Consider the following 144,179-nt stretch of genomic DNA (forward strand, 5'->3'; position numbering starts at 1 on the left):
CATGTCACCTAGTCAAAGTCACATGACCATATGGCAGACCAGAGGAATACCCATATCAGATGATCATTTCATGCAATACATTTACTTTGTTTTGGTAAATTTGCCATGATCTGGCCTTAGGGATACATTGCTACCGAGGGCAGATCTCAAAATGTGAAGTTAATGTTCTTTACTAGTCTTGCGACTTAACACCTAACAAAGTTGTCATTTAGCAGTGGTGGATTATTTGGCCATCAAGGGAAATAAGTGCACTAATCTGGTTCAAAAGCAAATCCCCCACGTTATGAATCATACAACTAGCACATGATTTGACATTAGGTTCCCATGGACTGGATTCCTTTTGTGAAAAAGCACCATCTTCCACACAAGCCGAGTATATCACACTTCACTTGTCAAATTTCCTAATAAAAATCATTTGAGACCTTGCATTTCAGTCATTCGTGTCAAGAATCAGTGAATTGAAGAGCAGATAATCAATCACTAGTTTACACCAAGATTAGGCAAAAGGAACTTTATTATTACATGTAAAAAATTATAATAATTCTGGTAGCTGTAGTGGAACTCTTTTGAACTACTCATCAACAGACAAGAGAAGAGCCAGCAAAAAGGTGACAAAACATAAGGACAGACGATGGAAACACACAGCTTGGTAGAGGCACCATTACACCCAATTTAAGCTTCCTCCTCCTCTCCCTCCTCGAACTCTCCCTCCTCCTCGGCGGTGGCGTCCTGGTACTGCTGGTACTCCGACACCAGGTCGTTCATGTTGCTCTCCGCCTCAGTGAACTCCATCTCATCCATGCCCTCTCCGGTGTACCAATGGAGGAAGGCCTTGCACCGGAACATGGCAGTGAACTGCTCAGAGATGCGCTTGAACAGCTCCTGGATGGCCGTGCTGTTGCCGATGAAGGTGGCCGCCATCTTGAGGCCGCGGGGAGGGATGTCGCAGACGGCGGTCTTCACGTTGTTGGGGATCCACTCAACGAAGTAGCTGCTGTTCTTATTCTGTACATTCAGCATCTGCTCGTCGACCTCCTTCATGGACATGCGGCCGCGGAAAATGGCCGCCACGGTGAGGTAGCGTCCGTGACGGGGGTCGCAGGCGGTCATCATGTTCTTGGCGTCGAACATCTGCTGGGTGAGCTCTGGGACAGTCAGGGATCTGTACTGCTGGCTGCCCCTGGCGGTGAGCGGTGCGAACCCGGGCATGAAGAAGTGGAGGCGGGGGAACGGGACCATGTTGACGGCCAGCTTGCGCAGGTCGGCGTTGAGCTGTCCGGGGAACCTGAGGCAGGTGGTGACGCCGCTCATGGTGGCCGACACCAGGTGGTTGAGGTCACCGTATGAGGGGGTTGTAAGTTTGAGGGTGCGGAAGCAAATGTCGTACAAGGCCTCGTTGTCAATGCAGAAGGTTTCGTCTGTGTTTTCTACGAGCTGGTGGACCGACAGCGTAGCATTGTAAGGCTCGACGACTGTGTCCGACACTTGGGCGACAGCACCACGCTGAACGTGTTCATGATGCGGTCTGGATATTCTTCACGGATCTTGCTGATGAGCAGGGTGCCCATGCCGGAGCCTGTGCCGCCGCCCAGGGAGTGCGTGAGCTGGAAGCCCTGCAGGCAGTCGCAGCCCTCCGCCTCCTTCCTCACCACGTCCATCACAGAGTCCACCAGCTCCGCTCCTTCCGTGTAGTGGCCCTTCGCCCAGTTGTTACCGGCACCGCTCTGACCTGCAAACAACACCAACACATCAGCACTAATCTCACAGGACCAGTGGTGGAACATAGTTTATTTGCATTTACCAAGTAAAAAAAAAGTAGAAATACCCAGATGAAAACCTCAGGTCTTAAAATTCACAATTCTACCTTGGTAAGAGAAAGAAAGTGATATTGAATAATCTTCGTTTTACGTCCATATTTTCCCACTACAGTGAAGTTGGACCGACAATGAATCCACGCCACTGGAGTCATTATTTTGGTTTGTAGCTAGTTTTATACCTCGGATGCCCTTCCTTAAAGGGAACCCCATTGTCGGTGAGGACCTAGCCATTGCGTATTCCTACACCCAAGGCAGTGCGGTTTTCTTTCAGGGTTCTCCCCTTAGCCTTTGCGTATCCCTATGCACACACACACAAGGCAGTGCGGCCCCTGTATCCCTAGGTAGGGAGGCTAGAGAGGGTACCAACACTTGCCCAAGGTGGACTAGTGGAGGGAAGGAGTTGTCTTAATTCTCCATTCTAGTTCGGCTTCAGCTAGAACTAGCCACTGAATATAAAGTATTTCTTTATTAAGTATAAAAATGTAATGTGTATATATTCTACTTTTTATGTGTGGTCCAGTTATGGTTGCTCCCATCAATGTCCTCCTGAAGTTTGACAAGACTTAAAATGTGAATCAGCTTAATCTACCCATGACACGTCTCGCATGAACAATTATATTTCTTCAAAGTAACTGATAAATATTTCCATTAAAATGTACAGTAGAAGTACAAAGTTCCCTAAAATTTACCTTGGTACAGTGCTTTTGAGTAAACACACTTTACACCGTTGCACAGGACATGTGGCAACATTAAATGTAACATGTCTGGCTGTGTGACGTCAACTTGTCAGCATGAACAGTACCAGGATAGCTTAGCACAATAGCTTAGAGTGACATTGCTTTTGGGATTTGGCACAAACTCATTTATTATTTACAAATTATACAATAAGGACTATGGCCATACAGCATTATTAAATATACACAACTATATTAAAACGACTAGCCACATAGTTACTAGGGAAACTACTATAACAAGTTGACCCTTGATGCCATAGATATCTATATGTTCTATTATGTTCTTGATGCTGCAGTCAGTTGGAACAGGAAGTGAAGAAGTCACTGACTGGTTAAATCAAATTAAACCTGTAGCTACATCAGGCACAAACAATAGAGCGCCACTTAGTGGCCAAACATGGCACTGCAACTAAATAACACAAATACAATCACATTGTGCCTGTCACACAATCTATGACAATTTCATTACCTACCGAACACAAAGTTGTCTGGTCTGAAGATCTGGCCGAAGGGTCCGGATCTCACTGAGTCCGTAGTCCCTGGCTCTAGGTCGACAAGCACAGCACGGGGCACGTATTTACCACCTAGGGGAAAGAGAGGGGAGAGCAAGTCAGAAAAACACAACAGCAATTGAACTCGGCTAAATGGAATGTCATAATCATCCAATTAGGAATTCCCAAAATGAAAAGTTACCCGATGCTTCATTGTAGTAGACATTGATCCTCTCCAACTGCAGGTGACTGTCTCCGCAGTATGTGCCCGTTGGGTCAATGCCGTGTTCATCACTAATAACCTCCCAGAACTGAAAGAGATAAGTCATTGAATTAGGTAAGCATTAACCCTTTCACTGCCGCACTACCAAACGGTTAACCCTTTCACTGCGACAATTCACAGAAGGTTAAGCAATAATATAGGAGCAATAACAAAACGTATTATTCTTCCAAGCCCAATTGATTGAAAATTGTATTAACAGATTTCAGAATGTACACAGCACAATACAGTTATTAAGGGGATGCAGACCAGAGAAAGACTTTTAAACACAGAATATTTACTAACCTTGGCTCCAATCTGGTTTCCACACTGACCGGCTTGGAGATGGACAATTTCCCTCATTTTGTCTGGAGGTAGAAGAACAAGTCTTATTATATCACAACAAGGAAGGGAAGACGAGTTGAGAATGCGCGAAACAGAGGAACTCCCCGTTTATATGTGACAACTGAACCCGCCCTCTGAAGGCCGGGCCACACGATACCGCATGGCCATTGGCTAATGGTCACGAAACTCGTTGATGGACACAATTTAGAGAATATCTAGACAGCGCCTCTATAACAGACGGTCCTGCACAGTAGCGCAGCGACCGGAACAGGAAGTTGAGACGCTACTTGTAAATACACCTGCAGTCGTCCGAGACTTATTTGTATATTGTTTTCTTCTTTATTAAACTGGATGGAACAAATGGAATATCGTTCTTATTTATATACAAATATCTGGATGTAGTCCAACGGATATGATCAGTGGACTGTGGATCAGAGGAGGACGACAAGGTGCGCAAACAGACCGGAGAAAGTCGGATAGTCGACGGAGCCGTCGGCAAACAACACAGCACCTTGTCGACTTAAAGGACCAGGACAATTGGTCGACAAACGTCGACAATTGGTATGGATTTTTTTTTTGCTTTCATTGGATTATAGTGGACTTTTATTATTAGTTCCAACGGAAGATGCCAAAAGGGATTATTTTTTTGGAGCTACAGCTGTAGTCTGAAGTAATTTTTATACATTGGAAGCAAGCTATTAATTATTCATCCAAATAACTGACAATGGTGCTTATAAATGCAGAGTGCCCTATTGAGGATTGTGACTATGTAGCTGAGCATGTAGCGGCGGCCGTGGTGGCGGCCATGTTAAGTGTACACGCCACTATACATGTCGCAGGCGCAGCCCCCTGGGCGCCAGGCGCAAATGCTAAAATGGAGAAGCTAAAGCGTCCCTCCATAGCACTGGCCGGAACGGGCGAGGCCTGGTCATACTTCGTAACCCGCTGGGGTGAGTATAAAACAGGCACCAAGCTGGTCGGGCCCGACATAGTTTCACAGCTACTGGAGTGCTGCGAGGAGGATCTGAGGAAGGACCTCACACGCGCGGCAGGCAGGAGCCTAGCGGGCAACGACGAGGAGGACGTCCTCGCTGCCATGAAGGCACTCGCCGTTCGCGCAGAGAACACCATGGTAGCTCGGGCAGCCCTGTCTAACATGCGGCAGGGTTATGAAGAGCCCATCCGGTCGTTCCACGCCCGCATCAAGGGGCAGGCGGACACGTGCAAGTACCAGATGAAATGCACTAGGACAGGGTGCGACCAAGTCAACGACTTCACGGAAGAGATCCTACATGACGTGATTGCCCGTGGCATTGCAGATTCGGAAATACAGCTCGACCTGCTCGGTGAGAAGAACCAGAACATGCCACTAAAGGACATGATCGAGTATATCGAGGCTAAGGAGTCTGGAAAGCGCTCTGCATCGCGCCTGCTTGACCCTCAGAGCGCGGACACGGTCAGCAGTTTGTACAGGCGGGTGAGACAACAGGACACCCGCGCCAGAGGAGGAGCCAGGCTAGAGAAACCAAAGGCCAAGCCCGAAGGGGTATGCATCCACTGCGGCGAGGTGGGCCACGGCAAAACACCCCAGTGGCAAGCCAGACGTGCCGAGTGCCCAGCATACGGTAAAAAGTGTCGGAAGTGTGGCCGCCAGAATCACCTCGAGAGGGCCTGGACGTGTGACGAGCAGACAGCAGCATTCGTTGAGCTATGCACAATCAGCACAGATGGCGAGTTACGCACGCTTCCCCTCGCTCACCACCTGTACGATGATATGTGCGACAAGTGGATGAAGCATGCGTCCAGCCCGCAGCCATACGTCAACCTCACTCTCACCACCGAGCACGAGGATTACAAGGCTCTGGGTTTTGACCTCCTAAAACGCACCCGTGCAGTATCCCTGCCTGCTATGGCCGATACGGGATGCCAAAGCTGCCTGATCGGCATTAAAGTCGCTCAACAAATGGGCCTAAGCACAGAGGACCTCATCCCCGTATCCATGACCATGAAAGCTGCGAACAATAAGGGAATTCGGATCCTCGGAGCTGCGGTAGTCAGATTCGCCGGCAACAGTGGTGACGCTCGAAGGTTGGAGACACGCCAAATCGCGTATGTGACGGACACCTCAGACCGCATATTTCTCTCCCGCGCAGCCTGCGTGGACCTGGGAATGATCTCCGCCCAGTTCCCAACACTCGGGGAGGTGAATCTGGCGACATCAGAAGTATGTGACTGCCCGCGGCGTGCGGAACCGCCGACCAGGCCAACCACACTCCCCATGTTGGCGATTGAGGCTAACAGGAAGGCGTTACGGAGACACTTGTTAGAACTGTACGCTCAGAGCACATTTAACACATGCCCCCACCAGACATTACCGAAAATGACCGGCCCACCACTCCGCCTCATGCTTAATGAGGATGCGACACCGGTTGCCTGTCACACCCCCATCCCCGTGGCCCTACACTGGCAAGAGGAGGTAAAGGCAGGCCTCGACCAGGACGTCCGCCTCGGCGTGTTGGAGGAAGTACCAATCGGTACACCGGTGACGTGGTGTCATCGCATGGTGATCTGCGTGAAGAAGACAGGCAAACCGCGACGCACTGTCGACTTCCAGGCCCTGAACAAGTATGCACTCCGCGAGACCCACCACACCCAATCTCCATTCCACCAAGCGAGATGTGTGCCTAACGGGAAACTCAAGACTGTGTTCGATGCCTGGAATGGTTACCACAGCGTCCCATTACACAAGGACGATCGCCACAAGACGACGTTCATAACCCCATGGGGCCGCTACCGGTACCTGTCGGCCCCGCAGGGGTACATGGCATCGGGGGACGGTTACTTGCGACGGTATGACGAGGTTGTCGCGGACATAGGCAACAAAACTAAGTGCATAGACGACACGCTACTATGGTCAGATACGATTGAGGAGAGCTACTTCCAGGCGATCCAGTGGCTGGACATATGCGGCCGGAATGGAATAGTCCTCAACCCGGAGAAGTTCATTTTTAGCGCACCCACGGTGGACTTCGCTGGCTTTACAATCACCATGACTGATGTGCGACCGTGCAGTCGCTACCTGGAGGCGATACACGACTTCCCACAACCACGTAATGTCACAGACATCAGGTCGTGGTTCGGGCTGGTCAACCAGGTGGCCTACGCCTTCAGTATGGCCAAGCGTATGCAGCCATTCCGGAAGCTCCTGAAGAGTGGTCCGCGGAGTTGGAAGACATATTCCGTGAGTCAAAGGATGTGATCATCGAAGAAATTGAGCGTGGTGTCCGCATTTTTGACAAAACCAGGCCAACATGTATCGCCACGGACTGGTCAAAGGAGGGCATTGGATTCTGGTTATTCCAGAAACATTGCCGATGTATGCCAGTCAGACCCTTCTGCTGCACTGATGGGTGGAAGATAACCCTGGTTGGCAGCAGATTCACGCATGCGGCGGAGTCCAGGTACGCGCCCATAGAGGGCGAGGCTCTTGCGGTCGCGGACGCATTGGACAAGGCACGCTACTTTGTGTTGGGATGCGAGGACTTGATTGTAGCTGTAGACCATAAGCCGCTGCTGAGACTCCTTGCAGACAGGGCGCTCGATGACATACCAAACCCACGCCTACGGAACCTCAAGGAGAAGACCTTGCGTTATCGTTTCCGCATCGTGCATGTCCCGGGCATGAGGAACAAGGCGGCGGACGCCATGTCACGTAGGCCGGTTGGCACCACACGGCCATCACTTATGGACCTTCCAGATGACAACGCCCACCTCCCACCCAGTACGCACACTGATGTACTGTCCTTCCTACGCCAGACCGAGCCAGGGAATGACGACGACACTGAGGAGGATGACCTGGCATGGTGTGCTGCGGGCCTTGAATCATTGCGGTCAGTGACATGGGATCGTGTCAGGGAGGCCACCAGCAGCGATGGTGAGATGCGCACCCTGGAGGAAATGCGATGGACGGCATCCCCGACTCAAAATTCGAGATGCCGACGACGATCCGTGACTTCCACCAGTACCGTGAGAACATCACATCAACTGATGGGGTGGTCTTATACAAGGACAGGGTGATTATACCACTCTCTCTCCGCAGAGAAGTGCTGAGCGCCCTACACGCTGCCCACCAGGGCGTATCGATGATGACCGCCCGCGCAGAATCCTCTGTGTTCTGGCCAGGCATGTCGGCTGACATCAGCGCCACTCGGAGGAACTGCGAGCACTGCCACCGGATGGCACCTTCACAGCCTGGAGCGCCACCAACCCCGCCGATCCCAGTTGTTTACCCTTTTCAGGCGGTGTGTTCGGACTTCTTCATGCACAGGGGCGTGCACTACCTCGTGACGGTGGACCGGTACTCAAACTGGCCGATCATCTCGAAGGCGACGGGGGGCGCCGCCGGCCTCATAAATCACCTACGTCGGGCCTTCGTGACGTACGGGACGCCAGAAGAGCTCACATCAGACGGGGGCCCAGAGTTCACCTCCACCGAGACCAGGTCATTTCTATACAGATGGGGCGTACACCACCGCCTCTCATCTGTGGCCTTCCCCCACGGCAACTGCCGCGCTGAGATTGGGGTAAAAACATCGTGCAGACAATGACTTGCAGTCAAGCCTTATCACTGACAACACCGGCCCAAAGGGGGAGCTTGACACGGATGCTGTGCAGAGAGCGATCCTGCAATATCGTAACACACCTGACCCTGACACGAAAATATCTCCGGCAATGTGTGTCTTCGGCCGCCCGATACGTGACTTCATCCCGGTTGTACCTGGGAAGTACAGACCACACGAGACCTGGCGTGAGACACTGACGGCAAGGGAGGAGGCTCTCCGCAAACGCCACATCCGCACAGCGGATGCCTGGGCAGGGCACACAAAACGCCTCCCGCCACTCATGGTAGGGGACATGGTCCGTGTACAGAACCAGACGGGGCCCTACCCCAACAAATGGGACAGGACTGGCAGTGTTGTGGAGGTACGCCAGCATGACCAATACATGGTCAAGGTCGACGGCTCGGGCAGAGTCACACTTCGGAACAGGAGGTTCCTGCGCAGGTTCAGCCCTGTTCGCAACAACCTTCCACCTCCTCGATCAATTTACGACGACCTGGCGACCCGTGTCACCGTACCATCAGCACTCGTTGTCACACCACGTCTGCCTGACCCCAACTGCGACCTTGTGTCCCCCACATCGCCACCGGTACTCACGTTGGCGAGCCAACCCCGGCGAGGGACGCCGCCTGCTTCGCACACGGTCCTTCAGGCGTCACCACCGGCCCCTTTGGACCCGGGAGCCGATCCCCCACCGGGGCCCACTGTGTCGTCCCCTGCACCTAGGGCGGACTTACGCCGATCCACCAGGGCGACCAGAGTGCCTGCCTGGCACAGGGACTATTCCATGGGCTAGTCACATAATGGACACATGATTTATAGTCACATAGCCTGGGTGTGGGTTATACAGGTATTTGTCCACGTTTGTGTGTTTGTTTATTATTATTTCTCAGCCTTTACACAGTATGTTAAAGACTCTGGGGGAGATAGAGAATATCTAGACAGCGCCTCTATAACAGACGGTCCTGCACAGTAGCGCAGCGACCGGAACAGGAAGTTGAGACGCTACTTGTAAATACACCTGCAGTCGTCCGAGACTTATTTGTATATTGTTTTCTTCTTTATTAAACTGGATGGAACAAATGGAATATCGTTCTTATTTACAATTGTAGACCAATATATTCTTCTAATGGATAATTACCATTGGCTTTCTTGTACTGTCAATCAGATTGATATCTAACACGTGTGATCCTCCCCACCCACCCGACATCATCATGTCCTACTTCCCCAAAGATTAGATATTATATACATACTTTAGATTATAAAACAATGGAACTTTTTAGCATAATACAAGAATATGATTGACAAAGAAATCCCTAGCCCTTGATATATATATTTTTTTTAATTGTATATATTTAATTGTATTATTGTTTCTCTGTTATTATGTATTTTTCTATATTTTGTATATGCACCTAATCCATGGAGATATTGTGCCATGTTGTCAAAAAAGGTTCCTTTTTTATTTTTAGAGAGAACGAGGGGAGTAAAGAGAGAGAGGGGGGGAAGAGGGAGTGGGAGAGAGAGAGAGAGAGAGGGGGGAGTAGAGAGGGGAGAGAGAGAGGGAGTGGGAGAGAGAGAGAAAGAGAGAGAGGGGGAGATAGAGACAGAGAGGGGGGAGAGAGAGAAGAGAATGGAGAGAGGGAGAGAGATAGAGGGAGGGAAAGAGAGAGAAGAGAAGGGAGAGCCCTTGAACTGGAGAGCCTGGACTGGTCAGAAGAGCTCAGTGGTACACTGGTTGAAGAAACATGGCTTGGTTTCAAAACCAAATTTTCAACAATACTAAACGACATGGCCCCCCTAAGAACCACCAGGGTAAAAAATCACGCTGAGCCGTGGATGCACTCCGAAATATTGGCCGCTATGAAAAACAGAGACAAAAAATGCTCTGAGTTTCGTAAAAGTCAGTCAAAGCTTACCAAAAGCACGAGCAGTGAACTCCAAGCCCACGTGACTGAACTCAAACTGGAAAAAAACAAACTAAGAAATGACGTAAACTCCATGGTCAAAACTGCAAAAAAGAATTTCATCAATGACAAAACTGAGGAAAACAAAAACAAACCATGTGAACTTTGGAAATTACTCAATATGCTGCAGTAAAAAAACTTAAAACCAGATTTTCAAACATAAACATAAAGACGGACAACACGCTCATCACAGACAAGCTGGATGTAGCCAATTACTTAAACATTTTCTTCACAAACATAGCCACAACACTGGTAAACAAACTACCCTCCCACTTAGGGCATTTTGGGGTAGAACACATCATAGCCTCTATAATAATCTAGGGGTCCGCAAAGACGATTTCAAACTAGAAATGGTAACAACAGCTGAGGTACTCAAAAAACTGAGCGCCCTCCAACCTAACAAGGCCACTGGCCATGACAATATCCCCTCCAAATTCCTCAGAGACTCAGCAGCCGCCATCACCCCAGTCATCACACACATAATAAACCTCTCCATAAAACAGGGACACATACCCAAAGACTTCAAAATTGCGAGAATAACACCCCTGCACAAAAAGGGCAGCAAATTAGACCCAAGCAACTACCGCCCTGTTTCTATCCTTACCTCCATCTCGAAAGTCATGGAAAAAATAGAATACGAACAGGTCGAAAAGTACCTTGCAGGAAAAAATCTAATCTACGAATTCCAATCTGGCTTCAGAACATCCCACTCCACTGACACATGCCTTCTCTATTTGAACAGCTACATCAAACAAGAGGTGGACGCAGGCAAATACTGTGGCATGGTCATGCTCAGGCACGTGCACACATAGAGCCCAAGGGGTGCTTGAGCACCTGCCTTTTTGAGCCTCATAAAAAAAAGTGCCCTTAAAAAAAGAAAAATCGTTACGCATATAGACTGCCCTTCCAACTGAAAAATGTCAGGATAGAGAGAGAGATGCCCCATATTCCATTGCAGTTTGCACGGCCTCCTCAGCGTGCCTCTCCGCGGAAGTATATATTTTATGCATAGCGTGGGTGGTGATGATGATGATAGAAACCGCTGTGGCCCATACAGTTGAATGCTGGTATTACACTCACTGAGGGAAACGAAGAAGTCAAGTCCGATGGGATTTGGGAATCTCAAATACAAATCGGGATTGGAATAAAAAATGCATTTATATTAAACAATACAGAATATACAGCACTTCTTGGGGTCTGTAGGGTAAGCACTTATTCCCTCCCCCCTGAACATTTATGGAGATGTATGGGCCTTTTAAGTCAGTGATAAAAGTGTCTTTCAAGGATAAGTGAGCGCCTGCACTCCTGCGAAGAATATACGTAAAGTCAGTCAAGAGCATGAGTCACTAAGAATAGCAGGAATCCTACGATGGGTCTAAGTTGACACCACCTGTCGTATAGTAGCAACTATATAGGGCAACACTGGTACCGACTGGAGACAATGGGTTCCCTCCGGGGGTGTAAGGCCTGGAGGGTAGAGGAATGTTCGAATACTCAGTCTGATTCAATGAGGAATAAAGAGACTCCAGGTACAGGAGTCGGTCCTTGTAAATCCCTCGATCAGCAGCAAAGCAATAATTGTAATCCAGATGCTCGACAGCATTGATGACAGCTAGCCAGCCCCGTCCACGAGGCCGGCCCGAGTTGTAATCCTCACGAGGTTGAATCCCAAACGATAGTGGAAATCAACTATGCTCTTCTCCGGGTACCACGTTCCAAATCAATATAATCCAACCAGTAATGGTTCTGCAATCGCCGACGCCGGTTCTCCTGTGCACATGTCCAATGCTACACATGAACGAACTGTGGTTGCACGATATACAATAAATGAACGACTATTTACTTCACATTAGATTAAGTTGAACTCAACGTTAATTCATTAAACTCTGACACTTTTACCATTCTATTCGCACGCGGTTCTCAATGCTCTGTTAGACGCAAGGTTGCTCACTTCACTGTTACCGAACTTGTCACACTGCTTGCTTAGACGAACTTGATGAACTACTGCTGGGCGCACCTGCGCCAGCATATATACTTAAGTGATTATCTAGTTCCAAACCTAACCACTTTGGTCTGAATCAATCCACTGCCTCCGGGCATGTTCTGACATGCCCCAAACTCGCCCATTGCACCTGTCTGGGTGCGAGACTGCCTGGAGCCTAGGGCGCTATCCAATAAGGAGAGCGAATATTACTCTGGTTTGAACGTAGGTAAAGGGATATTCCGTATATATATATAAATAATATACAAAGTATATCAAACAATAAAGGTAGATTCTCAGTTTAATCTGGCCCTTCACAACAGCCGCCTCCTAATTAGTCCGCACCTAATTAGTTAAAGGAGACAGATTAATAGTCCAGTCAACTGCTCAATGTCTGTTGTGAGGAGTAGGGCAATCTACAAAGTCAGTGGGTCATGATCGTCATCAGGGGAGTCAGGGAGCCTCGGCAACTCTATCAGCCTTGCCACGGGTCGGGTGTAGGTCCGCCCCTGGACAATAACTTCTGCCGCTCTGACCTTTCCGTCGGCACCAGTGATCACTTTGCTTACGCGGCCGGCCGGCCACATAGCTCGGGGTAGTGACTGGTCTATGATCATAACGACTGTGTCCACTTTTAAGTTGTCCCTGTCCTTGACCCGCTTCTGACGGGCTGGAAGGGATGGTAGGGAGCTTAGGAGGAAGCGGGCCTGAGACTGGTTGATCTGTGCTTGGCTGTGTCTCCACATCCTCCGTCTGTTCCTCTTGTTCGGTCTGTACCCCGTCTGAGGAGGGGCCGGTTCCGGCCGCCCCATCAAGAAGTCGTTTGGGGTGCTGGGTTCGAGGTCAGCTACGTCGCTTGGAGCGCAGCTGAGGGGGGTGGAGTTCGGAACTCTCTCTTCTTGAGCCCACGGTTCTCTCACAGGCTTCTCGTCTAATGTCAATAGCCTCTCAACGGGCTGTACGAGAGAGTGGCCTGTGTCGCTCACCTTTGCGTACAGGCAGCGTGTAGATGTGGGTTGGCTGGAAGGTCCGTAGAGGGGGCCCTGGAGCGTCCACCCCAGTCGGGTCTGAACCGCGACTGGGCATCCTTTAGGTCCGATGTGGGCCGCCTCGATTGGGACAAGGAGGTCCGCGTGGTCGGAGCCTATGAGCAGGGTCGGTGTGGCGCCGTCGATGAGCGGTATAGGTAGTCTGCGTAGGTGCGCGTACTTCGCCATCAGCTGTGGGATGGGGTAGTTGTAGCTTGACAGACCTATGTCATGGCCTGTAAATGCTTTAGTGATGCTGTACCGCTTCTCGGGCTGCCCGACCGCTGCTATTTTGAATGAGACGTTCTTGCCCTTTATGGTTTTCAGGTCTCGCTGAATAGTACGGATTGTCATTGTTTCTTTGTTACCCCGCAGGCCCAACTGGGCTGCGGCGGAAGCGAGGAGGAGAGTCTTTTCAGACCCATCATCTAGGACGGCGTAAGTGTCCATGACCTTGTCCTCGTAGCTTAAGATCACTCGGACCACCTTCAAGAGCACTCGGGAGCTCCCGCTCTTCGCAGGGTCTATGTACATGACGTTCACTCTCGAGCTGCTTGGGGGTACGGGTTTCTTCTTGTTGCTGTCGTGTAGGACCTCCAAGTGGGCGCCGTCGCACTTGCTGCATCTTTTCTTTAAGCGGCACTCAGCTGCCATATGGCTGCGCGCGCAGCGGAAGCAGCGGCGGTTGGCTTTGATCCACTGACTCACCTCGTCAGCGGTCAGCTTCTTGAAGGTGTCACATTGAGACAGCCAATGTTCCTTTTCACAGTACTGGCATACAATCTTCCACTTCCCCTTGGTCTGGGGGGTGCTGTGGTTCTTGTGCTGCGGCACTGACTCGGCCTGGTGCATAACGGTCACTGACCGGTGGTTATCGTTGGACCTCCGAGGTCCATCTCTTGGGCTAGATCCACTCCACACGAATGTGTCCAGTCGTAGGCTGCTAACTTCCCTTGCGAGGAAAGCGGCCAGGTCTAGGAGGGATGGCTCTGGGCCGTTGGGATCACGGTGGTCTCTCTGCCGCCGAAAACGCTCTTGGCGGGCTGGAGGGAGCTTCTCCAGTATTCGCTCCACATTAGAATTTGCATACAGTTCATATCTCCCCTTCTCCTTTTGGGACCCCAGCATCCCTACTAGGGATTGTACCTTGATAGAGAGGTCATCCAGTGCTCTATTGTCTTTGGCTGGGGGGAGGCGGTCGATATCCCGTATTTCTTGGATCACGTAATCCCATATGCGTCCATAACGCTGGTCGAGGGCCACCAGAGCCGCGGCGTATGGGGTGCTTGAGTTGGAATATGCCAGCGCTATGTTATGCGCTCTGGGCACCTTGAGATGCTTGAGGAGGATGGCATATTTGTACGACTCGTCGGGGACATCGGACATCATAGTCTCCAAACACATGCGTAATTCCGTGTACTGTGCTCTGTCCTCGCGCGTAAAGTCTGGGAACGTCGGTGTGCCAAGGTACGATGCCATGGATGGCTGGTACATTGGTGAGCGTAGGGGAAGAGGCCTCCTGGGCGAGTCTCCCCGTACGTGTGGTCGTGGGTTAGTACTTGGTGGGTACCAGAGGCCGGGTCCCCAGGTGCTGTTCCTCGGTGCTGACTGTACGTCAAACTCACCCGTGAGTTGGGTCGGGGGTTTGTAGTGCAGTGACTCGGGGCTGAAGTCGGGGCTGTACTGGGCCTCCTGGTCCAAAGTACGTTCTTGCTGGTGGGCTTGATATTCCTCCTCTTCCTCTTCCTCTTCTAGGTCCTGGAGTCTTCTAGTCAGTCTCTCGGCGACGTAGGCCGGTTCTTCCCGTTGGCTGGGTCTCGTATGGACCGGTCGGGGAGGGGGCTCGGAGACGTAGACAGGTTCCTCCTGTTGGCCAGGTCCCGGGTCGCTTTGTCGGGTAGGGGAAGGTGCCCTAGACCCTTGTCGTGATGATCTCTCTTCACAACTTCATACTGTAAGAAATTACTGTGATATTACAATAAATTACTGGCAATATTTTGCATGACTTTTACAGTATACTGTAAAAGTCATGCAAAATATTGCCAGTAATTTATTGTAATATCACAGTAATTTCTTACAGTATGAAGTTATGAAATTACAACAATGTATTGTACTACCATTACTGTGAAATTACAACACATTGCTGTGAAGCCATTCACAGTAAATTATTGTGAATCTTACTGTAAAAGTCATGCAAAATATTGCCAGTAATTTATTGTAACTTTAGGGTGAACATTTTTACAGTGTAGTAATTATAATATCTACATACATGGCATTTGATTGGAGGCTAGTCTCACTTTGTCCCACAGCAACATTAAAATAGTTTAGATTTGTGTATGTTGTTTATTTAACAAATTTACTTGAAAGTAACGCAATAGTTACTTTCTGAAGTAACTAGTTACTTTTATAATTTGTAACTGCGTACGTAATTTAGTTACTTTTTGGAAGAAGTAACTAGTAACTGTAACTAGTTACTTTTTAAAAGTAACTTGCCCAACACTGGTGACATCACAACGGAACATGTTTGAGTGTCATTTGAATAATTTAAATAATATGTTGACATTAAAAAAAGAACAAATAAAATGGAAAAAGAAACTACATAAAACAATGATACAAATTATAATAAAATATTTAAGTAAAATGTATAGAAATTAGAAACAAAGAAAAATAAGACAATGAAATAAAGATAATTCATTTAAAAGCTATTGTAAAAAGGTAAGTTTTGAGCAGTGCCAACCGAGTCTGCTGTCCTAACAGACTTGGGGTCTGTAGGGTAAGCACTTATTCCCTCCGCCATGAACATTTATGGAGATGTATGGGCCTTTTAAGTCAGTGATAAAAGTGTCTTTCAAGGATAAGTGAGCTCCTGCACTGATTATTATAGTTCAATATTCAATATTTGATCACCAAAACGCCCCCAAAAGCATAAAAAGGCCCATCCCCGCCCAAAAAGGGCCCCCAAAAATAGCACAGGCCCAGTGCCCTTTTCAGCCTTTGAGCACCTGCCCCTCTAAAGTCCTGTGCACGTCCCTGGTCATGCTGGACCTACAAAAGGCCTTCAACACTGTCAATCACTCCATTCTGATTGACAAGCTAAAAGCAATTGGTTTTGATCAGTGAGCTGGATGCAATCCTACCTGGAGGGGAGAGAACAGATGGTGGAGGTAAACGGTATTATCCCCCCCTCCTCCCAGTGAGCTGTGATGTTCCACAAGGAAGCATACTAGGACCGCTACTGTTCCTAATTTATGCAAATGACATGTCGTCAGCTTGTGACTGCAACTTGTTCCTGTTCGCGGACGACTCATCCCTGCTGGTTTCTGACAAGAACAAGTTACAGGTTGAAAAAACCCTCAGCTCGGAACTAGGCAAAATCTGCATCTGGCTTGCTGATAACAAACTATCATTACACCTGGGTAAAACAGAGTCCATTCTCTTCGGTTCAAATAACAAACTCAGCAAGACCGACGGCTTCTCAGTTACAGTGGGTGACAATATTGTCACAAGGAAAGATGAAATTACATACCTAGCTTCCATCCTAGAGGCAAATCTTTCCTGTGACAAAATGGCATCCAATGTAATAAAAAAAAAGTCAACCAACGAACTCGATTCTTGTACCGGATCTCCTCTCTGGTAAACAAGAATACCCTGAAGACTCTGGCAGGAGCACTCATTCAAGGGTACTATGACTATGCTTGCACCTCATGGTACCAAAGCACCTCAAAGGCGCTAAAAACTAAATTACAAACATCTCAAAACTAACTGGTCAGACTACTGCTTGACCTTACTTCTAGAACCCACCTCACCCCTGCCCACTTTGAAACCTAGTATGGCTTAGAGTAGACGAAAACAGAGTACAGCTACTTGCAATGGGCCTGGTCTACAAGATACACTACAGCAGGGGTTCTCAAACTTTCAGCTGCCAAGGCACCCCTGTGTTCAATAAAATATTCCAGGGCACCCCTACATACGATAAAGACTTTTCCGGTCCTGTCTTTTTTGCTACAATGATGACAAAAGTGCTTGCTTTCAAAATAATGTTTATTTAAGAAACCGGGAAACACATTTGTGTGTATATGCAGGCTATATACGGCATTATTAACAGGTGTTTCAGGTCTAAATGGTGTAGTACTGTTGACATTACACTGCTTGTAGTAGTAAATCAAATATCATATTTATTTAAATAAAATTACAGAAAATTATCACTAAAGTGCTATCTGTTGCAGCTGCACCCTTTTCCATAAAAATAGCATATTTGGATAAGTGTGACCATTTCTCAAAAACTGAAAATCATGTATTTTTTTTTAAATACAGAAAAGGATCACTAAAGTGCTATCTGTTGCAGCTGCACTGTTCTCCATAAAAATAGCATATTTGGATAAGTGTGACCATTTCACAGAAAAGGATCACCAACCATTTCTCAAAAAATATAAATAAATACAGAAAATAAGCACTCGTTCACTCAGTGGACATTTCTAGCTCAATGCGAGGTCTGCTGCTGCTGGCTAATAATACGGTCAATACGTGGGGAGATCTTTGACAAGGCAACACGGATGTCATCCTCAAGGCTCAACTTGGCCCTATATTTAGTTTTCAGAGCTGTCATGGATGAAAAGCCAGCTTCACAGAGATATGTGGTGCTGAATGGTATCAACACCTTAACTGCTGCATCATGAGCTATTTAGTACTCAGCACCACACTCTGAAACGAGCTCTCCAGGTGGTATCAGATGAGATTTCAAGTTCTTCCAAGAGTTTGGATGGAGATGTGTCAGGAAGCTTTGTCTCAATGTTGTCTGCAAAGTATTTTTTTTATCCAGAGTAACTTGGTGATCCTTTTCTGTGTTTTATTAAATAATGATTTTCAGATTTTGAGAAATGGTCAAACTTATCCAAATATGGTATTTTCATGGAAAACAGTGCAGCTGCAACAGATAGCACTTTAGTGATAATTTTCTGATAATTTTCTGTAATAAAAAAAAAAATACTTTTTTTTCTTTTCTTTTTTTTAAGGCACCCCTGGCAGCTCTCTGAGGCACCCCTGTTGAGAACCGCTGCACTACAGGACTAAGGTACCCATGTAATCTGCTGAGCGTGTCTCCTGTGTATTGTTGTAATGACCAACAGGGACCGATAGGGAGCGCAGTGATCGCTGGACGCACCAGCCATTTTGCCAAGGTTCGCTCCGTGAGTACACTCGTTTTATGAAAATGATTTCAAATGTTTATTAGCAACTCCGAGCTTCCAGACCCCATCGTGAAGCTGTGTTAGACCCATATTGTACGCTGGGTATCTTTGAAATTCAGATCTGATGTATTTTTGACACACCCCGAGCCCCGCGATCACGCTTGGTTGTTTCTTTACTGGGTAATCGCGCCGTAAATATAAGTGACTGCGGTCACAAAAGCCCCAGGCTTGCAAACCGAAAGTCACGAAAGGGGCTAGCATTCACACCTGAATTGCATTGCTGCTCATTACCCCCTGCAGCAATCAACTCCCATCACAGCAGCTCAGGGTTGGCGGCCATCTTGTCATAAATCATACCCCTTAGAATGTATTAGGAAAAATTAACCCTTCCCACATTGTATATATAAATAATATATGCAATATAAAACAAACATAAATGTAGACATTGTCTTAACACTGCATATGTTGGAGGCACAAGGCCAAAGCAAAGGCAACCTGATGGAGCCAAATACCTCCAGAAGCCCTCAGCACTCGCACGGCCCCAGACTATGATCTCAAATGCTACAGAGTACCCAGCGCTCACACAGAGACAGAGCACGGTCCCAAAGGCTACAGGGCCTCCATTGTCTTTGTATAGAGACATACAATATGTTTCCAGGAACAACAGCAGTGAACAGAACAACATGATGTCTATTATGCAAAAACAAAACGACATCACTTCCATGTTGGTGCATCAGCAATGCATTGCTTCACTGCCTAAAAGAGACATCCAACCATTTGAAGGTGACCCTCTGCAGTACCATGGCTTTATGCAGTCCTTTGAACAGACCATAGAAAGGAGGACTGACAATGTTGTTGATTGCCTGCACTATTTGGAGCAATATACCAGGGGGCAGCCTAAACAACTAGTCAGAAGTTGTCAACACATGACTGATGGCACTGGATATGCTACGGCGAAGGCTTTACTCCAGGAACACTTTGGAAATGAGCACGTCATAGCATCCGCTTACATGGACAAAATCTTTGCATGGCCAGCTATTAAGTCAGAGGATGGGAAAGCCTTACAAGCATACAGCCTATTTTTACGCGGATGCTGCAATGCCATGAAAAACGTGTATAACCTATGTGACTTGAACACATCTGCAAACATGCTTGCAGTTGCTGTCATCAAGAAGTTGCCCTACAAGCTGAGGGACAAGTGGCGAACAGAAGCATGTAACATCCAGGAAAGACATCGCAAACGTGTTATGTTTACTGATATTGTGACTTTTGTTGAGCGTGAAGTGAAAATCGCTACAGACCCTGTATTCGGAGACATACAAGATGCTCCAATGATGGGGGATTTCAGGGAAAGTGGCAAAGCTAGACCTGTGCCTCGACTTCAGGCTAGAGGGAGTAGTTTTGCCACAACGTTCCCCACAATTGAAAGAGATGCTCATTGGGAAAACAGAATTAAGGAAGGATATGAGGAGGCTTGCCTTTTCTGAAAAAAGGGTGGACACACACTGTAGTCGTGTACTCTATTGGAGAGGAGAGCTCACAGCGAGAAGATGGAGTTCCTGAAGGAGAATGGAGTTTGCTTTGGATGCTTGTGCACTGGGCACATCAGCAGAGAGTGCAGGGAACGTCTGTCTTGCAGGACATGTGGCTCACGACACCCCAGTGTAACGGGGAAGTCCGTGGGGTCCACAGTCACTGAAACAGGTGTGTTGACGGGTGACTGTGGCAGTGCGGGCTGGTAAATTAAACTCACTTCCCCATAACAGGGTTAATAGACGCATAGGTACGGTAGTTAGGAGTGAATTCACTTCTTAGTGCAGCGGCCTGTGTCGTCGCCCGCGGACGCGGGAGCCCCCTGTTCGACTCCCCCTCGGGACATTCTCATTTAACATCAATCACAACGCAGTACAGTATGATCCGTCACAGTGGTGCCCAGTGACCTGGATGTCCTGAGGGGCGTGAGTTTAGGGAGGTGAGTGTAGCGGGGAAGTCCGTGGGTATGTCCACAGTCACTGAAACAGGTGTGTTGACGGGTGACTGTGGCAGTGCGGGCTGGTAAATTAAACTCACTTCCCCATAACAGGGTTAATAGATGCATAAACAAAAAACTAAATTACAAACATCACAAAACAAACTGGTCAGACTACTACTTGACCTGAACCCCAGAACCCACCTCACCCCTGCCCACTTTGACAACCTAGGATGGCTTAGAGTAGACGACAGAGTACAGCAACTTGCAATGGGCCTGGTCTACAATATACACTATACGACCGGGGTGCCCATGTACATGTCAAAATACTTCTCAAAGGTCAGTGAATACCACAACCACTACACCAGAGGAAGCTCAACAAATCATGTTAAACCCAGATTCGGCTCAAACAAGGGACTAAACACGTTTCGCAATTATGCCACATCAATGTGGAACACCCTACCCAAAGCTGTAAAGGAATGTGAATCACTACCCACTTTCAAAAACACTCTCAAAGAACACCTACGGGAGACTGCAATTCGAAACTGGCCCCTGTAAATGTCCTAACACAACCCCCTCCAATGTACAGTAAATGACCAAGTATGGTTTTGTCAATATTCCAATGTACAGTTTTGCTTGTACAGTTGTACAGTGTCCACCCGCCCACCCACCCCTACTACCCCCCCCCCCCCCCCCACCCAACCACCTCCAATGTACAGTCCCCCCCACCCCACCTACCCAACCTCCTCCAATGTACAGTTTCTACGTCAAATGTAAATACTCTCTTTTCTGGACTCTTTTCGTATCACAAACAGTACTGTATTTGCAAATCTGGTATGTCATAAATGTATAGATGTAGCAGTACTGTCTATCTGTATGTCATGTATGTCATATATGTTATGATGAATTGAAAATGAGGGACCCTGATGTAAACAAGATGAAAGTCTTTCTCTGGTCTGCATCCCCTTAACAATTGTATGTTTTGAGCTGTACTGTACTGTACTGTACCCATTCTGCAATCTGTTAATAAAGTTTTCAATCAATCAATCAATCAATCAATCAATCAATCAATCAATCAGATGAGAGTGCTGTGGGAAATGTCTGCAGAGGGATGTGGATTCTGCACCCAGAACGGAGGAGTCATAGCGTCATTCTACAAGGGTGGAAATGTGGCATGCAAGGTTGTTCGCCATGACTGTAATTCCCTTATGATTGGGATGAAGTCGATCGTATTATAACTTTGTCTCAGTCCAGAAGGAATCAAAGTGGCTGATGTAGCCATATCCACAAGCTGAGCAAACATTTTGCAGCCATCTATCAGCACTGTAGATACGGTTAAAAGACTCAGAGGGGTGGGAATTAGACCAGAAAGAATGCAAACCTTGCCAAGATTTACAATTGTTGCTACTCGGTGTAAGTGCCTCTGTGTTCCAGTTTTTGGTATCTACCTAACCTCGTTCCCAGCTTTATCTCGAGAGTATCTACCTAAATGCTGCTAGTTTAATGGCGGAACTAATGGTTTAAGCCCACAGTGTCCGGGGACGTTTTATGCCGACGCACGCGCGTCAAAATCTCCGTGGATTTAAGACATCGTTTCACTTCTTCTTGTAAAGAGATAGTTTCAGTCACAGTCTTCTTGTAAAGAGATAGCTTCAGTCACAGTCTTCTTGTAAAGAGTTCATAACGTCAAGAAGACGATCCAGTCTCCATAATTTCCTCTCTTATTGCATGCAGCAGCAGTAAGGTAGGTGTTGGTGTTGTGGTTGTTAGCTATGTGTAGGCCCAAGCCATGTAGCTAAAGTGCTAACTAAGATAAGATAAGATAAGATAAGATATTCCTTTATTGATCCCCTTGGGGAAATTCAGGCATCATAGCAGCATGGGGGGGGGGGGGGTACAGGTAGTAAAACAACACAGTATACAGGTAGTAAAAAACAACACAGGCAGTGTAAACAATTTGATCAATATGGTCAATATAATTTACTATCTGTCTAGCTGAGGAATATTCACATTATTCACAGTAGTGAACTAGTGATGGCGAGATGAAGCTTCATGAAGCATTGAGGCTTTCCATCCAATAGTACCACACATGTGTTGAAGCTTGATTTATTGATTGATTGAAAAGTTTATTAACAGATTGCAGAATGGGTACAGTACAGCTCAATACATACAATTGTTAAGAGGATGCAGACCTGAGAAAGACTTTCGTCTTGTTTCCATCAGGGTCCTCCATTTTCAATTCATCATATGACACACACGACATACAGATAGACAGTACTGCTACATCTATACATTTATGACATACCAGATTTTCAAATACAGTACTGTTTGATGTACTTCATGGTGTATTTGCTCTACTGTGCCATCAAGTGGACAATACATGTAGAACAGGCAGATTGATGATGATGCCAATAAACAAATAATAATGTGTCTGTTTTTCTAACAGAATGATGGCAGGGACAGAGGAGAAAGTGCTTGTGTTACTACAACATTCTATAATTTAATATAGTGTGTTTTTCTAACAGAATGATGGCAGGGACAAGTGCTTGCTTCATTCATTTTTATTCAGAAAAAGCAACTCAAAATCGACATGCCATCCTGCATTTGGATCATACAGATGTGATCAGATTAGGCACAGCAAGTTAGACATTACAGCAAGTTTATATGTAACAGAGATGATATGGTCACCTTTTTTGCATTGTGTTTAACTTTCTTCGATGCCCCGAGGGAGTTTAGAACCCAGGTCTGCCGTGACACGGGCGACAGGTGACAGCACAGACCGCTACACCAAGGTGAATTCACTCTTCATGACGTGTAAAGTGTGTCTTTTTAAGTGGAGTTTAACTCGCAGTACCGCTACTCACCAGTCACTTCACAACGCTTGAAGTCCATCGTGACTGACAGTGCCTCGAGCTACCATCTGTTATATATATGTTGGGATTATTAGGATACACATTTATTTGTCTTTCCCAGTACTCCACGGGATTCTCCAACGCAAAGAAACTCGTAATGAATTTCTATGTCGACACTTGTGTTTCGCACCAACCCCGAAGCCATTTCCTGAATCAGTGACTCGGAACGAGGCTTCGGACGTCATCAGTACGTCACCTGATACGCGCCTCGATACAGGCTCCACATAAAAAAAACTGAATGACCCGACACAAGCTCCGAAGCCTCGCTTCAAACGTCACATCACTAGTGCTAACTAAATGTTTGCTAAGTGAGTTATTATTGCAGAAGGACTTACTGTGTTTTGTAGGTTAAGTTAATTTGTTTAACAATATTGCAAAAGACATGTATAGTGGCCGACTGTCATTCCTCTGTGTGCTGATAGTCGTCCACGATGCACCCGCTTTTGCCTTTTTTACACTGTACCAAAGTTGTTGATGTTAAATGAGTTGAATGTCCACAGTTGCTTCTCTTACGGTGTACAGGGTTTATTGTTGTCCAAATGAAAGTGATAATGAATTAAAGGTTTGACAGAACAGTTGTCAGTTGCTCCGTGCTCGTTCCAACAGTATAACAGTGTTTGAAAGTAAGTCCTCAGCAGGTGCATGAGATTACGTTGATCACCTTGGCCATTTATAGTTATTGGGCTGCAATGGGTGGTGAGCCCTCTAGTGGCCAAACAGTCTAAAGGTTCTAATGTATACATATAATACAATATATGGTTCAGTGCATGGTTCTAATATATATATAATGTAATATATATACACAATAATAATATATTATATATATAATAATAATAACAATATATAAATCCACCAAGTCGGTTTCTGCCTCTACACACCGGCCCCTTAATTGTGTACTAAAACACAATTATAAAACTATATATGCATCAAAGAGGCAAAGAAGCAGACATAACCTACAGTCAATGCTAATGTCCTCCATAATAATAAACAATATGAAATCACAATTCTACACAAAGAAACTTGACTGGGGCTGTGGTTTCCGCTTGTTGTCCCTGAGCATGGGAAGAACAAATTAATTAGTAATTCAAATAACAGTCAAGGAAACTCAATGATAATATTCAAAGTGTTTTTTGTTTTTGTTTTAACAAACAGAGCCATATAGCTCTGATAGGCTTATAGCCAATGTATATTCAAAGTTCAACAGAGCCCTATGGCTCTGATAGGCATACAGCCAATGTCCACTGGTTGTGAGACTCCATCGGGGTCGTCAGGACTTTCTGCGGTAAGTCGGTCGGTAGGTTTCAGCCATTCTTCCCTGCAGGTTTCCCTTACGCCGTCGTCTCTTGTAGTTTCTCCTTTTGGAAACTGGCATATACAAAAGTGTTTGGTCATCACCGGCCCCGGTAACACCATGGGCTTCCATGGGCTTCACTTGATAAGCTTGTGTCTTCACAGCGTTGAACAGCTGCACCACCCCCCTGGTAGCAATGCTCTGTAGATTTCGTTCCACCTCTCTGTCTTTGACCAGGTCAGGTTTGTCCCTACACATCATCTCCCAGGTCCGCTTCTTGTCAACCTGTTTCTTTCTCTCCAGCTGCTCCGGTTTCTCCTTCCCCTTCAGCTTGTCCAGCTGTTTGTTCTTCAGAAGCATGGAGGGTGTACTCTCTGGGGTCTTCTTTTCCAGGATCTTAACCATGGCTTCCGCCCATCCAGCATTTTGGTTCCCCTCCTCTCCTTCCTCTCCTCCGTCTTCATCCTCTGCCTTTGCCCCATCATCATCAGCTTCCTTGTCTTCTCCATCATCTGATGCTAGGTTGCTGCTTCCGCTTGTTGGGTGTAGAGTAGATCAGTGTGAGACTGAGGGGCTTGGGTATGAGAGGTTGTTGGCATTACATGCCGGCTTTGACCAGCGGGGGCAGCACATCCTGTCTTATGGCTTGTAGCAGTATGGCTTGGCCACTGGTCCACCTCTTCTTCCTCTTCTTTATCACTGTCCTCCTCCTCGTCTTCATCACCGTTCTCCTCTCCTTCATCACTCTTGTCCTCCTCTCCTCCATCATCATCATCGACGTCATCAACGCCGGTTCCATCACCACTATCATCATCGACGTCGTCGACATCATCAACGCCGTCAACATCGACGTCGTCGTCCTCCTCACCACCATCATCATCGACGTCATCAACGCCGGTTCCAACGCCACTATCATCATCGACGTCGTCGACATCATCAACGCCGTCAACATCGTCGTCGTCGTCCTCCTCACCACCATCATCATCGACGTCATCAACGCCGGTTCCAACGCCACTATCATCATCGACGTCATCGACATCATCAACGCCGTCAACATCGACGTCCTCCTCATCACCATCATCATCGACGCCGTCAACATCGACGCCGTCAACATCGACGCCGTCAACTGGTTCATTCTGATGAAGTGTCTGAGGAACAATCCACTCCTTGGAGGGAATATGAGGCGCGATCGAATAGTCACCCTCATCTTCATCCTCGCTGCCCTCTTCTTCATCGCTGACCTCATCTCCTTCATCACTGTCCTCTTCTTCACTGCTGTCCTCTCCTCTGGACTCTGGACTCTGTATTTTGTGCTCGCACTCCTTGGAGCTGAAATCAAGACAGTGATTAGTAAAAACATTATCATTGGCCGGTACAATGTTGCGCCTCTCAGCCAAGACTCCCATCGATGATGCCCGCCTGGCCGCTTGCTTGGCTGCTCGCTCAGCTGCGCGCCGGGCTGCGTGTTCGGCTGAGAGCTTTTCTTCTTCCATTTTCCTATCACTTTGTTGTTTCTTTATCCTGATTTCCAACTCGTGTCTCAAGTGTTTAAGGTTTACATTGGCGGGCGGCTAGGTGGTGTAGTGGTCTAAGGCACTCGCCACCAGTGTGGAGACGCTAGGATTCGCGTGTTCGAATCCAGCTCTCCACATTGTTTTTCAGTTTGGCTGGTCGTCCGCAGTAATACACATTGGCCGTATTACGGGGAGGGAAAAACTGAAGGGTGGGGATCGAACGTTGTGAACAAGCGACTCCTACAAGTCGGTTGGTGCGCCTGCGCAGTAGAATCAGGAAGTGTCGGGGGCAGCGTGAGCCTCCCACGCGTTACTCCTCGACACTAAGAGATCGAGCTGCGCAGGTGAAAAGATGCGACTGCTGTTACCTCAAGTACCGGAGGGGACTTGTGCTATGTATGACTTAGTCCTCACTGCAGCCGGCTTGTGGGAGGCAAGAAACAGCGTTCGTGACAGGGGAGGGTTGAATTGGATGATACGAAATTGGGATGGGAGAAAATATAGAAAATGGGAGAAAAAGTGGATCAAAAAAAAAAAAAAAAAGGTTTACATTGGCAAGGACAGTTTCATATTTCCAATTATTTTGTTGTTTCTGAAGCAAGTTTACAGTGGAAATGCGTATAAACAAGCATTCATTTTCGTCTTCAGCCTGTCTTAGCCTAGAGCGTATCCATAAGATTTCCTTTTCATCTTCAGCCTCGCTGCCCTCTTCTTCCTCACCACTTGATAGTGCCTTTAATGTAGCATCTGCAGCGTCAATGACAGTTTTCATCTCATGCTCCTCTTGCAAGATATTTAATGCTGCTTGCCTGTTTTCAAATTCATGATTTATTGATGCTTGGTCATGCTTCAAATCCCTTTGTTGTTTTTCAAGGTCATTTATTTTCTTTAAATGGGCAAGACGTGCCATCATGGCAGCTTTTTCAGCTTGAGTCCTTTTAAGCATAAATGAGGCTGTTGAGCTCACACTACTTCTATGACTGCTTGGCTGGCGAGGCACATACTTTCCCATCTTGGCTTCAGACATTGTTACTGTATTTTTTTTTACAAATATCGTTTGTAGTTTTAAACGTTACAATCACATGGCGACGTGGTGTGACGTCAGAGCCTTCAAAGTGGGTTTATGTGCCAACGTTATCCCGTTTCCACACGTCCAGAGTAACATTAATTGCAATGGTTCCACTTATTCTCTGTTGCATATTCCACTGCTGTATCAGAATTAAATCAGTCCATTGCACCATTTAGTTTCCACACGTCCAGACTTTATTAATTGCGATGGTTCTACTTAATTCTAATACGGCACATAGTCCGTTCTAATCCATTCCACAGTATCGCAATTCAATTAGTCTGACGCCGTCTAGTTTTTCCACACGTCGAGTGCGCGACTGACAACATTAATTGCAATGGTTCCAAATATTACGACGTCCAATACGTTTTATAATCCACAGCATCACAATTAATCAATTTGTCAGTCTGACGTTATTATACTCAACAGCGTTCGCACGGAAGCGCAACAATGTAGCAAAGTCCAGAGTCACGTTTCATTCATAAATACAGCAGCGTCCAAACAATTCCACTTCACGGCAGGCCATTACAGCTCTTCACAGTCTTTCAAATCCTTTATCCAGGTCTTCATCAACAGAGGTGTATTTCATAAATCTTCTTACCTCTGGTTTCCTTTTGTGAGGGAGCTCGTCCAACTTTATACTCACATAGCACGTCCTTCTTTCACAAGGATATTTTTCCTCTTTTTAACTCTCGTCCTTCTGTCGTGAGGGTATTTTCAAACTTTGTACTCCCACGTCCTTCTTTCAGGAGGAGACTTTCAAACTTTATAGTGGCCGACTGTCATTCCTCTGTGTGCTGATAGTCGTCCACGATGCACCCGCTTTTGCCTTTTTTACACTGTACCAAAGTTGTTGATGTTAAATGAGTTGAATGTCAACAGTTGCTTCTCTTACGGTGTACAGGGTTTATTGTTGTCCAAATGAAAGTGATAATGAATTAAAGGTTTGACAGAACAGTTGTCAGTTGCTCCGTGCTCGTTCCAACAGATTGATTGATTGATTGAAAAGTTTATTAACAGATTGCAGAATGGGTACAGTACAGTACATCTCAATACATACAATTGTTAAGGGGATGCAGACCAGAGAAAGACTTTCGTCTTGTTTCCACCAGGGTCCCCCATTTTCAATTCATCATAACATATATGACATACATGACATACAGATAGACAGTACTGCTACATCTATACATTTATGACATATCAGATTTGCAAATACAGTACTGTTTGTGATACAAAAGTGTCCAGAAAAGGAGTGTATATACATTTGGCGTAGAAACTGTACATTGGAGGAGGTTGGTGGGGTGGGGTTGGGTGGGTTGGGTGAGGGCTGTACATTGGAGGTGGGGGGGGGGGGGGGGGGGTTGGGTAGGGGACACATACACATTTTACACTGTACATTGGAATGTTGACAAAGCCTTACTTGGTCATTTACTGTACAACTAGGTTAGGACATTTGTAGGGGCCAGTTTCGAATTGCAGTCTCACGTAGGTGTTTTTTGAGAGTGTTTTTGAAGGTGGGTAGTGATTCACATTCCTTTACAGCTTTAGGCAGGGCGTTCCACATTGATGTGGCATAATTGCGAAACGTGTTTAGTCCCTTGTTTGAGCCGAATCTGGGTTTTACATGATTTGTGGAGCTCCCTCTGGTGTTGTGATCGTGGTATTCACTGACCTTTGGGAAGTATTTTGACATGTACATGGGTACCTTGGTCGCGTAGTGTATCTTGTAGACCAGGCCCATTGCAAGTTGCTGTACAGTATAACAGTGTTTGAAAGTAAGTCCTCAGCAGGTGCATGAGATTACGTTGATCACCTTGGCCATTTATAGTTATTGGGCTGCAATGGGTGGTGAGCCCTCTAGTGGCCAAACAGTCTAAAGGTTCTAATGTATACATATAATACAATATATGGTTCAGTGCATGGTTCTAATATATATATAATGTAATATATATACACAATAATAATATATTATATATATAATAATAATAACAATATATAAATCCACCAAGTCGGTTTCTGCCTCTACAAAGACACAAGTAGAAATAAGATGGATCTATGTTGTTATTGTTTGATCTGTGATTTATTGTATTTCAATGTATGTGTTTCACAGTTCTCACCGTCCGGATTTGAAAGAAATCCCACCAGTACTATAAAGAACGTGTTGCTGTCATCAGTGCATAAGAGGGAATTACACTAGGACTGCATAGTCTTCGGTGAGTTTGATGTACCCATATGTCTCGCGATGGTCTGTTGATTGTCTGCATCTGACGTCATTTACTCCCACATGCACAATGACTGCATGTGCAGACGGATAGCGCTCCACAATAGTTGGAATATGTTTAATTATATCAAGGACCTGGTAAAACTATTATTAGCATGCCTTGATGATGTTAAGGCATGGCTGGCATCAAATAGTCTATGTCTCAATGACAGTAAAACAGAGGTCATGGTGTTTGGTCCCAGCAATGGGCATGTGTCTCCTCCCGATGACTTGGGCCCCCTTGGGCTTTTTGTGAAGCCAACTGTCACCAACCTAGGGGTGAAGTTTGATTGTGACCTAAAATTGGACAAGCAGATCAACGCTGTGGTCGGAAAGAGTTTTTTTCCAACTCAGGAGGCTGTCCAAGGACCGGTCAAACCTTTTTTATCCTGTTCTGTTTTTGAGACTGATGTAAACTAAACAAACGTCTTTCTCTGGTCTGCATCCCCTTAACAATTGTGTGTATTGAGCCATACTGTATTGTACCCATTCTGCAATCTGTTAAATAAAGTTTTCATTCATTCATTCATCCATGCTTTTATGACCTCTCGCCTTGATTACTGCAATGAATCAAACAGTAATCAGCTCAAACAGTGAACTCAAAGCCCACGTGGTTGAACTAAGAATTCAAAGAAACAGACTAAGAAATGACGTAAACACCATGATCAAAACCGCAAAAAGAGATTTCATCAATGACAAAACTGAGGAAAACAAAAACAAACCATGTGAACTTTGGAAATGACTCAATAATCAACTAGGCTGCAGTAAAAAACTTAAAACCAGATTCTCAAACAAACATAAAGACGGACAACACGCTCATCACAGACAAGCTGGATGTAGCCAATTACTTAAACATCTTCTTCACAAACATAGCCACAACACTGGTAAACAAACTACCCTCCCACTCAGGGCATTATGGGGTAGAACACATAGTAGCATACTACAAAAACCTAGGGGTCCACAAAGACGACTTCAAACTTGAAATGGTAACAACCGATGAGGTACTCAAAAAATGTTGCGCCCTCCAACCTAACAAGGCCACTGGCCATGACAACATCCCCTCCAAATTCCTCAGAGACTCAGCAGCCGCCATCACCCCAGTCATCACACGCATAATAAACCTCTCTATAAAACAGGGACACGTCCCCAAGGACTTCAAAATTGCGAGAGTGACCCCTCTGCACAAAAAGGGCAGCAAATTAGACCCAGGCAACTACCGCCCTGTTTCTATTCTTACCTCCATCTCGAAAGTCATGGAGAAAATAGTCTACGAACAGGTCGAAAAGTACCTGGCGGGAAAAAATCGAATCTACGAATTCCAATCTGGCTTCATAACGTCCCACTCCACTGACACATGCCTCCTATTTGAACGACCACATCAAACGGTACTCTATCCCCCCCCTCACAGTGAGCTGTGGTGTTCCACAAGGAATCATACTAGGGCCGCTACTGTTCCTAATTTATGCAAATTACATGTCGTCAGCCTGTGACTGCAACTTGTTCCTGTTTGCGGACGACTCAGCCCTGCTGGTCTCTGACAAGAACAAGTTGCAGGTTGAAAAAACCCTCAGCTCGGAACTAGGCAAAATCTGCATATGGCTCGCTGATAACAAACTATCATTACACATGGGCAAAGCGGAGTCCATTCTCTTCGGTTCAAATAACAAACTCAGCAAGACCGACGGCTTCTCAGTTACAGTGGGTGACAATATTGTCACAAGGAAAGAAGAAATCACCTACCTGGGTTCCATCCTAGAGGCAAATCTTTCCTGTGACAAAATGGCATCCAATGTAATAAAAAAAGTCAACCAACGAACTAGATTCTTGTACCGGATCTTCTCTCTGGTAAACAAGAATACCCTGAAGACTCTGGCAGGAGCACTCATTCAAGGGTACTACGACTATGCGTGCACCTCATGGTACCAAAGCACCTCAAAGGCGCTAAAAACAAGATTACAAACATCACAAAACAAACTGGTCAGACTACTACTTGACCTTACCCCCAGAACCCACCTCACCCCTGCCCACTTTGACAACCTAGGATGGCTTAGAGTAGACGACAGAGTACAGAAACTTGCAATGGGCCTGGTCTACAAGATACACTATACGACTAAGGTACCCATGTACATGTCAAAATACTTCCCAAAGGTCAGTGAATACCACAACCACTACACCAGAGGAAGCTCAACAAATCATGTTAAACCCAGATTCGGCTCAAACAAGGGACTAAACACGTTTCGCAATTATGCCACATCAATGTGGAACGCCCTACCCAAAGCTGTAAAGGAATGTGAATCCCTACCCACATTCAAAACCACTCTTAAAGAGCACCTACGGGAGGCTGCAATTCGAAACTGGCCACCGTAAATGCCCAAACCCCCCACCACCTCCTAATAGACAAGTCTCCTCCCCACCACATGTATATATTCCCTCCCCGCCGTATGTATATTCCTCCCCCACCCACCCACCCTTTCCAAATGTACAGTCTCCACCCCACCGTATCTATTTTCCCCTGTGCTGGCTGCCCTCCACTGGCTTCCTGTGTGTTTTAGAATCGATTTTAATGTTTTACTGTTTGCTTTTAAATGTTTGAACGGCTTGGCACCAGGGTACCTCAGGTCCTCTGACCAGCTCCTCTTGGCCGTTCCAAACTCCAGGCTGAAGCTTAGGGGGGGACCGTGCTTTTGCTGTGGCAGCCCCAAAGCTCTGGAATGAGCTGCCACTGCATGTTAGGCAGGCCCCCACTCTGCAGGTGTTCAAATCACGCCTCAAGACACACCTATTTGCTCTGGCTTTCGGTTTTAAACAGTTTTGAGAGACCTGCCTTTTTATGTGACACATTGTACTGTTTTATTGTGTTTAAATGTGCTTTATAAATAAAGTGGATTGGATTGGATTACATTACAGTGAAATGCTTGGTTCTTTCACTGCCCAGCCCAGTCCAGCCCAACCCAGTCCAACTTATACCAGCCCAACTTTCCCTGCCCAACCCACTCCAACCCAGCATATTTCACTGCCCAGTTCAGCCCAACCCAGTCCAGAATAGTTCCCTCTTTCATGTTAATATGTGATATCCTAATATTTTGAAGAGTAGAGACGGTGTGATTAATATATGTTTTATGCTGCTAATATTGTGAAGAGTAGACACTTATAATGTTTTATGGTAATAAATATTTTAAAGAGTAGAGACACGTGTGATTATTACTATGATTGAAAATCAATTTAGACGAAGACATACAAAGTAATTATCACAAAAAAATCATATACTTGCCAGTTGGCTGGTAAGCCAAAAAGTTAGTTTCCTCTCCTGATTGTACCCATTCCGCAATCTGTTAATACAGTTTTCAATCAATCAATCAATTGGTATCCTGACAGTCTTCACTCTTGTCTGACACCCACTCTTAATCTGCACGTTACTTTACACTTTATATATATATATATTTATTCAAATTATTAATCCTTCACTGCACTGTCTTTGTCCTGTGTCTGTTGTTATGTGAAAAAAAGATTTTTGGAAAAATGCATATACTGTAATTGCTGTAACAATTACCAATGTTTGTAATCTAGGTGTCATTAATAATAATGGCTTATTAAAGGAATCTGAATCAATCAATCAGTAACGTCCAAAGCAAATTCCTTGTATGTGAAAAGTATACGACAGAGAGAGTGCGCGAGAGAGCCCCCCCCCCCTCATCTGCATGCACAGTAGTGTCCCCCCCCCCCTCATCCGCATGCGCAGTAGTGTCCCCCCCCCGCATCTATGCTTTAGGCAAGTGGCTTGTCCTTCCGCGTTGCTCTGATTGGCCACTGATCTACGCTAGTTTCGCCCCCACGCTAGTTTTGCCCCCATGCCCGGTATGAGCGCGCGCATGAGCCATATGCCACGCCGGTAGATAATAGGCGTGTTCGAGATTGGCTAGGCGGACGCGGATCTGCGCAGGTTTTACTACGGCCTCGCCAAGCGCGTTGCATGCCGGTTAGAATGTTGTCCGACTTGCTCTGGATTTTTTTTTTGATTATTAAAAAAAAAAAAAAATTATATATATTTTTGCAAAATCAACTCTGCCTCTCTTTGTTAACTACAACAAGCAATTCAAGTCAAGAGTTTTATTTGTCACGGCATACAAGTATACAATGAAATGCGGGTGGTCTTGCCCGCAACGATGTGCAATTCAGTAGTACAACATATAATAGAATCCAATAACAACATGTGCAATAAACAGGTAACATAGTGGGACATCACAGTATTTGTACATAGTTATTTACAGAGCATGAAGGACATGCTAGGTCCTTTGGTAGTGCAATACACTGTTACTATACTATCTTTAAAGTGACCTTTCCTTTGTGGCCATAAGTGTGGGCGTGTGCAGCATGAGTGAGTGCTTTCTCATGTTAAAGTGGCTGCTAGTGTGCGAGCGTGCACAGCGTGCGTGTCGTGTGTGTGCTAATGTATGCTTGTGTGTGGAGAGAGTTCAGTGTTCTGTGACACTCTGTGTTCATTGTTCAAGGCTCTGATGGCCTGGGGGAAGAAGCTGAGCCGAAGCCTCTCTGTCCTAGTAGCTGGTGTTCGCAGGCGTCTGCCTGACCTCAGCAGCTGGAACAGGCTGTTATTGGGGTGGTGAGGGTCTTTCATTATTCTGCAGGCTCTGGATTTGCACCTCTTGTTGTATAGAACCTGCAGGGGAGGTAGTGCAATACCCGTGGTACGCTCGGCAGAGCGCACCACTCTCTGTAGGGCCTTCTTGTCCTGTGCCGTGCTGTTTCCATACCAGGCAGTGATGTTTCCAGTCAAGATGCTCTCTACAGCTCCGGAGTAGAAGGACTGGAGTATCTTCCCCGATACTCTGAACTTCCTTAACTGTCTCAGGTGGTAGAGGCGCTGCTTTGCCTTTTTTACGACTGTGTATGTGTGTTGACCATGTCAGATCCTCTGAGATGTGGACCCCCAGGTACTTAAAGCTGCTCACCCTGTCCACGGTGGCCCCGTTTATCCTCAGTGGTGTGTGTCTCTCCTGCTGTTTGTTATTTAAGATGAGGTCGGAATCGGCACTGACAGATTTGTGTTCATTGTGCTGCTTTTATAAAGCCTCAAATGACGGCTTACAATATTTCATGAAAGCAAAGTGTTTAGTTTGTCTAAGATTTAAAAAGGTTTAAACTTTACAGCACTGACAAAGTTGAACAAAGTGCTGTACAAGTCCCACAACAAAAAAAAAAATATTTAAATTTTTAAATTTAAATTTTTTATATAGTTGATTCCATTTTTATTGCTCAATTCCGCGATTCCGTCCGCGATTCCGTGATCGCGGATTCCATATGGCTCTACAAATAGTTTGCGATTGCTTCTTCAAGTCGATTCCACAGACGGACTGTTTCTATCATCGGAATTAAATAATTATAATGATAATAAATACGACAATTACGTTTTGCATTTATAGTCATGACTCAATGAGAAATCTGAGCATTACCGCTCGTATGTATTGTACAGTACTTCACTAAGCCGATTGGCTCACAGTTAACCCAATCGGGGATATAGTGAAATAGATAGAATAGATTAACGAACTCCATATAAATCTACAGTTCATTAACGATGCAGCAGCTGATACTGTATACACACACTGCTGAATAATTCTGTTTTGCCTCAATACAGTATATATATATAATATATTGATGCAAAACAGAATTATTCAGCAGTGTGTTGTGTGTGCGTGCACTGCGGTTGGCAGGAGCGCGCAACAAGATGGTATATAAATATGGTATATTAATACAGTATAGTGTGCTGTGTGATGACAATTAACATTTGAATCTAATCTAATTATGCACACGGCCCTCATTATAATGAGCTGGACAGGTGTGTATGTGTGTGTGTGGTAACGCGTATCTGCCGTGTGAGGGGCTCATCAAATCTGAAGTGTCCGACGTTCTGACTCCTCCCCCGGCTGCTCTCGGCTACTTTCGAGGCGAGCCGAAATCAATCTCGAACACGCCTAATAATAATAATGCAAGAGCCCTCGCACACACACAGGTTTTGCCCCACGCCGGTAGATAATAATAACAGACAATTCCGCGCGGGGGAAATTGTGAGAAGTGTGGGTGATGCCTGTGCACCGCGGGCCAACGGGAGAGGGTCTCTCGCGAGTCTCTATGACAAACTGTTCAAAAGATACAAAAAGGGGGCGCGGCCTAAGGATTGGGGGAGTGGTCAACATAGACCAATTAAAGAGGACATCCCTACTGAGTACAATGGCACAACCCGCAAGTCTCTACGACAAACGGTTCAAAAGATACACAAAGGGGGAGGAGCCAAACTATGGGCATGGTCAACATAGACCGATGAAAAAGGACATCCCTACTGAGTACAATGGCACAACCCGCAAGTCTCTATGACAAACGGTTCAAAAGATACACAAAGGGGGAGGAGCCAAACTATGGGCGTGGTCAACATAGACCGATGAAAGAGGATATCCCTACTGAGTACAATGGCACAACCCGCAAGTCTCTACGACAAACGGTTCAAAAGATACACAAAGGGGGAGGAGCCAAACTAGGCGTGGTCAACATAGACCGATGAAAGAGGACATCCCTACTGAGTACAATGGCACACCCCGTAAGTCTCTACGACAAACGGTTCAAAAGATACACAAAGGGGGAGGATCCAAACTATGGGCGTGGTCAACATAGACCGATGAAAGAGGATATCCCTACTGAGTACAATGGCACAACCCGCAAGTCTCTACGACAAACGGTTCAAAAGATACACAAAGGGGGAGGAGCCAAACTATAGGCGTGGTCAACATAGACAGATGAAAGAGGACATCCCTACTGAGTACAATGGCACAACCCGTAAGTCTCTACGACAAACGGTTCAAAAGATACACAAAGGGGGAGGATCCAAACTATGGGCGTGGTCAACATAGACTGATGAAAGAGGATATCCCTACGGAGTACAATGGCGCAACCCGCAAGTCTCTACGACAAACGGTTCAAAAGATACATAAAGGGGGAGGAGCCAAAATATGGGCGTGGTCAACATAGACCGATGAAAGAGGACATCCCTACTGAGTACAATGGCACAACCCGCAAGTCTCTATGACAAACGGTTCAAAAGATACACAAAGGGGGAGGAGCCAAACAATGGGCGTGGTCAACATAGACCGATGAAAGAGGATATCCCTACTGAGTACAATGGCACAACCCGCAAGTCTACGACAAACGGTTCAAAAGATACACAAAGGGGGAGGAGCCAAACTAGGCGTGGTCAACATAGACCGATGAAAGAGGACATCCCTACTGAGTACAATGGCACACCCCGTAAGTCTCTACGACAAACGGTTCAAAAGATACACAAAGGGGGAGGATCCAAACTATGGGCGTGGTCAACATAGACCGATGAAAGAGGATATCCCTACTGAGTACAATGGCACAACCCGTAAGTCTCTACGACAAACGGTTCAAAAAGGAGCCAAACTATAGGCGTGGTCAACATAGACAGATGAAAGAGGACATCCCTACTGAGTACAATGGCACAACCCGTAAGTCTCTACGACAAACGGTTCAAAAGATACACAAAGGGGGAGGATCCAAACTATGGGCGTGGTCAACATAGACTGATGAAAGAGGATATCCCTACTGAGTACAATGGCGCAACCCGCAAGTCTCTACGACAAACGGTTCAAAAGATACATAAAGGGGGAGGAGCCAAAATATGGGCGTGGTCAACATAGACCGATGAAAGAGGACATCCCTACTGAGTACAATGGCACAACCCGCAAGTCTCTACGACAAACGGTTCAAAAGATACATAAATGGGGAGGAGCCAAAATATGGGCGTGGTCAACATAGACCGATGAAAGAGGATATCCCTACTGAGTACAATGGCACAACCCGCAAGTCGCTACGACAAACGGTTCAAGAGATACACTAAGGGGGTGTGGCCTAAGGGGGTGTCGTCTAAGGATCGGGGGAGTGGTCAACATCGACCAATGAAAGAGGATATCCCTGAGTACAATGGGTCAACATAGACCAATGAAAGAGGACATCCCTACTGAGTACAATGACACAACCCGCAAGACAGAGGGCGCTGTCAATCAATTCAGTACTGCTACACAGAGGGGCGATGAAGGGTTAACTCCATGAGAGGTCATTGCCAGGTCAGCTGTACTGAGTTGATTGACAGCTTCCTTTGAGCCATGAGCCACACACACCTGCTGACCACTGATTAGGGTGATGCAATCACCAATGACTCTGCACTTTCACTTTCAATGTATTTCAATGAGGGCAGATGCATGACTTCATTCTCACGATGATTAAAAGAAAACGATAAGCGATGAAGCGTTGTCACTTTCATATGAGCACTTGAAGGGTTATGTGAAGGGTTGTGTGCGATATTGTGTCATTCCGTCGACAATTGTGGCCCCGGTGGCGATCGGAACACAAGGGGGGGAAAGCTATATAATCTGCTTTTTCTTAGAGTGGAAAGCCATTCGTTTGTATGTAGAGGATAACTTTCAAACAAATGGTCATCAGTTGAGATGGAAATGTTTAATTCCATTTATTTTTCTTTTGTGAGCGAGGGGACGGCCGTGTCATCGTTTTGATGTGTTGTTTTTATATCTACGTCCAAAATTGTGATCACTGTCACAATTTACCCAAGGTGGTGGTAAAAAAAAATTTTCACCTCCTCCACTCTAACTTGCCATTCATTCCCAATGGGACCGAAATGTTCCTGTTTAGTCGATTTGTAGCCAAACGGTGCGGTGAAACTTTCCGAAAAGTAATAGACACTCGAGTTGGAGCAAGCCGGTCGTTTTGATACCTTTCACGTGTATGGGGCGCGAACGCTCTGGGTGGAGTAGTGTTGGCAAAATCGGCGGAATAAAGAATAAATAAATAAATAAAAATAGTATAGATTACTATAGTGTGGCAAGTCTAAAGCCAGGTCACCCACACTAATAATACTTAGACAAACGCACGCAATTGGCACAAGTGTAAATTATGCATTCGTCACTCAGTTTTAACATCGACGCACTCAACTCGTTCGTCAGCTGGCTCTGGAGCCTATGGTCACAAGTTCAAATCACTCTTAGTTCAATTATTATTATTTCTTTTACGTTTAATTAATTTATCATCTCTATATTAACGTACTAGCTATTCATATCAATCGAAATAACGTTCTTCTCTATATTAACGTAACTAGCTATTCATATTAGGGATGCCCTGATCACGTTTTTTGCCACCAATACCGACACCGATCGTCGTGAGCCATATCGGCCGATACAGATCCGATACCGATCGTTTTTGATTAAAAATAAAATAAAAATTATTTTATATAATTTCTTTTTTAATAAAATATATATATTATATAATTAGACTTGTACTTGTATTATCTGAGAGACATCGCCACCACGCAACAAGTCAAAATGCTCGCTATCTGCAAACAGCTCCACTGTCTGTGTGTACTCTAGTAGCCTCCAGCTCCAAAAAGGATTCTCCTGTGCTGCAGTGGGACCCTATTGGTAACGTTACTGTGCTTTGGTCATATCACATTCAGCAAGCCCTCAGCTCGAATACGCATTGAATCAATGTTATAAGACATTGATATCAAGAGCTATCTGTAGCTACTGCTAGCCGGCTAGATGACGTTAAGACAGAACTTTTTAGTTCAATGGGACATTTCGTTTTGAACAGTGAACTAACATCAGCTAACGCAAGCTAACGGAGGTATCAACATGGACTACTAGACTTGCTGGATCATTTGTTGATATCAGTAGCTAGCCGGCTAAATACCGTTAGACAATGCCTACTAAAAGTGAATAGTTGACTGGGTAATTTTGTTTAAACAGTAACGATAGCTAGGTAGCTAACGTTAGCTCAGGTCGAATGCACTATAGACTCGAGCAGAGGAGCCGCCTCTCAGTCCTCTGTGTTTACAAACTGTACACGGGTGCGGGCGGGGCAAGGGAGCAGCGGCAGTTTGCAGGTCGTGTGTGTCTGAGACAGACAGCGAGTGAGATCTCCGCTTGATCGGTTTCCGCGATCGGCGAATATGACTCATTATCGGAATTCACAGATTGCATATTTATACTGATTATCGGCCGATAACGATCGATCGGGGCATCCCTAATTCATATCAATTGAAATAACGTATTGTATTGTTTTCATCTCTCTATATTAACGTGATTCCATCAACACATAGGTAGAGCCATATGAAATCCGTTTTATTATTTTCCAAATTCAATTTTATTTTTTCCCAATTTATTTTCGTTTTAATATTTCAGAATTCTGTATTTTGCTTTTTATGCTCATTTTACCATCAGAAATAGTGTTTAATAAGTGGGAATGAATAAATGTCCACAATTGAATAAGATATAACAGTCCATTTAATGTTTAAGTGCTGTAACTCAGAAATACAGTTCAATTTTACACAATATTTTTCAAATGATATTGTGACAAAATAAAAATACACATTTCAAGTGTAAACAATAGATACAGCTAGCTACTACTGACATTATCACAATGACAATGTCAGTAGCCTAGCTATATCTATTATATTGTGATGCAATTGTAATGCATAATTTAGGCACATTTTAGTTTAGTTTATTTCGTTTATAAAGGACAGTGTATAATGACAATCGTTTGCATTAAACAAATGGATGGCTGCACTAGATTTAGCTAGAAGCTATCATTTCCATCTATAGTCCTATGTACTGTAACGTTGCATAACTATTTAAGTTTATTTAGTTTATAAAGGACAGTGTGTAATGACAATCGTTTGCATTAAACAAATGGATGGGTGCACCAGATTTAGCAAGAAGCTATCATTTCCATCTATAGTCCTATGTACTGTAACGTTAGCTATTTAATCACAATAGTGTCGCACGTGTTTTTGGGGGTCCAGTCCACGGAACGTTGACAGAATTAGCTAAACACCTTATCGCCGGAGGAATAAAAGTCATTAGGATACTGTTCTGCTCTGAACTGAGGGCTTATTTAGGAATTTCTTAGCTTCTTGACTATGTTAACATCAAAGCAGCCAGACGCTTGAGCACTGTTGTGTGTAACCCGCTGTAGTGTCCCCGCCTCCCCGATCATGTTTGCTTTGCACCAAACGTTCCACCCAAAAACTGAATTTCAGTCAAGATTAGGCCAAATTCTGCAATATTCCACGTTTTACAGTTGATTCAATTTTTATTGGTCAATTCCGCGATTCCGTCCGCGATTCCGTGAACGCGGATTTCATATGGCTCTACACATAGGTAATATGCTCTTGCGCGTTACGCGACTTACTTTGGGCTTCATTATTCAGCCACAGGCAGGAGTTTTTAGATCACAGGCTGGTCATGCATAATCTCGCCCACCAGACTCTTCTACCGAATTGACTAGATTACACTTTCTGTAGGCCTAACACTCACCTACTCATTCTGTTGTGACACAACATGACATGTTAGGGTTGTCACCTTCCGTGATCATGTTTGAACCAATGTGTAAAAAATCTGTTTTTAGATTAGGCTGTAAAAATCTGTTCTATAGGCTATATTTAGTCTAGTTTATTAGACAAAGCATTTAAAAATACTTTGATGAGTCTACATCAGGGGTCAGCAACCTTTTTGACATAGAGTGCCTGTTTGAAATATAGTAACTAGTGTGTCTCAACAATATTCCATGCATCGTAATATTTTCTTCTCATAATCAGGTCTTTTTAATGATAATTTACATTATTACATCATTATTGTTATTGTTATTATTAACAATATTATTATGATGGTTGTATCAACCCTAAATCTGAGTGGGGGGGGGGGAATGCAATGCAGACAAACAGCTGCATACAGTGCGACCATTTCACTCACATTTGCCCATTCATTTTTGGACACATCACACACCATCGGTGTGTGTACTGTACGTGTGCTGTCATAGCTCCACCTACAGGCCTAATGGAGAACACCAGGATGTCATGCCCTAATCACTTACATTTTATATGAACTTGTGTAATTTATAGTAACCCATGAATAATATGGAGGTATTGAACTGAAGAGAGAGCCTCAATAAATCAGAGAAAACGGATGAAAAAAACAAGTAAAAGGAAGAGAACATTAACTTAGATCTTAAAAGAGCTTTGCTATGCTTAAACATCTAAAGTATAAATTGGAGAAGTAATGGAAATATTTCCAATTAATAAAAAGCAGTTTTTAAATACGTATATGCAGCATTTCCCCTGACCGGGGTGGGCGATGATCCGTTGTGTAGAATGATATTTCAGCCGGCCGCTGCTATGATGGTTCTGTGGTTCTGCATCTAGATGCTGTTGATTATTCCCCCGAGGGGCTTCTGGTAGAATGACTGACCACGTATTGCTGTTATTCCAGAATGTTCCCTATATCAAAGAATGCTTTAGATGTTCTAGATTATTCCAATATGTCGTTTTTACATTGTTCGAATGTTCCAGTATGTTCTGGAGTGTTCCAATTTTGAATCCAATATGTCCGCAATAATAGAATCCCGACGGGGAAACCATTCAATAACTCTGAGCACGTAGGTCTCTCTGTCCCAAATCCTCGGTTCATTAAAGATTATACTATATGGTGACCTTGCATAACAGAGATTAAAAGGCCATTTATACACTATCCTGCGTGTTGTGCAGACAAGTATTTGGCTGCATCTTCAGGCGAGTTGAGGAAAACCCTTGCTCCTTTTTTATCGACAATGCGAAGTATTGCAGGGTATGTTAATAGGGGTCTGTATTTCTCCAGATAGAGTTGAGACATCACCGTCTTGAACTTGGCACGCAGGTCCACTACATCACGACAATAATCTTCAAAGCAGTGTATTGGTACATCCATGTATTTCAGATTGCCTTTCATCCTGCGAGTTTCACGAATAATCATTTCTTTTATTCTGACTTGGCGCAGGATAACCAATATCACTCTGGGCTTAGCGTTATTGTCACTGGATCGGGTCCCCAATCTGTACCACTGTTCCACCTCTGGTACTTTAGGAAGGATCTCTGTTCCCAAGATTTTCTGTAATTCTGTGGCAAACTCTTCAGGGTGAGCACATCTCACTGACTCGTCCAGACCGACTATACGAATATTCAGCTTGCGTTTTTGATATTCCATCTCGAATATTTTGGCTTTCTGTTCTTCATTGATTCGCTTAAGCTCCATCGTTATATCGCTGAGCTCCGTATTGATTTCTTTGTAGTTTCCCTTCATCTCAGCAGTTAGGTTAACGTTGATATCCTCTACTTCTTTGTAGATTCGAACGAATTTCTTTTGGTGGGCTTCCATACCTGTTTACAGAGCCTCGGTGCGTTTAATATGTGCGTCGGCATCCGCTCTCAGCGCTTCTATTTTGCCTTCAATAGATTCTTTAATAGCATCTACTTTTTGGGTTATTGTCTTCTCCATTTCCTCCATTCTCCGGATGATATATTCGGTGTCTGCGGAGGTATTTGAAGGGGTTGAACTTGAAGCGGCCACTGTCAAGTCTATATTTTCTGCTGTTTGCCGCACGAATCCTGCTTCCTGCGGCGGGACCTCTGCGACTGTTTTTGGTCTCGCTGTGTCTTTCCTTGTGTTTGGCATCTCGATTCTTTTGGTCAATATAGTTAGTTAATAATCTCAGTAGATATATACGTCAAGTTTTAGACGCATTAATGGTTTATAAATATGTTTTTAAAATGAAAAAAAAAAATAACGGGTGAGCAGCTGTGTCACATGCGACTTACTCCATTCTAACTCTAAACCGGAAGCCTCTGAGGGCCTTCTGAAGCTTATTTTTGGTCTTTATTTTTAGTTTTATCTTATTTAAATTTTTTATTTTACGGGAAAGTGGCCAAGCCACAGTCGACATTCTACTTATGGTAGAATTTAGAGTGTTAGATCCTATGGTATACATAGGAATGTTAAGGATAATTGGATCATTCTGGGATATCCGGTGGTGCAAGGGAGGGAGTCATACGCAAAGGTTGTGTTCATGGAACACAATCCTGTACGACTCTCGGTGGGAGGGAAGGGTAGGGGATTTTTATTTGTATATATGTATGTTTTTAAGCTCGGCTCTCAACGGGACCTCACTAGTGGGATGTATATCTATTATTGCCTCGCACTCTAGAAGCATTACCAAAAATTACACTACAACATGTATAGATTATGGCTAGTTTGAATATAATGATATGGAACACCGGGGGAATAAATAACCAACTCAAACGCAAAAGCGTGCTCACACTGATGAAAAAAGAACATGTGGACATTGCTCTGCTAAGCGAAACGCACATTCTAGAGAAAGACATAGATAAATTAGCGGACAACACATACCATAATATTAGTCACTCTTCTATTGGTACGAGAACTCGGGGTGTAGCCATAGTCGTTAAACGTAAGTTGAATATTGTACTAAAGGGAGTATGGTCTGATGTAGAAGGTCGGATAACTATAGCTAAGATTGAACATAAGAACAGGAAAATAGCGTTGGTAGCGGTATACGCCCCAAATTTGTACGAAGAAGATTTCTTCACTACACTAACCAATGCAATGTTAGACATTCCCGATTACTCATTTATAATAGGTGCGGATTTTAATGCCATCTGGAACCCAAGGATGGACAAATCTTACCTCGCCTTTTCCAGCGAACAAAAGAATTCATCGAAGGCATTAAAGCCCAACCTCCAGGTTAAACCCTACTGATCAATTATGGGAAGTTTACATCATTGGTATATAATTTCATTATTTATTTTTTTCCATTTGACACCGGAAATGCCACTCTGAAAGAGTTAAAAAGGTCCACGCACGAATAACATGCACGCGCGAATCAAAAAAGCTTATCAAACGCCGACGTCACAACAGGACAACAGGTGCATATTAATGAGCCGAATCTAAAAGCTTATCAGACGCTAGCACCTAGCACGGCCGTGACGTCACTTCAGGAAACGTATGCCTTATGTCCGTCCGGGTCATAGTACTAGATCAATGGTGGCTCACTCGGTGCATCACAGTTAGCCTATATCTCCGCCGTCCCTGCTACAGTCGGGACTACTACACTCACTGACGTTAGCCTATAGCCCGCCGTCCCTGCGGGTGGTTCTCTCCTCTTTGTGTGCCCCCGTCCCCGCGGAGGAGCTTGTGGACTCGACAAGAGCGGCGGCCGCAGGGCGCCGGAGCCCGCAGCGCTAGTTAGCTCATAGCTATCGTGTAACACTAGCCTTTACGGGCTCGAGCACCCTACGGCTGCCGCCGCCGTCGCGTCCATGGGCCCCCCGGCAGGGCACCCGTGGGGACGGGGTGTACAGAGAGGAGAGAACCATTTTGGGTCGGCCGTTCATGCCGGCCAGCGAGCCGGATGTCGGGATATGTTGTTAGCACAATAGCTACCAAGCTAAGCTATGTTATCTACTAACGTTATAAACACAATATGTGTACAAGACACAATGATTTACATTATTACAAATATGGTAACGTGGTTGTGGCTTTTACAAATAGTGGTTAGCTTTAGAGATGGATGGATGGGATGGCTATAATCACGGAGCAATAGTGAGGTGAAACAGATACATTTTAATTCGGCTAGTAGTAGCAAGCATATATCTATGGTAGCAAGGCTCTCTGCCTGCCACTAGCTGTGTGACTCTCAGCGCCCCCTGGTGCCCTGCACCTGTTGTGACGATCATTTCGATTACACACGCACGTTATGAACCATTGATTAAAATATGCACGTGCGTGGTGATTGTGTTGGGCAGACAAAATGTTTGATAAAAACGCTAAAACTGGGTCAATTTCAATACTTTTTTTCCCCCTTCTTCATGAAAGCCACTGTTGGCCTAGTCCACATTGTTTATTGAACAAAAATACAACGTGGAGGTTGACCTTTAAAGGATTGGTCGAAGATTACAGGTGTAAATGACTTATGGCGGTTACTTAATCCCACGACCCGAAAGTACTCTTGTCGATCTGCGAGACATAATACATTATCCAGAATAGATTATGTCTTTGCATCACAGAGACTATTTGATAATTATGAAGTGGAAATGATACCCAACGCACTATCAGATCACTGTTATTTACTCCTTAAAGGTACATTTGGTATACTATCCTCCCGAGCCCCAAGATGGCGATTTAACTCGTTGCTGCTTAATAACAAGGAATTCATTACACAACTCAAAGAAGCTCTTATAGTATTCCAACGGGAGAATGCAAACTCGGTGCAAGACCCCAGAATATTATGGATGTTGGTAAAGGGAATGATCAAAGATTTCACGGATAGCTTTTCCTCCAAAATGCGCAAGAATCAATGCACAAAACTGGCTGAGCTGGAAACGCTTTACTCAACGTTATATAATTCTCTAAAATACAACAACTCGACTAGAGAATCAAGTTAACGTACTAAAAATAGAGATCAATGCCATATACAGACAACAATCGGAAATACAAATACGCAGCACAAGACAACTGCAGTACTCCCATGGTTCCAAACCTAGTCACCTATTAGCCATGCGATTAAGAATTAATGCAAAATTTGCAGATATAACTACCATTAGAGCACAACAAGTACTTGTAACAGATCCTGTAAAAATAAACGATACATTCAAAGAATTCTACTCCGACTTATATAAATCAGAAACGACCTTCGATCAAAACAAAATGGACACATATCTTAATCAAATTATTCTCCCTAAACTTTCAGAGGATGACGCTAAACAGTTAGAAACACCGATCACACTAGAGGAACTCAAGAAGGCCATAACCGCAATGCAAAGTGGTAAGGCTCCTGGAAGAGACGGTTTCCCATCAGAAATGTACCTTTCTTGTTGGGACATAATTGGTCCCTTATTACTAAATATGATCTTATACTCAGTCAAGGAGGGGAACTTCCATAAGAACGACAATATTGCACTCATAATAGTCCTCCTTAAAAAAGACAAAGCCCCCAACGAGTGCGGTAGTTATAGACCTTTAAGCCTCCTCGGAACCGATATCAAACTGTACTCTAAGGTATTAGCCATCAGATTACAAAAGCATATGACGTCTTTAGTTCACCTGGACCAAACTGGCTTCATAAGAGGCCGCCTGATCACTGATAACATAAGACGAATACTGCATGTACTAGATGCCGACAAGGATGACACCATACCTAAGGCGATGCTGTCCCTGGATGCTATGAAAGCCTTTGACAGGCTGGAATGGTCGTATCTATGGGCAGTATTAGAAAGGATGGGGTTAGGAAAAGGATTCATTGATATGATTAAAGTATTATACAAAGACCCATCGGCCATGATTACAACAGGCACAATCATCTCCAAAATCTTTCCGGTATCACGCTCTGCCAGACAGGGTTGTCCTCTTAGTCCCGGACTATTCAATCTATCATTAGAGCCTTTAGCACAATATATAAGACAATCCCAATCCATAGAACCAATCGTAATCAAGGGCACACAACAAAAAATGTGTTTATATGCGGACGACGTAATATTGTTCATGCAAAACCCCAACACCACATTGCCTCATCTGCTCAAGTTGATTGAGGACTTTGGTGATTTATCGGGATTTAAGATAAATTGGCCGAAGTCGGCTTTCCTTCCACTTAACACCCCTGCAAAAAAAGATATAACCCTCCCAGGAGAGATACCGATGGTAAAACATTTCAGATGCTTGGGAGTGGAAATATTCCCCACCATAAGACAAACGGTGAAGCACAATTACACAAAAATCCAAAACAAAATCAAAGACGACCTTGATAGATGGGCAAAACTTAAAAACACAGTACAAGCACGGATATCAATAGTTAAGATGGATGTACTACCTAGAATCAACTTCTTCAGTTCAATGCTACCGTTACCCCCTCCAGAGGGTTACTGGAAAAGATTACACTCCTCCACATACAAATTTATTTGGAATAACAAACCACCACGTATAAAAAGATCCACCGCACAGAGAAATAAAGCAGATGGTGGCATGGCATTTCCAGATTTTTTCCAATATTTTAAGGCGTACACATTAAGACCATTGACAACATGGTTTGACCCCCAAGCATTAGTATCCTGGAGAAAATTAGAAGAAAACATAGTAGCCCCACATAGACTGAAGGACATAGCATACACTAAACTACCAATCAAGCACTGTGAACGAAAATTTGGCCCCATAATTACTCATGTGATCCGGATATGGCGTGAATAAAAAGAAAAAATCCTAACCCACATAAATGGCACAATCATACTCCCTTATTCAATAACAATGCACTCTTAATTGAAAAACGACCTATAAGATTCCCTATATGGGAAGAGCAAGGCATACACAGTACACTCATTAGGGGATGTTTTTAACAAACAGGGTTTTTGTAGTGATAAAGAAATACGCAAAAAATTTAATCTCACCAAGTCCACATGGCTTTTTTACAAACAGTTACAGCTATGTTTGAAGTCTCACGGTGTTCCATTAGACAGACCAATTGAACACCACAGATACCACAAATTCTTCTACGAAAGAGAGACATCGAGAGGTTTTGTTTCAGAATTTTATCATCAATTACTAACGTCCTCGTATGAAACCCTCCAACTAGACTCTGTCTGGACTGGAGGAGGGATATACCAGACCTGGAAAATGACTTTGATTGGCAAGGAGCCTGGGCAAATGTCCGACTTACATCAAGGAACCCGGACCAGCAACAAATCAATCTTAACTATATTCACAGGACATACTTGACTCCTATAAGACTGTGCCGAATGGGGCTTAAACAAGACTCCAAATGCTCCCAATGTACAAATGGGGACGAAGGGACATTTATGCACATGTATTGGGACTGCCCACCAGTTAAGGCATTCTGGAAAGATGTGACCCAACAATTATCAAAACTCGTATCTTGGAATATACCTGTACACCCCTCGGTATTACTATTGAATGATGTTTTTGAGTTTGCAGTGAATCCACAGCTAAAGAGATTGGTTTTATCGGGTATCACAGTAGCTAAAAAGCTGATCGCATCACGCTGGTTTCAACCGGAAAAAATGTGCCGTAAAGTTTGGTTTCTTACATATCTCGATGTGATTTATCAAGAAATATCTACAGCAAGAATTCTGGTTCTCAATGAATCCAAAATGTCAATGTGGTTAGAAGTGGTGGAGAGAATAAAAGCTAGCTTAATGGTAGTGTCTGGTTAGGTGCGAGGGATAGTGGAGGTACTTCTCAAGGTGGGGTCCGGGAGGGGGGGGTTCGAGCTGGAGCATATGTGTGTAGGTTTTTTAGATAACAGGTATTAGGGGTATATCTTATATAAGACAATTAACTAAAATGTGATCTCATTGGATGTGCTCTGACAATTAATGCTTGTATATCTTATCGTGTGTTGTCATGTTTGTTTATGTGTTTGTTTAAAAAATAATAAAAAAATAAAATACAAAAAAACACCAGGATGTGAATGGAGGGTGAATGTGAGGTATATCGTGTAAATAAGTTTTGATTGATCGCAAGACTACACTGTAAAAAAATAAATAATAATAAGTTACCAGAACTTAAAAATATTGAGTTCAGTTACTGTGCATTAAGGTTTTCAGTTTTCAATCCATAATAAGTTAACAGAAAAATACGTACACAACCACATTATTTCAACCTAATAAAACTATGTTTATTGTCATTGTTTTAAGAACACAAGTTTACTTGGTAATACTCACATTTTGAGTAAGAAAAATGGCTTAACATGTGCAATGTTCAATGAAATAGAAAAATAAATAATAAAAATGGTTGATTAATCCCACTGGTCACAATGGTGACCGTAATAATGTTTTTACTATAAGGCTCTGCAAATGTTACTGAATGATGTAGCAATGTATTTCCAGCTAAATTGAAATAATAAACAAATAAAGGGTCTCAATTAAATATGTGGTAGTAAAAAGAACCTGTGCGAGGATTTCAACAAGATAAATGCGACAACAGTGCAAAATATTTCACTATAATATTTCAAAGCAAATTTTTATTTTAAATTTTTTTTAATGCTGCCCCGTGCCTATGAAAATGCCCCTGCGTGCCTATGCAGGCACGCGTGCCTAGGGTTGCCTACCCCTGGTCTACATCAATAGCATTAACCATACATTGTCAAGGTTGACAGAGGGCTCGCGCATTATTATTATTATTATCTAGGCTCATGCGCGCGCTCATACCGGCGTGGGGGCAAAACGAGCGTAGATCAGTGGCCAATCAGAGCAACGAGGAAGGACAAGCCACTTGCCTAAAGCATAGACTTGTTCCCCCCCCCTCATCCGCATGCACAGTAGTGCCCCCCCCCCCTCATCCGCATGCGCAGTAGTGACCCCCCCTCATCCGCATGCGCACCAGTGTCGTCGTCCCCCCCCCCTCATCCGCATGTGCAGTAGTGCCCCCCCCTCATCCGCATGTGCAGTAGTGCCCCCCCCCCCCTCATCCGCATGTGCAGTAGTGCCCCCCCTCATCCGCATGTGCAGTAGTGTCCCCCCCTCATCCGCATGTGCAGTAGTGCTTAGTGGGCCAAAAGTAACCTCGCCCTCGATCCGCTCCACAACACATCTTCCTGAATTACTGACACACGCTTTGTGTGTTTATAGTGTAAAGTGTCGGAACTCTAGTCTACTGGACCAAGGCTTTCTACTAAAATCTGGATCAAAACGTTCTTCTTGTGGAAACAGACAGCAGACTGGACACCACAACATCTGTAAGTACAAATATGTAAATATTGTTTCCCTCTTATTGCTCCCTCCTTGCAGAAGCGGCACTCGAAAGGAGCCTTGAAGTTGTACAATCCCAGTTGAATTGTAGAAAATGCCAAATGTTTTACATAAGGATAAGGTTTCAAGTTTCTTTATTAGTTGTCATACAGAAGTACAGAATACTTTTTTTTTTTTTTTTATTGATCTTTTCCCCCCTCCATTTTCCTCCGATTTTCTCCCATCCCAATGTTAGTCGTATGCCAATTCCCAGTCCCTTCCTGGTCGCTGCGCACTTACCCCCCACAGTCAGATCATCTGGGAGAGTGGAGGCTACCACGTGCTTCCTCCGACACACGTCCAGCCAATCACCGCTTCTTTTCACCTGGCAGCGCGGATTCTCATCGAGAGGGCGTAGCGTGTGGGAGGACCACACTATCCCCCTCAAGTCCTATCCGCGCTTAGCAGGCGCCCCGACCGAACTGTAGGAGTCGCTGTTTACAACGACCCGGACCCACCCCGCCAGCTTCTCCCACCCTCTAATACAGCCAATTGTATTAGTGCAGACGGCCAGCCAAGCTGGTGACAACCCCGGAGCTGTGAGCTGGATTCGAACAGGCGAATCCAGCTCACAGCTCCGGGGTTGGTGACGAACGCAATCTCCGCTCGGCCACCTAACCGCCTGTAGTACAGAATGCTTTTATACAAAATGCTTCTTTCTGTTACGCTCCAGAGACTGTGCTAGACAAAAATAGATAAAATAAGTGTAGCAAGTATAAAATGGAAGTCAAGTATGTGAACAAAAGTGTTCAGTATATACATATATACAATATACAATGCAGAGTAGAAGTAACTGAGTTACAATACAATATACTATACAGTGCAAAGCAGAAATGGGATGAGGTAGAATTTAGGTACAATTTACAGTAAGGTGTAATGAGGTATGGGTTGTAGTGCAAATTATTTACCAATAAATATAAAGTGTGTTTAGGTGTTCTAAAGTGGGTAAAGTGGGTGCTGCAGTGAGTTGTTTGTTTAAAGGGAGTGTGTGCGTGTGGATGTGTGCTGTGCTTCCATTTGATGGTTGCTACATAGTGTTATTGTCATTTAGCATTCTGATGGCCTGAGGATAGAAGCTTCTTCTGAGTCTCTCTGTGCTTGCCAAGGATAACTTGTATTGATCCCTCACAGGGAAATTCAAGTTTTTTTTTGTTTTTTTTGTGTACATGTTTGTACTTTACCGTCTCCGTGGCCAACTAACTGCGAGCATCTGCAGCGACGTGATTCTGTTCACAATGAAATGTTACATTTCTCCCGATACCGGAAGCTACCGCTGTTGGCTCTATCGTAGCTGTAGCTTCAAGTTTTGTTTTATTTGTCACATACGGTACAAGTATATTACAGTGAAATGCTTGGTTCTGTATGAGCCTCCTGAGATTGTGCTTCATACAGTAAACATGAACCAAATCAACACAATCTGGACGGAGCTCAACGAGGCGCACAGCGCGGCACCATCTTGTTGACATTCATCGTCAATGAATTGGGTCATAAAGGAGAAAAGAGCTGCAGACGTAGTACAAGTGTTTTCCTGTTGATCATTTGTTTGTAATGTGTTTTTCAGATCAACATAACATAAGCATAATATATCTAAATAACTTAGTTAGTTAACACCTTATTTCACATGTATGTGCACAGAGGTAACTACTAAGACAGACAGATATGACCAAATTGTGACGACCCTCCCCCACATTGTTTGCTTGCTCTGCTGGTTTCATTGTTTCACAGGATTGGTGGGTGGAGCTGATTGATTGATTGATTGATTGAAAAGTGTATTAACAGATTGCAGAATGGGTACAGTACAGCTCAATACATACAATTGTTAAGGGGATGCAGACCAGAGAAAGACTTTCGTCTTGTTTACATCAGGGTCCCCCATTTTCAATTCATCATAACATATATGACATGCATGACATACAGATAGACAGTACTGCTACATCTATACATTTATGACATATCAGATTTGCAAATACAGTACTGTTTGTGATACAAAAGTGTCCAGAAAAAGAGTGTATATACATTTGATGTAGAAACTGTACATTGGAGGAGGTTGGGTGGGTGGGGTTGGGTGGGTGGGTGGGGGCTGTACATTGGAGGTGGCAGAGCTGGGGAGGGTTATCAGAGTGTCCCAGGCCTTTATACATGCAGGCTTCCTTTAGTGTCCCAGGCCTTTATACATTCAGGCTTCCTTTAGGGTGCTTTCTCACTAGCCATTTTGGGTCGAATCAGCTCCGCTCCGTCCTCGGGTGCGAACTTCCCCCCTCCCTCTCCCCCCTCTAGTTTGTGTACACACTGCAGTCTTGGTGCGCTCCCGGTTTTGTTTACGGTTTGCGTTTTGAGCGTGTAAGCTTGCCGTAGGCGATGATGTCACGCTCGAACATCAACACAGGAAGAGTTTTAACACACAGTGGTGGAAACTGGATGCTGATATAAATAAACTAATAACCAATAAATATGAAGTTATATTTGAACCTCTGTTGTCAAGCCTTGTCAATATAACCCACCCCCTTTTCTCACGAATGGAACTGGAGTCCGCTTTGAGCGTTTTCCAGGGTTAACGCTTATTTATTACTAGTTAGCAGCTAACATTAGCCCATTGCTCGCATCAATTATATTGCATGTCATTGATCTACCGGTCGATCACGGCCGACTGGTTGGGCACCACTGGTCTATAGAAATAAATGCATTCGAACAAGAAACCAATGTATAGTAGACATAGCAATGGCAAAAATAGTTGCAAGGCCTAATGCGTGCCAGGGAAGTCTTTAGCCCCTTCCGTGACTGCGATGTGCAAGCCAGGGGCTTTATATCTGATATATTTCGGACCCACCCCGAGCTTTTAAGCAGTGCTTGGTGGTCCAAATTAGCCTGGCTACTAGGGCTGCACGATTTTGGGAAATAATCTAATTGCGATTATTCTGACGGATATTGCGATTGCGATTTGCGATGCGATTATAACATATTTTTTATTTTTTTTACAAGAAGAATGTTGCTGCTTTCTGTAGTCGGGTCCCAACTGCAAAATTACTGTATTACCCTGTATTATACACTTTTACTATCATGTAGACTATTCTGCTTTGTGTTTACATGTGATGTATTGTATACATGCACATTTATTATGTTCTTGTGTGATGTATCGCACATTTTATTGCTGTGTGATGTATTGCAAATGTTATTGCTGTCATCTTGGCCAGGTCGCGTGTATCGCTTCCGCAACGGAATTCGGTTTCCGGGTTCCTCTGATTGGCCGCGACCCCCACGTGACCCGCCCCCCTATCGCGCGGCAGAGCAAGCGGCCGCGGACTCGCTCGCTTCCTCAATTTATACGCATGGAAGTATTGAATGAATGAGAACTTTATTTAACAGATTGCAGAATGGGTACAATACAGTACGGCTCAATACACACAATTGTTAAGGGGATGCAGACCAGAGAAAGGCGTTTGTCTTGTTTACATCAGGGTCCCCCATTTTCAATTCATATAGAACGACTACGCCGTAACAAATCATAAAAAAAATATACCGTTAACTGGAATATGTTGTGCCTTTACACATATGTTGGATTATGTAATTGGTTTGTCATGACAAACAAATAAAAAAATCATGATTTCCCCGCTGGCTACAACAACACACAGTGACTGCATGTAGTCACTGTGTGTTGATGTTGTAGCCACCTCCTCCGCGGCAGGAATACTAAGCTCCCCCTTAAGCTCCAGGAGAGAGGGGAGAGGCTGAAAACCCGCAGTTCTTGCCCACCTGATGGGAGCCGAATCCCCGCATCCGATTTGTCTGATGAATACCCCCAACTGAGCTCTGGCTCTGACTACATGCAGTCACTGAGTGTTGTTGTAGCCAGCGGGTAAATCACGATTTTTTTTATTTGTTTGTCATGACAAACCAATTACATAATCCAACATATGTGTAAAGGCACAATATATTCCAGTTAACGGTATATATTTTTTAATGATTTGTTACGGCGTAGTCGTTCTATATGAATTGAAAATGGGGGACCCTGATGTAAACAAGACAAACGTCTTTCTCTGGTCTGCATCCCCTTAACAATTGTGTGTATTGAGCCGTACTGTATTGTACCCATTCTGCAATCTGTTAAATAAAGTTTTCATTCATTCATTCAGTCAATACTTTCATGCGTATAAATTGAGGAAGCGAGCGAGTCCGCGGCCGCTCGCTCTGCCGCGCGGTGGATAGGGGGGGGTGGGGGTCGCGGCCAATCGGAGCAACCCGGAAACCGAATTCCGTTGCGGAAGCGTTACACGCGGCCAGGTCTACCTTGCAAAGGAGATCTTGTATCTCAATGGGACTTCCTGGTTAAATAAAAAATAAATAAAAATAAAAATTGAATTGCAGGCTTGGCGATTTGATAATTGCATCATTCCAAATCGCGATTTCGATTAAAACACGATTAATCGTGCAGCCCTACTGGCTACTATGGAGCTGCGAGTGACTGCGTATTCAAAAGCCCCTGGCTTGCACATCGCAGTCACGGAAGGGGCTAGGAAGTCTTGTGCTTGTAACGTGGCTTCATGTTTTCATCCACTGAGCCGTGAGGCTCAACATGCTTGTTTGGTTGAGGTCTGAAATCGCCAAATTGCCCATAAATATAGTTTTTGTGGGTATTGTCCAGTTGTTGCTGTATGTTTTTATCTGCCCAAAATTCAAGCAAGCATGAAAGCATTACAGTAATGACGTTGTGTGTCAGCTAGTTGATACAGCAAGCCTCTTCCGTGTTTTGGTACAAGCTCGTACACCACGCCCCCGCTCCCACTGGCGCGCACCCGGAACCACCTATTTCAGCGGTCCAGGTTTGGAGCGAATCAGCGTCCCCGGGGACGGGACAGCGTTCTCAGTAGGACGGACACACCCTTTTCTGGTGTGATCGGGCTGTGATTCGACCCCGAATGGTTAGTGAGAAAGCCCCCTTAGTGTCCCAGGCCTTTATACATGCAGGCTTCCTTTAGTGTCCCAGGCCTTTATACATTCAGGCTTCATTTAGTCTGGGCTTCCTCTCTCCACCTGTTTGGTTATTTTTGTTTGCTTGGAAGCAGTGTTAATTTTGGCAGCTATTTACATTTTAGTCTTAGTCATGTGTCAAATGCTCCTTTTTTAGTTTTCATCATATTTAGTCACCTTCATTTATTTTTCGTTAGTCAGTTTTAGTCAACTACAGGTCTGAGCATTTTAGTCAGTTTTAGTCTCGAATTTGTCTTTTTTGTTTTAGTCTAGATTTAGTCGCAGAAAACGGATGACATTTTTGTCTAGTTTTCGTTAATGAAAAAAAGGCATTTTATTCTCTTGTAATGCAATTCTTTTTTTTTATCCACTTTTTCTCTCATTTTTCTATATTTTCTTCCATCCCAATTTCGTATCATCCAATTCAACCCTCCCCTGTCACGAACGCTGTTTCTTTCCTCCCACAAGCCGGCTGCAATGTGGACTAAGTCATACATAGCACAAGTCCCCTCCGGTACTTGAGGTAACAGCAGTCTCATCTTTTCACCTGCGCAGCTCGATCTCTCAGTGGCGAGGAGTAACGCGTGGGAGGCTCACGCTGCCCCCGACACTTCCTGATTCTACTGCGCAGGCGCACCAACCGACCTGTAGGAGTCGCTGTCCACAACGCCCGATCCCCACCCATCAGTTTCCCACCCCCTAATACGGCCAAACAATGTGTATTAGTATGAACGACCAGCTAAACTGAAAGCAATGTGGAGCGCTGGGCTCGAACAGGCGAGCCCAGCGTCTCCGCATTTGTGGCGAGCGCCTTGCCCACTACGCCACGTAGCCGCCCTTCTTGTAATGCAATTCTATGTACCGCTACAGTCAGTCAAATTCACATTCATTTTTTTTAGATCACGATTCTCTCTCACGATTATTTTGTCAATAAAATCATTTATTGCACTCTTTCTTAAACCGACAACATAACATATCAAAGTGCTTGACTTAAACTTAAACATACTTACTTACTTCGGCCCATCGCTCCCAATGGAGCATAGGCCATCTATGACTTTTCTCCATCCAACACGGCTTTGGGCTGTCCTTTCTGCCTCCCCCCAGGTAGTTCCTTGTCTCTTGAGCTCCGCCTCAGTGGCTCGCCTCCAGGTGTTCTTAGGCCGCCCTCTCTTCCGCTTCCCCTGGGGATTCCAAGTTAGGGCCTGCCGTGTAGTACTGGTAGCCGGTTTCCTCAAAGTGTGGCCTATCCATCCCCACTTTCGTCTCAGGATCTGCTTCTCCACAAACTTAAACATAACTTGAAAGTGCTTGACTTAAACTTAAGTCTCTTGTAACATACAGAATAACTCAAGTCAGAATCGTCATAATTTAAAAAAAGGAAAGTAAAACATTTAAAATAAAAAAAAATTAAAGAAAATTATAAAAAAGAATAGTCATAATTTAGAAATGAGATTGCATAGGTCTATGAATCGAGATTGTGTTTTTTTTTTATTAATCGCCCAGCCCTACTGTAATTGGGATCATAGATTCATGTAGACGCCCCTCTCCCCACTCCCCCCATAACGTAATGAGTTAAAGATGTAAACAGTTAAAGACCCTCACCAGTCTTAAAATAACAAACAGTAAAGTGAACCGAACGTTTCCACAGCCCATGTGAAGCAGACATGACCCCTGGTTGTACAAAAAGAATATATATATATAGAGCATAGAAGTGCTCCACATATATACACCATAAGACATAATCAAACCACTCATTTATTATATGTTCATTTGTTACGTGTTGGGTGTGTTACGCTGTCGAGACACTGCCTGGCACAAGCTATAATTGTTATCCACCCAAGGGCTGTCTACTTTAACCAACCTAAAACATGTCAGCCATTGCAGGGCTCCAGACTAACTTTTTTCACCACCGTCCCAGAACCGTCCCGAAATACAGTTTTTTTTTTTATCAAATTTTTTATTATTACTTGCATGAAACAAGACAACACATTAATCACAATCACAATACACAGAACTTCACAGGAAAATAACAAAAACAATAATAATACAGAATATAACAATTTATAAATTATAAAGACAAAAAGAAAAGAAAACAGAGTTCAACCTTTTTAAATTCAAAATTCCAGGGGTACTATCTAATAGATGACCAAATAGCGAAGAACTAGCTAAATAGCTGCCCCCCAATAAAATCCCTAGTTAAATTCAAGACAAGACAGACAAGACATTTCCTCCTCCCCCTCCCACGAGACCGCCGGACTCCCCCGAACAAGCACCCCAACCCCGCTCAGCCGCACACGGCGGTCCTAACCTTCTCAGCTGCTGCGAACCATAGGTCAATCCCAGCCTGCCCCACCCCAATCACCCGCGCCGTGGATATCTCAAGATAAATCACATTTAACAGTGTTAGGGACCAGTTAATCACTGAGCTTCTCAGGCTCCTTCCATCTCATTGCTATTAGCTTCTTCGCCGCTGTGACGCCCGCTAGGACAACCCTTTTCAGTTGTACGGAAGCGGGTAGTGTTGTTCTATCATTCAGGAGTAGCGTAACAGCTGTGAATGGGATAGTTAAGCCACACAGATCTGAAAGTTTGTCCGCTATTGACCTCCAGAAGCGGGCCACTGGTGGGCAATCCCAATACATATGCATATAAGTGCCAGTGGCCTTTTGAGAGCACAAAGTGCACCGAGAGTCGGTTATCAGTCCCATAGCAAATGGCTTCCTAGGTGTAAGATAGGTCCTATGAATATAATTAAAATGAATTTGCTGGTGATTGGGGTTGCGGGAAGACAATGCCACATTTGCCCAAACATCATCCCAGTCAAACTCGGGGTCCAACTCCGGGATATCCACACGCCAGATTGTATCCAATGATACATTTTTATACGTGGACTGAATTAAGAGCGTATAAAAGTCTGAGACAAACCCTCTGGAGGTCATCCTGTCCACTATGAGCCTGAGGAAGGGGTGTGGTTGCAAAGTTTGAGCCCACGGCATGCCATGCGCCCTCAGCGCTGACCTTAGTTGAAGGTAAAGAAAGAAGGACTCGCCGGGAAGATCATAAAATTCTCTTAAGTCCTGAAACGCACGGAGGCCGTTCTTATCATAAATATCCTCCAGAGTATGAACCCCCCTCCTTTGCCATTGAGGAATATTAACCGGCTTGTGCCCAACAAGTAATTGCTGGTTATTAAAAATTGGAGAGTCCAGGTGCCACGGGCATTTAACCCCACACGACTTCTGTACATTACGCCACGTCTGGATCACGTGAGTTATGATCGGTCCATACCTCAGTTGGCATTTCGAAATAGGGACAGTGGAGTACACCACATCCTGCAATCTTAGCGGTGAGACCGCCGCCGCTTCTAAGGAGCGCCAAGATGCAGCATCTAGGGTCTAGCCAGCACATCAGAGGTCTCAGTGAAAAGGACCAGAAATAAAGCTTAAAATCAGGGATTGCAAGGCCCCCATCTTGTTTCCTACGTTGAGTAGTAGCTCTTTTGATTCTCGGGCGTTTGTTATTCCAGATAAACTTAGATACCATCGATTGTACCTTGCGCCAGTGGTCTATTGGAGGGGGCAGGGGGAGCATTGAGCTAACAAAATGTATCCTAGGCAGGACGTTCATTTTGATTATGGAAGCTCGGGCTTGTAAGGAGTTAGGAAGGGACGACCATCTGTCTAGATCCTGGCGTATTTTATCATAAGTACCCGTGAAGTTGAACTTAGTAGTTTGACTCAGCGTGGGGAATATCTCTATGCCTAAGTATTTCAAATGTTCCACTATGGGGTAGTGTTGTCACGATATTGGAATTTCGACTTCGATACGATACCTTGAAAAGTATCGATACTTTCGATACCAATTTTTTTTTTTTTTTTATTATAATAATATATATATATATTTTTTAACATTTAGCTTTTGTTGCTGGTTGATTCTCCTCAGCTTCTCTCTGGTACTATACGAGAAGATAAATACACTTTTAAAACCCTTTGTTTATCTTTAGATCAGAGAGAGAGAGAGAGAAAGAGAGAGTGGCTGCTGGAGATTTTAGGTCTACTGAGCGCACCTTTCTAGTTATGACCCGAAAACAAGGGTACTTGAGAGAGAGAGAGGGAGATTTCTCCGGAGCTATGCTCGGAGCATTTATTAACGTTACATTTTCAACAACATTGCTGCTAATTGGACACTTCATGGAGGCGGGGTAACGTTGTGTCGAGTTCATGCGTGTACTGGTGTAGGATGGGCTCCGGCTCCGCTCGACCTAACGTTGGAAACGGGGTAGTTGTGTCGAGTTCATGCGTGTACTGGTGTAGGATGGGCTCCGGCTCCGCTCGACCTAACGTTGGAAACGGGGTAGTTGTGTCGAGTTCATGCGTGTAGTAGTGTAGGATGGGCTCCGGCTCCGCTCGGCCTAACGTTGGAAACGGGGTAGTTGTGTCGAGTTCATGCGTGTACTGGGGTAGTGGGCTCGGCTTGACGTTACTCCGTTTCCATGAAGTAATAGGTGGCCAGCTAGCTAGCATTAAGCTAACGGAGGAACGACAGCTAACGTTAGCTAATAATAGCGTTGTTTACAAACTGAAGACAGGGCTGCGCTGTGAGGGGGAGGAGGCTGCAGCAGCTTGTGTCTGTTGCTCTGAGCGAGGAGGAGGCGGAAGGGCAAGGCTCTGGCAGCGCGTCTGTCTGTCAACAACTTGCGGGAGCAAGCCAGCTGGTACCGATACTGCAGAAAGTATCGGTACTTCGGGAAATGAGTATCGAAGCCGTTTTAAATATTCAGTATCGATATGTATCGATACTTCGATATTTTTGACAACACTACTATGGGGATATCAGCTGGTAGTCGCACCGCTTTGGCCAGCTCATTGAGAGGTAGGCAGGCTGTTAATCTTAAAGCCTGACAATTTACCAAAGTCGTCGATTATTCCCAATAATTTTGTGGCCGACCGGGAAGAGTCATCCATAAAAATCAGGTCATCCGCATAGAGAGCAATTTTGTGTGGTGTATTATTGATCATTATGGGGACGATGTCCTCCGATTGCCTAATAAATTGGGCCAATGGTTCGAGGGAAAGCGCGAATAGTCCTGGGCTCAGAGGACAACCCTGTCTAGAAGATCTGGAGACTGGGAAAAGTGTGGAACAGTTTTTGCCTGTCAGTATCATTGCCGACGGCGAGGCATACAGAACTTTAATCATATGAATAAAATTCTTTCCAAGACCCATGACCTCAAGTACCTTCCACAGGTATGACCATTCTAGTCTGTCAAACGCCTTCATGGCATCCAAAGACAGAACTGTGGACGGAGCTGTATTGTCTTTACTGTTATCGACTACATGCAACAGCCTCCTAAGATTATCTGCAGCCAGGCGCCCCGGGATAAAACCAGTTTGATCGCAGTGTACCAATACCATCATAAATCTCTGCAGGCGGCGGGCCAGCACCTTGGCAAACACTTTTAAATCGGCCCTGAGAAGACTCAAGGGCCTATAGCTACCACAATCATTGGGATCTTTGTCCTTCTTGAGAAGTAAAGAAATCAACGCCATGTTGACATCTCTTGAGAACTCCCCTTGTTCGATAGCGTAATTGATCATATCGAGCATCAATGGACCCAGTTGGTCCCAGAAAGCTAAATACACCTCGGGTGGAATACCATCCCAGCCTGGTGCCTTACCCCTCTGCATTTCAGCAATCGTCTCCCTTAGTTCCATAAGAGTGATCGGTTTCCCCAGTTCCTTAGCCTTCTCCTCAGAAATGTGGGGTATCTCAAGCCCGCCAATGAACGATTCAAATTTAGAGTCGTCGAGATTAACCTCTGAGCTATATAACTGAGTAAAACTCTTTAAAAGTGTCCCCCGAAATACATTTTTTTTTAAATATATATAATCTTATCAACAGCGATTTGATCATATGGGGACATATTTTGTGCTGATAATGGCACAGAGGGTGAGACCAACTGTGTACCGTACCTTTTGATTATTGTAAGCACAAAGATAATAAGCAGCTATAACTAGAACGTGTCGATAACATACAGTTCCAATAGACTAACATTACACTTCTGTGATTTAAATGTGTCCTTACCTTAGACTCAGGGGTTGTATTGTTGGATGCAGTTCCCTGTTGGTAATTTTTTTAAATAAATATATATATTATATAATTATACTTAGTTGTAGTTGTATTATCTGCGAGACATCGCCACCATGCAACAAGTCAAAATGCTCGCTATCTGCAAACAGCTCCACTGTCTGTGTGTATACTCTGCTTTGGTCAAATCACATTCAGCATGCCATCTTTGCAGTGTTGTTCTGAAGCATGATAGCTAATTAGCCAATGTTCAGCTGCAAAAACGAATAATGTAAATTATGTTATAAGACATTGATATCAGGAGCTATCTGTAGCTACTGCTAGCCGGCTAGATGACGTTAGACAATGCATCATGTATTAAATAAAGTGAACTATTTAGTTTACTGGGTCATTTCGTTAAAACAGTGAGCTACCTAGCTAACGGAGGTATCATGCTGCCCGATCGATCGGCACGGGGCATCCCTATAATTCTTAAACTGAAATGCTCATTTGTTGATATCAGGAGCTATCAGTAGCTAGCCAGTTAGACAATGCATCATGTATTAAACTAAAGTGAATAGTTGACTGTGTAGTTTTGTTTAAACGGTAACGTAAATGAACCGTTATGAATATCTGGTTGATTTCAAATAAGTGGTTAGCTGGCAAACCAGTTATCTGTGCACACCCCCCCCCCCCTTATTACAATCCAAACAAAGTGTATACTCTTCAATAGATTGGTTGAGCATAAGTGAATATGTTATGACCTAGTGAACGATTGTCTTCCAGGGATGTATTGATACGGGTATTGGGCCATGCCAGGCTAAAACAGGGTAACAGGATTGGGGGGGATTTCCCCAATGCTAAAATCTGACACTAAGAGAGCATGTGATTTGATTAAACTCCAAGCAGCATTATACCCTGTTTGGCCCATCTTGTACCCCAGCATGTGGGGAAACTTGGCATGGCCAAACACTTGTCTGACTTGTGAGTTAAAGGGATAGTTTGGATTTTTGGACTCTTGTGGTATGAAATACTTGCTAGTAGTATAGTTGATGCGATGCCATTAGCTTAACTCATTGAGTTCTGGCCTGGTTCTGAGTGAACCGGGAAGCTTCAGACAGGCAGCAAACGAGGTCATGAGACAAAAAAGTCTTATTCCACCACACAATAACCTGCAGGCAAAAGTTGTAATCATCCACAGCAGAAAACATTTCCTATGCTTCAGAGTGACATGGTGTGTTGAACTAGTCTCAGTGTGACGTAGTCACTAAATGGTTCAGAGTGACATGATGTGTTGAACTAGTCTCAGTGTGACGTCACTAAATGCTTCAGAGTGACATGGTGTGTTGAACTAGTCTTAGTGTGAGGTAGTCACTAAATGCTGGGTCTTGAAGCATAGAAAATGAGGCACGCTGTTTTCTGCTGTGGATGATTAAAACTTCTGCCAGGTCAGAACTCCGACCACAAGACTGTGTAAACTGAGGGCACTGCATCAACTATACTACTTTAGTATTTCATACCACTTGATGTCCAAAACTCTAAACTATCCCTTTAAGGTGACACTTTCATCATCAAGTACCAGTGACAAGACATGTCTAACATACAAAAACAACACTGCCAGCCAAACTTGTCAATCTACAATTACTCTGGGGAGAGTGAACATTGTACTTTGCAAGACTCTTATTGTTACTGTTTTTTATCTGGTATTTTTAGGCAACAGCCCCACTGATATCCAGTACAGTGGAGGAGATGGCGTCTTGCAGTCACCCCTCTGTTGGGACTAAAGGAACTATCTGTCTGCTTGGTGGACTGCATTAAAACACCAGGACTTAAAGGAACTGTGAATGAAGGAGGAGGTAAGGCTCTAAAGGGTAAATCCATCTTCATGCAAAGACGAGGCGATCGTTCAAACTATATCCCCAATTGTTTTATGCATGTTTTTCCATGATTCCATTACCATCATTTTCAAGGTGACATAATACTGTGATGAATCTGAAGAAAATCTCCATATTCCAATAAATCTAACTTTATTTTAAACCTCACATGAAATGCAATTTTTTTTTATTGTATAAGATTTGCATTATATCACCAAAATAAATGGCCCATCAATCATTTCCAGCCATTTCAATTTACAGCCATTTCCAATTCCCCATTACTACTAAATGGACCCTTGTCCCATTAAAACATGAGGAAAATGGAAAATGGTCAATAACGCTGGCGCCAGAAAGTAAAGATGGAAAAACAGCGTGGCAGTCAATGAGTTTAGCATAATTTCTATTTCAATCTTTATTTAATCTCGAAAGAACATTTACAATTATGTCGAGAGGTACAATACATAATACAAAAATAATATAGAAACAGAAAAGTAAATCATTTAAACAATTTAAATTAATTAAAACAAATGGTCGGCTATTATAGATTTAAACTGACCAATGGATACTCAAATGTTCAGTTTAAAGTGCTTTGCAAAAGATGTGTCGGGGGCACAGAAGCTAAAAGCAGATTTTCCTAATTCGGTGCAAACTCTGGGGACCTTAAGTGGCTTTATAGTAGAAGCAGCAGCATGTCTATAAACTGTGTCCATAATCCAAAACAAATAGCTTCAACAACCCTCCTTCTGCTAAGCGTAGGAACATAGGATTCGTTTCTGTACAAAAAGCAGACCTTCTGTCGCAGATTACTTGCAAGGTTATCTACATGGCATTTAAATGTACATTTCTGATCAAGCCAGATGCCAAGGTATTTATATTCTTTAACTCTAAATAATAGACTCATTCACAGTAGATGCAGTATATGCAAATGTTCACAGATGTTAGATGTTAGAGAAGAGCATGAACTTTGTTTGGTTTGAGTACCAGTTTAAGATTAACAAGCGTATCCTGCAAAGTATTAAATGAGTTGTACATTTTTAATGGGTAGGAGTTGTACAGAGTCAACAACACAATAGACGATAGTGTCATCCGCGTAGAGATGATCCTGACAATATAGGAGACAATATCATTAATATAAAATAGTAGGCGTTAGGGATGCCCCGATCATGTTTTTTGCCACCAATCACTGATCGTCTATGAGCCATATTGGCCGATACACTGCCGATACCGATAGTTTTTGGTTTTGTTATAGCATCTGGCAGTATTATACTGTAGGTCTAACAGAGGCATTCTCAAAGTCCGGACTCCGGACTAAATTATCTAATCTAATCTTAGAAATTAAGTAAAGTGTACTTACTGGGTGTTAACACTTTCGCGGCCACTGGGGCCCGTCTAATATAATGGTTGAGGGCCAGCTTTTGTAAACAAACGTGTGGCTTTTTGTACAGCTAAATCTATACTTTATAGTATTGCTATCTGTCCATTCTCATTGTCAATTGAGTGCATAAACCGTCCCTTCAAAATGGCTTAAAGAAAAAAAAAATCATCAATAGGTTCTCATTTTATAGCGCCGTGAATATAAGCTTTATAGCGGATTTGGGCTAGTATATTTTCTGGAAGGCTAGTTATATAGCTAATAGCTGCTAATGTTATATCCAATGGCATTTCCGTTTTACAGATGCTACAGAAATAACTCAAACTGCATATGATCCGGACGATCCCAAAGCATGTATGCATGAAAGGGGGGGGGAGGCGGGGGACGTCGTTTATTATTATTGATTACCAATAACCGTGTTCGTCTAAGTAGCCACATACGCTGGTCGTCTGGTTGAGTATCATAGCAAGCTCTGATCGGGCTGTAATTTACGTGAAAAAGATCTTACCATGAGCCGGTGGGATCCCCCGAGCATTTCCCTGTTATCGATCGCCATCTGGTAGATCGATATGTCCATTGGCTGATGATAAATCCCCTTATTGCATGGTGAAATCTGCGATTCGAAAACGTAATCCAAGCTACAGGCTGGAGATCCAGAATCGTGCTACTCTAATCGCTGTTGAAAGAAAACAAAGAGACTGATCTGTTCGCCCACAGGGCACATTGCAGTAGCGCGATAGCGCCTCTAAGAGGATCTGGCCGGTATTGCACATTGTCGAATTCATAGAGCAGGGAAGATCTGCAGTGCCGCTCAGCGACCTTGAACAGGTTATTAAAATGGAATAAAAGCAATAACAACTTCCCACGGATATCTCCGTGATTCTGTCCACAACGCATGGATTCGAAAGCCGGATATATCCGTGGTCCGTCCCCAATGTGTTAAGCATAACAGCATCTAAGTTAATTTACTTCTGACCATTATAGTCGAAGTATTTTCCTATGAACTGAAACTCATAAGATCACATAAGGCTAGCATCATTGGCGTTCAGTTACAGCTACAGTATATTGGCCAACGTTAGCCAGCTACTGCACTACGAACTGCCAGCCAGCTAGCTGGCTACCCTTAACCCACAATACAACAGCTATCAGCCAGCTACTGCACTACTAACTTCCAGATAGCCAGCTGGCCACCCCCAATCCACAACAAAAGTCAGCCAGCCAGCCAACCGTACACAATACAGTCTAAGCCTATCGCATCGATTTGTACAGTTAGTTAGCTAGACTAAACACGTTTCGCAATTATGCCAACAATGTGGAATGCCCTACCCACAGCCATAAAATAATGTGAATCCCTACCCTCCTTCAAAACCGCTCTCAAAGAGCACCTATGGGAGGCTGTAATTCGAAACTGGCCCCGGTAAATGTCCAAACCCCCACCCACCCAATGTACAGTTTCTTCCCCCTCGAATGTATATATTTTCTTTTATGATCTCCGTCTCTTAAACAGTACTGTATATTTGTATATCTTGTATGTCATAAATGTCTGGATGTAACAGTACTGTATATCTGTATGTCGTGTATGTCATAAATGTCCTGATGAATTGAAAATGGGGGACCCTGATGTAAACAAGACGAAAGTCTTTCTCTGGTCTGCATCCCCTTAACAATTTGAGCCGTACTGTATTGTACCCATTCTGCAATCCGTTAATAACATTTTCAATCAATTAATCTTTAACACTATCTGTGCCAGCAGGGGGCGCACGATTTAGTGCTTGAATGCCCACCATCCACTTCAATGTTAGCGTTAAAAACGCCTAATCTATATTTTTAATTATGGCTATGTGACTAATCTGCCCGTCGCTTATCAATGACTCGTTTTACAGTCAACATTGTCGAAGCGGATTGTTTCTTTATCGGTTCATTCTCGTTTTATAGCATCTTGAAAAGCCCTCGTTTTCAAGGAAAAAAGATTCCATGATAAACGGAATATTCTAGAATACACAAACGTTCAAATTTTTTGACCTATTTATGAATCGTTTTCAAATAAACGCTAGATTATCGATAGTATGTGTACGTATGCACGCTATAAAGGCGATCTGATATCTGATATATTTCCTGATCGCTCGCACAGCCGCACAGCCACATCACACATAGGGGAAATGCTTATATCTCCGTGAAAACACGTCTGATTATCCTAAGACTGGTAAAATAGATTCCTTACCTGAGATCAGATGTTATCCAAAAAGATTATTCCAATTCCTGATCGCCATTCCAAATATCGATCGCTTTTATTGATCCAACGCTACATACTGTACATATGTATTCCACGCTGTTCTGAGGGTCCACAATGAATCCGATCGGCTCGGATTACATGCCCGAGAAGTAAAATGTGGATTCCGGATTTTTCTTTTCTCATCCATTTTCATTGAGTCCATTCCAAAAGGGTGCATTACCATCTGGGAGACGATAGGGGGCAGTTTTTTCACATCTGTGCTCCTACAGGGGCTGCATACCAACGGTAGACTCGGTTGATGAAATATGAATTCAGATCGCTAATAAAAAAATAAAACTCTAATAATCGTGGTGGGCATTCAGGCATTGGGCTGATAAAACGTGTTATCACGTTTTGGGCATTCAAAGTGTTAATGCAGCAGACAACAAACAAACATGTTTCAGCCCTCTGACCTTCGTCAGTGTTTACACTGGCTAGGTGGAAAATACACACATATATATGAGAGAGAGAGACAATCATAGTCTCTGTACAGCCCGATCTTCCTTTACAGGTTAAAATATGTAAATAAAGTACTTAATTGACGACAGGAAAAAGGTATATAATGTACGTTATGTCAATAAGTAATATATTTATGTATTGTATAAGTAATATTATTTACGTTTTGTATCGGCTCAAGTAAAAGGAAAAAAGCTAATTGGAAATCAAACTAACAATGCTTGGGGTGGGGGGTCGAGAGCCATTAGACCAAGCCACCCATCCTGATACAAACACAGCAATACTATGATGATGGTGTGGTTTAACGTTAACATAGAAAGTTAGCATTTTCAGCGAGATGGCATTGCTCAAGACCACGAGAAACACTTTTCTGATAGCCTCGCCCCAACCGTAACCTTAACCACACTGTTACCTTAAACTAACCCTAACATTAACCACACTATTTCCTTAAACTAACCCTAATCTTAACCACACTATTACCTTAAACTAACCCTAATCTTAACCACACTATTACCTTAAACTAACCCTAACCTTAACCACACTATTTCCTTAAACTAACCCTTACATTAACCACACTATTTCCTTAAACTAACCCTAACCTTAACCACACTATTTCCTTAAACTAACCACAACCGTAACCTTAACTTTCTATCATCATATTATTGCTGTTTGTATCAGGGTGGGTGGCTTGATCTAGTGCACTCGCCCTCCAATGACAAACATTGTCGTTATTCAATTTAAAGCACTGAAGTTCAAGACGGAACAGAACAGAACCGGCCGGCAGAAGAAAGAGAAGCCCGGTCTTTCATAATACATTGATATTTCATTTATAGACATTCAAGAACAGCTGATCACATGACAAAGATGACAAGTCTAAACAGGCGTGTCATCCCTCAAATCATACAATCTTACATCATCGGACAAAGATCATGGGCTCTTTGACGAGTCCCCCCCCCCCCCCGGTCCTGATGACCTGGCTTTAACACCAACTGTGCCAAAAACACTGTCCAGCGTTATTGGCCGCCATGCGTTGTCTGCCAAGATCGCTGTCCAGCGTTTTTGAGATCAATATTTCATTTTTTCGCCATGGCATTCATAATTCATATTTATACAACGGCATGCAAATTTCTCGATTCTGATTGGCCATTCACACGTCTTTATTGGTAACAATCCACGGTCCTGGGCTCAGGACCCGCCCACAACCAAATCACATAACCCTCCCCGGCTCACTCCGGGAGAAAACAGGATCGCGGAGATCAAATGGTTATGTTGAAAGCACCATAACGACTAAATATGAAGCGATTCTGTCAAGGGGAATGTGTTAGTATTTTAAACAATGTTGGATGATGTAATTGATGGGTCTTGGCTCAATCTAGAACAAAAGAAAAATCGTGGATTGATTGATAGATTAATTGATTGATTTAAATTTCTTCCTTCCTACTTTCTTGCAGCGTTCTCTCTCACACTGTCCGACGCTGGCGTACCCACAAACACACACACACACATACACACACACACACACACACACACACACACACACACACACACACACATACACACACGCACACACACACTGTGACACACACACACACACACACACACACGCACACACACACACACACACTCCTGTCTGCAACAGCGGGGGAGTCAGACTGAGAGAGAAGCAGCGCTGTTTTAAGTGAGCATGGTCTATTGAATTGATTGATTGGTTGATTGCTAATTTTATTACTGTACCCCTGGTTTCCAACTGGTTAAGTTTAGGCTAAAAGAAATAAATAAAAAAATAGGGCAAAGAAAACGTTTTAATAAATTTTCAATCAATCATTCCAATAATACACAGTTGGATGTGTTAGTTGGTTGGATGCACTTCAAGCTGCTTCCACATGAGGCAACTTCTCTCAATCATTCCAATAATACACAGTTGGATGTGTTAGTTTGGTTGGATGCACTTCAAGCTGCTTCCACATGGAGTTGTGGGAACTACTTTTTCTGGCGGATGGTTTTTTCAATAAATCTTCGATTAATGTGTGTTTATTGTATAGAAATAAGGTTGGATGAATCTGGCAGTTGTATAAAAGCTTTACACCACGTGCAGTCGTGATTTGTGACCAATAAACCATGCCTAGGGGGGTCTAACGACCCTCGGCTGCGCCTCGGGCCTAACAACCACCCCTAGGCATGGTTTATTGGTCACAAACCACTCCTGCGTGTGATGTAATGCTTAAATACACCCCCGACGCTGCAGCTGGACCCTATAGGTGCTCAATACCGCCGCCTGGTGGATAGTCGGGTGAGTTACACTCGCCAACAGGATGTGCCCGATGTGCATCGATGAAACTCATCCGGCAGTCACATCTCGTTGCGGGACTCCATACATAATGGATTGCTTTATAAACTTAATAATCGATATGATTTTGGCGTTTATTGCGACATACAATCCGGAAATGGACCTAGGCGATCGGCGTTGTGTACTTGGGATCTTTCACAGCCAGTCTCATTGCCCCACGGTAAGAGGAATATAACGTTATTTTCAACCCAATTGTGCGTTTCCTTGTTTGCAAACCATCTGGTCAATATATCACCTGTAATGGGAAATATTAAAGGACTAAATGATGAGCCGTTTACAAATCATTCTGAGTCATTATTAATAATAATAATAAGAGTTTATTTCACCGTGGCCACAAATGAAAGGACAGCCTACAGTCAGAGACAACATGTTAACACATTAGCGTCTGGCCATAGACTGACCCAGAACGCTGTTTCAGACATATGTTAAATACACAGTTGTCAGTCATAACATAATATCAGATATGATGATGAAGGTAAACAAAAATGGTTCTCAGTCAGTGGGAACAACAACAAAGAAGTTATGGCTGGGGGATGTCTGAGTGTTCTTAAAGAGACATACACACATTAACCAGTCAAGCTGGCCACACTGAAAGTCACGCTGTATAACATGATGTCTCAACCAGTGATGCCGGTAACGCGTTACTAAGTAACGCGTTATTGTAATCTGATTACTTTCCCCCGAAAATAGTAATCTAACGCGTTAATCTTTAAAAGCCAGTAATCTGATTGCAGTTACTTGTCCAAGTGGCTGTGCATTACTATTTCGTTACTATCTCATCATAAATTCATAATGCAGGCGGAATGCAGTATTTTATTTCGTTTTCGACAGTCAAAAATACATTTTTGAGCTGTTTTTCTTATTTGGGAGTGACGTGGTGTGGCAGTGAAAGGGTTACACAATAATGTGTCCCCGCGGCGTGACTGGACTCTCTGTCTGTGAGTGACTCTGCTTTGGCCCAATCACATTCCCCATCCACAGTCTGCGAATCAGAGGCAGAGTAGGGCGGGTCTTCACAGCACGTCATGTGACATATGCGCCAATCGTGTGACAGCAGGGCTCCGTTGCATTCGTCTGAGAATTCCACCCCAAAACGCTTGTCTAAACGAAGTGAAACCGCAAGAAGACTAGAGAGACATTTATAAAAACAATTTAATAGTTACAGTTGATATAATTGAATAGTTCAGCCTGCATTTGTTAGATGTGAATGGATACACTGGTTTTGTAAAACCACTGGCTGGCTGCTCTAATGCTCTCCCACAGTTCTACAGGTGGGAGAACACGAGTGACAGAGAGAGGGGAGAGAGACACATACACACACACACACACACACACACACACACACACACACACACACACACACACACACAAGCACACGCACACACGCGCACACACACACACACACACATACACACAGAGAGGGAGAGAAGGGATTATATTATAATAATAATAATAATAATTATTATTATTATTATTATTATTATTATTATTATTATATTAGAGATGTAGGCTGTCTGGGTGGGGTTGGAGAGAAAGAGGCATGGGGAGGGGGTGAGAGAGAGAGAGAGAGAGGGGTGAGAGAGAGAGAGAGAGAGAGAGAGAGAGAGGGGTGAGAGAGAGAGAGAGAGAGAGAGAGAAAAGCTCTTATTTGCCAGATTTACAGTTAATTTACATGTTAAAGAGAGACTGATTGTATGTTTATAGAGAGACATTTATAAAAACAATTTAATAGTTACAGTTGATATAATTGAATAGTTCAGCCTGCATTTGTTAGATGTGAATGGATACACTGGTTTTGTAAAACCACTGGCTGGCTGCTCTAATGCTGTGAGCATCATAGACTGTTGCTTTACCATACTTGATGGTACAGAAGCTGAAGCACTAGTTTAACAATTTACGTTATGTGCAGAGAAACGAGTTAAAAACAATTTATGCACTTTCAATAAAGCGTTTAAAAAAAACTGTTGGGGGAACGACGACGACTTCGTAACCTAGTTACTTTCAAAGTAACTAAGTTACTCTGATAATCAAGTAATCAGTAAAGTAACTTGGATTACTTTTTAAAGGAGTAATCAGTAATCAGTAATCGGATTACTTTTACAAGTAATCTGTGGCATCACTGGTCTCAACACAGATCTATAAGAACATGATAATATATTCCACGACACACCCAACCTACATAAAACATTTACTGATGATCGGCGAATTATAAACGACCCCCCCCCCCCCCCCAGGGCTCGAGACTAACGATGTCCCGTCGTCCCGGGGACGATCAAATATTGATTTGGGACGAACAGAAATCATTGCCGGGACACAAACGGGACGAAGAGGATTTTTTTTTTTCACATGAAATGTCAATTAGCCGACTGTCAGTGCGCGCACATATTGCTGTCAAGCGGTGCGTGTCTCGTGCCGACTTAGTTGACAGAGAGACGGCAACATTATCATGTGGGGTTCACTGAAGTCTAAACGTTGCGTGATTTGCCGAATCCAATGACTATCTCCACCTCCCAACGCAGCGATACGCTAATCCAGCATCAAGCTCCCGCCCACCATTCTGATCAGCAAACCACAGGTCGCGCTGCAGCAGCCCCAAATTTATCTCGACATCGAAAAAGAAAGAAGTAAAAAAAATGCCAGGAACTGGTGATACTTGCTGTGTGCGTGAACATAATCCCTTGGACATGAATTGACGGTACGTTTTTATTGATATATCATTGGGATCCCCCTCCGAAATTGGTCAACACGTCACCATGCATTTTGGCCGGAGCTTATTAAAAAAGCACGGTGGACACGGTGGACGCGCGGTGGACACCTTACATCTGTGTTTATAATGAATGAATGAATGGTAAAATGGATTATATTGAAACATAGTGCGAGCACTCACAACAACTATTCACACAATTTAAAACAGCCCATATTTATTATAGTTGACAGTCGCACGAGACCACTATACAAGAACCGCGAAAATATCAGAATGTTATAAAAATAAAAAAAACGCTATACTGGCATCCTCTGTGAAGAGAGCACCGCAAATATGCTGCGCTATTTGAAGAGGATAAACACAGCAGAAGAAGATGGAGAACAGACACACAATGACCAACAGGGAACTGCATCCAACAATACAACCCCTGACTCTAACGTAAGGACACATTTAAATAACAGAAGTGTAATGTTATCCACAACGCCCCAACCCTGGACACCTTCAAAACTGCTCTAAAAACACACCTCTTGACCAAGGCTTTTCCCCATCAGTTAGTTTAGATTAGATTAGGTCCATTATCCATTATCCCTAACATTCCCTCATCCCCTTTTTCCCCCCTATTTCCCTAGCCCTATTTTTTGTCCTGGTTGTGAAGCGACCTTGGGTTCTATGAAAGGCGCTATATAAATTTGATCTATTATTATTATTGGAACTGTATATAGTTATCGACACGTTCTAGTTATAGCTGCTTATTATCTTTGTGCTTACAATAATCAAAAGGTACGGTACACAGTTGGTCTCACCCTCTGTGCCATTATCAGCACAAAATATGTCCCCATATGATCAAATTGACGTTGATATATTATATATATATAAAAAAAATTGGGACGGTTTACATTCACTTTGGGACGGTTAAAACTGTATTTCGGGACGGTTCTGGGACGGTGGTGAAAAAAGTTAGTCTGGAGCCCTGCCCCCCCCCCCCCCCCCCTTTCCTCTGCGCATGATGAGGCATAATGTATACCGATCATATACATTTGAGTTTTTTGGTGTAGCGTGTATGGGGGGGAAACGGCAATCGATAATCTATATAATGCGTTTGGGCCTATAACTAGCGTTTTTGGAATTACAGCAGAAAAGATTAAAAACATACTTATATTCTAGAAGGTATTAACACAACAATGTATGAATGAAAAAGTATAACGTTCCCACATCCTGAATGATAGATAATCGATGTTGAATGGGCCATAGTAATGTCAATATAGCAATACAATTTTAAAAGTTATAGCCCTGCAAAGAAGGTAAACATCTCCATAGACTTACAGCGCTGGCAGAGAGGGTACTTTGATGGGTACAAGGGCTGGCACAGAAAGTGTTAATGTTCTGGGTTATGTTATCATGTCCTGCTTTTGTACACATTCTACCTTCAATATTGTTTGATGAAGATAAACACAAACCTTCCCACAGAGGTCTGTCAACGTTAATGTGTTACAGAGCTCGAAGGAAAGACAGTGTCCTTACACAACCTTAACACATTCCCCGCCATAGGTTATATCCATCAATATAGCCAGTCTGCCAGGCTATAACTTTTTAAATTGTATTGCTATATTGACATTACTATGGCCCATTCAACATCGATTATCTATCGTTCCGGATGTGGGAACGTTATACTTTTTTATTCATACATTGTTGTGTTAATACCTTCTAGAATATAAGTATGTTTTAAATTTTTTCTGCTGTAATTCCAAAAACGCTAGTTATAGGCCCTGACGCATATTATAGATTATCGATTGGCGTTTCTTTCCCATACACGCTATATTAAGACATTCAAATGTATATGATCGGTATACATTATGCTTCATCATGCGTGGAGGAAAGGGGGAGGGGGGGGGTCGTTTATAATTCCTTGATCGTCAGTGACGGCTTTATGTAGGTTGGGTGGATATATTGATCAGACTGATTGCAAACAAATCTGGTTAAAAATAACGTTAGTGTCCTCTTACCATGCGCCAATGATACTGGAGGAGAAAGATCCCAATTATTCGACGCCGATCGCCTATATCCATTTCCGGTTTGTATGATCGCAATAAACGCAGAAATCATATCGATTATTGCGTTATGGCAGCAATCCATATGTACTATAGTGTTTGTCAGGAGTCCCGTAGCGAGATGTGACTGCCGGAGGAATTTCCTCGACGCACCGATGACAACATCCGGTTTTGGCAAGAGTGTAACTCGCCCGACCATCCACCAGGCGGCGGTATTGAGCCGTTGCAGTTCCATTTAGGGTCCAGCTGCAGCACCAGGGGTGGGTGGATGAATTATGAATGCCATGGTGAAAAAATTTAATATTGATCTAAAAAACGCTGTACAGCGATCAACGCATGGCGGGCAATAACGCTGGAAAGCGTTTTTGGCGCCCAATGTGTTAATATCACTGATTTGTAGATCAATAGTAATTATATAATTATGATCTTATGGTATGGAAACTACATTTTCTCCTACAGGAGGAGGATGCTTTATGACAACGTGGTAATGGATCAGACCACCTGTAGTCGATACTGATCACATGTAGCTAGTATCAGCCTGATAGCGGTATTGTGTATAGGATCTGTGCATCCCTATATATTGGTTCAGCGTGTTCTTACTTTCCTCTTAAGAGTGTAGTGTGAAATATTGGCCTGAGCCTTTGTTACTTTCAAAAGCAATGGTTACAACAAATTACATTTAAATGATTGTATGCCCTTCTTTCTAGACTCCATGGCCTTACAGCTGTTTGTCTGTGAAGAGGAGGTTCCCCCTGAGCAGCAGGAGAGGAGCCCCAGTCTGGTCCAGGAGGAGCCAGAGCGCCTACAGATTAAAGAGGAACAGGAGGAACTCTGGATCAGTCAGGAGGGAGAGGAGCTTCAAGGTCTGGAGGAGGCTGATATCATCAAGTTCACTTTCAACCCTGTCCCTGTGAAGAGTGAAGATGATGAAGAGAAACCTCAGTCCTCACAGCTCAGCCAAACCCAGGACACAGAGCCCCTCCAGATTAAAGAGGAACAGGAGGAACTGTGGATCAGTCAGGAGGGAGAGGAGCTTCCCGTCTCTGTGAAGAGTGAACATAATGAAGAGAAACCTCAGTCCTCACAGCTCAGCCAAACCCAGGACACAGAGCTCCTCCAGATTAAAGAGGAACAGGAGGAACTGTGTCAAGATCTAGAGGAGGCTGATGGCTCCAAGATGACCTTACAACCTATGAAATGTGAGAATGAAGGTGAGAACACTCTGTCCTCACAACTCAGCCAAAACCGGGACCCAGAGCAGATTAAAGATGAACTAGATCAAGGGCTGGAAGAAGCTGATCTCTCCAAGATCACAGTAGACCCAGTGAAATGTGAAGATGGTCACGAGAACGCTCTGTCCTTCCAGCCTCTTCAAACCCAAAGGGAGAAAAACAGAGAAGCATACTCTTTACCCAGCACCTCAACTGAACACATGAAAACAGAACCTGAAGGAGAGGACTGTGGAGTAGCAGAACTAGCCAGTAACTTGGATCCAGCTGGTGATTTAGAACCAACTAGAGATAGCCAGCCTCTCTCTTCAGACTGTTCTGGACCTGAGACTGATGACAGTGATGATGACAGTTCTGGAGCTGAGACTGATGACGGTGATGAATGGAAGGAGAGTGGAGGTCCAGGTTTGATGGCAGTAAAACAAAAGAAGACACAGAAAATACAAACCTTGTCTAACAGGTCTGGGTTCAGCAAGAAGAGGGATCTGAATATGCAAATAGAAAATCATACCGGAGTGAAACCATTTGTTTGTTCAGTTTGTGGGAAAGGGTTCAGTCGGCAAACGCGTCTGAAGACACACATGCAAATTCATACTGGAGAGAAACCATTTGTTTGTTCAGTTTGTGGGCAAGGGTTCAGTACAAAGGGAAATCTGAAGAGACACATGATAACTCATAATACTAGAGAGAAACCATTTGTTTGTTCAGTTTGTGGGAAAGGGTTCAGTACAAAGGGAAGTCTGAAGACACACATGATGATTCATACTGGAGTGAAACCATTTAGTTGTTCAGTTTGTGGGAAAGGGTTCAGGCATAAAGAAACTATGATGATACACACAAGAGGTCATACTGGAGAGAAACCATTTAGTTGTTCAGTTTGTGGAAAAGGATTCAATAGGAATGTGTGTCTGAAGAGACACACAAGAACTCATACCGGAGAGAAACCATTTAATTGTTCCGTTTGTGGGAAAGGGTTCAGTACGACGGGAGATCTGAAGAACCACATTAGAACTCACACTGGAGAGAAACCATTTAGTTGTTCAGTTTGTGGGAAAGGGTTCAGTCGGCAAACACATCTGAAGACACACATGAGAACTCACACTGGAGAGAAACCATTTAGTTGTTCCGTTTGTGGGAAAGGGTTCAGTAGGAAGGGAGATCTGAAGTTACACATGAGAATTCATACTGGAGAGAAACAATTTAGCTGTTCAGTTTGTGGGAAAGCATTCAGGCATAAAGAAACTATGATGATACACACAAGAGGTCATACTGGAGAGAAACCATTTAGTTGTTCAGTTTGTGGAAAAGGATTCAATAGGAAGGTGTGTCTGAAGAGACACACAAGAACTCATACCGGAGAGAAACCATTTAATTGTTCCGTTTGTGGGGAAGGGTTCAGTACGACGGGAGATCTGAAGTTACACATGAGAATTCATACTGGAGAGAAACAATTTAGCTGTTCAGTTTGTGGGAAAGCGTTCAGGCATAACGGAAATATGAAGATACACACTAGAACTCATACAGGAAAGAAACCATTTAGTTCCGTTTAAGCTGAGAGTAGACTTGAAAAGAATAAAGAGAACCGGTCCCCAAACACAGTTTGCAGTATATTAAATAGAAACCCCAGGGCGGTCAGGTGGCGTAGCGGAGATTGCGTTCGTCACCAACACCGGAGACGCTGGATTCGCCTGTTCGAATCCAGCTCACAGCTCAGGCGTTGTTACCAGCTTGGCTGGCCGTTCACACTAATACAATTGGCTGTATTAGAGGGTACGAAAGCTGGCGGGGTGGGTCCGGGTCGTTGTAAACAGCGACTCCTACAGTTCGGTCGGGGCGCCTGCTCAGCGCGGATAGGATCTAAGGGGGGGTAGTGTGATCCTTCCACACGTTACACCCTCTCAGTGAGAGTCCGCGCTGCCAGGTGAAAAGAAGCGGTTGATTGGCTAGACGTGTGTCGGAGGAAGCAGGTGATAGCCTCCACTCTCCCAGACCGACTGTGGGGGGTAAGTGCGCAGCGACCAGGAAGGGGATTGGGAATTGGCATAACGACTAACATTGGGATGGGAGAAAAGCGGAGGAAAAAGGAGGGGGAAAAAGTTAAAAAAAATAAAAATAAAATAGAAACCCCATGTACCTTTTTAGAAGAAGAACATGCACACATGCGAGATGGGCGACACATAGGAACACTCACACACGCATGCACTGATGAAATGTCTCTGCACTTTTCCCATCCCGTCATCCTTCCCACCAAGGGCAGACATGGGCTGTGGCGTGGGCCGCGCCCCGGGACCAATCCAAGTGCTCCTGTCCATCTTCGTCAGGGACGCAACAGCGTTAGCGATCTGTTCTGCATGTTTTTCCTTTGGGTTTATCTTATCTAGAGGGGAAACCCTTGCGAGCACGGGGAGAACATGCAAACTCCACAGAAAGGCCCTGGAGATACCCCACCTGGTTACCTGGCAACGCGGCAACCTGGTCCCCAAGCGGGAATTGAACCCAGGACCTTCTAGCTGTGAGGCGACAGTGTTAACCCCTACATCACTGTGCCGCCCAAAAATTCTGTTTCTATACTAAGTAGTATACTCAACAGGAACCCCATGTACTTATACTAAGTAGTATACACAATAGGAACCCCATGTACTTATACTAAGTAGTATACCCAATAGGAACCCCATGTACTTGTACTAAGTAGTATACCCAATAGGAACCCCATGTACTTATACTAAGTAGTATACACAATAGGAACCCCATGTACTTATACTAAGTAGTATACCCAATAGGAACCCCATGTACTTATACTAAGCAGTATACCCAATAGGCCATGTACTTATACTAAGCAGTATACCCAATAGGAACCCCATGTACTTATACTAAGTAGTATACACAATAGGAATCCTTAGGACTTATTTTTGTTTTGTGATTGATTTCCGTTTATCTTCATTCATATCAAACACAAAGATTCTGTACCTCCTTTTTTGATTCAGTCAATAAAATATATCTCATATGCTTGTTTTGACTCATTCATTATGAGTGTTATAATTTAAAATGCTGTGTAGCCATTAGGACATGATATTTTACTTAAGTTAAAAGTGGAATACTCTACAGAAAATAGTTGCTAAATGAAATAAAAAGCTCTAGACATTAATGTTGAGTTTTTCAAATGTATTATTTTGGCACAAACCCGGTGCCATTTAGCTCCATTGTATTGGAGTGACAGCGGACATCTCTACTGCAGTTATGTCGTGTCCTAGTGGGCTTCACTCATAAGTAGTTCAAGGTATCAGTCAGAAGACTGAGGTGTGACAGCAACAGTGTATTCCTTCAATAACTGTTTGTTTTCTTATACAAACAAATTGTCAGATGCAGTCAGGTTCATTCTTATTTTACTAGGTCAGCTGATGATGGACAGATTATGTTACCACGTCCAAAATCAAATGCTTTAAAGAGGACTGTTGTTTATTGTGCCATCAATCATTGGAATAACTGCCCACTGAACATAAGTAAATTGAATAGTAAAGTGTCTTTCAAATACCACCTGAGGATGCACTACTTAAATATCTGAGCAAAATATTCTGATGTTGATAATGATGTCTACAATGTTTTACTGTTTTTAGATTATCATTGTTAATTGTGATTGTCAAATGTATCTCATGTTGTTATGTTTTGTTTTCTGTTGTCTTTCTGTGTGGACCCCAGGAAGACTAGCTCGCCACTTCGGTGACAGCTAATGGGCTGTGACATCAATGTGGAACGCCCTACCCAAAGCTGTAAAGGAATGTGGATCACTACCCACTTTCAAAACCTCTCTCAAGGGACACCTACGGGAGACTGTAATTCAACACTGGCCCCTGTAAATATCCTAACCCAACCCCCTCCAATGTACAGTCATTTACCTAGTATGGTTTTGTCAATAGTCCAATGTACAATTTTGTTTGTTTGTACAGTGTCTCCCCCCCCCCCTCAATGTACAGTTTTGCTTGTATATACAGTGTGCCCCCCCCCCCCAACCACCTCCAATGTAGATTACCCAGTATGGTTGTCAATATCCCAGTGTACCCAACCCCCCCCCCACCCAACCTCCTCCAATGTACAGTTTCTACGTCAAATGTATATACTCCCTTTTCCTGACTCCTTCTGTATCACAAACAGTACTGTATTTGCAAATCTGATATGTCATAAATGTATAGATGTAGCAGTACTGACTATCTGTATGTCATGTATGTCATATATGTCCAGATGAATTGAAAATGGGGGACCCTGATGTAAACAAGACTAAAGTCTTTCTCTGGTCTGCATCCCCTTAACAATTGTGTGTATTGAGCTGTACTGTATTGTACCCATTCTGCAATCTGTTAATAAAGTTTTCAATCAATCAATCAATCAATGGGGATCCTTTTAATAACCAACAATAAACGATAACTGGTGGCGCCAGAGAGCATCTGACAAAACCTCAGAGCCTGTTTCACCACAGAACTGGTGGGTCACGTGCTTGAAGCTCTGATCCCAGGAAGACTTCAGTGTTCAATGTTGAAAGACTGACACATCACATTGGACCTGGACTTCAATTTAAAAAAAGAAACTGACTTCCATAATGTTATTACTGTATATATTATATATTATGTTGTATGTATCAATGTTGTAGAATGTGGCTGCAATATTATCATTCATTGATAATTGTTCCACGGTAACAATTAGGGATAGGAAATGTAGAATAGTAATTTTGTGTTCATGAAGATTTTATATTCATTTATTCTCATTTACATTATTGAATTGAAATATTTACACTAATCTAATTTGATTTAATATAAAGATTTTGTTTTTGTTCATATTACCGATGGCTATATTATATATATTATGGCTATATTATTAATTTGTGAGAAATATCTTAATGTTGTGGGTTTAACCTATTAGCCCCTCTCCCCGTAATATAAGGAACGGGAAGTGATTTGTCAGTAAGAGTTTAGAGACGTAACCTAGGCAGAAAAATGGTTTAATTTAAAACAAATGTCTCATTCTCTGTTGCTACTTTACTGGTTGTTGGACTACCATTCCCCCACATAGAGATGAATGTTGGTTTAGTTCCTACACTATATATAATATAATTATTATCTCCATCAGGTCGGTTCTGTCCACCTGTCTATCTCTGTCTGTTGCTAACCTCACAATAGGGCAGTTTTGGACAAGTTTTTTAGGTTAATTCATTTCAATCATTGAAATGCATATTCAGTATGAAGTTACAGCTTTTCACCACAAGAGGGTGATATTACACAGGTTCGCTGGTAATCAGCTCTCTGGCACCTGTTAACAATATATAGACATGCCATAGTGAACCTATTGTCATTGATATACATTACAAATATTTATGAATTAATTATTGACCATTGCAATAAGCCCTGCCCCTTTCATATCTCATGAACCGTTCATTGTACACTGTGGGAGGGGTTAATGAGTGGTGGGGGCTTCCCCTGGAAGGTTGGTGGTACCGTTCAAAATGGGCGTAAAAGCTGTTCAGCTCATCCGGTAGGGAGGCAGCAATGTTAGCTGTGCTGTTGGGTTTCGTGTTAAGGTCCGATATTGTGTGTAGTCCCGGCCACACGCCACATAGCTGCTTAGCTCCTTTCCAGGTGTTGGCCGTTCCAGGGAAGCCCCAAGCAGATGGGGCTATCTTAGTGGCCCAACCACATGCGACTGTGGCACAACCCCAGACCATGGAGCACCTCCTTCCATGTCCTCTGTTAGGTGGACCCTGCACAGCAAAGGACCTAGCACTCTACAACATCAAGGGACAGCCATGTACCAAGCACTGGCTGGACGTTATATAAGCTGAATAGCTTTGTATATGGACAGGAAAAGAAGAAGAGCTCCTTTCTGGGTTTGCACTCGTCCATCATGTTCTCATGTCTCAGGCTCTGTCCTGCATGACCTCCCAGTCCGTGTTTTACTCAGGGCTGACCAGACGGCTTCATTACTTAAGGCAACCATCTTGCGCCTAGCACGCCATAAATGTCTGGATGTAGCAGTACTGTCTATATGTATGTCATGTATGTCATTATGTTATGATGAATTGAAAATGGGGGACCCTGATGTAAATGAATGAAATGAACACTACACAACAACAACCATCAAACGCACATAGCACACACATCCACACGCACACACTCACTTTAAACAAACACACTGTAGCACCCACTCCACACACTTTATAGCACACACTCACTTTAAACAAACACACTGTAGCACCCACTCCCCACACTTTATATTTATTGATAAAGGATTTGCACTACAACTCGTACACCTTACTGTAAATTGTACCTAAATTGTACCTCATCCCATTTCTGCTTTGCACTATATAGTATTGTACATTAGTACACTGCATAGTATTGTATATTATATGGTAACTCAGTTACGTCTATTCTGCATCGAACATTGTACATATGTCTATACTGAACACTGTGACCTCATTTTCTACTTCTAAATTACATGCTATACTATGTTATTTGATACTATCTTGTCTAGCACAGTCTCTGGAGCGTAACAGTAAGAAGCATTTTGTATGAAAGTATTCTGTACTTCTGTATGACAACTATTAATGAAACTTGGGGTTCCTGTTGAGTATACTACTTAGTATAAGTACATGGGTTTCCTGTTGAGTATACTACTTAGTATGGGAAAATAATTTTTGGGCAGCATGGTTAGTGGTTAACACTTGTTTGTTTGTTTGTTTGTTTGTTTATTTACACATATAAAAACAATTACATATATAATACAATATAATCCACAAGGGATGTGTAGGAGAATTGCCTAAAAACCCTCTAGGGGCTTGCATGTGGCATTCACTAGGAAGCAAAATTACATTATATCAAGATAAAATCCCCCCCCCAACAAACAAACACACACAAGCAGGTCTACATAGACACCGAAGCAGGCACCCATGCCATAAGATTTCTGGTATAGAGAAAACAACTAATGACAGGAAGAATATATAATAAAACTAAAGTACAATAACAAAATACAACAAGCCATCAGACCACAGTTTGTAAATGAAGTCCATGTGGGAAATATTGGTGCTCTAGGTCAGATGAGATTTCAGTGCTCTTTTGAATTTCAGAAAAGTAAATTCCAAAATATGTGGAGGCAAAGAGTTCCACAACTTTGACCCTCGGTAGAGCAAACAAAACTGAGATTGGGAAGTGCGGAAACGGGGTGGTCTAAGCAAACAGGAACTACGTGTGGGGTAATTATGAATTTGGTGATTGTGGGCAAACATGTCATGAAAAAACACTGTCGCCTCACAGCTAGAAGGTCCTGGGTTTAATTCCCGCTTGGTGACCAGGTTGCCAGGTACCCAGGTGGGGTATCTCCCGGGCCTTTCTATATGGAGTTTGCATGTTGTCCCCGTGCTCGCAAGGGTTTCCCCTCCAGATAAGATAAACCCAAAGGAAAAAACATGCAGAACAGATCGCTAACGCTGTCGCGTCCCTGACGAAGATGGACAGGAGCACTTGGGATTGGTCCCCGGGCGCGGCCCACGCCACAGCCCATGTCTGCTCCCGGCTGCCCTTGGGGGGAAGGACGACGGGATGGGAAAAGTGCAGAGACATTTCATCAGTGCATGTGTGTGTGAGTGTTCCTGTGTCTCGCATGTGTGTGTTCTTCTAAAAAAGTACATGGGGTTTCTATTTAATATACTGAAAACTGTGTTTGGGGACCTGTTCTCTTTATTCTTTTCAAGTGTTCCACAAGGAAGCATACTAGGACCGCTACTATTCATAATTTATGCAAATGACATGTCGTCAGCTTGTGACTGCAACTTGTTCCTGTTTGCGGACGACTCAGCCCTGCTGGTCTCTGACAAGAACAAGTTACAGGTTGAAAAAGCCCTCAGCTCAGAACTAGGCAAAATCTGCATATGGCTCACCGACAACAAACTATCATTACACATGGGCAAAACAGAGTCCATTCTCTTCGGTTCAAATAACAAACTCAGCAAGACCGACGGCTTCTCGGTTACAGTGGGTGACAATATTGTCACAAGGAAAGATGAAATTACCTACCTGGGTTCCATCCTAGAGGCTAATCTTTCCTGTGACAAAATGGCATCCAATGTAATAAAAAAAGTCAACCAACGAACTCGATTCTTGTACCGGATCTCCTCTCTGGTAAACAAGAATACCCTGAAGACTAACAGGAGCACTCATTCAAGGGTACTACGACTATGCTTCCACCTCATGGTACCAAATCACCTCAAAAGGCACTAAAAACAAGATTACAAACATCACAAAACAAACTGGTCAGACTACTGCTTAACCTGACTCCTAGAACCCACCTCACCCCTGCCCACTTTGTCGTCTACTCTAAGCCATCCTAGGTTGTCAGAGTACAGCAACTTGCAATGGGCCTGGTCTACAAGATACACTACACGACCAAGGTACCCATGTACATGTCAAAATGCACCTACCCGTCTATTAATCAGAGTTTCCAACGCCCGGCATTGTACTCTTAAACAGTACTGTATATTTGTAGATCTGGTATGTCATAAATGTCTGGATGCAACAGTACTGTCTATCTGTATGTCATAAATGTCATTATGAATTGAAAATGGGGGACCCTGATGTAAACAAGACGAAAGGCTTTCTCTGGTCTGCATCCCCTTAACAATTGTGTGTATTGAGCCGTACTGTAATTGTACCCATTCTGCAATCTGTTAATACAATTTTCAATCAATCAATGGGTGCACGAAGCTATCATTTCAATCTATAGTCCTATGTACTGTACATAGCTATTTAATCAGTGATTAGCCTCGCCCTCTAGCTGCATCTTGTGATCAGTGTGGCTGCGGATACCGCCTGCATCTCAATCCGTTGTACAGTGACAAATTCAGCTTTCCTTAGCTCCAGCTGGTTGTTGATTGCTTTCAGGGCCTTGACTCTGCCATCTAGGTCCCCCTTTTCTGTCGAGGGGATCCATCTCTCACACGTTGACATGACTCTGAGGGCCTCCCCTATCCGCTTCTCCAAGAGAGCCAGGTGCACCTCGTAGCCCTCCAGGTTGGCACTTTGAACAGGTAAGCTCTCCGCTTGCTCACATGTCTTTTCTGCTTCCAGGACTGCATCTGTGAGCTCACTTTGGCCATACCTGGCTGGACCACAGGTTATCTTGGACAATGTCTCTTATCTCTTCAAATGTAGCTTGAGTTCCTTTGGCAGCCCTCTCAATGTCGCCCTCTTGTGGCTCTGTGAGAACTGCTCCTTCCTCTTCCTTCATGTCAGCCAGCAGTCCAATTCTGTAGTCATCATTGGTTGCAAAAACCTCTCTTAAGCAGTCAGAGAGTTTGGTGAACTCCCCCTTTAACTCTGCTTCAACCATGCTGCTTGCCCCTCTGATGATGAAGTTGGCCTGTCTGGTGAAGCTGTTTCTTGCAGTGGTTCTCTCTCTTTTGAGCTGCTGAACCTTCTTCCCCAGAACCTCTTCTGCCATCTTGACCTCTGGGACATGCACAGCTTCTCCCTCTGCATCAACAACTTTTCTCTGGCCGTCTGAAGCCCTTTATCCTCAGATCCAGGCTGCTCCTCATGGTTTTCAACTGTCAAGTTATGTGGTTTTTCCCCCCTTTGGTACCAGTGCTGCCCAAACTTGAAAAACGGCTTGAAACGTCAACAGAGGACGCTGGGACAACTCGACTCCAATTTTGCAGATTTGAATGACTTCTCATGGTCCAACACATCATCATTCCAAACATGTTGTAGTCATTGAAATCATGTTGAAGGTAGCATCATTGAATGTAGCATCATCAAAAGTAGCATCATCGAGAGTAGGTTGAAAACCTTTAAAAAAAAACACAACAATTAGCCACTCCACAAATAACAAGTTCATGCCAAATAATCAAATACACTTCCTTCAATTTGTAGTATTTTCAGTATATGATTATTTTTCCTTCCAAACACATTTAATATTTTTTAGGCTATTTTACAGGCCAAATCAATTTGTTTGCATTTCAATTTAACCAAATTAATTTACCAACCTTCCAAATACATTTTACTTTAAATTTAAACAGACCAAATCAATTATGTTTGAATTTCATTTAACCAAACAATTGTTACTTGATCACAATGGACCAGATCCAACCCAAAGTACACAAAACAACTTGCCAAGTGGCATCCCCTCCTATCTAGTTACACCCAAACATTCATTAATTGGAATGATTCCCACAAAATTGCCACCAACCCAGCCCTCCACGGGTACAAATTATAGTGATTTAAATGGACAATTACACAACTACAAACATACATACCAACATACCTTCCCCTGCACAATTTTTTTTTCTCTCTGCCTCTCCACTCCAAGATGGCATTCACACCTGAATTGCATTGCTGCTCATTACCCCCTGCAGCAATCAACTCCCATCACAGCAGCTCAGGGTTGGCGGCCATCTTGTCATAAATCATACCCCTTAAAATGTATTAGGAAAAATTAACCCTTCCCACATTGTATATATAAATAATATACAATATAAAACAAACATAAATGTAGACATTGTCTTAACACTGCATATGTTGGAGGCACAAGGCCAAAGCAAAGGCAACCTGATGGAGCCAAATACCTCCAGAAGCCCTCAGCACTCGCACGGCCCCAGACTATGATCTCAAATGCTACAGAGTACCCAGCGCTCACACAGAGACAGAGCACGGTCCCAAAGGCTACAGGGCCTCCATTATCTTTGTATAGAGACATATACAATCTGTTTCCAGGAACAACAGCAGTGAACAGAACAACATGATGTCTATTATGCAAAAACAAAACGACATCACTTCCATGTTGGTGCATCAGCAATGCATTGCTTCACTGCCTAAAAGAGACATCCAACCATTTGAAGGTGACCCTCTGCAGTACCATGGCTTTATGCAGTCCTTTGAACAGACCATAGAAAGGAGGACTGACAATGTTGTTGATTGCCTGCACTATTTTGAGCAATGCACCAGGGGGCAGCCTAAACAACTAGTCAGAAGTTGTCAACACATGACTGATGGCACTGGAAATGCTACGGCGAAGGCTTTACTCCAGGAACACTTTGGAAATGAGCACGTCATAGCATCCGCTTACATGGACAAAATCTTTGCATGGCCAGCTATTAAGTCAGAGGATGGGAAAGCCTTACAAGCATACAGCCTATTTTTACGCGGATGCTGCAATGCCATGAAAAACGTGTATAACCTATGTGACCTGAACACATCTGCAAACATGCTTGCTGTCATCAAGAAGTTGCCCTACAAGCTGAGGGACAAGTGGCGAACAGAAGCATGTAACATCCAGGAAAGACATGGCAAACGTGTTATGTTTACTGATATTGTGACTTTTGTTGAGCGTGAAGTGAAAATCGCTACAGACCCTGTATTTGGAGACATACAAGATGCTCCAATGATGGGGGATTTCAGGGAAAGTGGCAAAGCTAGACCTGTGCCTCGACTTCAGGCTAGAGGGAGTAGTTTTGCCACAACGTTCCCCACAATTGAAAGAGATGCTCATTGGGAAAACAGAATTAAGGAAGGATATGAGGAGGCTTGCCTTTTCTGCAAAAAGGGTGGACACACACTGGAGTCGTGTACTCTATTGGAGAGGAGAGCTCACAGCGAGAAGATGGAGTTCCTGAAGGAGAATGGAGTTTGCTTTGGATGCTTGTGCACTGGGCACATCAGCAGAGAGTGCAGGGAACGTCTGTCTTGCAGGACATGTGGCTCACGACACCCCAGCTTGCTTCACTTCCACTCTAAGGAGAATGGAGATGCAGAGAAAGGCAGGAGCAACTCAGACAGAGCAGTGGACAGAACTCTAGTCGAAATCCATACCAGTGGCCTTACTGGGGCCGGTGATCAAGATTGCAAGCTTGCCATCGTACCAGTTAAAGTTAAATCAAGCAAAGGTCAGGTGAATGTCCAGCAGCACAACTTCAACTTTATCAACCAGGTCTGTCCTGACAGTAAAATTAATATCATTTCTCACAAAAGCACAGACCCCCCCTCCGTTACGACTGCGATCCTTTCTGACTACAGAGTAATTGGGTTTTTCCATTTCTTAATCACGGATACTGGGATCAAGCCAGGTCTCTGTAAAACAAATAACTCCCACCTTTGTTTTATAAGCCAGCAGACGAATCTCATCGATCTTTGGTGGTAAGCTCCTCACATTCAGGTGCATGAAGTGAAGTCCTTTCGGCCTGAAGACTTCTTCTTGGCTCGAGTTGCTGCTGTAGCCTGGACTAGGCCTGGTGGTGGAGCTGCTGTAGCCTGGACTAGGCCTGGTGGTGGAGCTGCTGTAGCCTGGACTAGGCCTAGTGGTGGAGCTGCTGCTGTAGCCTGGACTAGGCCTAGTGGTGGAGCTGCTGCTGTAGCCTGGACTAGGCCTGGTGGTGGAGCTGCTGCTGTAGCCTGGACTAGGCCTGGTGGTGGAGCTGCTGCTGTAGCCTGGACTAGGCCTGGTGGTGCAGCTGCTGTAGCCTGGACTAGGCCTGGTGGTGGAGCTGCTGCTGTAGCCTGGACTAGGCCTGGTGGTGGAGCTGCTGCTGTAGCCTGGACTAGGCCTGGTGGTGGAGCTGCTGCTGTAGCCTGGACTAGGCCTGGTGGTGGAGCTGCTGCTGTAGCCTGGACTAGGCCTGGTGGTGGAGCTGCTGCTGTAGCCTGGACTAGGCCTGGTGGTGGAGCTGCTGCTGTAGCCTGGACTAGGCCTGGTGGTGGAGCTGCTGCTGTAGCCTGGACTAGGCCTGGTGGTGGAGCTGTAGCCTGGACTAGGCCTGGTGGTGGAGCTGCTGCTGTAGCCTGGACTAGGCCTGGTGGTGGAGCTGTAGCCTAGACTAGGCCTGGTGGTGGAGCTGGACATGGTCAGATCATGTTAAACCCAGATTCGGCTCAAACAAGGGACTAAACACGTTTCGCAATTATGCCACATCAATGTGGAACGCCCTACCCAAAGCTGTAAAGGAATGTGAATCACTACCCACTTTCAAAAACACTCTCAAAGAACACCTACAGGAAACTGCTATTCGAAACTGGCCCCTGTAAATGTCCTAACACAACCCCCTCCAATGTACAGTAAATTACCAATGTACAGTTTTGCTTGTACAGTTGTACAGTGTTCCCCACCCACCCCTCCTACCCAACCCCCCCCCCCCCCCCCCCCCCCACCCACCCAACCACCTCCAATGTACAGTCCCCCCCCCCACCCAACCTCCTCCAATGTACAGTTTCTACGTCAAATGTATATACTCTCTTTTCTGGACTTTTTTCGTATCACAAACAGTACTGTATTTGCAAATCTGGTATGTCATAAATGTATAGATGTAGCAGTACTGTCTATCTGTATGTCATGTATGTCATATATGTTACGATTAATTGAAAATGGGGGACCCTGATGTAAACAAGACGAAAGTCTTTCTCTGGTCTGCATCCCCTTAACAATTGTATGTTTTGAGCTGTACTGTACTGTACCCATTCTGCAATCTGTTAATAAAGTTTTTTCAATCAATCAATCAATCAATCAATCAATCAATCAATCAATCAATCAATCAATCAATCAATCAATCAATCAATCAGATGAGAGTGCTGTGGGAGATGTCTGCAGAGGGATGTGGATTCTGCACCCAGAACGGAGGAGTCATAGCGTCATTCTACAAGGGTGGAAATGTGGCATGCAAGGTTGTTCGCCATGACTGTAATTCCCTTATGATTGGGATGAAGCCATCTATCAGCACTGTAGATACGGTTAAAAGACTCAGAGCTCCCTCTGAGGCTGGGAATTAGACCAGAAAGAATGCAAACCTTGCCAAGATTTACAATTGTTGCTACTCGGTGTTCAGTACAGTGTTCAGTTTAAGTTTTGGTTCCTACCAGTTTTTGGTTCCTACCTAAATGCTGCAGTTTAATGGCGGAACGAATGGTTGAAGCCCACAGTGTCCGGGGACGTTTTATGCCGACGCACACGCGTCAAAATCTCCGCGGATTTAAGACATCGTTTCACTTCTTCTTGTAAAGAGATAGTTTCAGTCACAGTCTTCTTGTAAAGAGATAGCTTCAGTCACAGTCTTCTTGTAAAGAGTTCATAACGTCAAGAAGATGATCCAGTCTCCACAATTTCCTCTCTTATTGCAGCAGCAGTAAGGTAGGTGTTGGTGTTGTGGTTGTTAGCTATGTGTAGGCCCAAGCCATGTAGCTAAAGTGCTAACTAAATGTTTGCTAAGTGAGTTATTATTACAGAAGGACTTACTGTGTTTTGTAGGTTAAGTTAATTTGTTTAACAATATTGCAAACGACATGTGACACTAAGACACAAGTAGAAATAAGATGGATGTATGTTGTTAATGTTTGATCTGTGATTTATTGTATTTCAATGTATGTGTTTCACAGTTCTCATCGTCCGGATTTGAAAGAAATCCCACCAGTACTATAAATAACGTGTTGCTGTCATCAGTGCATAAGAGGGAATTACACTAGGACTGCATAGTCTTTGGTGAGTTTGTCTCGCGATTATGGTGACCAGATCCCAATAAACCAAATGTGGGACAAAGGGTATGTTTGTGAGGGACAATGTGGGACATTGTTTACATTCACTCATACATTCTCTTTTTTTTTTAGCTACTGTCTACATTGTTTATAGTCCTGTATACTGTCCATTATGTTACTTTATGTTTATAGTGTACTATGTTACTTTATGTTTATAGTGTACTATATATGTTACTTTGTTTATATTAGATCTTGTTCTTTATATACACTGACTGTGGGAAGGAGGAAATGCAATAACATTTCTCTGTATATCTTGCACATTACGAGAGGTGACAATAAAGCTGACTTTGACTTTTGACTAACAAAAGTAACTCACCAAAACAACTCGCAAGTCCAGGGATTCACACTGGCACTGCAGTGATGAGAGCAGGAACAGTAATGGCACAATAATAAAGTACAGAATACAATTATCTTCCACCTGCACTGATTTGTGCGGGGGGTGGTTACCGGTTACGTGAACGGCTACTCGCATCTTATTTATTGTTATCATTCGTTTTCAATCTAAACCCTTTGGGATTGCGTTCCCATTTTCAAACTTGGATCAAGCGCTATTCTCTCGTGCTGAGCAGCGGAGATACTGTAACAGCAACGCGTGGAACTGATCTGATCCATAGCGCGTGTGTATCCCTTGCCTAGTTGCCTGGGTTCGTTCGCCAGGCTTGTAAAACGGATCCTCCACGCGCAACAGCATTGGGACTTGTTGTCATGTCGCCTGGATGCCCAGGATGCGGTGTCACTCGCGGTCACTCAGATACTAGTAACGTTACGCGACGCATAGAGGTTCTTCACATTGGCTGGGGGGGGGGGGTGTTAGCGCGGATGACAACCAATCATGCGGGACATGGTCTCAATCTGCATGACGCGTGAAAAGAGACAGAAATTCTGTACAATCACGCGCAATGCGTGACGTCTGGTCTGCATCTGACGTCATTTACTCCCACATGCACAATGACTGCATGTGCAGACGGATAGCGCTCCACAATAGTTGGAATATGTTTAATTATATCAAGGACCCGGTAAAAACCATTATTAGCATGCCTTGATGATGTTAAGGCATGGCTGGCATCAAATTGTCTGTCTCAATGACAGTAAAACAGAGGTCATGGTGTTTGGTCCCAGCAATGGGCATGTGTCTCCTCCCGATGACTTGGGCCCCCTTGGGCTTTTTGTGAAGCCAACTGTCACCAACCTAGGGGTGAAGTTTGATTGTGACCTAAAATTGGACAAGCAGATCAACGCTGTGGTGGGAAAGAGTTTTTTTCCAACTCGGGAGGCTGTCCAATGTCAAACCTTTTTTATCCCGTTCTGTTTTTGAGACTGATGTAAACAAGACAAACGTCTTTCTCTGGTCTGCATCCCCTTAACAATTGTGTGTATTGAGCCGTATTGTATTGTACCCATTCTGCAATCTGTTAAATAAAGTTTTCATTCATTCATTCATCCATGCTTTTATGACCTCTCGCCTTGATTACTGCAATGCCCTATACGTTGGCGTCAGTCAGGCCTCCCTCTCTCGTTTGCAGCTGGTTAAGAACGCCGCTGCCCGTCTGCTGACGGGAACACGAAAGCGGGAGCACATTTCCCCTGTGCTGGCTGCCCTCCACTGGCTTCCTGTGCGTTTTAGAATAGATTTTAAGGTTTTACTGTTTGCTTTTAAATGTTTGAACGGCTTGGCACCAGGGTACCTCTCGGACCTGCTGGAACCCTATGTTCCCCCAAGGTCCTTCAGGTCCTCTGACCAGCTCCTCTTGGCCGTTCCAAACTCCAGGCTGAAGCTTAGGGGGGACCGTGCTTTCGCTGTGGCAGCCCCAAAGCTCTGGAATGAGCTGCCACTGCATGTTAGGCAGGCCCCCACTCTGCAGGTGTTCAAATCACGCCTCAAGACACATCTATTTGCTCTGGCTTTCGGTTTTTAAACAGTTTTGAGACCTGCCTTTTTATGTGACACATTGTACTGTTTTTATTGTGTTTTTATTAAAAATGTTTATGTTGTATGTTTTATCTTATGTTGTGGACTTGTACAGCACTTTAGTCAACTTTGTTGTTTTTAAATGTGCTTTATAAATAAAGTGGATTGGATTACATTACAGTGAAATGCTTGGTTCTTTCACTGCCCAGCCCAGTCCAGCCCAACCCAGTCCAACCTAGACCAGCCCAACTTTCCCTGCCCAACCCACTCCAGCCCAGCATCTTTCACTGCCCAGTTCAGCCCAACCCAGTCCAGAATAGTTCCCTCTTTCATGTTAACCCTTTCTCTGCCACGCTTATATCCATCTTTATACCGTCCTCTGCCAGCTCTATTTGTCTAGAGATATTCCCCTTCTTTGCAGGGCTATAACTTTTTAAATTGTATTGCTAAATTGACATTACTATGGCCCATTCAACGTCAAGTATCTATCGTTTAGGATGTAGCAACGTTCTACTTTTTCATTCACGTATTCATACTAAAATACGGTCAAGTTTATAAGGTTTATAAGTCCGTGGCCGACGTTAAATCATTTATTTAGTATGGGTGATATGTTGATCAGAGCAGTGTGTATGTTTAATAATAATCAAACACGCTGAAACTCACCGCAGCTTCCTCTGACCGTTGGGTGATCAGCGTGGAGCAGAAATATCGCTATTATGGGATGTTGTTATATGCGATCCATTTCCAGGTTGTATAATGCTATATACGTCCAAATCATGTTGTTTATCGAGTTATTGGCAACGGATCGCTATCCAGTGTGTTGAGCTGGAGTCCCGCTAGCGATAGCGAGTGGCCGGACAAAATATGGGTGAGCACCACTTCCGGCGTGTCACTTCCGGTTTGGCGGTCTTGAACTGTTGGAGAGTTGAGACGAGATCAACAGCAAGTCTCAAGTCTCCGTGGGTGAAATATGATTGCCATGACAGATTTTTTAAATATTGATCTCAAAGACGCTGTAAGACGTCATTGGCAGATTACGCATGGCGGAGAATGACGTGTTAAGTCGTCCGTGGCGATTAAAGGGTTAATATGTGATATTAGAGTTGTTCCGATACCGATACCAGTATCGGAAATGCCGCCGATACTGCCTAAAATGCTGGTATCGGTATCGGCGAGTACACGTAAATTCTAGCCTCCGATCCCATGATGTAATTTATCTCCTGCCGAGTCCTGCGGAGAGTGAGGATTATAAAATGAACATGTTTTAAAGTGTGATGCTGTGTCATTTTAACAGCAGATACACTTTCCTAAATTCCATTGTCCCCGACAGTGCGGTGTGACGGGGAGCTCGGACGGGAATCGGGATGTGTTTGGCTGGTGTTATGATAGCATTAGCTGGAAAGATAGCTAGTTGGACCAACATCCGCTTTAACGTTACATCAAATCAGATGATCGCCTGTCCTTTCTCCAGGACCTAACACTGTCCGTGACCGTCTATCAACAATAATGCACCCACTGTGAATTGTATTTAAGTTAAGTAGCTACGGACTAGCGTTAGCTGACTATTACTAACGTTATCAAATGTCAATGCGGGAAGACGAGCTAGGTCAGTTAGCTTAGCTTGATAACGTTACCGTGTCTAAAGTTGGTGCTACTCATAATCCAGCAATAATGGCTGCAGACCTGCAAGCAAAGTACAGCAAGTGCCAAAGGATAAGAGTCTGAGGCGGAGTTTCAAAAGAGAATGTTGAATATTTATTTTGCATCAAAAATCACAACATGAACGTTCTATCTGCCACTAGCTTACAGACTGAATAGGGTATATCTGCAGAGCCACTGAGTAGCGAGTGCAACACCGTTTAATGTCCGTGTGGATCATTGGAGTAGGGTATATCTGCAGTGCTGCAGCCCATACTCATTGATTAATGATACTAATACAAATCTATACAATCACCTGTTGAATAAATACCATACGTTCTAGTTATTACTAAAAAAACAGTATAACAGTATCTTAAAAAAAAAGAAAAAGTATAATTTATATAATTTATTTTTATTTTTTTTATGCACTGGTATCGGATAAATATCGGTATCGGCCGATACCCAAAGCTTAGGTATCGGAATCGGATCGGAAAGGGAAAAATGGTATCGGAACATCTCTATGTGATATCCTAATATTTTGAAGAGTAGAGTAATATCGGTAGGCCGATAATATCGGACATCATTTCTATAGAAATGAAAAAAAAAAGAAAAGAGAAATTGAAAACCGATATTTTCCGATATCACATTTTAATGCCGATATCGGCCGATAATATCGGTAGGCCGATAATATCGGACATCCCTAGTCGTGACTCATATCCGCTCCGCTCCACAGCACACAGCAGTAGCGTCTCAGTAGCAGCAGTAGCGTCTGGAACACGCACATTGAAACAGAGCAAGGATAGTGTGCTTATTTCGCCACCCAAAACAAATCCCTGCTGTTTTATTCCGCAACGGGTCAAATGCATATAACATGCTTTGCAATCCTCGCCATTCCTTTATGACCACGTCGTGTTTAAGACCGGATTTAACGTTACGTTAGCATAAGCTAACAACAAGCTAAAAGCCTAAAACCCTGTTCAGAGCGATAGAGAGAGACAGCAGAGGGGACTGGAAGCGTGTATGCTTTCTACAACGCAGTTTAGTTTCCGGGTTGCTCTGATTGGCCGCTGACCCTACGCTATTACGCTGTTCTGCAAGGAAGTTACGGAGAGCTGTAGAGCGTCAGATAAGGGGGTTATCTGACGCTCTACAGCTCTCCGTAACTTCCTTGCAGAACAGCTGTTCCGTATTTATAATATTGGAAACTAGGGCTGGGTGATATGGAAAAAAATCATATTGCGATAACGATATGATAATGTTATCATATTTATCGATATCGATAATTATAATTATAATAAAGTATAATTTTTTTTTTTTTTTTTTTTTAACAACATAATTTATGTATGTTTATTTTGCAGCAATTCTATGTCATTGCCGCCATCTTTAGTGTTACATCCCCTCACACTCCAGTTCTCAGGCTGCAGCTGGTTTAAAAGCGAAAGTAAATCGGCTTCTCTGCTGGCTGTGGCTCCAGGGGAGTTGAACAGTTCTGGCTCTGCTAGTTTATTTTCGATCTTTTGGCGCTTTTTTGGTGGACAAACCACCGCACATGTGCACCGTGACTCGTGACTGGAGTCTAGTTCTGCTAGCACACATAGCCTACTGTGTACAGACGGTTTCAAACTGTATTTTAAATTAGAAAGCAAACAAAATAAATGGACAAGAGAAAAATAAATCTCAATTTGGTCAGTATTGTCATTTGGACAAGCAAAGCCATTACTTTAAGTTGCAGGCAAGAAAGACAAGTCTGTCCACTGTCTCTGGTTTTAAAACTGCCCTGTTGCAGGTCAGAAAACGATTTTTCGATTTTTTTTTTATTTCGATATTCGATATCGATTATTAAAATATATCGCGATATTTATCGTTATCGTTATATCGCCCAGCCCTATTGGAAACGCCGCGCTGTGATAACAACATTAACGAGCACTGTGATAACAACATTAACGAGACTCTCGTTGTGTCTATTCTGCTAACGTTAATGCTAACGTTACCTCTGTGTCTATTCTACAACTACAAGCTTTAACGTTACCTAGGCTCTCGTGTCTATCTGCTAACGTTCTCGCATCTATCTGCTAACGTTAGCATTAGGTAATAACCAACAATCAAACCAAAACATTGACATCTAACTTATCTCTAGATATTTACTCAACCTCTAATGTCTAACTATGAACAAACACAACACTCTAACTTACCATCTTTAGATAATAAAGTACTCAACCTCTACTGTCTTTAACTATGAATGAACACAACACACTAACTCATCATCTTTATATAATAAAGTACTCAATCTCTACTGTCTTTAACTATGAACAATAAAGGAATATCTTATCTTATCTTTCACTACCACACTACAGAAGGTTAACCTTTCACTACCACACTACAGACTGTTTAGTGAAAGGGTTAACCGTCTAGTGGTTATGAAAGGGTTAACACCTTTGTTGTGTGGCAGTGAAAGGGTTAACCTGGATTGTCACAGTGAAAGGGTTAACCACTTGGTAGTGAAAGGGTTAACCTGTATTGTCGCAGTGAAAGGGTTAAAGGAATGTTCTGCCAGCAGGAGCTGCAGCCTCAGTAAGAGACACAGGGACTGTTCTGCAGAGCTGAGTGATGTTTATGGTGGACATTTAGAATATCATATTCTTTCCTTCAGAAATGGCTGTACAAGTAGAGGTTGAGTACTTTATTATCTAAAGATGGTAAGTTAGAGTGTTGTGTTTGTTCATAGTTAAAGACGGTAGAGGTTGAGTACTTTATTATTATCTAAAGATGGTGAGTTAGAGTGTTGTGTTCATTTATAGTTAGACATTAGAGGTTGAGTAAATATCTAAAGATAAGTTGGATGTCAATGTTTTGGTTTGATTGTTTGTCGGTTATTACCTAACGCTAACGTTAGCAGATAGACGCGAGAACGTTAGCAGATAGACACGAGAGCCTAGGTAACGTTAAAGCTTGTAGTTGTAGAATAGACCCAATGAGAGGTAAAGTTAGCATTAACGTTAGCGTTAGCAGAATAGACACAACGAGAGTCTCGTTAATGTTGTTATCACGGCGCTCGTTAATGTTGTTATCACAGCGCGGTGTTTCCAATATTATAAATACGGAAACAGCTGTTCTGCGAGGAAGTTACGGAGAGCTGTAGAGCGTCAGAAAAGGGGCGTAATAGCGTAGGGTCACGTGGGGTCAGCGGCCAATCAGAGCAACCCGGAAACTAAACTGCGTTGTAGAAAGCATACACGCGGACTGCGTAGGGGGGGGGGGGCATTCTCCCTTGATTGATTGATTTATTGATAACTTTATTAACAGATTGCAGAATGGGTACAGTACAGCTCAAAACATACAATTGTTAAGGGAATGCAGACCAGAGAAAGACTTTCGTATTGTTTACATCAGGGTCCCCCATTGAAGTCATCATTCAATTCACCTTCTGTGTGTGTGCGCGCGTTTGAAAAGATCGGATGAAGTCAGACGAGTATATTTTATTGATACTAAATGTACTGAGGGTGGACGGATAATGTTGATATTTAAACATAAAAAATACAATACATAATAAATGTATTCATGATCATCATGCAACATAAAACAATTGCAGGAACGGTTTGGGGAGAGGAGTTTTAGGTTGCGTGTTCCAAAAAAAATTACTTAAAGTTTAAAGCTCAATATATCAAAACGTGGCACTTTATAGTGAACAGGAGGTCTATTTGTATTAAAAACAATATATGTTTTCATTTAAATGTCTGCAAGAACTCAAATCTTTTTTTTCAAATTATATTTTTGTTACCTTTTTTGAGTTGATCTTTGTTACTGATTGTGTTAAATGGGCTTATGATATCATCTCATATCGATTGCAGGCACCTGCATTGTATCGTATCGTGGCAGATATCGGCAAATATCGTATCGTTGTCCAAAGAATCGGTATCGTATCGTGATGAAACTGGTGATTCCCACCCCTAGTAGAGTCCATACACCCAACACCAAATCCCATAATTCCTTACACGTAACGTGTCTGGCTGTGTGACGTCAACTTGTCAGCATGAAAATGACAGCCAAACATGGCACTGCAACTAAATAACACAAATACAATAGGCATATTTGTGACTGTTACAAATATAACACGTTTTATACTTGTGCTACAAGAATTTGGCCTGTGCTACAAAACGATCAACCTCTGTAGCACCAGTGCTATGTGCAAAAAAAGTTAACGTACAGCCCTGTTATAAGACATTGATATCAGGAGCTATCTGTAGCTACTGCTAGCCGGCTAGATGACGTTAGATAATGCATCATGTATTAAATAAAGTGAACTATTTAGTTTACTGGGTCATTTCATTAAAACAGTGAGCTAACGTGAGCTACCTAGCTAACGGAGGTATCATGCTGCCCGATCGATCGGCACGGGGCATCCCTATCATTCTTAAACTGATGCTGAAATGAAACTAAATGCTTCAGAGTGACATGATGTTTTGAACTAGTCTCAGTGTGACGTAGTTACTAAATGGTTCAGAGTGACATGATGTGTTGAACTAGTCTCAGTGTGAGGTAGTCACTAAATGCTTCAGAGTGATATGATGTGTTGAACTAGTCTCAGTGTGACGTAGTCACTAAATGCTTCAGAGTGACATGATGTGTTGAACTAGTCTCAGTGTGAGGTAGTCACTAAATGCTGGGTCTTGAAGCATAGAAAACGAGGCACGATGTTTTCTGCTGTGGATGATTAAAACTTCTGCCAGGTCAGAACTCCGACCACAAGACTCTGTGTAAACTCGGGGCACTGCATCATAGGGCTGGGCGATATGACCAAAAACGTTATTGCGATAAAATTATAAAATTTTCATATAACTCGATATCGATAATTATCGTCGATGTAATGTCTGTCAAGTTTAATTAACTTCTTATGCTGCTGCGAATGTCTCGAGTCGAGTTGATGTCGTCATCAGTCCGCGCACGTTAGCAGTTAGCCGACAAGCGGAGTATCTCATGACAATGTAATAAATATGACCCTAAAATACTCTCTTCCACCCCAATATATTGAAACGACGTCCACTGTATACCCCACACTACTATAAACGTGGCCTCAGAATTCACGCCACACACATACTCGGCACGTAAATATATAAAACAGCGCCGTGCAAGCTAGTTATCCTAGCCAGCCTGTTGTTTCTAAGCGGTGTATTCCATGACAATGTACTAAATATGACACTAAAATACTCTCTTCCGCCACAATATATTGAAACGACGTCCACTGTATACCCCACACTACTATAAACGTGGCCTCAGAATTCACGCCACACACATTGTTACAAAGGGTCAGATTAAACCGAATATATATATTTATTACTTGAGATACCTTGTATAATATTTGTATATCGTCTGATATCCCTTGTATATTCTTTGTATATATACACGGAATATCCCTTTACCTAGGTACAGGCCAGACCTTAATATTCGTTCTCCTATTGGACAGCGACCCCTAGGCGCCAACGGCCATACCCCCAATGGCAAGTTCAAAACCACCGCCAAGGCATGTCTCAACATGTCCAGGTTTGCGCAGTAATACGAGACAGAACTGAGGTTGGCACTAGATTATTCACCTTACGTATAAATACGTCGCAGGTGGATACAGCAGTAGTCTTATCCTAAAAGTTGAGTACCTAAACGTTGAAGCCTTCACCACGATACAACGTGCCGTGAAGTGGGCCTCTTTGCCCCTGAATAGAGCCTTGAGAACCGCGTGCGAATAGATAGCTAAAGTGTCAGAGTTTAACGCTGTATCGTCGAGTTCGACTTATTCTATTGTGAAGTAATAGTCTATTATTTATAGTGTATCGTGCGTGTAGTGAAGCTCTTGTGGTTAGGAAAGGTAGTCAACAACACGGGGTGTCTAGTCAGGACACGGGAGGCAGGAACGTTCTTTGATGAGTTTTATTATCAATGGTCAGACAGATGATGCACAGGCGATTTCTACTTCTATTTGTGAGTGTGTGTGTGTGTGGTTCTACATGGGGAGGAAACAAAGACATCAGCGTTACTAGTACTCATTAATCAGTCTGTTATATACTATACAATATACTGTTGCTACAAGTAACATAAACCTCACGAGTGGAATTACCAATGGGGATAAGCAGTGCTTTACCTATACTAGTTACAGGGATAAACTGTGCTAAACAGATACTAGATACTATACTCAACAACATAGATTATACCCAATAGGCTAGATTATCACTATAAACATACTGGTAAATTGCTTCCTAAACAGCTGGTAGAATTATAACATTAGTATAGGCCTTAACCATATAAATCACCAACAATAACTAAGCGTCCTCATCATACACATATTTAACACTTACTTGTGATCAGGGACGCACACATGAACTGAAGGAATCTCTAAGCCCACTAGTATATATGGATGCTGGCTATCGACAGACATGTCTAGACATGTCTGAGGCATCCTGCTGCAGAACAGCAGAGCAGCCCCCCACAGCCTTTATGTCTGACTGAGAGGCGTCCCGCTGCAGAGCAGCAGAACAGCAGCACAGCACCCCACAGTCCTTATGTCTGCCCAGTCCTTGGGCCTTTTGTACAGCCGCCCCCTAATCCACGGTGTGGATTAGTTCATGGAAAGGCTCAACTGTCTTCCGGAGTCGTTGTCGGGGCGTCCTCTGGGATGGCTGGTAACTCAATAAGCTTGGCCACTGGTCTGGTGTAGGTCCTATCGTCCACCTGCACCTCTGCAGACCGCACCTTCCCGTCGGCACTCCTGATGGTCTTCGTGACCCGTCCTACAGGCCACAGTGCTCTAGGTAGCCTCTGGTCAATCACCATCACCACCGTGCCGACAGTGAGGTTCTCTGTGTCCTTCACCCATTTCTGCCTGGACTGCAAGGAGGGTAGGTAGTTATGCAGGAAGTGGGTCCAGAACTGGTCGGCTAACACCTGACTGTGTCGCCATCTTCTCCGGCTGAGGATTTCGGATTCAGGGTACACCACTGGAGGGAGTGAGGAGTCGGGCCGCCCCATGAGGAGGTAGTTGGGGGTCACCGCGTCCACGTCGGCTACATCTGTCGACACATATCCCAGCGGCTTGGAGTTGAGGATTCCTTCTACCTCAGTCAGTACTGTCCGCAGGACTTCTTCGGTCACTGTCTGTGCTCCAAGAGAAACGTAGAGTGCAGCCTTGATGGACTTGACTTCCCGCTCCCAGGCCCCGCCAAAGTGGGGTGCATTTGGGGGGTTGAACTGGAAGCGGATCTGGCGCTTTGCCAGTTGGGTCTGCAGCTCTTTACCCATGTTCTGGAAACTTGCTCTGAGCTCCGATTCTCCTCCACGGAAGTTGGTCCCACGGTCGGAGAGGAGTTCGAAGGGGTTTCCTCGTCGTGCCACAAACCTTCTGAGCGACATAAGGAATGAGTCGGTATCCATGTTGTGTAGCACGTCTAGGTGGACACACCTAGTGGTCATACACTTGAAAACTATTCCCCATCTTTTCTCAGTACCCCGACCTCGCTTGACCTGAAACGGGCCGAAGCAATCCACTCCTGTTGAGTAGAATGGAGGCTTCATGAGGCGGAGACGGCATGGGGGCAGATCTGCCATCTTGGGAATAGACGGCTTTGCCCTCCACTTTTGGCACTCCGGGCATAATCGCTGATGGCGGCGCACTGCTTCACGCCCTCTGAGGATCCAGAACTTGCGCCGGAGTTCAGCAAAGACCCTCTCGGCTCCAGGATGGAGTAGCTTGTTGTCGTACTGTCGTATGATGAGCTTAGTGACAGGATGCTTGGGTTCTAGCAGGATCGGGTGCACAGTGTCTTCCTCCAGGCTGGTGGAACGGCGCAACCTACCGCCTACGCGGATAAGGCCTTTAGGTACATCGTACTCTGGGGCAAGTGCCAGGAGCCTACTGTTTGGTGGAATCACTTTCCCGGTTTGTAGGCACTTGATTTCTTCTGAGAAGCTATCACCTTGTGCTCTCTGAAGGATTCTGAGTTCTGCCTCGGCATAGTCGTCCGCACTGGGGGCACTTGACGGAGACGCCGCCCCGTGCAGTGATCTACTTGTGGCCTCAAGGAGGTCTTCGAAGGTGGAATGGTCTTCTGTGGTTGGGGTCTTTGGAGCTGAAAGGGTTGAAGTGAGGCCACAGAACACAGGCTTCCTTGTCTCCGTCTCATCCAGAGCTTCTGTGACCGAGGGTCTGAGTGGCCAACCGGTGCGTGGTCGTTGGAGGAAGGCGGGACCATGACTAAACTGATTTGGCTTGGCTAGGTCAGACACTGTCATTCCTCTGGTGATAGTGTCTGCTGGGTTATTCTTTGTGTCCACGTACCTCCATGACCGGTGGTCGGTCAGTTCTTGTATCTCAGATACGCGGGTCCCGACGAACACCTTGTATCGGCATGACTCGGACTGTATCCAGGTAAGCACTGTGGTGGAGTCGGACCACAACACCGCCTCTTTCAACTTAAGAGTGAGCTCTCTCTGGATCAGTTGGGCAAGTTGGGCTCCTGTCAGAGCGGCACAAAGCTCGAGGCGGGGTATTGACTGTTGTTTTTTCGGTGCTACTCTAGAGCGAGCTAGCATGAAGGATACGTGGACCTGGCCTTGGAGGTCTTCGCCACGCAGGTAGGCGACTGACCCATAGGCGGACTCGGAAGCATCACAGAAGACGTGGAGCTCGAGGGTGAGCGCACTTACGTCGACGTCTGGTGGGAAGTAGCACCGGGAGAGGCTGACTGTTGGGAGCTGTGGGAGCTCTTCTTCCCATGTGGTCCAGGCTTGCAGGATATCGGCCGGTAAGTGTGGGTCATCCCAGTCGCGGTCTTTGGCCCATAGTTTCTGGACCAAGACTTTGGCCCTTGTGGTGAAGGGCACGATGCGACCTAGGGGGTCATACTGGCTTGCTAGTATCTTGTAGATGTTTCTCATAGTCGTCTGGCTTGGGGAGACCGGGCGATGTTTGTAGTGGAGCGTGTCCTCCATGAAGTGCCAACTGAGTCCTAGTGTCATTTCTTGAGCTTCCCCGTGGGTCTGGGAGACCCATCTCTCACTGCTATCTGCCTTGGCCTCTTTGGGCAGGTTGCCGATCACCTCTGGCTGGTTGCTGGCCCACTGGCGGATCTCGAAGCCGCCTGTGGCTAGGAGGGCTCTCAGCTTGTTCACGAGGCTGCTTGCCTCTTCTTTGGTGGGCAGACTCTGCAGACAGTTATCCACATAGAAACACTGTTCTACACTGTGGCGAACATCCTCTTGGCTAGACTCGATGACGTGTTTCTGGAGGGCAAAGGTTGCACAGCAGGGGCTGCATGTTGTCCCGAAGGGCAGGACCTCCCACTGGTACACTGATGGAGGTTCGTCTGTCTTTAGGTTCCTCCAGAGGAACCTCAGTAGGGGCTTGTCTCTGTCCAACAGGCGAACCTGATGGAACATTCCCTTGATGTCCCCACTTATGGCGACTCGATGCTCTCTGAATCGCAGGAGGACTCCAAGGAGTGAGGGTCCCAGTGTTGGGCCTGGAAGGAGGTAGTTGTTCAGGTTCTGCCCGCCGTACTGGAAACTGCAGTTGAAGACAATCCGGTCTTTGCCGTTGTGCCTGACCATGTGATGGGGCAGGAACCATGACTCTTCAGATGCGTCGGCCTGGCTGGGGTTAATCTTGGTGATGTACCCAGCTATCTCTAGCTTATTGATCTCCTCTTGGTAGGTAGATGCACGCTGTGGATCTTGAGTTAGCCTCTTCTCTGTGTTCCGCAGGTTCTTCATTACAACTTCCTTTGAAACTTGCAGCTTGGGCATGGTTTGGACTCGCAGGAGGGGGGTGGCATACCGCTGCACTCCGTTGACCTCTACACGGGTGGTCTCGGCCTCCAACAGCTCCGCTGAGTACTTGTCCTGTTTGGATCTGTTCACTAACCTCTCGCTCTTGAAAGGCAGTGTATCCAGCTGCCACAGCCGTTCGACTTGGCTGAATAGCTCGGCAGCCGGGGAGGGAGCAGCAGTGAAGAAGCACTGGGTGGTCTGAAGCTGTTGCTGCATGTACTTTGCTGGGCCTTGGAGTGTCCAGCCGAGGTTAGTCTTGACTGCCGCAGGGCCACCGTGGGGGCCCAGATGCACCGGCTCGATCGGTACAATCAGGTTGGCGTGATCAGATCCAATCAGGAGGGTTGGCTGAGCTCCGTCGATTGGTGGAATCACCAAGCCTCGCAGATGGCGATACTTCTCCTGGAGCTGGGTGACTGGGTAGCTGTACTGAGACAGACCTAGCTGTTCACCGGTGAAGGCACCTTGAATAGGGAACCTTTTCCTTGGTTCGGATACTGGGGCAATGGCGAAGGAGACACGTGAGCCTGACAGGGTCTTGACGTCTTGGCGGATAGTGCGAAGGGTCAAGTCTTCCGCTTGACCCTGTATTCCCAGGTGGCGTGCTGCTGAAGCGAGCAGGATGGTTCTCTCTGAGCCATCATCCAGCACTGCGTAGGTGTTGAAGACTCTGTCCATGTAGTGCAGGTTGACTCTGACGATCTTCAGGAGCACTCGGTTGTATCCGTTTGGCTGATCCAGGTAGTGAGTCTCTGCTGTTGAGGTGATGGTGGGCTCGTTCCCACTCCTCTGGTTAACCTCATGCAGGACGGAGAGGTGTTTGGACTTACAGAGTCGACACGGCTTCTTCAGGTCGCAGGCAGAGGCTAGGTGAGGACGACCGCATCTCCAACACCTTCTCTTGGCTTTGATCCAGTCCACTATCTCCCCTCTGGTCAGCTTAGCGAAGCGTTCGCATTGGCTGAGGTAGTGTTCTGACTCGCAGTAGGGGCAGTATATCCTTCCCTTCCCTTGGGTCTGGACAGGTTGATATACCTTGGAGGGCCTTTCGGGTGGAGGATCTTGGGGGTTGTCTGTACCATGCATCACCGTAGTGACCTTTATCTTGGTGCTGATACTTGGGGTCTCTCCTGTCATTCTCACTGTGAGCATGAAGGGAGGGCTCAATGTCCAGGCATCTGACTTCTACCCTCAGCCACTCTGCGAAGTCGGTGAGGGACAGCTTTGTCTTGTCTGGGTTCTCCCTGTACTGTTGACGACGGAACCTCTCTTGTTGGTGTTTGGGAAGCCTGTTGAGGAGGCTGGTGTAAACAAGACGAAAGTCTTTCTCTGGTCTGCATCCCCTTAACAATTGTATGTATTGAGATGTACTGTACTGTACCCATTCTGCAATCTGTTAATAAACTTTTCAATCAATCAATCAATCAAAGGCGCTTCACGTTTGAGCCACAATGGAGTTCCTCGTGACCTTCGCCTTGAAGGGACCTCAGCATCCCGACCAGCGACTGCACTCTGATGGCGAATTCGTCGAGGGCTCTATCGTCTCGAATGGGTGGTAAGCGTTCCATGTCCTCTATCTCCTTCAGAGCGAACTGGTATGGGCGTCCGTATCGCTCGTCCAGTGCCCTCAGAGCTTCAGAGTAGGGCATACTTGACTCTGCGTAAGCCAGCACCAGGCGGTGGGCACGCGGCACCTTTATATGCTTCAGCAGAATGGCATACTTGTAGTGCTCGGAATGGGAAGGATTGAGGAGTGTACTGAGGGAAAGGCGTAGTTCCACGTATTGGGCTCTATCCTCCTTGTTAAAGTCCGGGAATGTTGGACCTTCTATATTGGGGGGTGCATGCTGGTATACTGTGGAGGGATATGGTGTCGCTATGACTGGGTTCCCTTGGTAGGCGAGGTAGGGCACATACGGAGGTTGGTGTGCTGACTGGTGTGCAGACTGAGGCAGGTGCTGATGCATGGGTTGCTGCATGACCTGAGGTGTCGCCCAGGTTGGTGGCGGGTAACTCTGCTGAGGCTCATTCCTTTCCTCGTACTTGCGGCTAGGCGGAGCCACATTGGATGTGCTTCGTGGGTTCGGGTAGGAGGTCGGTGGCCAGTATGAGGGTCCGCTTCTTGCCAGGCCCTCTGATTGCGGCGGGTTCTGGGTTGGCCTATTGGGCTGGCTGGGCTGACGAGGGGAGCCTTGGTTATGTTGGTTCTCCTGCTTGCAAGCCTGAAGGCCGTGGGGTACTTCGATTGCACGTTGGAGGGGGTGAGTGGCTCGGCTGAGAGGTGGGGGAAGTGTCCACTCTGGCTCATGGATACTCAAATCTTCTAGCTGGGCGGTTAGTTCTGCAGCCATACTTAGGTGATCCTCGTCTGGGGAATAGTGAGGTGCACGGGCAGGGGAGAACTGCGGTTTGCCTACTCTTTCTGGGTGGAGTTGGCGGACTGGAGTCTGTTGCCGTGATGACCTCCTTGACGACTGAGCTGAGGGTCGGGAGGAATGGTGCTGCAGAACAAGCTCCACTGCAGCTATACTTGGGTGATCCTCGGCTGGGGAGTAGTGAGGTGCACGGGCAGGGGAGACCTGCGTTTCACCTACTCTTTCTGGGTGGAGTTGGCGAACTGGAGTCTGATGCCGTGATGACCTCCTTGATGACTGAGCTGAGGATCGGGAGGAATGGTGCTGCAGAACAAGCTCCAAAAGCTCTGTTTGCTTCTGAGCCGTCTCACTCTGTTGCCGCGCAGTCTCCAGAACTTGGTGCATTATTGTTTCGTGCACATTCTGCATTGGTGGCATGGGGGATGTGCCTCTAGCGGGACTGGGCTGTGCTTTATCCTCTTCATGCCTGCGCAGCTGCTCTGTGTCACGCTGGCGTGTACTGTCCACTAGGTAATCGTCTAGCCATCTCGGGCGCTGCACGGTGCGTCTGGGGCGCACGGATGGTGAAGCGGGGAGGCTCATCCCTCCTTGACTGGTTGCCATATCGTTGACTCTATCCGGTTCGAAGGACCATTTGTAGTGAAGCTCTTGTGGTTAGGAAAGGTAGTCAACAACACGGGGTGTCTAGTCAGGACACGGGAGGCAGGAACGTTCTTTGATGAGTTTTATTATCAATGGTCAGACAGATGATGCACAGGCGATTTCTACTTCTATTTGTGAGAGTGTGTGTGTGTGTGGTTCTACATGGGGAGGAAACAAAGACATCAGCGTTACTAGTACTCATTAATCAGTCTGTTATATACTATACAATATACTGTTGCTACAAGTAACATAAACCTCACGAGTGGAATTACCAATGGGGATAAGCAGTGCTTTACCTATACTAGTTACAGGGATAAACTGTGCTAAACAGATACTAGATACTATACTCAACAACATAGATTATACCCAATAGGCTAGATTATCACTATAAACATACTGGTAAATTGCTTCCTAAACAGCTGGTAGAATTATAACATTAGTATAGGCCTTAACCATATAAATCACCAACAATAACTAAGCGTCCTCATCATACACATATTTAACACTTACTTGTGATCAGGGACGCACACATGAACTGAAGGAATCTCTAAGCCCACTAGTATATATGGATGCTGGCTATCGACAGACATGTCTGAGGCATCCTGCTGCAGAACAGCAGAGCAGCCCCCCACAGCCTTTATGTCTGACTGAGAGGCGTCCCGCTGCAGAGCAGCAGAACAGCAGCACAGCACCCCACAGTCCTTATGTCTGCCCAGTCCTTGGGCCTTTTGTACAGTGCGGCTACCGTTCTCCGTGACCATCATTACCACCGGTTCGTCGTATCTCTAGCTAGTGCACTTATCCAGGCTAGGCGGCCTAAACTCGCGCCACCACCCGAGGAGTCCTAGACGAGAACCGTTGGATATGTACACCGGAGAACCTACACCGGCGAATGCAGAGCCTTTTCCGGCTGGATTATATTGCTTTGGTACTGTGGCTGCTGGAGCAGAGAACCGTCTACCCCACTGCTGTGTGGGATCTACCCTGTGAGGAGCACCATCGAGCCCGCCTCTAGGACCACAGAGGCTGGCTAGCTTTCTTCCATGCTGTCGTGCATACTGGAGTATAGCTGTTGCTTTGTCTACGGACCAAGGGATTACTGCACTGGCTCCTGTATCTGGAGCCTCGTTATTCCGCGTTGATCCAGACTTTGCTCCCGAACATTCCTCTACCCTGCTGGCTTACAACCGGAGGGAACCCCTTAGTGTCTCCAGCTGACTACTAGTGTGCCTTATGTAATTCTTATGCTACAGGTGGCGTCAGTTATACCCATCTTACTATGCTCATGGACTTACGCTCTTGACTTACTTAAGTGTTCTTCGCCTTACAAGCGCAATCATAATTCTCAATCTGTAACCTACCGTTGCTGCTCTAATAATAAATACCTCTAAATAGAACTTTCTTTGTCAAGCCGTATTCTTGTGTGGGTGTTCACCAGATATACCGTGTACTGTATGGCCAGTAATTAAAGTACATAACTAAGTAGTGGTTTAATGATACCATACTCTCAATACAGTCAGGGAATTGTACCCCTCAGTTACACACATACTCGGCACGTAAATATATAAAACAGCGCCGTGCAAGCTAATTAGCCTAGCAAGCCTTGTTGTTGAGTCCTACCTCTGGGTCTCCTTCCGGGTCTCCTTCGCTCTCGGCCATCTCCTTCACTGATTGGTTGTTAGTGCGTGTGCTCATATCCAAGCTTGGAAAATCGATATATCGAAACTTTGCGACCACGTTTCATGTTTATTTCGAGGAAATAATTTATCGCGATAGTTATCGTTATCGTTTTATCGCCCAGCCCTACTGCATCAACTATACTACTTTAGTATTTCATACCACTTGATGTCCAAAACTCTAAACTATCCCTTTAAGGTGACACTTTCATCATCAAGTACCAGTGACAAGACATGTCTAACATAAAAAAAAAAAAACACTGCCAGCCAAACCTGTCATCTACAATTACTCTGGGGAGAGTGAACATTGTACTTTGCAAGACTCTTATTGTTACTGTTTTTTATCTGGTATTTTTAGGCCACAGCCCCACTGATATCCAGTACAGTGGAGGAGATGGCGTCTTGCAGTCACCCCTCTCTGTTGGGACTAAAGGAAGTATCTGTCTGCTTGGTGGACTGCATTAAAACACCAGGACTTAAAGGAACTGTGAATGAAGGAGGAGGTAAGGCTCTAAAGGGTAAATCCATCTTCAGTGTTCATACAGATGCTTGAAACAAATCATGCAAAGACAAGGCGATCGTTCAAACTATATCCCCAATTGTTTTATGCATGTTTTTCCATGATTCCATTACCATCATTTTCAAGGTGACATAATACTGTGATGAATCTGAAGAAAATCTCCACATTCCAATAAATCTAACTTTATTTTAAACCTCACATGAAATGCAATTTTTTTTATTGTATAAGATTTGCATTATATCACCAAAATAAATGGCCCATCAATCATTTACAGCCATTTCAATTTACAGCAATTTCCAATTCCCCATTACTACTAAATGGACCCTTGTCCCATTAAAACATAAGGAAAATGGAAAGTGGTCAATAACGCTGGCGCCAGAAATTAAAGATGGAAAAACAGCGTGGCAGTCAATGAGTTTAGCATAATTTCTATTTCAATCTTTATTTAATCTCGAAAGAACATTTACAATTATGTCGAGAGGTACAATACATAATCCAAAAATAATATAGAAACAGAAAAGTAAATCATTTAAACAATTTAAATTAATTAAAACAAATAGTCGGCTATTATAGATTTAAACTGACCAATGGATACTCAAATGTTCAGTTTAAAGTGCTTTGCAAAAGATGTGTCGGGGGCACAGAAGCTAAAAGCAGATTTTCCTAATTCAGTGCAAACTCTGGGGACCTTAAGTGGCTTTATAGTAGAAGCAGCAGCATGTCTATAAACTGTGTCCATAATCCAAAACAAATAGCTTCAACAACCCTCCTTCTGCTAAGCGTAGGAACATAGGATTAGTTTCTGTACAAAAAGTGGACCTTCTGTCGCAGATGACTTGCAAGGTTATCTACATGGCATTTAAATGTACATTTCTGATCAAGCCAGATGCCAAGGTATTTATATTCTTTAACTCTAAATAATAGACTCATTCACAGTAGATGCAGTATATGCAAATGTTCACAGATGTTAGATGTTAGAGAAGAGCATGAACTTTGTTTGGTTTGAGTACCAGTTTAAGATTAACAAGCGTATTCTGCAAAGTATTAAATGAGAGTTGTACATTTTTAATGGGTAGGAGTTGTACAGAGTAAACAACACAATAGACGATAGTGTCATCCGCATAGAGATGATCCTGACAATATAGGAGACAATATCATTCATATAAAATATTAGGCATTAGGGATGCCCCGATCACGTTTTTTGCCACCAATCACTGATCGTCTATGAGCCATATCGGCTGATACACTGCCGATACCGATCGTTTTTGGTTTTGTTATAGCAGCTGGCAGTATTATACTGTAGGTCTAACAGAGGCATTCTCAAAGTCCGGACTCCGGACTAAATGATCTAATCTAATCTTAGAAATTAAGTAAAGTGTACTTACTGGCAATGTTCCCCCTAAGGTGCGCCCGTGCACGCGCGTGCGCACATGGCCAAATGCTCCCGCGCACATCTGAAATATGTCGCACACAGAAACGTTTGTGTAAAAAAAAGAAAAAAAATGCGTTTGTTTGGATGCACGTAATTCTCATGTTCTGGGTTGGCTAGCTCTTGGATACCATCCAACCTATTGTGTGGCACCACAGAGAGACGTTTTAGTATCGGCGTCTGTGATTTGCCTAAACGTTTGGCCCTTCCTCAATCTGCAGCAGCCGACGCGGAAGTGAAAGCGTTAGGGAAAATATACACGCGGACGGGAGAGACGGTAAAATAATAATGACGACTACTAGTCGGCATCCTAAAAAAAACAAAGCTAACACGACTCACACCGCCGCCACCCAGCAAAAGTAAGGAGGAAAGTGCTCTCTTTTAAGACTGAATGGCTGGCACAGTTTGTGCAAATAGACGGACAACATGTGCAACTGGGAGATGTTTTTTCTTTTTCGGAGGAGAAAGGAGTTCTCTGCAAAACATGTTGCGAGGCAAAGGTTTCAGGTGACTTTTCTGAAGGGAAAAAATGGGACGAATGGAAAATGGACTACCTCAAACGCCACCTTCTGAAAAACGCACCAGAATGCTGCTGGAATTTTACGGAGACGTAATAGGGTTGGAATCGGTGAGTTGCTGCTGCAGAATGAAGAGGAAAGACGCGACAGGAATGAGCAGTTGCAAAAGAACAGATCTGACAGCCAGCAAGTGAAAGTGCTCATTGACAATGTACTACTCGGCATACAAATGAACGCATCGATGCTGTCTGTTCAACAGATCCATGATCATGTGGCACAATATGTGAGTATCCCAGAACACTGGCGGAGCAAGAACTATGCCTTTTGAGTTTGAAGTCAATCAATGCAATTGTACAGAATGAGACTATGTGCAATATTCAAAATGCCCCGTTTCATACTTTGATAGTAGATGAGAGCACAGACATCACAGTGCACAAAATGCTAGTTCTGTATATAAAATACAGGGAGGAAAATGATGTCAACTACAAAACTGAGTTTGGTGCCATCATTCAGTTAACGTCATGCACTGCTCCAGCTATTGTTGAGGCCATCACGCAGTTTTATTCCAAACATGAATTAGACATGCAGAGAATGGTGATGTTGACCTCTGATGGTGCCTCAGTAATGTTAGGAAAGCACAATGGAGTTGCAGCTATATTGAGACGCCAAATACCACATCTCACAGAACAACACACAGAGGACTTGGGCATTGATGATGCTTGGAAACATGTGCCTTTGATGCGAGAAGTGGAAACTCTTCTTAGAAGTGTATACAACATGTTCTCCCGGTCAGCAGTAAAGAAGGGCAGATTTGAGGAACTAGCAGAGGTCCTTGATGAGGATACACTGTCATTCAGGCCTTTGAATGAAGTGCGATGGCTGTCACGCAACCAAGCTGTAAATGCTGTTCTGAGAAACTACACTGTTCTTGAAGAATACTGCAGAAGAGTCTGTGATGAAGGAGATCCAGTGGCAAAATACTGCTACAAAAAGCTGAGTGATCCAAAGTACAAGGTTACACTCACTGCTCTTGGAGATGTTGTTGTGGAAAATGTGTATGGGGTGGACTAGTTTAATATAGGTCAACTAGCAGTGCTGAAAGACGGTCTGGCTGACGTTCTTAAAACAACTTGGACAGATGGACATTTCAGTACGGCACGTTGTGTGCTTGTAATCTCGTACATCGTATCGCTTTCATATCTTGTTCTTTTCTCTCTTTCATACATACACAGCACACACACACAGACACAGCACACACACACAGACACACAGACACACACAGTCGCACAGACATACACACCGACACACACACACACACACACATTCCCTGTGACACAATACACACATACAATACACATACGTCTGTACGCAGACGCACACACACACAGACACACACACACATACACACACACACACACACACACACACACACACACACACATCTCACTCTCTCTTCAAATGTTCTTAATGTTTTACATCATATCGTGTGTGTACATCATATCTTGTTTATCTCTCTTCATGTTCTTAATGTTCTTATCTCTCTCCGATGTTAAATCTACGTATCATCTTAATGTACGTCATGTCAGATCTGACATGATATGATACGTCATCATATCTGTCATGGGGGGGCAGGACTGAGAGGGGATTTAGGGGACAAGCAGAGGGATTGGGAGTGAGAGTGTTTTTTGTTCAAGCTGTGGTGATCCTCTGCTCGATCCATAGCTTTTGCTGTTAAGAACTTCTTTTCCTAAATAAATTACCTACTTGTTACAATTGGAAATATCGTCTCCTGCTGTGTTAAACAACCATCAGCCACAACAATGTATTGAGCGAGCTGGCACAACTCTGCCTTTCTCTCCAAAAATGTAACCTGACAGTGATGGAAGGGCATTGCCTTGCAAGAGCCAAGATCGAGAAGCTGCGTTCACAGTACCTGAATGATGCAGGGCCTCATTGGAGTGACCGGGTCAAAGAGGTGATGAGGGCCTCAGAAGCAGATGGGGATACTATTACCAGGGATATTATCCTGTTTATTCACAGCCTGTGTGATCACCTGGATGCTCGTTTTCCAGTGGAGGGTTTAAAAGAGTGGTCTGCGTTTGACATTGCAGCATTGAGTCCAGCCAACATCACTTTTGACTACGGAGCATCAGATCTTGCTGTGCTGGCAAAGAAATACCAGGCCATTCTCCTCCCAGAGTCTATGGATGCCATCAACCGTGAATATGCTGATTTAAAGTACATTGTGAGACACAAACTGAAACAAAATACAATCGGCACATTCTCACATATATGGTGGCTGCAACACTTAGATGTGAGGAGTTGAGCAACATCTCACAGCTTGTTGACATTTGTGGGACATTTCAAGCGTCCAGTGCAGACTGTGAAAGAGGGTTTAGCTTGATGAATCGTATCAAAACAACATCAAGAAATCGTCTTGAAGTGGAACATCTAGACGAGTTGATGCGAATCAAGTCAAGGCTGCAAGCAGACAGAGACGGTGCCACCACCATCAGCCTGGACAAGGTGCACAACCACTGGAGAACTGAGAAGGACAGACTGGAAAGATAAGGTAACCTATTAGTTCCTGATCAGATATGTGCGTGTTATACTGTCTGTCACTCATTAGGAATTATAATCTGAATCATTAAGAGCTTGTTTTTATTAGTTGTAGAACTGCTAATATTAACATAATTTTGTTTAGTCATGTTTGTATTTTCTAGACCAAGACAGTTTCAAGACTACAGTATTAACAATCTGACGTTAGAAGATGATTAATTGCTAATTACTCTATTACTCTATTATTACTATTATATTCTACTCTGTTTCCCAGAAGAAGCGGACCAGACCAGAGGAGAAGTGGCTTCTGCTGACTTTGGATAACTTTATTTTCTTTAACTTTATTCTTTAATTTTTTTGAGGAGCAGAGGGTAAACAAGTGACTATTTTCTGATGTGCAGGTGCACACAGACTAACAGAAATGACTAAGAGCTAAGAGCCTATAAGACCAGACCAGAGGAGAAGAGCTGCCTTTGGATTATTTTATTTATTATTTTATTTTATTTATTTTTTTTCTGATGTGCAGTGTTCTGATGTGCAGGTGTTCTGATGTGCAGGTGCACACAGACTAACATAAAGGACTAAGTATGAACTAAGACTAGACCAGAGGAGAAGAGCTGCCTTTGGATTATTCTATTTCTTATTTTTTGAGGAACAGAGGAGTAAACAAGTGACTCTTTTCTGATGTGCAGGTGTTCTGATGTGCAGTGTTCTGATGTGCAGGTGTTCTGATGTGCAGTGTGCACACAGACTAACAGAAAGGACTAAGTAAGAACTAAGACCAGACCAGAGGAGTCTGGAAACAAGTGACTTTTTTTTAATGATGTGTATCTGAATAACAAAGGAGGAATGAATCAGAGGGGAAGGTGAGAGGTTTAGATGGAGAGAGAGAAGAGGGAGGGAGGATGTTGCTCTGTATGGTCAAATAAATATTTTATTAAGGAATATATGCCTTTTTGTATTATTTCTGTGTATCAGCAATATGTTGGACATTAAAGGTGCCATGCATTATAAATGTCATTTTTCAGTCTCTAGCATTGTATTATAGTAATAGGAGTTCGTATCAATGTGTTTTTGGGCCTAAATACTATATTGGCGAATTCCTCAGCTACAGCCCATCCCCTCTTTGCCTCTAGTAAATCAGGTCATGTTGATTTGACGACCTGGTGCACGTCACAGGGCGCTGTGGATAGATGCTCGCCCCCATTCTACCTAGACTAGACAGCGAGTGAAGCTGCGGGGCGAGAGGAAGAGAGAGCCGAGAGGGAGCCGAGAGAAAGGAAGAGAGAGGGAGAGAGAGGGGGCACTTGGGGGGGGGGGGGGGGGGGGGTCCGCGCGACACACACACACCTCCGAACGGGAGAGTGATAGAAAGAAAAAAAAGAAGAGAGAGGGAGGGAGGGAGAGAGAGGGGGCACTTGGGGGGGGGGGAAACACAGACACCTCCGAACGGGAGAGTGATAGAAAGAAAAAAAAGAAGAGAGAGGGAGGGAGGGAGAGAGAGGGGGCACTTGGGGGGGGGGGGGGGGGGGGACCTGCCACACGGAGTTCCGCGCGAAACACACACACCTCCGAACGGGAGAGTGATAGAAAGAAAAAAAAAGAAGAGAGAGGGAGGGAGAGAGAGGGGGCACTTGGGGGGGGGGGGGTCCGCGCGACACACACACACCTCCGAACGGGAGAGTGATAGAAAGAAAAAAAAGAAGAGAGAGGGAGGGAGGGAGAGAGAGGGGGCACTTGGGGGGGGGGAAACACAGACACCTCCGAACGGGAGAGTGATAGAAAGAAAAAAAAGAAGAGAGAGGGAGGGAGGGAGAGAGAGGGGGCACTTGGGGGGGGGGGGGGACCTGCCACACGGAGTTCCGCGCGAAACACACACACCTCCGAACGGGAGAGTGATAGAAAGAAAAAAAAAGAAGAGAGATAAATAATAATTTTTTACAAACCACCGCTTATCAACCAACCGGTTAATCGGATGGTGACGTATGTTGCTCAGTAGTTGCTGATGTCTGCTCAGGAGGTTTGAGTGTTTGCTCAGACCGAAAAAAAAATGGTTGAGGGCCAGCTTTGTAAACAAACGTGTGGATTTGTGTACAGCTAAATCTATACTTCCCTTCAAAATGGCTTAAAGAAAAAAAAATGCATCAATAGGTTCTCATTTTATAGCGCCGTGAATATAAGCTTTATAGCGGATTTGGGCTAGTATATTTTCTGGAAGGCTAGTTATAGAACTAATAGCTGCTAACGTTATATCCAATGGCATTTCCGTTTTACAGATGCTACAGAAATAACTCAAACTGCATATGATCCGGACGATCCCAAAGCATGTATGCATGAAAGGGGGGGTGGGGGACGTCGTTTATTATTATTGATTACCAATAACCGTGTTCGTCTAAGTAGCCACATACGCTGGTCGGCTGGTTGAGTATCATAGCAAGCTCTGATCGGGCTGTAATTTACGTGAAAAAGATCTTACCATGAGCCGGTGGGATCCTCCCGAGCATTTCCCTGTTATCGATCGCCATCTGGTAGATCGATATGTCCATTGGCTGATTATAAATCCCCTTATTGCATGGTGAAATCTGCGATTCAAAACGTAATCCAAGCTACAGGCTGGAGATCCAGAATCGTGCTACTCAAATCTCTGTTGAAAGAAAACAAAGACTGATCTGTTCGCCCACAGGGCACATTGCAGTAGCGCGATAGCGCCCCTAAGAGGATCTGGCCGGTATTGCACATTGTCGAATTCATAGAGCAGGGAAGATCTGCAGTGCCGCTTGGCAACCTTGAACAGGTTATTAAAATGGAATAAAAGCAATAACAACTTCCCACGGATATCTCCGTGATTCTGTCCACAACGCATGGATTCGAAAGCCAGATATATCCGTGGTCCGTCCCCAATGTGTTAAGCATAACAGCATCTAAGTTAATTTACTTCTGACCATTATAGTCAAAGTATTTTCCTATGAACTGAAACTCATAAGATCACATAAGGCTAGCATCATTGGCGTTCAGTTACAGCTACAGTATATTGGCCAACGTTAGCCAGCCAGCTAGCCAGCTACTGCACTACGAACTGCCAGCCAGCTAGCTGGCTACCCTTAACCCACAATACAACAGCTATCCAGCCAGCTACTGCACTACTAACTTCCAGATAGCCAGCTGGCCACCCCCAATCCACAACAAAAGTCAGCCAGCCAGCCAACCGTACACAATACAGTCTAAGCCTATCACATCGATTTGTACAGTTAGTTAGCTAGACTAAACACGTTTCGCAATTATGCCAACAATGTGGAATGCCCTACCCACAGCCATAAAATAATGTGAATCCCTACCCTCCTTCAAAACCACTCTCAAAGAGCACCTATGGGAGGCTGTAATTCGAAACTGGCCCCGGTAAATGTCCAAACCCCCACCCACCCACCCAATGTACAGTTTCTTCCCCCTCGAATGTATATATTTTCTTTTATGATCTCTGTCTCTTAAACAGTACTGTATATTTCAGTGGCGAAGCGTACCGGAGTTAACCGGGCCTTCATAATATTATATATTATTAATATTATATTCCGAATAAAATAAGTCCCTCGATACTCCGTGCTGCTGCTGCTGACTTGAAATAAAATAGACTGTTCTGTGGGCAGTCGGCCCGACACTAAACAGCAGTCTGTTATAATCACATTTGTATGAGCTAACGAATTCCGTTATATTGGACATTTGTATTAATTATATCAAGCGAAGAATTGAGAAAGCAGAGAGAGACTGCAACATTATCGTGTGGTTCAACGTTGCGTGATCGCTGAAACCAATGCCGATCTCCGCCTCCCAGCGAGTTGTCATTATTAGACATGCATGGTGACTCAACAACGAAACAAATGTAACTATTTTAATACAATTCAAATTGTGCTTAGAGGGAAGTTACGGTATGCAAAGAAAGATCAAGTCAAGAATTACCAAATGAAACGCACAGCAGCCCAGCCAATATTTCAAGACAGACATATATTTGTGTGGAAATAAAATGCGCAGCGGCAGATCAATATAATCAATATAAATTAATTTGTTTCACTCACCATTTTGACGTGGTTCACCTGAAGACGAAATCGTTTGGGTGAACTTTTCAATGACCCGGTCATACAGCTGATCAGTCCTTTTCAGATCCAGGAGCATTTCTTTTTCAATTGACATGGAGGATAATGCAGAGAGTCGGGCTTGTCCGGTTGTATTCCTCGCATATGTTTTAATGCGCTTGAGGGCAGAAAATGTCCTTTCCACGGTTGAGGTGGTGACGGGGATAGTTACAACTAAACACGTCAGTTTATATAGCTGCTTCATGCTTCATCCTTCTGGGGTTGGGCGGCCTTTTTTGACAATGTCCATCTTTTCATTGAATGTTCTTCTTGAAAAGGGAACTGTTAATAAATCCGCAACAACATCGACGGTATCATTTGCTGCTGCCATGTTTCAGTTTGTCTCGTGTTGTCTTGCTTGATACTAAGGTAGTCCGCGTTTGCCGTTTTGCGCTCTGATTGGCCGACGCAGCCAGACTCTAGAATACCTTGGCATCTAAAAGACTACGCCCATTGACTACAGCTCCAAATGTGATTGGCTGATCAAACTGTCACTCCACACCTGGGCTCCTGTTAAGGTTTATTGGGCAGGTCGAGCTAGAATACCCGATGGAGGAAAGTCTGCCTAGAGACTTGTGAAAAGAAATCTCCGATTGGCTGTTATTTTCTCCTGTACAAAAACGCTCTAATGCGCAGTGTATGGGTCGAAAACAACTATGGCGAGTGAAACTGTGCGGTTTTAACAGATTAGCGACACAAACTATTTTAATTAATTTTAATTTGATTAAAAAAAATTAAAAAATTAAAATTAAAAAAGTAATTTTTAAAATTCATATTTTCTTTCTTCTGAGGCTCACAGGGCCTTCTCTGAATACCTTGAAGGCCCTGAGAATTCGCCACTGGACTATATTTGTATATCTTGTATGTCATAAATGTCTGGATGTAACAGTACTGTATATCTGTATGTCGTGTATGTCATAAATGTCCTGATGAATTGAAAATGGGGGACCCTGATGTAAACAAGACGAAAGTCTTTCTCTGGTCTGCATCCCCTTAACAATTTGAGCCGTACTGTATTGTACCCATTCTGCAATCCGCTAATAACATTTTCAATCAATTAATCTTTAACACTATCTGTGCCAGCAGGGGGCGCACGATTTAGTGCTTGAATGCCCACCATCCACTTCAATGTTAGCGTTAAAAACGCCTAACCTATATTTTTAATTATGGCTATGTGTCTAATCTGCCCGTCGCTTATCAATGACTCGTTTTCCAGTCAACATTGTCGAAGCGGATCGGTTCATTCTCGTTTTATAGCATCTTGAAAAGCCCTCGTTTTCAAGGAAAAAAGATTCCATGATAAACGGAATATTCTAGAATACACAAACGTTCAAATTTTTCGGCCTATTTATGAATCGTTTTCAAATAAACGCTAGATTATCGATAGTATATGTGTACGTATGCACGCTATAAAGGCGATCTGATATCTGATCTGATATATTTCCTGATCGCTCGCACAGCCAAACAGCCACATCACACACATGGGAAAAGCTTATATCTCTGTGAAAACAGGTCTGATTATCCTAAGACTGGTAAAATAGATTCCTTACCTGAGATCAGATGTTATCCAAAAAGATTATTCCAATTCCTGATCGCCATTCCAAATATCGATCGCTTTTATTGATCCAACGCTACATACTGTACATTCCACGCTGTTCTGATGGTCCACAATGAATCCGATCGGCTCGGATTACATGCCCGAGAAGTAAAATGTGGATTCCTGAATTTTTCTTTTCTCATCCATTTTCATTGAGTCCATTCCAAAAGGGTGCATTACCATCTGGGAGACGATAGGGGGCGGTTTTTTCACATCTGAGCTCCTACAGGGGCTGCATACCAACGGTAGACTCGGTTGATGAAATATGAATTCAGATCGCTAAAAAAAAAATTAAACTAATAATCGTGGTGGGCATTCTGGCATTGGGCTGATAAAACGTGTTATCACGTTTTGGGCATTCAAAGTGTTAATGCAGCAGACAACAAACAAATATGTTTTAGCCCTCTGACCTTCGTCAGTGTTTACACTGGCTAGGTGGAAAATACACACATATATATGAGAGAGATAGTCTCTCTGTACAGCCCGATCTTCCTTTACAGGTTAAAATATGTAAATAAAGTACTTAATTGACGACAGGAAAAAGGTATATAATGTACGTTATGTCAATAAGTAATATATTTATGTATTGTATAAGTAATATTATTTACGTTTCGTATCAGCTCAAGTAAAAAGAAAAAAGCGAATTGGAAATCAAACTAACAATGCTTGGGGTGGGGGGTCGAGAGCCATTAGACCAAGCCACCCATCCTGATACAAACACAGCAATACTATGATGATGGTGTAGAGAGAGTTAGCATTTTCAGCGAGATGGCATTGCTCAAGACCACGAGAAACACTTTTCTGATAGCCTCGCCCCAACCATAACCTTAACCACACTGTTACCTTAAACTAACCCTAACATTAACCACACTATTTCCTTAAACTAACCCTAATCTTAACCACACTATTACCTTAAACTAACCCTAACCTTAACCACACTATTACCTTAAACTAACCCTAACCACACTATTTCCTTAAACTAACCCTAATCTTAACCACACTATTACCTTAAACTAACCCTAACCACACTATTTCCTTAAACTAACCCTAATCTTAACCACACTATTACCTTAAACTAACCCTAATCTTAACCACACTATTACCTTAAACTAACCCTAACCTTAACCACACTATTTCCTTAAACTAACCCTTACATTAACCACACTATTTCCTTAAACTAACCCTAACCTTAACCACACTATTTCCTTAAACTAACCACAACCGTAACCTTAACTTTCTATCATCATATTATTGCTGTTTGTATCAGGGTGGGTGGCTTGATCTAGTGCACTCGCCCCCCAATGACAAACATTGTCGTTATTCAATTTAAAGCACTGAAGTTCAAGACGGAACAGAACAGAACCGGCCGGCAGAAGAAAGAGAAGCCCGGTCTTTCATAATACATTGATATTTAATTTATAGACATTCAAGAACAGCTGATCACATGACAAAGATGACAAGTCTAAACAGGCGTGTCATCCCTCAAATCATACAATCTTACATCATCGGACAAAGATCATGGGCTCTTTGACGAGTCCCCCCCCCCGGTCCTGATGACCTGGCTTTAACACTTTCTGCGCCAAAAACACTGTCCAGCGTTATTGGCCGCCATGCATTCATGCATTGTCTGCCAAGATCGCTGTCCAGCGTTTTTGAGATCAATATTTCATTTTTTCGCCATGGCATTCATAATTAATATATACACCCCCGACGCTGCAGCTGGACCCTATAGGTGCTCAATACCGCCGCCTGGTGGATAGTCGGGTGAGTTACACTCGCCAACAGGATGTGCCCGATGTGCATCGATGAAACTCATCCGGCAGTCACATCTCGTTGCGGGACTCCCGACAGACACTATGTACATAATGGATTGCTTTATAAACTTAATAATCGATATGATTTTGGCGTTTATTGCGACATACAAACCGGAAATGGACCTAGGCGATCGGCGTCGTGTACTTGGGATCTTTCACCGCCAGTCTCATTGCCCCACGGTAAGAGGAATATAACGTTATTTTCAACCCAATTGTGCGTTTCCTTGTTTGCAAACCATCTGATCAATATATCACCCAACCTACATAAAGCATTTACTGATGATCGGGGAATTATAAACTACCCCCCCCCTTTCCTCCGCGCATGATGAGGCATAATGTATACCGATCATATACATTTGAGTTTTTTGGTGTAGCGTGTATGGGGGGGAAACGGCAATCGATAATCTATATAATGCGTTTGGGCCTATAACTAGCGTTTTTGGAATTACAACAGAAAAGATTAAAAACATACTTATATTCTAGAAGGTATTAACACAACAATGTATGAATGAAAAAGTATAACGTTCCCACATCCTGAATGATAGATAATCGATGTTGAATGGGCCATAGTAATGTCAATATAGCAATACAATTTTAAAAGTTATCGATTGGCGTTTCTTTCCCATACACGCTATATTAAGAAATTGAAAATGTATATGATCGGTATACATTATGCTTCATCATGCGTGGAGGAAAGGGGGAGGGGGGGGGGGTCGTTTATAATTCCTTGATCGTCAGTGACGGCTTTATGTAGTTGGGTGGATATATTGATCAGACTGATTGCAAACAAGGGAATGCACAATCTGGTTAAAAATAACGTTAGTGTCCTCTTACCATGCGCCAATGATACTGGAGGAGAAAGATCCCAATTATTCGACGCCGATCGCCTATATCCATTTCCGGTTTATATGATCACAATAAACGCAGAAATCATATCGATTATTGCGTTATGGCAGCAATCCATATGTACTATAGTGTTTGTCAGGAGTCCCGTAGCGAGATGTGACTGCCGGAGGAATTTCCTCGACGCACCGATGACAACATCCGGTTTTGGCGAGAGTGTAACTCGCCCGACCATCCACCAGGCGGCGGTATTGAGCCGTTGCAGTCCATTTAGGGTCCAGCTGCAGCACCAGGGGTGGGTGGATGAATTATGAATGCCATGGTGAAAAAATGAAATATTGATCTAAAAAAAATTTTTGTACAGCGATCTAGGCGGTCAACGCATGGCGTGCAATAATGCTGGAAAGCGTTTTTGGCGCCCAATGTGTTAATATCACTGATTTGTAGATCAATAGTAATTATATAATTATGATCTTATGGTATGGAAACTATACATTTTCTCCTACAGGAGGAGGATGCTTTATGACAACGTGGTAATGGATCAGACCACCTGTAGTCGATACTGATCACATGTAGCTAGTATCAGCCTGATAGTGGTATTGGGTATAGGATCTGTGCATCCCTATATATTGGTTCAGCGTGTTGTTACTTTCCTGTTAAGAGTGTAGTGTGAAATATTGGCCTGAGCCTTTGTTACTTTCAAAAGCAATGGTTACAACAAATTACATTTAAATGATTGTATGCCCTTCTTTCTAGACTCCATGGCCTTACAGCTGTTTATCTGTGAAGAGGAGGTTCCCCCTGAGCAGCAGGAGAGGAGCCCCAGTCTGGTCCAGGAGGAGCCAGAGCGCCTACAGATTAAAGAGGAACAGGAGGAACTCTGGATCAGTCAGGAGGGAGAGGAGCTTCCTGTCTCTGTGAAGAGTGAACATGATGAAGAGAAACCTCAGTCCTCACAGCTCAGCCAAACCCAGGACACAGAGCCCCTCCAGATTAAAGAGGAACAGGAGGAACTCTGGATCAGTCAGGAGGGAGAGGAGCTTCCTGTCTCTGTGAAGAGTGAACATGATGAAGAGAAACCTCAGTCCTCACAGCTCAGCCAAACCCAGGACACCGAGCCCCTCCAGATTAAAGAGGAACAGGAGGAACTGTGTCAAGATCTAGAGGAGGCTGATGGCTCCAAGATGACCTTACAACCTATGAAATGTGAAAATGAAGGTGAGAACACTCTGTCCTCACAACTCAGCCAAAACCGGGACCCAGAGCAGATTAAAGATGAACTACATCAAGGGCTGGAAGAAGCTGATCTCTCCAAGATCACAGTAGACCCAGTGAAATGTGAATATGGTCACGAGAACGCTCTGTCCTTCCAGCCTCTTCAAACCCAAAGGGAGAAAAACAGAGAAGCATTCTCTTTGCCCAGCACCTCAACTGAACACATGAAAACAGAACCTGAAGGAGAGGACTGTGGAGTAGCAGAACTAGCCAGTAACTTAGATCGAGCTGGTGATTTAGAACCAACTAGAGATAGCCAGCCTCTCTCTTCAGACTGTTCTGGAACTGAGACTGATGACAGTGATGATGACAGTTCTGGAACTGAGAGTGATGACGGTGATGATGACAGTTCTGGAGCTGAGACTGATGACGGTGATGATGACAGTTCTGGAGCTGAGACTGATGATGGCGATGAATGGAAGGAGAGTGGAGGTCCAGGTTTGATGGCAGTAAAACAAAAGAAGACACAGAAAATACAAACCTTGTCTAACAGGTCTGGGTTCAGCAAGAAGAGAGATCTGAATATGCAAATAGAAAATCATACCGGAGTGAAACCATTTGGTTGTTCAGTTTGTGGGAAAGGGTTCAGTACGAAGGGAAATCTGAAGAAACACATGATGATTCATACTGGAGAGAAACCATTTGTTTGTTCAGTTTGTGGAAAAGGATTCAGTAGGAAGGTGTGTCTGAAGAGACACACAAGAACTCATACCGGAGAGAAACCATTTAGTTGTTCCGTTTGTGGGAAAGGGTTCAGTACGAAGGGAGATCTGAAGAACCACATGAGAACTCACACTGGAGAGAAACCATTTGGTTGTTCAGTTTGTGGGAAAGGGTTCAGTCGGCAAACACATCTGAAGACACACATGAGAACTCACACTGGAGAGAAACCAACTACAGTTAGTTGTTCAGTTTGTGGGAAAGGGTTCAGTCGGCAAACGAATCTGAAGACACACATGCAAATTCATACTGGCGAGAAACCATTTGTTTGTTCAGTTTGTGGGAAAGGGTTCAGTCGGCAAACGCATCTGAAGACACACATGCAAATTCATACTGGAGAGAAACCATTTGTTTGTTCAGTTTGTGGGAAAGGGTTCAGTACAAAGGGAAGTCTGAAGACACACATGATGATTCATACTGGAGTGAAACCATTTAGTTGTTCAGTTTGTGGGAAAGGGTTCAGGCATAAAGAAACTATGATGATACACACAAGAGGTCATACTGGAGAGAAACCATTTAGTTGTTCAGTTTGTGGGAAAGGGTTCAGTACGAAGGGAGATCTGAAGAACCACATGAGAACTCACACCGGAGAGAAACCAATTAGTTGTTCAGTTTGTGGGAAAGGGTTCAGTCGGCAAACATATCTGAAGACACACATGAGAACTCACACTGGAGAGAAACCAGTTAGTTGTTCCGTTTGTGGGAAAGGGTTCAGTACGAAGGGAGATCTGAAGTCACACATGAGAATTCATACTGGAGAGAAACAATTTAGCTGTTCAGTTTGTGAGAAAGCGTTCAGTCGTAAAGGAAATATGAAGATACACACTAGAACTCATACAGGAAAGAAACCATTTAGTTCCGTTTAAGCTGAGAGTAGACTTGAAAAGAATAAAGAGAACAGGTCCCCAAACACAGTTTGCAGTATATTAAATAGAAACCTCAGGGCGGTCAGGTGGCATAGCGGAGATTGCGTTCGTCACCAACACCGGAGACGCTGGATTCGCCTGTTCGAATCCAGCTCACAGCTCCGGCGTTGTCACCAGCTTGGCTGGCCGTTCACACTAATACAATTGGCTGTATTAGAGGGTGGGAAAGCTGGCGGGGTGGGTCCGGGTCGTTGTAAACAGCGACTCCTACAGTTCGGTCGGGGCGCCTGCTCAGCGCGGATAGGATCTAAGGGGGGTAGTGTGATCCTTCCACACGTTACACCCTCTCAGTGAGAGTCCGCGCTGCCAGGTGAAAAGAAGCGGTTGATTGGCTAGACGTGTGTCGGAGGAAGCACGTGGTAGCCTACACTCTCCCAGACCGACTGTGGGGAGTAAGTGCGCAGCGACCAGGAAGGGGATTGGGAATTGGCATAACGACTAACATTGGGATGGAAGAAAATCGGAGGAAAAAGGAGGGGGAAAAAGATTTAAAAAAAAAAAGAAACCCCATGTACCTTTTTAGAAGAAGAACACGCACACATGCGAGATGGGCGACACACAGGAACACTCACACACACATGCACTGATGAAATGTCTCTGCACTTTTCCCATCTTGCACGATCGTCCTTCCCACCAAGGGCAGCCGGGAGCAGACATGGGCTGTGGCGTGGGCCACCAATCCAAGTGCTCCTGTCCATCTTCGTCAGGGACGCAACAGCGTTAGCGATCTGTTCTTCATGTTTTCCTTTGGGTTTATCTTATCTAGAGGGGAAACCCTTGCGAGCACGGGGAGAACATGCAAACTTCCACAGAAAGGCCCTGGAGATACCCCACCTGGGTACCTGGCAACGCGGCAACCTGGTCCCCAAGCGGGAATCGAACCCAGGACCTTCTAGCTGTGAGGCGACAGTGTTGACCACTACTCCACCGTGCTGCCCAAAAATTCTGTTCCTATACTAAGTAGTATACTCAACAGGAACCCCATGTACTTATACTAAGTAGTATACACAATAGGAACCCCATGTACTTATACTAAGTAGTATACCCAATAGGAACACCATGTACTTATACTAAGTAGTATACACAATAGGAATCCTTAAGACTTATTTTTGTTTTGTGATTGATTTCCGTTTATCTTCATTCATATCAAACAACGATTCTGTACCTCCTTTTTTGATTTAGTCAATAAAATATATCTCATATGCTTATTTTGACTCTTTCATTATGAGTGTTATAATTTAAAATGCTGTGTAGCCATTAGGACATGATATTTTACTTAAGTTAAAAGTAGAATACTCTACAGAAAATAGTTGCTAAATGAAATAAAAAGCTCTATAGACATTAATGTTGAGATTTTCAAATGTATTATTTTGGCACAAACCCGGTGCCATTTAGCTCCATTGTATTGGAGTGACAGCGGACATCTCTACTGCAGTTATGTCGTGCTCTAGTGGGCTTCGCTCATAAGTAGTTCAAGGTATCAGTCAGAAGACTGAGGTGTGACCGTAACAGTGTATTCCTTCAATAACTGTTTGTTTTCTTATACAAACAAATTGTCAGATGCAGTCAGGTTCATTCTTATTTTACTAGGTCAGCTGATGATGGACAGATTACCACGTCCAAAATCAAATGCTTTAAAGAGGACTGTTGTTTATCGTGCCATCAATCATTGGAATAACTGCCCACTGAACATAAGTAAATTGAATAGTAAAGTGTCTTTCAAATACCACCTGAGAATGCACTACTTAAATATGTGAGCAAAATATTCTGATGTTGATAATGATGTCTACAATGTTTTACTGTTTTTAGATTATCATTGTTAATTGTGATTGTCATGTATCTCATGTTGTTATGTTTTGTGTTTTCTGTTGTCTTTCTGTGTGGACCCCAGGGCCCTATTCCCTGTACCTGGTTCAACTAAGTCGATCAAAAGTCCCATTATCCAGATTCAATTAACCTGATGTTTTAATCCACGCTTTTCCTGTTCCTCTAAGGTGGATTCAGTCTCGTTCATTTGAACCAGACTTGAGACTCAGGATAATTGCGCGCGGCCGCCTCAGCTGAAAAGACAGCAGGTGTCGATCGCAGAAATCCTGATTTTCTAACGGCATTGATTGATTGATTGATTGATTTAAAACTTTATTTACAGATTACAGAATGGGTACAATACAGTACGGCTCAATAGCCTCGCCGACAAGTTAAATGCATATCTATAGGTTCATTTTAAGTCCCTCATTACCCCAATAAATCAGATTATATTTCTTTAAATGTGCCTGCTGGCACTAGGCTTAATGGAATGAATAATCAAATGAGATCTTGCTAGCGAAAATAATTTGTTCAACTCTTTCAGAATAAGGATAAAAACAAGCCCAAATAGTATATCTAATTGATACGAATTATATTATGAGGATATCTGTAGGCCTATTGTATGTGCTTATGTATTATTTATGTACTATATAAATATTATACATGGTTCCCAAAGAGAGGCTTGGAGGGAGGCTTGCAGTTACACTATTAATCAGGTTTTAATCTGTTCATCCATACATGCATTGAATTGATTAACCTTCAGTTTATACCAGTGACACCTCATGTTCATCATCAGATAACAGTGCTTGAAATGCATTTTCTCAAATTCATTCATCAAAACGTCAAAGGCTCATTCAATTTAGCAAGTCACGTCACGTCATCAAATCCATCAAACAGCGCATCTCCTCATATTTTAAACCCAGTTACAATATCACAATAACGTGTGACACTGTCACAGTGACAGTGATACAATTAAACACTCCACAGATTCAGATTCCTCATAATTCATATCCACAATCCGCGCATAGACGCTTCAGCTTGAATGAAACACAATCCGGGCGCTCCGTTAAGCAAATACACAGCAAAGAATATGAAACTAATCAGAGCCAAATGCCCGATAGGTTTCATTCATTAAAAATATCCCTGTGGGATTCACATTTGCAATGATCTGTTTAGTCCGTTATTAAAATAACTGTGTGTCGCGAGCACTGTATCCGTATAAATATGACGTGCATAATAGGACAACGTAAATTCATAGGCTGAATATAGCGTTACTGCAGACCTATTATTTTACATTTCAAACGAAGCACAAAAACATAATTCAGAATGGTATAATGGGATCTAGACTGTGAGAAATATTTCAGGAAGGGAGCTGGCATTTCTTTGCGAGGGTGTGGCCATGCAGGTTATCCAGCTAACTGAACTAAACCCTGCCCTCGACCAGGTTCAAACTTTCTGATCTGTTACCATGGCGATTTAGAAAATCCGACGTCGGGGAACGGAAATGTCTGGCTTAAGTCAAGCTATGCTGAAAATTATCCGGCTAACTCAGTTAGCCAGGTACGGGGAATAGGGCCCAGGAAGACTAGCTCGCCACTTAGGTGACAGCTAATGGGGATCCTTTTAAACAACAATAAACAATAACTGGTGGCGCCAGAGAGCATCTGACAAAACCTCACAGCCTGTTTCACCACAGAACTGGTGGGTCACGTGCTTGAAGCTCTGATCCCAGGAAGACTTCCGTGTTCAATGTTGAAAGACGAACACATCACATTGGACCTGGCCCTGTTCCCCGTACCTGGATAACTGAGTTAGCCGGATAATTTCCAGTCAAGTCTGACTTAAGCCGGACCTTCCCATTCCCCGACGCGCGATTGTCTAAATCACCATGACAACAGATCAAAATGTTTGAGCCTGGTCGGGAGCAGGGTTAACTTCAGTTAGCCGGATGAACCATGGCCACGCCCCCGCAAAGAAATGACAGCTCGCTTCCTGAAATGATTCTCAGTCTAGGATCTGCATTATACCATTCTGAATTACGTTTCTGTGCTTCGTTTTCCTAGAGGGGGCTTTTGAAATGTATAATAATAGAACTAAATGCTGATAATAAATCATATTGAGCCTATAGATTTACTTTGTCCTAAATAAAATAATGCACGTCATATACGGCGCTCGGAGTCGCAATACACGCTGCATGTGGTTATTTTAATAACGGCGCATTGCAAATGTGAATCCCGCGGGGATATTTTTAATGAATGAAACCTATCGGCCGTTTGGCTCTGATTAGTTTCATATATTCTCCGCTGTAGATTTGCTTAACGGAGCGCCCGGGATTGTGTTTCATTCAAGCATAAAATTGAAGTGTCTATGCGGGGATTGTGGTTTTTGTGTGATATTGTAACTGGGATTAAAATGTCTGATGAGATGCGCTGTTTGACGGATTTGAGAAATTGAATGAGCCGTTGACGTCACATTAATGCATTTGAGAATAAAGAGATAAAACTTCATTCAAAAGAAAAGATATTCTAAACACGGGTCTCTCGTCTATTAATGGATAAACAATGAATGTATCCCGTCTGGCACAGTGGCGCAGCGGTAGTGCTCAATCCTGGCAACCGGGCGACCGGTGTTCGAAACCCCGCGTTTCCAATATAATTTTTTGGAATATAATATTAATGATTATACGCAAAAGTAGCCTAGTTTTAAGTTAAAATATTATAAATCTACATGCATTGAGGATGTCATTCTTTATATAGCTCTCAACGTGCACCAAATTGAATTATTCCTACATTGCAAAAAGAAGGAAAAGACTAGGATTCGAACCCGGGCCGTCTGCGTGAAAGTCAAAAGCAGAAACCGTTACACCACAGTGCAGATAAGTAAAAGATCCAAAAGATCCACCATACATCAATCAATGGGTAAGAGAGCCGTATCCTTATTCTGTATAACAGTTTAACTAATTATTTTCGCTAGCAAGATCTCATTTGATTATTCAATCCATAAACCTACTGCCAGCAGGCAAGTTTAAAGAAATATAATCTGATTGATTGAGGTAATGAGGGACTTAAAATTAGCCTATAGATAACGCATTTAACTTGTCGGCGAGGCGATTGAGCCGTACTGCAATCTGTTAATAAAGTTTTAAATCAATTAATCAATCAATGCCGTTAGAAAATCAGGATCTCTGCTATCGATACGTGCTGGCTTTTCAACTGAAGCGGCCGCGCGCACTTATCCTGGGTCTCAAGTCTGGTTCGAGTTAACGAGACTGAATCCACCTTCGAGGAACAGGAAAATCCCGGCTTCAAACATCGGGTTAACTGAATCTGGATAATGGGACTCTTGATCGACTTAGTTGAACCAGGTACGGGGAATAGGGCCCTGGACTTCAATTTAAAAACAGAAACTGACTTCCATAATGTTATTACTGTATATATTATATATTATGTTGTAGTGTTGTCAAAAATATCGAAGTATCGATACATATCGATACTGAATATTTAAAACGGCTTCGATACTCATTTCCCGAAGTACCGATACTTTCTGCAGTATCGGTACCAGCTGCCAGCTGGCTTGCTCCCGCAAGTTGTTGACAGACAGACGCGCTGCCAGAGCGCCCTTCCGCCTCCTCCTCCTCCTCGCTCAGAGCAACAGACACAAGCTGCTACAGCCTCCTCCCCCCTCACAGCCGGGCAGCGCAGCCCTGTCTTCAGTTTGTAAACAACGCTATTATTAGCTAACGTTAGCTGTCGTGGCTATCGTTCTGGGAGCTAACGTTAGTAGTACTAGGCTGGTGCGGGCTAACTGGCTATTGTTCTGGCAGCTAACGTTAGTAGTACTAGGCTGGTGCGGGCTAACTGGCTATCGTTCTGGGAGCTAATGTTAGTAGTACTAGGCTGGTGCGGGCTAACTGGCTATCGCTCTGGCAGCTAACGTTAGTAGTACTAGGCTGGTGCGGGCTAACTGGCTATCGTTCTGGCAGCTAACGTTAGTAGTACTAGGCTGGTGCGGGCTAACTGGCTATCGTTCTGGGAGCTAATGTTAGTAGTACTAGGCTGGTGCGGGCTAACTGGCTATCGTTCTGGGAGCTAACGTTAGTAGTACTAGGCTGGTGCGGGCTAACTGGCTATCGTTCTGGGAGCTAATGTTAGTAGTACTAGGCTGGTGCGGGCTAACTGGCTATCGTTCTGGGAGCTAACGTTAGTAGTACTAGGCTGGTGCAGCCTAACTGGCTATCGTTCCGTGATTTGTTTACTTGGTAACACGGGTTGCTAAGGAATTTAGGTTCGAGGTTGAAGAAAGTGCACTTTAGCTGTCGTTCCTCCGTTAGCTTAATGCTAGCTAGCTGGCCACCTATTACTTCATGGAAACAGAGTAACGTCAAGCCGAGCCCACTACACCAGTACACACATGAACTCGACACAACTACCCCGTTTCCAACGTTCGGTCGAGCGGAGCCGGAGCCCATCCTACACCAGTACACACATGAACTCGACACAACGTTACCCCGCCTCCATGAAGTGTCTAATTAGCAGCAATGTTGTTGAAAATGTACCGTTAATAAATGCTCCGAGCATAGCTCCGGAGAACTCTCTCTCTCTCTCTCTCTCTCTCTCTCTCTGGGTCATAACTAGAAAGGTGCGCTCAGTAGACCTAAAATCTCTAGCAGCCACTCTCTCTTTCTCTCTCTCTCTCTGATCTAAAGATAAACAAAGGGTTTTAAAAGTGTATTTATCTTCTCGTATAGTACCAGAGAGAAGCTGAGGAGAATCAACCAGCAACAAAAGCAAAATTTGTTAAAAAAAAAAATTATTATTATAATAAAAAAACAATTATTATAATTTTTTTTTTTTTTGGTATTGAAAGTATCGAAAGTATCGATACTTTTCAAGGTATCGTATCGAAGTCGAAATTCCAGTATCGTGACAACACTATTATGTTGTATGTATCAATGTTGTAGTATGTGGCTGCAATATTATCATTCATTGATAATTGTTCCACGCTAACAATTAGGGATTGGAAATGTAGCAGCCAGAATAGTAATTTTGTGTTCATGAAGATTTTATATTCATTTATTCTCATTTACATTATTGAATTGAAATATTTACACTAATCTAATTTGATTTAATATAAAGATTGAGTTTTTGTTCATATTACCGATGGCTATATTATATATAATATGGCCATATTATTAATTTGTGAGAAATATCTTAATGTTGTGGGTTTAACCTATTAGCCCCTCTCCCCGTAATATAAGGAACGGGAAGTGATTTGTCAGTAAGAGTTTAGAGACGTAACCTAGGCAGAAAAATAATGGTTTAATTTAAAACAAGTGTCTCATTCTCTGTTGCTACTTTACTGTTAGTTGGACTACCATTCCCCCACATAGAGATGAATGTTGGTTTAGTGCCTACACTATATAATATAATAATTATCTCCATCAGGTCGGTTCTGTCCACCTGTCTATCTCTGTCCGTAGCTAACCTCACAATAGGGCAGTTTTGGACAAGTATTTTAGGTTAATTCATTTCAATCATTGAAATGCATATTCAGTATGAAGTTACAGCTTTTCACCACAAGAGGGTGATATTATACAGGTTCGCTGGTAATCAGCTCTCTGGCACCTGTTAACAATATATAGACATGCCATAGTGAACCTATTGTCATTGCATGCATTACAAATATTTATGAATTAATTATTGACCATTGCAATAAGCCCTGCCCCTTTCATATCTCATGAACCGTTCATTGTACAGACTTGTGTGAGGGGTTAATGAGTGGTGGGGGCTTCCCCTGGAAGGTTGGTGGTAGCGTTCAAAATGGGCGTAAAAGCTGTTCAGCTCATCCGGTAGGGAGGCAGCAATGTTAGCTGTGCTGTTGGGTTTCGTGTTAGTTTATTCAAGTTTCAAGTTTCTTTAATAGTTGTCATACAGAAGTACAGAATACTTTCATACAAAATGCTTCTTACTGTTACGCTCCAGAGACTGTGCTAGACAAGATAGTATCAAATAACATAGTATAGCATGTAATTTAGAAGAAGAAAATGAGGTCACAGTGTTCGGTATAGACATATGTACAATGTTCTGAGTTACCATATAATATACAATACTATGCAGTGTACTAATGTACAGCACTATATAGTGCAAAGCAGAAATGGGATGAGGTACAATTTAGGTACAATTTACAGTAAGGTGTACGAGTTGTAGTGCAATCCTTCATCAATAAATATAAAGTGTGGGGAGTGGGTGCTACAGTGTGTTTGTTTAAAGTGGGTGTGTGCTATAAAGTGTGTGGAGTGGGTGCTACAGTGTGTTTGTTTAAAGTGAGTGTGTGCGTGTGAATGTGTGTGCTATGTGCGTTTGGTGGTTGTTGTTGTGTAGTGTTCATTGTTCGTTTAGCAGCCTGATGGCCTGGGGATAGAAGCTTCTTCTGAGTCTTTCTGTGCTCGCCTTGAGACTCCGGTATCGCTTGCCTGACCGCAGCAGTTCAAAGAGGCAGTTGTTCGGGTGACTGGAGTCTTTAATGATTCTCTTAGCCTTGCCCTTGCAACGCTTGTTGTAAATGTTCTGGAGGGTGGGGAGCCCCCCTCCAATTGTGCGTTCGGCTGAACGTGTCACTCTTTGTAGTCTGCTTCGGTCTTGTGCAGTGCTATTCCCAAACCAGGAGGTGATGTTGCCAGTCAGGATGCTCTCTATTGTACATGAGTAGAAGTTCTTAAGGATCTTCTGACTGACTTGGAACTTCCTTAGGCGCCTGAGGAAGTAGAGGCGTTGTCGTGCCTTCTTCACAACACTGTCAATGTGTGTGGTCCATGTCAAGTCCTCGGATATGTAGGCTCCGAGGTACTTAAAGCTGTTGACTCTCTCAACCGGTGCCCCGTCGATGCTGAGGGGGCTGTAGTCCTTGACCCCCGACCTCCTGAAGTCCACAATCATCTCCTTTGTTTTGCTGACGTTCAGGGAGAGGCTGTTTTCCTGGCACCATCCCGCCAGGACCTTGACCTCTTCCAGGTAGGCCCTCTCGTCGTTGGCAGAGATCAGGCCCACCACCACTGTGTTGTCAGCAAATTTGTTGATTGTATTGCTACTCCGCTGAGCCACACAGTCGTGTGTGTACAGGGAGTAGAGGAGGGGACTCAGAACACAGCCCTGGGGGGCCCCTATGTTGAGGGTGATGGATGAGGAGGTGCAGTTGCCTGCTCTCACCACCTGGGGTTTGCCAGTCAGGAAGTCCAAGACCCACTGGCAGAGGTCATAGTTCAAGCCCAGGTCCCTGAGCTTGGCTATGAGTATGGAGGGGACTATGGTATTGAATGCCGAGCTGTAGTCGATGAATAGCATTCTCACATAGTTCCCCTGCCTCTTGTCCAGGTGTGATGCTGCTGTGTGCAGCACATGGGCTATGGCGTCCTCCGTGGACCTGTTGGGGCGGTATGCAAATTGCAGGGGGTCCATGTTGATGGGGAGGGAGGAGCAGATGTAGCCCTTTACTAGCTTCTCAAAGCACTTCATGGCTATGGAGGTGAGAGCTACAGGGCGGTAGTCGTTGAGGCAAGCAGGCTTGGATTTTTTGGGTACAGGGATAATAGTGGACTTCTTCAGGCAGGTGGGGATGACAGCCTGTTCTAAGGACAGGTTAAATATGTCAGTGAATACTGGGGCCAGTTGGTCGGCACAGACTTTTAGGACGCGGCCGGGGATGCCGTCCGGACCTGCTGCCTTCCTGATATTCACTTTTTTAAAGGTCCGCCTCACCTCATGCTCTAAGGTCCGATATTGTGTGTAGTCCCGGCCACACGCCACGCGGGTCATAGCTGCTTAGCTCCTTTCCAGGTGTTGGCCGTTCCAGGGAAGCCCCAAGCAGATGGGGCTATCTTAGTGGCCCAACCACATGCGACTGTGGCACAGAACCCCAGACCATGGAGCACCTCCTTCCATATCCTCTGTTAGGTGGACCCTGCACAGCAAAGGACCTAGCACTCTACAACACCAAGGGACAGCCATGTGCCAAGCACTGGCTGGACGTTATATAAGCTGAATAGCTTTGTATATGGACAGGAAAAGAAAAAGAAGAGCTCCTTTCTGGGTTTGCACTCGTCCATCATGTTCTCATGTCTCAGGCTCTCTCCTGCATGACCTCCCAGTCCGTGTTTTACTCAGGGCTGACCAGACGTGTGCACCAATCAAGGGGGGGTGACCTCATCGCCCAGCCGAAGGGCATTGTCTCTGATTAGTACAACGTTGGGGAGAATGCAAGGGAAAAAACAACACACACACATACAGTAAACAAAAACAACAACATTTGAATGACCACAGCAAACAAGAGGTGGACGCGGGCAAATTCTGCGGCATGGTCATGCTGGACCTACAAAAGGCCTTCGACACTGTCAATCACTCCATTCTGATTGACAAGCTAAAAGCAATAGACCTATCTCAAACCCTGCCCCTTTTCTTGATCCTCCAATCACAGCTGTCGCTTTGAGGAAGTCCGAGGTAAGCGACAGCTGTGATTGGAGGATCAAGAAAAGAGGGCAGGGTTTGAGATAGGTCCATTGGTTTTGATAGTCTATCAGTTAGCTGGATGCAATCCTACCTGGAGGGGAGAGAACAGATGGTGGAGGTAAATGGTACTCTATCCCCCCCTCCCAGTGAGCTGTGGTGTTCCACAAGGAAGCATACTAGGACCGTTACTGTTCCCAATTTATGCAAATGACATGTCAGCTTGTGACTGCAACTTGTTCCTTCTCGCGGACAACTCAGCCCTGCTGGTCTCTGACAAGAACAAGTTACAGGTTGAAAAAACCCTCAGCTCGGAACTCTGCAGAATCTGCACCTGGCTCGCTGATAACAAACTGTCTATCATTACACCTGGGTAAACAGAGTCCATTCTCTTCGGTTCAAAAAACTAACTCAGCAAGACCGACGGCTTCTCAGTTACAGTGGGTGACAATATTGTCACAAGGAAAGATGAAATTACATACCTAGGTTCCATACTAGAGGCAAATCTTTCCTGTGACAAAATGGCATCCAATGTAATAAAAAAAGTCAACCAACGAACTAGACCATCCCAATTTCGTGTATCCAATTCTCCCCTCCCCTGTCTTGAACGTTGCTCGACTATGCCCCCCACTGGTTGGTTGTAGGGAGGATAGAAGCCTTGCATCACGTGTTCCCTCAGACACACGAGGAGGCAGCCTGTCGCATCTTTTCACCTGCCAGCGCGGACTCTCATTGGCGAGGTGTAACGCATGGGAGGCTCACACTTCCCTCGCCACTTCCTGTCTCTGCTGTGCAGGCGTCCCCCAACCGACCTGTAGGGGTCGCTGTCCACAACGTCCAATCCCCACCCATCAACTTCCACCCGCTGACTCTGCCAAATGAGCCAGTATGACGGACGGCCCAAGCCGAAGGCAATGCTGACACCGGGATTCGAGACCGGAGTCTCTTGCATTGGTGACGAGCGCAATCTCTGCTACACCACCCAGCCGCCCCCAACGAACTAGATTCTTGTACCGGATCTCCTCTCTGGTAAACAGGAATACACTGAAGACTCTGGCAGGAGCACTCATTCAAGGGTACTACGACTATGCTTGCACCTCATGGTACCAAAGCACCTCAAAGGCACTAAAAACAAGATTACAAACATCACAAAACAAACTGGTCAGACTACTGCTTGACCTTACTACTAGAACCCACCTCACCCCTGCCCACTTTGACAACCTAGGATGGCTTAGAGTAGGGGCAGCGGTGGCCTAAAGGTTAGAGAAGCGGGTTTGTGACCGGAAGGTCGCTGGTTCGATACCCCGGACCGGCAGGAAAAATCTGGGCTGGGGAAGTGAATTAATAACTCTCTCCTATCCCCTTAACACCAACCGCTGAAGTGTCCTTGAGCAAGGCACTTAACCCATAACTGCTCCAGTGGAGTTGCTCAGTGGCCAACGTGGCAGACTGTGGTTGTACTGGGCAGATCCCAGGTGTGAATGGAACTGTGTGAATGTGAAGCAGGGCGTTCCTGAAAAAGAGCATCAGCTCAGCGAACCTACCCTGGGTAAATAAAGGTTAATAAATAAATAATAGACAAAAGAGTACAGCAACTTGCAATGGGCCTGGTCTACAAGATACACTACACCACTAAGGTACCCATGTACATGTCAAAATACTTACCAAAGGTCAGTGAATACCACGACTACAACACCAGAGGGAGCTCCACAAATCATGTTAAACCCAGATTCGGCTCAAACAAGGGACTAAACACGTTTCGCAATTATGCCACATCAATGTGGAACGCCCTACCCACAGCTGTAAAGGAATGTGAATCACTACCCACCTTCAAAACCTCGCTAAAAGAGCACCTACGGGAGGCTGCAATTCAAAACTGGCCCCTGTAAACGCCCAAACCCAACCCCCTCCAATGTACAGTTTACCCCCGCCTACCCAAGCCCCCCTCCCGCCCCACCCACCCAACCACCTCCAATGTACAGTTTCCCCACCTATCCAACCCCCCCCTCAACCCACCTACCCAACCTCCTCCAGTGTACAGTTTCTTCCCCCTCAAATGTATATACTCTCTTTTTAGACTATTTTTGTATCACAAACAGTACTGTATATTTGTAGATCTGGTATGCCATAAATGTATAGATGTAGCAGTACTGTCTATATGTATGTCATTATGTTATGATGAATTGAAAATGGGGGACCCTGATGTAAATAAGACGAAAGTCTTTCTCTGGTCTGCATCCCCTTCTGTATTGTACCCATTCTGCAATCTGTTCATTTTCAATCAATCAATCAATCAATCAATCAATCAAACGTTAAAGGAAAATGCTGTAGTCATAGATGAAATCCCTTCTGGGGTTATAATGCTCTTAAAAGATGCAACAAAACAAGGACCTGTGTTACTGGTTCTGACTCCAGTTGATACTCCTGTGGGTCAGATGTGCTTTTTGTCTACCAGAAATAACAACAGAGGTAAAAACATTTAAAGAGATTTCTATTTAAATATCTGCTGCTGTTTATTTCCAAAGGGGCGGGGCGTGGGGTGCCGCGTGACGTAGCTGATTGGTCCGGCCCTCCCTGACGTCACCAGGAAATACGGAAATGTCATGCAGTATAAACATCAAAGATGTAGTTATGATACTGCATACTTATAAAATTTCTATTTTTTAAAGATGTTTTTTTTTACAAACCGCTTGAATCATAGCCACGTTAATAATGCTTGTAATAAACCAACCCGTTTGTAAATCCGTCAATATTTCAGCGAGTTATGAGTATTTTTGTCTGTGCAGCTCACTCACTCTCACTCAAGGCTGACTCTCCCAAGATAGCGGCGGTTCAGTGATGTCGCTCTCCATTGGCCGGCAGCGCGGGCAAGCTATCTAGTGTTCTATATATATCTATGGTCCTAGCCGCGTTATTTTATTCCGTAGCAGTGGCGGCTCTACCACTAGGGGCGCTAGGGCGCCGACCCACCTGCTGGCCAGCTGCTGTTAAATCAGAGAAGAAGACAATAAAACTTTTTCGTTTTTGTGTTTTATAGCCCTATAAATAATATAAACATGTTTAAAATTAATAATATTTACTCATTTTAAGTGTTTGTATTTCCAATGCACAATATAACGTTATTATCTAAATTAAAAAAACATCGTTTTCCAGTTTGATCGCTGTCTCCGTCACAGCCAATCAGTGCATACGGCGTTGTGCGTTGAAATATGACTATGTTGGAATCCGAGCGCGATTTGAAGCGGTCTAGAAAGCAGCGTGAACTTCCGTGAGAATTTCCATAGCCGCATTTCGCGGAGACGCTCTCTGATTGGCCGACGCCAGTATTTTTTTCCATGGCAGAATTTCACAGAGACGATCTCTGATTGGCCGAATCCAATTTCTAATGTTCCAATTCTAGCTTCTAGCTTGGTTCCTAGTTGGTCTAGGACTGTTGTTTGTCTTAGAGCGTGCCGTGCCGTGACTGCAAGTTCTTTAGACTGTTAAGCTTAGGCACTCTTTCAAAGTTGGTTAAGGTTAGAGTTTGTCTTAGAGCATGGCGATAGAACGCCAGGTAGTTTGCAGTCTGTTCGAGCGGAAATGGACAAAGGAATGTACTTGTTGAGTGTTGTGCTAACGTCGACGAGCTCAGCTGAGCTAACACTTGGCTAACAAGCTATATGGCGGATTATACACGTTTATCAAGCTCTCCTGCCCTGGACGTTTCAACTAAACAGTGAGTCTCTCTCTCTCTCTCTCTAACGTTAGTAGTACTACTAGGCTGGTGCGGGCTAACTGGCTATCGTTCTGGCAGCTAACGTTAGTAGTACTAGGCTGGTGCGGGCTAACTGGCTATCGTTCTGGCAGCTAACGTTAGTAGTACTAGGCTGGTGCGGGCTAACTGGCTATCGTTCTGGCAGCTAACGTTAGTAGTACTAGGCTGGTGCGGGCTAACTGGCTATCGTTCTGGGAGCTAACGTTAGTAGTACTAGGCTATCGTTCCGTGATTTGTTTACTTGGTAACACGGGTTGCTAAGGAATTTAGGTTCGAGGTTGAAGAAATCTCTCTCTCCTCTCTCTCTCTCTCTCTCTCTCTGCTTAACGTTAACGTTTGTAAATAGTTTTTTTTAGGAGCAGTACTACTGCTGGCCATTCATGAAGCGAGACATTGCTGATTGTTTATTTATCGATGGCTCATTGATTTAACTACTGCAGCTCTCTCGGATTGAAAATACGTGGATTATGGCTTGTTCAATATCGTCTATGTTTGAATGAATGAATGAATGAGAACTTTATTAACAGATTGCAGAATGGGTACAATACACACAATTGTTAAGGGGATGCAGACCAGAGAAAGACGTTTGTCTTGTTTACATCAGGGTCCCAGATTTTCGATTCATATCGATAGTTTAATAGCTAGCCTTGGCTCGTTTAACAATATGCAAAATATGTGTACAGCCCTGTACTCATACTGAAGTTATTCTTGGTATATAATAGGTCTGATTGTGTAACGAATCGATTCCACGTCGCGCTGTGTGTGAGAGAGAGAAGGAGAGAGGGAGAGATCTGCCTGTGTTTGTAGACGGGCGAGTTTTGTTTCTAACTTTTCTATTTATATATTGTGTTTCAAGTTGTGAATTAGAGTCTAGACCAGGGGTGGGCAATTATTTTTCCCGGGGGGCCGAATGAGCAACTGAAAATATGTTGGGGGGCCGGGCCAAAATTCCAAACTCAATTATGCATAATATACATTTTATTTCTATATAAAAAGCAGTAAATGGCATTGTTTTGACCCCTGGTAAGAGTGTATGTTATTATTTGGCAATTAAAAGGTGAGGTTAGCTTTCAAAAATATAATTTATTCAAATAGAATTTATTTCCAAAATGATAAACAAAATGTGAAACATTAATAACAAAGGGCATTTTGAGTTTCATATACTATTGAAACAAGGATTTTCTTAGCTTTCTAAAGACATCACATCATCTTATAGCAAAAATAAACAAGACATGTCACTGAACTGTGTAAAGAAAAGTGTCCCAGTTTTGTAGCCTTTTTTTTTTTACTTTACATGCCTATATTAAACATTTAATGTTTTCAGAACTGCAAAAAAAAGAAAAAAAAATATCAAGTGTCCCATTTCACTTGTTATATTTCCACATTTTAGTGTTTTTCAGTTATTTTTTTTTCATTCAGTGTGAGAAATCCAGTCTCTGTTGAGCTTTAACAAGTCCATCAAAGTCAGGTTGCATGTCTGAGGTGGAGATGCGAAGCACAGCTGCCAGATGTTCATCAGTGAGAGAGGATCTGTACCTGGACTTGGTAAACGTCATGACTGAGAATGTCTGTTCACATATGTAGGTGGATCCAAAGAGAACCAACATCTTCTGAGAATGTCTCCTAAGCGTATACTGTGCGTGTGAACGTTGACATAAAAAAAAAAAAACAAAAACAAAAAAAAATATTAAAAAAAAATATATATATTAAATTTTTTTTTTTTTTTTTTTTTCATTATCATGTAATCTTTCGCGGGCCGGTCAGAATCATCCCGCGGGCCGGATCCGGCCCGCGGGCCGTACAATGCCCAGGTCTGGTCTAGACTATACTTTATTTGACTGGTTGTGTGTTGTTGTAGTAACAGCTGAGCGACTCGTTCATAAGAGCCGATTCATTGCCGTGAGCGTGAGTCGAATCGCTCACGTCTTGCCATGAGTGTTGCGTGGTACTGTACTGTACATGTTTGCATTTTGCAAAATGTTTGGTATAGCGCCCCTAGTGGCGAAGTACCCACCGGCCGCCACTGTTCCGTAGCCGTATTTTGCGGAGACGCTCTCTGATTGGCCACTTCATGTGACATGTGCGCCCAATCGTGTGACGCCTGTTTCTACACTGGTTAAGCTTAGGCACTCTTTCGAAGTTGGTTAAGGTTAGAGTTTGTCTTAGAGCGGGGCGATAGAACACCAGCCCTGATTCCAAACTCTAACCATAACCAACTTCGAAAGAGTCGCCTAAGCTTAACCAGTGATAAACTAGGCGTTAGGTAGTTTGCAGGCTGTTAGACCCGGAAATGGGCAAAGACACAGCTCGTCACGCGATTGGGCGCACATGTCAGTGGCCAATCAGAGAGCGTCTCCGCAAAATGCGGCTACGGAAAAAAAGAACGCACGCTAGCCGCGTCTATTCGAAGCCCAAACAACTCTTATTTCCACGTTCGAGTTTTGCGCTCTGATTGGCCACTGACCTACGCTATTACGCCCCCCCTTGGCGGCGTAGCCAGTTCACCTCCAAGAAACTACGCTCTTGCCTGAGTCGTGAAACGCCGCGCTGTGAAGCACCTCTGTATTAAATGCCGGTTCATTCATGCTTTGAGGCACAATTCCTGACAGGATTTTATAATATTGTATTTTATAATATTGTAGCTTGACAATTTTAAGAAACTACGCTCTCAGCTGAGAGTCAAGAAACTACGCTCTCAGCTGCACCTCTGTGAGTCTAGAGGACTATGGGCAGTACAATCAGGGGCGTAGCTGGGGGGGGGGGTAGCTTAGGATGATTCCAAGGGCCCAGCACTGGGGGGGGGGGCCCAAATTTGTATTTTTTTTTTTTTTCACTCGGGTGTATTATTGATGCTCTCATTGATACTATGTTTGTTTCTGAAGTGTGTGTGTGTGTGTGTGTGTGTGTGTGTGTGTGTGTGTGTGAGATATATAGAGAGAGAGGGGGGGCTTTGGTAGACTATTGCATTGGTCCATTCATTGAAGATGAACGCAATGCGACATCCTTTACTAGGCTCACCCACCAACAGTGCAGGTGCTGAACTGCTGATCCGAATGTATAGGTAAAAACCATATTATGCGTTTTCATCAATAAAAAAATGGCACAAAAAAAATCCGCTTGCGCGCATACGCGCGCTCGCATTCACTGGGGGCTCATCGGGCCCAGAATCTGGAGCTACACCCCTGAGTACAATTACTTTCTCAGTCAGTGCTAAGTGCAGTCATCTTATGCAGCATCACTTTTCACATCAAAACAAACGTAGAACTGTAATGTGGACGTTCGCATATTATTAACATTGACAAACATATTTACAATCTATGAATGCCAATTTCATGGGCAGTACAATTACTTTCTCAGTCAGTGCTAAGTGCAGTCATCTTATGCAGCATCACCTTTCACATCAAAACAGAAGTAGAACTGTAATGTGGACGTTCGCATATTATTAACATTGACAAACATATTTACAATTAGCATTTTATAAAGTAGAACTGTAATGTTTACTTTCTCAGTCAGTGCTAAGTGCAGCATTCCTTTTCACATCAAAACAAAAGTAGAACTGGAATGTGGACTTTCTCATATTATGTCACAGTGTGTGTAAATGTGCCTGTGGATTATACGTGCCCCATGTAAAATATTTAAACAACCATTAAGCAGTGTTGGGCAAGTTACTCAGGTAGTATAGGAGTTTGCTGAAAGCAGGATGAGAGAGCGTAGATTTCAGTGTGTATCATTTAAATGCATAGTGAGACAAACAACAAACCAAAACATTGACATCTAACTTATCTTTAGATATTTACTCAACCTCTAATGTCTAACTATGAATGAACACAACACTCTAACTTACCATCTTTAGATAATAAAGTACTCAACCTCTACTGTCTTTAACTATGAATGAACACAACACTAACTTACCATCTTTAGATAATAAAGTACTCAACATCTACTGTCTTTAACTACAGTATGAATGAACACAACACTCTAACTTACCATCTTTAGATAATAAAGTACTCAACCTCTACTGTCTAAAAATTTAAAAGCCAATTAACGAATGGAGAAGGATGGCATCCCGATAGAAGATGCAGCACATACCTGCTCGCAGGTAGATCGGTCTACATGTAAAGTATATGCGTCAGGGATATATGTGCACAATGTATAGTATAGTATCTTTCTTTTTTCGTAAGTCTTTTTTTAATTTCCATGTCAGTTTTTAATGTATTTGTATGAGTCTTGTACATGTTTTGTATGTTCTTACAAAAAAAGAAAAAGGCAAATCTTGGACGTTGCATACTGTGATGTGGAAAAATATGTTTTGAATATTTGAGATTTGTGCAAAAAATATATAAAATAATAATAAAAAAAAAAAGTCAATTAACGACTGATGGCTGTTTGTTGTAGAGGTGAACTAAAGTCACGGAAACAGCTGTTATTTGAGGAAGATAACTGGCGTACATAAGGGGGGCGTAATAGCGTAGGTCAGTGGCCAATCAGAGCGCAAAACTCGAATGCGGAAATACGAGTTGTTTGGGCTTCGAATAGACGCGTAAGGGGCTGAGGAGAATGGTGATCAATGGATTCTATGTTCCTGCCTGTTGGCTCCCCCCAATGGAGAGAAGAAGACTGACAGCTGCACACATGCAGACCCACACACAGCTGTCTTTCAATTAGCAATCAGCATGCCTCTCAAAGAGGACAGACCAAGAACATCAGAGGGTGTCTTGGAATGGAGAGTGGGAGAGCTGTGGGGAGACAACCAAACTGTGAGTTAACAGCCGGTAAGCCGGACAGCGGCCCGGCCTAGTTAAAGACTGGACTATAGCAAAGATCGTTAGGTGCTTCACTGGGAGCCAGTATGATTTTTTATCAGAAAATGGGGATATGAGAGTTTACTCACCCCGGGAGCCAGTTTCCCTTCTATCTCTTGCACATTGCTCCGAGCATGCAGCAGATTGGGATCCCCCAACTGGGCCGTACCAAACTGTCCTCTCAACCGGGGTAAGGGCTGGGCTCCCTGCTCGGCTTCCCCCGAGCTCACTTCATCTGGAAAGGAAGCAAATGGGTTCTCCAACTCCTCTTCTGAGCTGGGCCCTGTGGAGCTCTGGTCATCGTTCTCCGGAGCAACACACACCAGCTTGGAGGCCTCTCCTCCTGGGGAATACACCTTTGGGGAAGTTAGTACACGTTTGCGTCCTTTTGAGGTTACATTACATCGAGTATATTGAGTTCTCTCGCTCACCTTTTTCCTCCGGTATAGTTTCTCATAGAGGGGGCAGTCTCGGCCAACCAGCACCGGGACGGGGAGACGGGGAACCACTCCCACCTTCAGTTCACAGGTACCCTGAGGTGTGGTGAGCTGAATCGTACCCACAGGATATTCCCTGGTATCCCCATGAACACAGGACACAGGTATCGACTCACCAGGTTCCAGCTGGTCAAGGAGATGGGGTTGGACCAGTGAGACTGAACTACCTGAATCCACCAGTGCTCCTGCATCCTTTCCATTTATTTTTACCGGCACTGGGGAGGGGAGCATTCGGTGGCCCAACAGGAGTCCAGTAGGTGGCAAGGCCTCCCTGAGCCTCCACCGGCCGAGGCTGGAGTAGGCATGGATTCGTCCCTTGTGGGGCAGTCCCAGGCGAGGTGTCCCACCTCTCCACACTCAAAGCACCTCCTCCTATCCCCAAGTACTGGGAACCGTCTGCGTCTCAGCACCTG

At 44.1% G+C, this 144,179-nt stretch overlaps 1 long non-coding RNA gene and 1 pseudogene across 3 annotated transcripts; one reads left to right on the forward strand and one right to left on the reverse strand.

Moving 5' to 3' along the window:
* Positions 1-672: 672 nt before the first annotated feature.
* Positions 673-3,664, reverse strand: LOC311234856 (tubulin beta-4 chain-like; annotated as a pseudogene). The gene is made up of 4 exons: positions 3,608-3,664; positions 3,245-3,353; positions 3,025-3,135; positions 673-1,729 (listed from the first exon to the last, which is right to left on the reverse strand). The product of its transcript is annotated as a tubulin beta-4 chain-like (transcript).
* A 25,638-nt stretch (positions 3,665-29,302) lies between these two features.
* Positions 29,303-78,382, forward strand: LOC311234199. 2 transcript variants are annotated; one of them, XR_014620074.1, is made up of 3 exons: positions 29,303-29,389; positions 62,897-63,039; positions 74,964-78,382. It is a non-coding gene; the product is annotated as an uncharacterized lncRNA (long non-coding RNA). The 2 variants fall into 2 exon arrangements; XR_014620075.1 differs by lacking the exon at positions 29,303-29,389 and adding an exon at positions 50,018-50,100.
* Positions 78,383-144,179: the final 65,797 nt, after the last annotated feature.

The sequence above is a fragment of the Notolepis coatsorum genome (genome assembly GCF_963971535.1).
Source record: "Notolepis coatsorum genome assembly, chromosome: 9".
Lineage (NCBI taxonomy): Eukaryota > Metazoa > Chordata > Actinopteri > Aulopiformes > Paralepididae > Notolepis > Notolepis coatsorum.